We start from the raw sequence: 120,356 nt of genomic DNA, 5'->3' as shown, positions 1-120,356 counted from the left end.
TTTCCATCACTCAGAGATAAGTACTGTTAATGTTTTGGGGAAGCCTGTAGTCCTGGAGTTCTTAACTTGGGCTCCACGGATAGAATCAGTGTTTCATTTTTAGTTTCATTAACTTCTAATTAAAATTTAACATTTCTGGGGGGAGGGAGGAGGGATAGCATTAGGAGATATACCTAATGCTAAATGACGAGTTAATGAGTGCAGCACACCAACATGGCACATGTATACATATGTAACAAACCTGCACATTGTGCACATGTACCCTAAAACTTAAAGTATAATAATAATAAAATAAAATAAAAAAAGAATTGGATGAAGTTGGAAGACTTAAAAAATAAAAATAAAAAAATTAACATTTCTTTTGATTATGAATATAGGCAACAAACTAGTATTAGTAGAGCTTGTGATTTTTGTCACTGACAGAAATCACAGATATTTTCACAATAATTATTTCAAAATGTCACTTCTAGTCATTGCTACTTCAAAATTGCAGTAATTATTAAACCCATCACGAGCTATTATTATTTAATGTGTCAATAAAGAAACATATCACTGTAACACATTTTTAAAATATTTTGATAATCATATTTTAATTTAGTTGATTTTCTTGGAAGTCCTATGTATTTATACATTTTAAAGCATTATTGTAATAAAGGGTCCATTTGTTTCACCAAACTTCCAGAGGGTCTACAATACAAAATGTACCTGTACAGCCTAAGAAGTTTCTTTTATTTTTCTTTCTTTCTGGTTTGTTTTGTTTTGTTTTTTTGAGACAAGGTCTTGCTCTGTCACCCAAAGCGGAGTGCAGCAGTGGTACAGTCACGGCTCACTGCAGTCTCAACTTCCTGGGCTAAAGAGATCCTCCCACCTCAGCCCACCAGGTATCTAGGGCTACAGGCACACTCTACCACATCAGGCTAATTTTTGCATATTTTGTAGAGATGGCATCTCGCTATGTTTCCCAGGCTATTTTCAAACTCCTGGGCTCAGGTGGTCCTTCGGCCTCAGCCTCCCAAAGATTTGGGATTACAGGCATGAGTCACCATGCCCAGCAGGCTAAGAAGTTTCACAATTATAGAGTCATAGAAAGAAAAAGGCCAAATATACTTTACTTAATTTTTTAAAAATACTCAATTATTAGGAATAAATACTGTGGTAATCTAAGATCTCTAAAATCCTTTTTCTTTTTAGAGAAAGGATTTCTGATACTGCTCTGTTACTCAGGCTGCAGTGCAGTGATATGATCATAACTCATTGTGACCTTGAATGCCTGGGTTCAAGTTCCTCTTGCCTTGGCCTCCTAAAGTGCTGGGATTGCACGCATAAGCAACTGCACCCAGTCACTAAAATCCTTATTACTGCTTTGTGGGTTGTTTGTTTGTTTGTTTGTTTGAGACAGAGTTTTGCTCTTGTTGCCCAGGCTGGGGTGCAATGGCACAATCTTGGCTCACCACAACCTCCGCATCCCAGATTCAAGCGATTCTCCTGCTGAGGTCAGCCTCCCAAGTAGCTGAGATTACAGGCATGCGCCACCATGCCCAGCTAATTTTGTATTTTTAGTAGAGACGGGGTTTCTCCATGTTGGTCAGGCTGGTCTCAAACTCCTGACCTCAGGTGATCTGCCTGCCTCAACCTCTCAAAGTGCTGGGATTACAGGCATGAGCCACAGTGCCTGGCCCTGCCCTTGTTTTTTGTTTTTTTGAGACAGTCTCGCTCTGTCACCTAGGCTAGAGTGCAGTAGCACAATCTCTATTCACTGTAACCTCCACCTCCTGGGTTCAAGCGATTCTTGGGCCTCAGCCTCCCAAGTAGCTGGGATTACAGGCGCAAAGGTTTTAGCTTTCTTACTGGGATGGATAGGCAAAGGTATGTCTGTTCCATCTTTCAGAAATGGAAGTCTCCTCATCTGTCCATTTAAGGAAATGTTTTAATTGAGGTATATCCTCCAAGCAGTAAAACAGTCTGTGACTTACTTTTCCATACTCTAATGGTGTCTTTTGATGAACAGAGGTTTTAATTTTCATAAAGTCCAGTTTATCAATCTTGTCTTTTATGGCTAGTGTTGTATAATATTTTATCCTGTTTAGGAAGCTTTGCCTGTCTTGCGGGCATGGTGGCTCATGCCTATAATCCCAGCACTTTGAGAGGCTGAGTCAGGAAGATCGTTTGAGCTCAGGAGTTCCAGACCATGCTGGGCAACATAGCGAGATTCTGATACTACCAAAAAAAAAAAAAAAAGCGGGGCATGGTGTCACAGCTACTAGGTACTAGGGAGGCTGAGGCAGGAGGGTTGCTTGAGCCCAGTAAGCCCAGCTTACTGTAGGAGCCTCCCCAGTAGTTGGGACTACTGGTGTGCACCACCACGTCTGGCTAATTTTTATATTTGTAATAGAGACGAGGTTTCACCATGTTGCCCAGGCTGGTCTCAAGCAACCTGACTGCCTCGGCCTCCTAAAGTGCTGGGATTACAGGTGTGAGCCACCGTACCTAGCTTATTAATATGTTTTTTGTATACTTTTTCTCATGTTAATGTGTGATTTGTTGTCAGCCATTAACCTAGCAATGGAAAGAAAAAATACTTGTTTTTCCCCGACATTAATCTATCATAGTTTACTTACTGTCACCCTGTTGTTCTCATAGCCAGTGAAAATGGCTAGTAATTGTTTCAAGTGAGGAAGAATGACAGTGGAAAAAAAATAGAAGAGAGGAAACATAGAAAGAAATCTATTGGCAGAATCTGATACAGCACAGAAAGTAGTGGTTTTTTTCACGGAGTCACATCTCCATCTTGTGGATTTCTAGAACAGTAGAGCTTAATCTTTTCAACTTAAGTCTAGGAACACACCTGGCTTTTATGTGGAATGTTTCTCTTCCCTTGTAATATCAGGATACTTTTTGTTCTTGTGCACTAAAGGTTTTTTAATGTAATAAGCCAAGCTTGTGAGAAAGTTTAGATAAAAGATGGATCTAATTTGATGGGCATAGGTTTTACAAATAGGTTCAATTAGACCATAACACCCTCAGCTCAGTTTCATGATTTTGATCAAGCCACAACTGTGTAGGCTTGGAAATAAGTTACCTTTATGTAACTATTTTTTAATGAAGATTTCAAAGGAAAGGTAAAAAAGCCCTGGTTTTTGTTGTTGTTGTTTGTTTTGTTTTGTTTTTGTTTTGAGACGGAGTTTTGCTCTTGTTGCCCAGGCTGGAGTGCAGTGGCGCGATCTCGGCTCACTGCGACCTCCACCTTCTGGTTTCAAGCGATTCTCCTGCCTCAGCCTCCTGAGTAGCTGGGACTACAGGCACGTGCCACCACACTCAGCTAATTTTTTGTATTTTTCGTAGAGACGGGGTTTCATCATCTTTGCCAGGATGGTCTCCATCTCTTGACCTCGTGATCTGCCCACCTCGGCCTCCCAAAGTGCTGGGATTACAGGCGTGAGCCACCCTGCCCGGCCAAGAGCCCTGGTTTTTAAAAAGCCTGATATATTCAAAGTGTGGGAGGTAAACGAGCAGCAGTGGCTGGGTGCTTCTCCAAAATGCAGATTCTTGGGTCTCACACCAAACCTACAGACTCAGAATCTGAGTTTTAGCAAGATTCTCAGGTGATACTCTTAGACATTAAAATTTGTGAAGTACTGAAAGATATAACTCTTAATACTGGATTCTCTACCCTGCTGCATAGTACAATCAGCTGGCGAGCGCTTAAAAACCACTACACCTGGGCCCACCCCAGGTAATTAAATCAGAATGGGCAGTGAGGGAAGGAGAACATGAACATGAGCTTTGTTTTTGTTTTTGTTTTTTGAGATGGAGTCTTGCTCTGTCACCAGGCTGGAGTCCAGTGGCGCCATCTCGGCTCACTGCAACCTCCGCCTCCCAGGTTCAAGAGATTCTCCTACCTCAGCCTCCCAAGGAGCTAGGACTACAGGCGCGTGCCACCAGGGCCAGCTAATGTTTGTATTTTTAGTAGAGACGGGATTTCACCATGTTGGCCAGGATGGTCTTGATCTTTTGACTTCGTGATCCGCCCGCCTCGGCCTCCCAAAGTGCTGGGATTACAGGCGTGAGCCACCACGCCCGGCCTGGACATGAGTATTTTTAAAAAGCTCCCAAGTTATTTTTATGGAGCTGCCAGAGTTGAGCACTCTTGGGAGGATATCTTTCCCTCTGCCATCCCAGGCTGTAATGTTAGAGGCCTGTGAATTAACTGACAATAGACTTTAAGAGGAGAAAATGTTAATTTACCTACTGGGGTGTTGTGTAGTACAATGTAACTCTCTGAATAGCCAGAGATAAAGGTTTCCAGTAGGGCCTTTGTATTTGTGGATTCTGCATCCATGAATTCAACCAACCAAGGGTGGAAGATATTCAGAGAGCTGGTTTGGTGGCTCACGCCTGTAATCTCAGCACGTTGGGAGGCTGAGACAGGAGGATTGCTTGAGCCCAGGAGTTTGAGACCAGCCTGGGCAACAAAGTGTAACCCCTGTCTCTACAAAAAATCAAAAAAATTAGCCGAGTGTTGTGGCACATGCCTACTGTCTCAGCTACATGGGAGGCTGAGGCAGCAGGATCCCTTGAGCCCAGGATGTCAAGGCTGCAGTGAGCCATGTTCATGCCACTGCACTCCAGCCTGGGTGAGACCCTGTCTCGAAAAAAAAAGAAAAAGAGAAAAAATAATGTCTGTACTGAACTTGCATAGACTTTTTTCTTGCCATCATTCCCTAAACAATACAGGATAATGGCTATTTACATATAATTTACATTGTATTAGGTATAAGAAGTAATCTAGGGATGATTTGAAGTATACAGGAGGATTGCACAGGCTATATGCAAACACGATGCCATTTTATATCAGGAACTTAAGCGTCTGTAGATTTTGGTATCTGAGGGAGGTCCTGGAACCAATCCCCCACTAATACAGAGGGACAACTGTATATACCACCTTAAACAAAAGGAGGGAGGCTTAGGGCTTCAATGAGAATGTGTGGAAGGTTCTATTGGGTTTTTTGATGCCGAATGAAGCAGAATTAGGACTTTCTGGTGCTAAGCCTCAGTCTTCTCCCAATCAGGAAACTTCCTCCCAGGAAACCTCAGAAATTTATTTGTCACAGTCCTGGAGGCTGGGAAGTCCAGGATCATGTTGCCTGCAGATTTGGTGTCTGGTGATAGCCCATTTCACAGATGACGCATTCTTGTTGTGTCCTCACATGGTACAAGGGGCAAGGCAGCTCTCTGGGCAGTTTTTTACAAGAGCACTGAATAGGAAACAACAAAACAAAACACAAACAGTTTGATTCTCCTGTTGTTTCTCACAACACAGAAAACTTCTGTGACCAAGTGTATGGGGGGTTTTCCCCATACACCAAGAAAGCAATTCGACACTATCCACCTGGAAGTCACATCAGATCCTACAGAACTTGTCCACAGCTCAGTCCCACAAAAGTGCCCCTGACTTGAGACATAAATTGCAAGTCCAAGCTTCTGGAACTTCCCACCAACCAGCTATTAATTGGCATTCCCACAACGCTCCTTTTGGGCTCAGTTAATTTCCTATAAACTCTGTCTTTGCTGCAACTCCCACTGTTCTCGGTGGCTTTTTGCAGGGCAGCAGGCAAGAAGAATCTGTCAGGCTGTGACATCTGTGCCACTTGCTCATAAAGGCTCACAGAACTCAGGGGAATACTTATGCTTACTGGTTTATTATAAGCATATTTTAAAGGATACAAATGAATAGCCAGATGAAGAGATACATGGAGGTCTGGGAAGGTCCTGAGCTCAGGCGCTTTTGTCCCATGGAGTTGTGGTGCACTGCCTTCCCTGTACCCCATATGTGGAAGTCCCCTGAACTCAGTCCTTTTGGGTTTATATGGAGGCTTCATTATGTAGACCTGATTGATTAAATCACTGGCCATTGGTGGCCAACTCAACCTTCAGCCCCTCTTCCCCTTCCTGAAGGTGTGTGTGTGTTGGGGGCGGGGCAGGAGTATGAATTTCAAGTCCCTGAGCACATGGTTGCTTCTCCTGGCCCCTAATCCTGTGGTTACCTAGGGACTTTACAAAACTCACCTCCTTAACAGAAATTCAGGTGTGGTTGAAAGGGGCTCATTATAAATAACAAGAGCCTTTCACCTTTATTGCTCCAGAGCTGTTTTAGGAACCAAGGACAAAAGGCCAATTTAACAAAACATATTCTTGAAGAGGAAAAGGGGAAGGGGGTGGGGATCCGCTAGGGGCTGGCACTAACAGGACTGGTAGCTCCAGCTTTCAGAGGAGAGGAGTTTCTTGGCCCTGGAGAAAGGACGAGTCTGCGCAAGGCCCCTGGAGGCGCTGTGAGATTGAGAGGGACAGGCTTCCCTGGTGAGCCCGGTCCCTTCCCTTCGACCTTGGGAGGGATGAAGGGAATGAGGGGAGGAGAAGGGCCAACGGAGAAGGCAGAATGGCTAGTCAAGGGCTGCCTGGGTGCTGCTTTTCCCCAGGGCTGCCTCCACTCCTGTGGCTGCTTCGAGGGTTGCCAGCCGGGGGCAGAGGCTCCAGCCTACGGTCCGGCACCAGGCTGTTGAATGGCTATTCAAGGATCCACATTCCCTGAGAAACCACCTTTGCAGAATTTTAAGTAATGAAATATAACGTGACTGACTCCATTTTGCTTCTAGTCTTGCAAGTTAATTGTTTGGGGGTTTTTGTTGGTTTTGTTTTTGTTTTTGTTTTTGTTTTGTATATTCTAGTGTAGAGACCAAGATAACTATAAGAGGAATTTAGTTTAGAGCTAAACTTTGAGGCAAGGAGAACTGACCCCCCTCCTTGTTCGGAGATCGAAGCCACATTCATATGACATGGTTACAATTATGGTAGGGGCTTGAACTTTGCTGAAGAATTGTGGTAGGGGCTTGAACATAGTTAAAGAATGAGCTGCTGTTGCTTCCTCTGTTTTCTGTAAGTTGCTTACTGCCCCAAAGTCACGTAATGGGGGTCTCAAGATTGATAACTTCCTCAACTACTACTATAGATGACCTCACTATTATGAAACCTAGAGACTTGGTCTTGGAGATCCTTTTCAGATTTAGCATTTCAGTAGGTCAAGAGAGGCCCCCTGGTCCTGAGACCACCCACACTTCCTGGGAACTGACTCAGCTGTGTAAAGACAGTTTTAGAGGCCCCTGTGATTCTATCCCCAACCAATCAATTGTTTCAGTTCCCCAGCTCCCTGCCTCCCAAAGTACCCTTAAAAAACCCTAGCCTCCAAATTCTTGGAGAGAGGGGTTTGAGAAATTTCTCCCTGTTCTCCTCACTTGGCTTGACCCTGCAATTATTAATTAAATTCTTTCTTTGCTACAACGTCTGCTGTTCTCAATGGTTTTTTTCAGGGCAGCAGGCAAGAAGAACCCGTCAGGCTGTGATACCTGTGCCACTTGCTAATGAAGGGCCACCAGCTGCTGGAGCCATACCTGATGGTGACTGTGAACGAGGTGCACGTGGGCCAGACCAGCACCAATGGAGGACCACCAAACCCATGTACAATGAGGAGCTCTACACTAATGCCACTGATGGCAGCCATTGTCCATGAGATGCCCCTGGGCTATGACCACTTCACGTAAACATGTACCCTGTAATTCTTTCTTTCCTTTCTCTTTCTCTCTCCCTTTCTTTCCTTCCGTTTCTTTCTTTCTCTCTCTCTTTCTTTCTCTTTCTCTTTCTTTCTTTCTTTCTTTCTTTCTTTCTTTCTTTTTTTCTTTCTTTCTTTCTTTTCTTTCTTTCTTTTCTTGAGAGGGAGTCTCACTTGTTGCCCAGGCTGGAGTGCAGTAGTGCCATCTCAGCTCACTGCAACCTCCACCTCCCAGGTTCAAGCGATTCTCCAGCCTCAGCCTCCTGAGTAGCTGGGACTACAGGCATGTGCCACCACACTGGCTGATTTTTTTTTTTTTTTTTTGTATTTTTAGTAGAGATAGGGTTTCACCATATTGGCCAGGCTGGTCTCCAACTCCTGACCTCAGGTCATCTGCCTGCCTCGGCCTCCCAAAGTGCTGGGATTACAGGCATGAGCCACTGTGCCTGGCCACATGTATCCTGTAATTCTATCACTGGTAAACTGAGTTCTTTCCCTACTTTGTATCGGTTGCAAGGAAAGAACAACCGATTGGAAAAACAAAAGGCAAGCAGGTTTTATTTCTGGCCATGAATAGAGAGCTCTTGCTCTAAAGCAATGTTCCCCAACCTTTTTGGCAGCAGGAACCAGTTTCATGGAAGACAATTTTTCCACAGACCAGGGTGGGGGGGATGGTTTTGGGATGATTTAAGTGCATTATATTTATTGTTTACTTTATTGCTATTATTATTACATTGTAATATATAATGAAATAATTATACAACTCACCATAATGTAGAATCAGTGGGAGCCCTGAGCTTGTTTTCCTGCAACTAAATGGTCCCATCTGTGGGTGATGGGAGACAGTGACAGATCATTGGGCATTAAATTCTCATAAGGAGCGTGCAACCTAGATCCCTCACATGCATAGTTCACAATAGGGTCCACACTCCTAGGAGAATCTAATGCCGCTGCTGATCTGACAGGAGGCGGAGCTCAGGTAGTAATGCCAGCGATGGGGAGTAGCTGTAAACACAGACGAAGCTTCACTCGCTTGCTTGCCCACCTGCTACTCACCTCCTGCTGTGCAACTTGGTTCCTAATAGGCCACAGGCCAGTACCAGTGAATGGCCCAGGGGTTGGGGACCCCTGCTCTAAAGACACCTTCTCCCAGAGCCATAGGAAGCTGGGGAATTTTACGGAGTGAGATGTGGGAAGGGGAGGTATGTAAACATGTGCTGGAGCCCAAGATCATAAACATGCATCTTCATACAATGCATGTTCAGAAAATGGTGGGGATTTTCTTCTATGGGTGGGATTTTGATATTATAATGATATCTTAATGATCTAAAGGTAACAAGGAGCTTCCAGTTCTGGTTGGCACCAGTTTTGCACCAGCCTTATCTTCCTCTGGTAATTGATGAAGGGTTCTGAAGCTCTTGTGGCTTCTCAGGCCATCTGGAGTTCTTTTAAGCAAGGTACCTACAGATAAAAAGACTAGAAAAACACAGTTTAAGAAAAAATAATGAACTTTCACAGCTGTTGATGTTTTAAGAAAATAGGCTGGGTGTGGTAGCTCATGCCTGTAATCCCAGCACTTCGGGAGGCCAAGGCGGACAGATCACTGGAGGCCAGGAGCTCGAGACCAGCCTGGCCAATGTGGTGAGAACCGCCCCGCCCCCCAACTTTTATACTAAAAATACAAAAAAAATTAGCCAGGCGTGGTTGCTGGCACATGTAATCCCAGCTACTCGGGAGGCTGAGGCACAAGAATCTCTTGAACCCAGGAGGTGGAGGTTATGGTGAGCTGAGATCGCACTACTGCACACCTAGGCAACAGAAGGAAACTCTGTCTCAAAAAAAGGAAAGAAAATAATAAGCTTTCCCAGCTATATTTCTAGGGCTTCCCTGGTAACAACTCCAGTGTGGACTAAAAGGAAGAAGCTGAGGCAAAATTAATATAACTAGAGAATTTATTTGGGCCAAGCTTGAGGATTGCAATATAGGAGCATAGATTCAAAAGATTGCTCTGAGCTATTTTTTTTTTTTTCCACTGGGAGTGGCTGTGCACCGCCGGCATGGCCAACACCTTGAACACCTTCCAAGGCTGGGTGTATCTGCAGCCAGAGGGGAAAGTGTTTGTGGTAATAACCCTAATAGGGCAGGACATGGTGGCTCAAGCCTGTTATCCCAGGTACTTAGGAGGCTGAGGTGAGAGTATTATCTGAGACCAGGAGTTCAAGACCAACCTGAGCAACATGGTGAGATCCTGTCTCTAAAATAAAAATGAGCCAGGAGTGGGGGTGCACCCCTGTGGTTCCAGCTACTTGGAAGGCTGAGGTGGAAGATTTCTTGAGCCAGGAGTTCAAGGCTGCAGTAAGCTGTGATCGTACCACTGCACTCCAGCTCAAGTGACAGAATGAGACAGTGTCTCCAAACCCAACCCCTCCCCACCAATAAAACAGATCAATGGAAACAAGATTATTCTCACATACCTGAGGCAGTCCACCTACTACTCTTACTGCAGGAAGTTTATCTGGGGAGTATTTGGGAAACAGGGTTATCAATGCCAAGTGTGCACATGTGTTGCCCATAAACACTGCCATCATCTAACCATTACAGCCTGTATTTGCCAAAACAATATTAACCAAGAAGATTCAAAGATTGCCAAACAGGTTCAGAATCAACATCTCACACAAGTTCAGCATCCACAACTACAAATCACTACCGCTTTGCAACCACTGTGGCGCCCCGCTTTGGGGGATAATGGGCCCTTTCATTTCTGAAGGCTCCAGTGTCATGTAAAACTTTGATGAAATAAATTTGTTATAATTTTCTTTTGGTTTTGTTTTCTTTTTTGAGACAGGGTCTCTCTCTGTCACCCAGGCTAGAGTGCAGTGGCATGATCACAGTTCACTGCAGCCTCGACCTCTTGGGCTCAAAGGATCCTCCTGGCTCCTGTTTCCTGAGTAGCTGGGTCTACGGGTACACACCACCACACCCAGCTAATTTTGTTTATTTTTTGTAGTGACAGGGTCTCGCTATGTTGTCTAGGCTGGTCCTGAACTCCTGGGCTCAAGCAATCTTCCTGCCTTGGCCTCCTGAAGTGCTAGCATTATAGGCATGAGCCACTGCACCTGGTTCTTTTCTCTCTTGTTAATCTGTCATTTGATATAGGAGTGGTGGCTCTTCCTTACGATGGATGAGGAAAGGTATCACACTTTTCTGCCACTACACTGCCTTTGAGAATTTGTAGTTTACCCTTCTCTGAGTTCCCTTGGATTTGCAGTAAACAATGGTGTGCTGGAGCCTGCTCTTAGCAGCTTGCAATTTTTAGGAATTTTGTGAGCCAGTTGTCGAACACAACCTTCATTAAGAATCAGATTACAGTCTGGGTACGGTGGCTCATGCCTGTAATCTCAGCTTTGGGAGGCTGAGGCAAGGAGGATCGCTTGAGCCCAGGAGTTTAAGACCAGTCTAGACAGCATAATGAGAACCCCATCTCTCCAAAAAAAAAAAAAATTTGCTGGGTATGGTGGCACGCACCTGCAGTTCCAGCTACTCAGGAGGCTGAGGTGGGAGGATTGCTTGAGTCCAGGAGGTCAAGGTTGCTGTGAGCTGTGATGGTGCCACTGTACTCCAGCCTGTAATAATTTAATTACATAAATTATATTAAAACCAAAGATAATATAGACTCCAGACTTATCACTGCCTAATTATTTTACTATGTCTTCCTATTATTTCTGTCCTTGAGGTTTTTTTGTGTGTTGATTGTATCTGTATGGCAGAAATACTGTATAAATGAGCACCTCTTCACAACTCCATGTTCAGTGACATCACAGTGGGAGTTCATAAATAAGAAAGTATTTACACCCCAGAAATCAGCAAACCTGACAATTGCGTCTTACTTATTCCCACTCCCTCACAGTTCCCCACCCCACAACTCCCAGCAACCTATTAAGGGATAGAGTGTGTGTTAGAAGCCATGCAATTAAAGGAAAGAGGCCAAATCTCTAGATTCTCCTACAAAGGAAGAAGAAAAATAGAGCAAGCTGGTTTGAACCTGAGAAGGGGTCCTAGAGCTATGCACTAACAGGGTACAAGTTTTAAAGTAAATTTTTAACCAACTCATTCTTTATGACTTTAGAATTTTATTTTTGAAAACAGATTTTTAAATTAAATGCCTGTTTTGAAAATAAAAGCAGGTATTCATTTTGAACTTTGGGGTTTGTTTTTTGTTTTGCTTTGAGTTGCTGTTTGATGAACTTTGGGGTTTTAAAAATGAATTATAGGCAGTACATTGAGCTCCATAAAGACAGTGCCGGGGCAAGTGAGAGCCGGATGGGCACTAGGCGACTCTGTGCCTCGCTGAGGAAAAATAACTAAACGTGGGCAAAGGAGATCTTAAAAAGCCAAGAGGCAAAATGCCATCATATGTATTTTGTGTGCAAACTTGTCCGGAGGAGCATAAGAAGAAGCATCCAGATGCTTCAGTCGACTTCTCAGAGTTTTCTAAGAAGTGCTCAGTGAGGGGGAAGACCATGTCTGCTAAAGAGAAAGGACAATTTGAAGCTATGGCAAGGGCGGAGAAGGCCCGTTATGAAAGAGAAATGAAAACATATATCCCTCCTAAAGGGGAGACAAAAAGTTTAAGGATCCCAATGCACCCTAGAGGTCTCCTTCAGCCTTTTTCTTGTTCTGTTCTGCATGTGGCCCAAAAGTCAAAAGAGAACATTCTGGCCTGTCCATTGGTGATTCTGCGAAGAAATTGGGAGGGATGTGGAATAACACTGCTGCAGATGACAAGCAGCCTTAAAAAGAAGGCTGCAAAGCTGAAGGAAAAATACAGAAAGGATATTGCTACATATTGAGCTAAAGGAAAGTCTGATGCAGCCAAAAAGGGAGTTGTCGAGGCTGAAAAAAGCAAGAAAAAGAAGGAAGAGGAAGAAGAGGGAGAGAATGAGGAGGAGGAAAATGAAGAAGATGGTGATGATGAATAAGTTCAAGTTGCAGTTTTTTTTCTTGTCATTAAAGCATTTAACCCCACTGCACACAACTCACTCCTTTTAAAGACAAAAAAAATTGAAATGTAAGGCTGTGTAAGACTTGTTTTTAAACTGTACACTGTCTTTTTTTTTTTTTGTATAGTTAACACCCTACCAAACGTGTTGTTAGATAGCCCTGTCCTGGTGATATTTTTAATAGCCTCCATACTGTACCTTGTTTGGTACACTATGGGGGCTGTAAATTGACATGGATATTTAAAGCAGGTTTTTGTTGGTGCACAGCACAAATTTGTTATATATGGGATGGTAGCTTTACATCTTCAGTTGTCTCTGATGCAGCTTATACGAAATAGTTGTTGTTCTGTTAACTGAATACTCTGTAATTGCAAAAAAAAAGTTGCAGCTGTTTGTTGACATTCTGAATGCTTCTAAGTGCATATAATTTTTATTATTGTTGTCCTTTTAAAAATGAACTATAAACTATTTCAGACATGGAATAAATAACAATTTGAATTGTTAAAGATAATAGGACTACAGGTTGAGTATTCCTTATCCTAAATGCTTGGGATCAGGAGTGTTTCAGATTTTTTATTTTTTTAATATTTGCATATACATATGAGATATCTTGGGAATGGGATGCAACTTTAAACTTGAAACTTACTTATGTTCATATACACCTTATACACATATCCTGAAGGCGATTTTATATTTTAAATAATTTTGTTCATGAAACAAAGTTTTGACTGCATTCTTTTATTTCCATTTTTATTTTTATTTATTTATTTTTTTGAGATGGGGTCCTCACTCTGTCACCCAGGCTGGAGTACAGTGGCGCGATCTCGGCTTACTGCAACCTCCACCTCCCTGGCTCAAGCAATTGCCCTGCCTCAGCCTCCTGAGTAGCTGGGATTACAGGCGCACGCCACCACGCCTGGTTACTTTTATTGTGTTTTTAGTAGAGACGGGGTTTCACCACGTTGGCCAGACTAGTCTCGAACTCCTGACCTCAGGCAATCCACCCACCTCGGCCTCCCAAAGTGCTGAGATTACAGGCGTGAGCCACTGCGCCTGGCCCTATGTTTATTTTTTTTAGAGACAGGGTCTTGCTGGGTCACCCAGGCTGCAATGCAATGTTGCAATCATGGCTCATAGGCATGAGCCACTGCACCTAGCATTTTTTTTTTTTTTAAAGACTAGTCAAGTGCAGTAGTGAGAAGGGGAGAAAAAAATAGAACAAGGTGTTCCATCTGTAACTGACTGTGGCCAATCTATTAAGGTAACTCACTACCTTCAGATGAAACTGACTGCATTTTGACTGGAACTGTCCAGTATGGAATTTTCCATTTGCGTCATCATGTATGTGCTGAAATTTTGGATTTGGATTTTAGATTTTTGGATTAAGGATGCTCAACCTGTATAACAATCTCCTGTTCACTCTCCCAGTGCATAATAAAGTGGAACTAGTAATTTATCTCTGACTAAACTATAGATAGTGGAAAACCACTGAAAATGACAGGCAGGATTAAAGTAGCACTTTGGAAAGGTCAGTCTGGTGATCCACAATAAATGCCCAAGAAGCAAGAGGTTTTTTGTTTTTTGTTTGTTTGTTTGTTTTTGAGACAGAGTTTTGCTCTTGGTGCCCAGGCTGGAGTGCAATGGCACAATCTTGGCTCACTGCAACCTCCGCCTCCTGGGTTCAAGCAATTCTCCTGCCTCAGACTGATGAGTAGTTGGGATTACAGGCACCCGCCACCATGCCCAGCTTTTTGTATTTTTAGTAGAGACAGGAGTTTCTCCATGTTGGTCAGGCTGGTCTCAAACTCCCAACCTCAGGTGATCCACCCGCCTCAGCCTCCCAAAATGCTGGTTTTACAGGCGTGAGCCACTGCGCCCAGCGGAAGCAAGAGGTTTTTGCGGTAGCACAGGAAGCCCTGAGGCAACCTGTGCCAGTATCAACTTCAGAAAACATTTAGTAAAGGGGAAAAAAAAATTGAATATAGTGATGGGCAAGAAATACAAAAGTATCAACATAATTTCAATGAACTGAACAAGTATGACAGTATCTGTGACTGTGAATCCCTGACCACGCCCCCACCCATTCCTGGAGGGCTTGTTAAAACATAGGTTACTGGTGCCCTACCCCTAGAGTTACTGATTCTGTAAATTTGCAGGTGGGGCCCAAGAATTTGCACTTCTAACAAGTATCTGGTGACCCATAGCAGGTGCACATGAAGGAAGAAGTTTCTTGCTGCTTTTTATTTTTTTGAGATAGGGTCTCACTCTGTCACTCAGGCTGAGGTGCAGTGGTGTGATCATGGCTCACTGAAGCCTCGACTTCCTGGGCTCAAGAGATTCTCCCACTTGAGCCTCCCGAGTAGCTGGGGCCATTGGCACATGCCACCACACCCAGCTATATATATATATATATATATATTTTTTTTTTTTTTTTTTTAATTTCTGGTACAGTCAGCGTCTCACTATGCTGCCCAGGCTGGTTTCAAACTCCTGGGCTCAGGAGATCCTCCTGCCTTGGCCTCCCAAGTGTTGGAATGACAGGTGTGGGTCACCATGTGCAGCCGATTTCTTCTTGATGCTGTATCCAGGTGATGCTGATGCTGCTGGTCTGGGACCACACTTTCGGAACCACTGCCTTATAGCGGTTATTTTGCTAAGGCCTCAAAGACATCATTGTTAAACCAGCAGGGGGAGACTATACAACACAGCCTCTAAAAACAAAATGTCTTAGGGTACTAAAGCTCCTTTGGAGTTATGGTGTTGCCATGGAGACCTCTGAACTATTTTGGAGAGCAGGGTGTAAATTGACATCAGGTGAAATAAATTTCAGGTGTTTATGTAAAAAATTGATTTGGTAGAAATAATGTCTAGATTCTTGCATGCCATGGTGTCTTGGTTAAGAACTTGGAATGTGGAGTCAGCTCTGCCACTTACAAGCTATGTGGCTCTGGGAAAATTACTTATGTCTTTGATATTTTCTTCGCTTTAAAAAGTAACCTGTGGTATAGAATTGGAGGGGTAAAGTTCTTGGAATGCTGAGATTATTAAATTATTATTAGTTATTAAAACTCTAGTTACTTAGTACTTACAGCTCTTTAATTTAGAAATATTCTAAATACGTTGCTATATTTGCTTTTTTAATAACCAGCGCTCCCGTTATTCAGGTAAAGAATTAAAAACATCTAGAAGGTAATTGCTTTGTAAATCCTAACCTCTTTCATTCAAAATACCTAAGGTAGATGGCTCCTTATAAACGTGCCCGGCTCAGAGAGCTCTCATCTATGTTATATCTCCGAATCCAAATTTCACTGATGCCCAAAGTTTAAGAGTGTTTCCTGGGCTTTGGGCTTTGAGCTTTGAGATAGAACGAAGCAGATGGATCCTGGCTTTGACTAGGTAGGGCCAGACCAGGCCCGACACAGCCAGCCCATCTGTAGAGTCAGCATCAGCCGGGCGTGAAGATTCGTGTCGGCTGCGTTCCGCCAAGTTCAGGAACCTGGCATGGGCCGGCCGCCTCCCGCGAAGGGACACACCTGTTGGTCACCGCGCTGTTACTGGCCAGACCCGGATATTGGCCTTCTGGCGTCAGCGGCAGGGGCATGTCCCTGGCCGGAGAGCACAGGCCAGAGTGGGGTGACGTCATCGAAGGCATGTCCCCGCCTTACAGAGCGGTGGGCGGGGCGTGCGAAGAAGGTGTGCCGGGGGCTGGTTGGAGGCGCGGGCGGCGGGGTCGGGGCGGGGCCAATGTGGCGGTGACGTCACGGGGCGGGGCGGAGGCTGGCGCGGGTAGGTAAGCGCAGCGGCGGGCGGTGGCGCTCACTCCTGGCTTCCAACCGCGCTGAGCCTCTGCCTTGGAGATTCTCAGTGCTGCGGATTATGTCCCTAAGGGGCAGCCTCTCGCGTCTCCTCCAGACGCGAGTGCATTCCATCCGGAAGAAATCCGTCCACTCCGTGGCTGTGATAGGAGCCCCGTTCTCACAAGGGCAGGTGAGAACTGGCACCTGGCACCGCCGGGCAGGATCCTCCGCCCCCCAGAACCTGGAGACAGCGGCGGTAGGGTGCGGGGGACCGGGAGGCAAGGAGAGAATGGGGAGAAATGGCGAGGGGAAGAACTGGCCGGTTCCCGCGACTGGGCACCGTGGGAGCATGTGGGATTTCCCCCGACAGAGGATGGAGAGGGAGGGAGGGGTGGAGGGCACCCTGTTTGGGATGAGGGTGTGTTTCTGCGGCCTCCCCAGAAAGACCGAGAAAACAGGTGATGGAGGGGAGAGGATGAGGAAGAGGATTCCTTGGAGGGGCTGGAGGAGGCGAAACTGGTCAGAATCCCCAGTGGAGAATCGATGGAGGAGGTTAAAGGGAGAGACCGAGGATTTATGTCTTCTAGATCCTTTTACTCATAATTAGCATTAACTGGGAGGGAAATTGGAGCTGGCCTTTCCAGCGCGGGAGGCCGGGAGGAGCTGTTTTGTTCTGTTCAATGAAGGAAACCTGCAGTCCGGAGCGCTCAGTCGTCTCGAAGCCCGGTCTCTGGCCCGAGCCCGCCCCACACACGCCTAGCTCCCGGGTCCTAACCTTGCTCAGCCTCTCTCCCGTCTTGGCTTGGGCAGGTGAATGTGATTCCAACAATGGAATTGGAAGGACAGTCATAGATGGAAGGGCTGATGCTGTCACAAGTTTTCAGAGGAACCTGCTGGGAACTAAGTGTACCAAAGTGGGTTTTTTTCAGACAGCTTCTCTACCTCTGTGTAATTTGTGTGACTGACAGAAAAGAAAAGGAGTGGAGCATGGTCCTGCTGCCATAAGAGAAGCTGGCTTGATGAAAAGGCTCTCCAGTTTGGGTAAGTGGTTAGATTTTTAGATATTAGTGCAGGACTAGTAACAGACCACTTCAGAGTCTTTTCTCTGACATCCAGGGACTACACAGCTTTGTGTTTGGGAACAGTTTGCCACATCCCGCATCCTCCTTTGGATTCCATCTGCGGCTTAAGATCTATCAAGGGGTCATCAGGAAAGTCTTCTTGCAATAAAGAGTGTGTTGGAACGCAAGGAGGTAGAGTGAGGCAAGGTCTGAACAGCTGCCAGGGAATGCAAGTGATGCTAAGAACACTAGCTCCAGCTTCAACTGCACAACCTTTCCCTTAAAATTCCATTTTCCTAACTCCATCTTGAGATGCTTATGATTCATCAGTCTCGCCAGTTTTCTGTCTTCAAATTATTTCCTCTCTAGGGTTAATATCTTTATTACTGGAAGCAGTAATATAGGTCTTATAGGTTCACTGACTTATAGAACTAATAGGCTTAGATCTGTATTTTCCATGTTTTTTTTTTTCCTTTTTTGAGATGGAGTCTTATTCCATCACCCAGGCTGGAGTGCAGTGGTGCAATATTGGCTCACTGCAACCTCCACCTTCTGGGTTCAAGCAATTCTCCTCCCAAGTAGCTGGAATTACAGGTGCGTGCCACCACACCTGGCTAATTTTGTATTTTTAGTAGACACGAGATTTCACCATGTTGGTCAGGCTGGTCTTGAACTCCTGACCTCAGGTGATCCGCCCACCTCAGCTTCCCAAAGTGCTGGGATTATAGGTGTGAGCCCCTGTGCCTGGCTATAAATGCCATTTCTATAGTAAGGGAGAACCCTTCTCTTAGTAACAGCACCAAATTTGAATATCTTTATAAGCAGGGTGCGGTGGCTCATGCCTGTAATCCCAGCACTTTGGGAGGCCGAGGTGGGTGGATCACCTGAGATCAGGAGTTCGAGACCAGCCTGACCAATATGGTGAAATCCCTTCTCTACTAAAAATACAAAAATTAGGCATAGTGGCATGCACCTGTAGTCCCAGCTACTCAGGAGCCTGAGACAGAAGAATTGCTTGAACCTGGGAGGCAAAGGTTGCAGTGAGCCGAGTTTGTGCCACTGCACTCCAGCCTGGGTGACAGACTCCATCTCAAATAAATAAATAAATACCTTTATGGCAGGAAGGTTCTTCTTTATATCCAATCTAAATGTTTCTAGCCTCCGTTCAAGGCCATTTGCTCTGTTCATGTTTGGATCATTCACATATCTTTTCTGGTGATATAAGTGCAAAATGTGAGGCAGCACGGAGATTATGGAGGTAATAACACAGAATCTAAGTTAACTCCCCACTGTTGCTCTGAAATCTTCTCTGCTGGTCATAAGTCCATTCCAAGTTAAGTCATCTCCTTCCAAAAGCCAGAGGAATAATGAAGTCACTGAAACCGCCTTGAGTTGAGGTGTCCTTCATGTACCTTCACCTACATATGGATATGGTGACTTGGATTCAATATTCAAACCTTGTTTATTAAATAATTGCAGTTTCTTCTTTCCTAAGGCCTCTCAGTCACTTTAATAACTCTCCAAGTTCACCACCGAAGACTAAAGACAAACTGCTAAGATTTAGTCTTCTTTTAATGTGTGGCAAGTTAACTAATGGGAGGAGGTTTTTATTCCCGCCTATAAATGAGCATACTGTCTCTTAAAATAGCTTGTACACACTGCCTTTTTAAAAGAATCATTTTACACTGAAGACGACAATCTCTGGTTATCACTATTTTTAAATCCTGGAGACATCTCTGCAGTCCATCTGAACTCGGCCAAGCATTGCTCAAAATGCTCTACCGTCAGTAGGTTCTGCCTTAAGAGACTCCTGACAAGAAGTGGTTTCAGCCTCTTCTGGAGGAGACCTCTATAACAATCAGCTGAGGCTGCTGAATGAGGGGGAAGGGTACATTCATAGCAGCTTCTCTTACTTATGCTTTGTAGACTTCCTTTCCTGTCACAGCTCTTGGTATTTTTCCACTTCAACCCAGGTGAAGCTATTCTCCTGTAAATATTACTCCCTCTACTGCTTCCTCTTTAAACTCCAACCTAAAGTGATGGTGAAGCTTCAGTTTATATGGCCTTCCCTTTGACTTTTTTCTCAAATATATTTAATTGTACAATTATATCCTTACCGTGTAGCTGATTGGTAGCTCAGTATCACCAGCAGTCTGAAATAGAATCTCATAGCCTATTAAATAAAACTGTGGCTCGAAGCAGATTTCTAGCATGTGGTTTTGGCTAATCTCCTGGAATATGTTGGAGAAAAGTACCAAGAGACATTTCAATTGCTCTGTTCCTAAACAGTACCAAAATAACTTGAGTGTTTTGAACACTTTCAAATAAACAGCATGGGTCAAATTTCAAACGAGAGACTCATGGAAAGGTAACTTGCACAATCCCTTTGTTCCTTGCCTTTGCTCTGATGTCACAGGCTGCCGGTGTTACCGTAGCATGAGTTAAACTTCCTGTTTTCTCTCGAATGAATGTATTTGACTTAGTGTCTGGGCTTGTTTTATTTCCTTGGGCTTAGTAAGGACTCTCAACAGTTCTGTCAGGTAACCTTTTCTTTTTTTCTTTTTCTTTTTCTTTCTTTCTTTTTTTTTTTTTTTTTTGAGACGGGGTCTCACTCTGTCACCAGGCTGGAGTACAGTGGCGCGATCTTGGCTCACTGCAACCTCCGCCTCCTGGGTTCAAGCAAATCTCCTGCCTCAACCTCCCAAGTAGCTGGGATTACAGGTGCCTGCCACTGCGCCCGACTAATTTTTGTATTTTTAGCAGAGACGGGGTTTCACCATGTTGGCCAGGCTGGTCTCGAACTCCTGACCTCAGGTGATCTGCCCGTCTAGGCCTCCCAAAGTGCTGGGATTACAGCCACCTTTTATTTTTCTTTGAGAGAGGGTCTCTGTCACTCAGGCTGGAGTGCAGTGGCATAGTCACAGCCTACTGCAGTCTCAACCTCCTGTATTTAAGCAATCCTCCCACTTTAGCCTCTTGAGTAGCTGGGACTACAGACACATGCCAGTATGCCTGGATAATTTTTTTTTTCTTTTGTTGAGCCGGGGTCTCACTATGTTGCCCAGGCTGGTCCCGAACTCCTGGGCTTAAGAGGGCCTAAGAGAAATGAAAAGGCATTGCTCTGGCAAGACTGAGGAGCAGTATATCTGCACTTGATTTTGGTTAGCTCTGCGAACCATGGTAATTTGTGAACTCTAGCCACCTGTTACCAGGGTGAGAAGGAGTGGGCCTTGTACTCCTTTCTCCAGTTTTTCAAGAAATTTGCACTTCAATGGGAAATCTGTGTTGTTTTAAAATACTGTATAGTGACATCATTGAAAATGGTGGTGTAAGACCTCCAAAAAAGGAATGAGAACTGTATTAGTCTGTTCTTGCACTTCTATAAAGACATACCTGAGACTGGGTAATTTAAAAAGAAAAGAGGTTTAACTGACTCATGGTTCTGCAGGATGTACAGGCTTCTGCTTCTGGGGAGGCCCTAGGAGAATTATAATCATGGCGGAAGGTGAAGGGGAAGCAAGCATGCCTTACATGGCAGGAGCAGGAGGAAGAGAGCGAAGAGGGAGGTGCTACACACTTTTAACCGGATCTCATGAGAACTCTGTCATGAGACAGCACTAGGGAGATGGTGCTGAACCATTAGTAACAACCCCATGATCCAATCACCTCCCACCAGGCCAGACCTCCAACACTGGGGATTACAATTCAACATGAGATTTGGGTGGGAACACAGAGCCAAACCATATCAAGAACATCGGCAAAAATGATCAGAATCAGCTTTATTCGGAACTCTGCAAATTAACCAAAGGCTTCTAGCAATCTGGGGAGCATTTATTCAAGAAAAACATTGAATCTCAGTAAGAACATTAAGATTTGTGGCATTTTAACTTGTCCTGTTCCCATGATGCCTTTTCCCAGATCAGCTGTAGCCTGGACAGCCAATAGCCTGCAATCACAGTGAAACCAGGAGGCTGGCAGTTACTGGAAAAAGGAGAACAGAGTCAATTCTCCTCATAGACCATCCCCAGAAAGTTGTCATTTGACTGGTCTGGTGGTTTCCTAAAATTGTCCATTCACAAGGCTGTCTTTATTTGACCAACACAAGTCAGTAAGGAAAGAATAGTCTTCAGTAAATGGTGCTGGGATAACTGGATATCCACATAAAAAAAAAAAATCCCTATCTCACACCATATATGAAAATTAACTCAAAATGGACCAAAGTCCTAAAGGTAATGCTGAAACCATATAACTGTGAGAGAACATAGGACTGGATTTTTGTGACCTTGGGTTAGGTGTTGGTTTCTTAGATATCCCACCAAAATCATAAGTGACAAAAATTAAACTGGACTTATCTAAATTAAATACATCTATGTTTCAAAGAGCACTATCAAGAAAGTGGAAAGACTTCATCAATGTAATGGAAACCCCCCTCCCCCCAAAAAAAGAGAAAAGAAGGTAAAAAGACTGCCCATAGAATGGACAAAATATTTGCAAATCACATATCTGATAAGATTCTAGTGTTCAGCAAACAAATAAAATAACCGTAAAAAGACAACCCAATTTAAAAATTAGCAATAGATTTAATTAGCCACTTCTCCAAAGAAGTTATACAAATGGGCAATAAACACAGTCATTACGGAAATGCAAATTAAAAACTACAATGGCCAGGCATGGAGGCTCACACCTGTAATCTCAGTACTTTGGGAGGCTGAGGTGGGCAGATCATTTCAGGTCAGGAGTTCGAGACCAGCCTGATCAACATGATGAAACTCTGTCTCTACTAAAAACTACAAAAATTAGCCGGCTGTGGTAGCACATGCCTGTAGTCCCAGCTACTCAGGAGGCTGAGGTGGGGGAATCACTTGAACCTGGGAGGTGGAGGTTGCAGTGAGCAGAGATCGTACCACTGCACTCCAGCCTGGGCAACAAAGTGAGACTCTGTCTCGGGGGAAAAAAAAACTACAATGAAATACCATTTCACACCCACTAGGATGGCTATGATAAAAAAGATAGACAATACCAAGTATTGGTGAGGGTATAAAAAGATTGGACCTGTCATACACTACTGGTGTGAATGTAAAACTGTGCATCCACTTTGGAAAACAGTTTGGCAGATCCTCAAAGTTAAATGAATAGTTACTGTATCCTCAAGCAATTCCATTCCTATGTATATACCCAACAGAATTCAAAACATATATTCACACAAACTTTTTTTTTAGACAGAGTCTCACTCTTTCACCCAGGCTGGAGTGCAGTGGTGCAATCTCGGCCTCAGCCTTCTGAGTACCTGGGACCACAGGCGAGCACCACCATGCCTGGCTAACTTTTGTATTTTTAATTTTGCCATGTTGGCCAGGTTGGTCTCGAACTCCTAGCCTCAAGTGATCCACCTGCCTCGGCCTCCCAAAGTGCTAGGCTTATAGGCATGAGCCACTGCACCTGGCCACGCACAAACTTATATACAAATATTCATGGCATTATTCATAATGGTCAACGTGGAAACTCAAATGTACATTAATTGAATAGGGGAGGAAAATTTGACATATCCATACAATGGAGTATTATTCAGTCATAAATGGAATGAAGTACTAATTTATGCTACAACATGGATGAACCTAGAAAACACTCTAAGTGAAAGAAGGCAGACACAGAAGGCCACATGTTATATGATTCCATTTATATGAACTGTCTAGAATAGGCAAAGCCATAGAGACAGAAAGGAGATTAGTGGTTCCCAGGAGCTGGGAATGACTGCTAAAGGGCATGGGTTTCTTTCTGAAGGGTGATGGAACTGTTGTAGAATTAGGTAGTGTTGATGGCTGCACAACTTCTTGAATATATTAGAAAGCACTGAATTATAAATTCTAAAAGGATGAATTTTATGGTATGTAAATTATATCTCAATAATTAAAAAACTAGGCAATTGTGATCAGTAAGGAGATATATATATATATATATATATATATATATCAGAAACTTCTGAATTGCTAATATTGATCTATTTTGTGACTTGGGTAGTAATTACAGGGTGTTTACAACTGTTATACTTATGTAAGTTTTATGTGTTTATATTTTATGAAATATACAGTAAAGACACATTACAAATAATGTCTGTTGATAAATATGGATCTTTTCAAGCTCTAGTTTTGGGCATTGAAAAGAGATGAAACTGGTATCTCTGAGGTGCCTTTTGAACAGTGTCATATCTTTGGGACAAGAATTGGTTGCTAGGTTGACTCAACAGCAAATATCAGTGATGTTTCTGAAGAGACTGTAAGGCTGTATGATCCACCAAACCTTCTGCCTCTGCCATTCACACTCTTCTCTTAAACACTTAGCAAGGCATAGTGGCTCATGCTTGTCAGTCCAGCACTTAGGGAGGCCAAGGTGGGAAGATCATTTGAGGCCAGGAGTTTAAGATCAGCCTGGACAATGTAGCAAGACCCCATCTCTACGTTTTTTAAGAGTCTATTTCCACAGCAAGGAAGAAATGAAAGTACAGCACCTGTCCCACTTCCCAAAAAAGGCTTTGCCTAGGGTCTGCATATGTGACTGGAAGCTAAATTATTGGAATAGCTTGTTTGTTTAAGGTTATTAAAGTTCTGAGTTCTTTGATTTCTAAAGTCATTCTGATATGTATTTGGAAGAGTAAATGTCTAGCAAATTGGCTTTATATTTCCTTTAGAGATCTAGCAAAGACTAAACCTGCTTTGGACCTCATCTGTGCCACAGTGCCCTTGGGGATGGGCCACCTGTAGCAGAGGAATAGGAGCTGAGGCATGAGCTGATAAGTGGCATCACTTTAGGGCCCTCTCCAGTCTCACCTGGAATGTCACTAATAGTGACCTATTTCTTGGTTCAAGCTTTTCATTTTCTGGGCCTCCTTTATATTGCAGATTCTTTTATTTTATAGATAGGTCTCACTATGTTGCCCAGGCTGGACTGTGGGGGCTATTCACAGAAGTAATCATAGTACACTACTGCCTCAAACTTCTGGGCTCAAGTAAGCCTCCTGCCTCAGCCTTCTGGATAGCTGGGATTACAGATGTGCACCACTGTGCTCGGCTGCAGATTCCTTTTAGGAGGTGAATACATAATCAGTAATTTGCTAATGCCTTAGTAAAAACTTAGTGATGTGCCTGCATAGAGGGAAATCTATAATAGACACTATTGGGATTTGGCAAATTTCAATGTAGCCATATATTTCCCATTTATGACAGCAAAGATTTTAACTTAATATCTCTTATTTAACTTAATACCTCTTATCAAAAGTTTTTTGATACTTAACATTTACCATCTTCTAGACACTGTGCTAGGCATTTGCTATTATCCCATTTTCATAATTAGTAAAAAGCAAATTTTGACCACCTCAGCCATTAGGATGGCTACTATCAAAACAGAAAATAAGAAGTGTTGATGAAGATGTGGAGAAATTGAAACTCTTTTACACTGTTGGTAGGAACATAAAATGGAGCTGCTATGGAAAACAGTATGGCAACTCCTCTAAAAATTAAAAATAGAATTACTATATGATTTAGCAATTCCACTTCTGGGTATGTACCCAAAAGGATTGAAAGCAGGATCTTGAAGTAGTTGCGTACCCGTGTTCACAGCAGTATTAACAATAGCCAAAAGGTGGAAGCAACCTTAAGTGTTCATTGATGGATGAATGGAGAAACAAAATGTGGTACATATATATAATGGACTATCATTCAGTCTTTAAAAAGCAGGGCTGAGTGGGGTGGCTCATGCCTGTAATCCCAGCACTTTGGGAGGCTGAAGCAGGAGGATTGCTTGAGTCCAGGAGTTTCAGACCAGCCTGGGCAACTTAGCGAGACCCAATCTCCATATGGGGGGATAAATTAGCCAGGTGTGGTGGTGCATGCACATAGTCCTAGCTGTTCAGGAGGCTGAGGCAGGAGTATTGCTTGAGCCCAGGAGGTTGAGGCTGCAGTGAGCTATGATCACACTACTGCATTCCAGTCTGGCAGCATGGACAACAGAATAAAGCCTCATCTGTTTAAGAAACAAAGAAACCTGACATATGCTGCAATATGGGTGAACTTCGAGGACATTATGCTAAGTGAAATAAGCCAGTCACGAAAGGACAAATACAGCATAATTCCATTTATATGAAGTTTTTAGAGAAGTCCAATTTATAAAAACAAAGTAGAATATCAGTTACTAGGACTTGGTGGGAGAAGGAAATGGGGAGTTAATTATTGCTTAATGGGTACAGAGTTTGTTTTGCAAGATGAGTTCTGGAGATGGATGATGGTAGTGACGGTAGTGTCCGATCAACTTCTCAGTCTTCTGGGCTCTTACTACAAAGGAAGAAACTGTACTACCCAGCTTTCTTTTTAAATAGAAATGTTATTTATAGTTTATAATAAATGCACTGCATAAAAACTTTATAGCTTCATTATTGTGAAATGTGTTCAAGATCCTACAGTAAAAGTGAAACATTCGCAAGGAATTGCATTAATGAAGACTACACAGAAAACCTTTCTAAGGATTTGTGTGGATCCGACAGATACTTGGCAAATTTTTGAGTTGTACATTCTTACAGAAAGTCCATTTAAAAGTGACCATTTGTAAGACAAAAATATAAATAATTTCAAAAATCTTTAAAAAATCATCCTAAATGCATGATCTTCACCTCCAGCTTCTGAAGAGCCCTCATTCTCAGTGTCTTCCTTCCCGCATTTCCCACCACAGCCATCTCATGATCCTCAAGCTCATGCTTTTCCAGCTCGGGTAGGGACTCTCTCAACTTTCTCCCTGTCATCCCCCACATCAGTTGTATTGACAAAGAACCTCAGAGGATGAGGGTCTAGTTCCTGTATTAGGTTGGTGCAAAAGTAATTGCAGTTTTTGTTGTTGAAATGGATATCATAGATAACAGTGCCCGTGGTAAGGGTTCAAAATTAACAGTGGAAAGAAAAATAGTTCTTTTGACTCTCAAGTAAACAATTTGGAAAGTAGTCCAGAGCTGGTTTAGTGGTTCTGTTCCTTTAAGTTCAGACCTAGATTCTTGTCTGGTGCTACTGGCAAGGCCTCTGCCTAATGGTGGCCAGATGGTTGTAGCCTCAGCAGCAGGATGGAAGAATGAACAAAGAAAGGGGCAAAGGCAGTTCTCTTCCCTTCCCAAGAAGTTGCTGCGGGACAGGGTTCTGCTTATCCTATTGTCCAGAACTAGTTCACGTGACCACATCCAGTTACAAGCGAGGTTAGTAAATATAGTTTGTTTATTTATTTATTTATTTATTTATTTATTTATTTATTTATTTTAGACAGAGTCTCGCTCTGTCGCCCAGGCTGGAGTGCATTGGCATGATCTCGGCTCACTGCAACCTCCACCTCCCAGGTTCAAGCAATTCTCTGCCTCAGCCTCCATAGTAGCTGGGATTACAGGCACCTGCCACTGTGCCCAGCTAATTTTTTGTATTTTTAGTAGAGATGGAGTTTCACCATCTTGGCCAGGCTGGTCTGGTCTCGAACTCCTGACCTTGTGATCCACCCGCCTCGGCCTCCCAAAGTGCTGGGATTACAGGTGTGAGCCACCACGCCCAGCCCATGTAGCATGTAGAATGTAGTCTTTTCTAAGAGGTTATGCTCCCAGCTAAAAACCTTTTCTTTCTGGAAAAAGGGAAGAATGAATTTTGGGTGACTAACACTCAGCAGTGCCCTCTCCCTGTGCTCTAGACCCCCTCCCCTCTGACAGTCCCTGCTCCAGCATTATCCCTCCCCTCATCTCGTGTCATGGCTCTTCTCTCCTAACCTGTCCTTTTGGCAATTAATTGTGCAACCCTTACCCTCCATGTCCCCCTTGACCTTAGGTAGCCCTCTAGCTGTTGTCCAGTTATTTTGTTTATCTTCAGAGCCAACTTCCTGGCTTTTTCATTGCCCTTTCACATTTCAGCTTGTTATAATGTGGCTTCGTAGGCCATCATTGCAATAAACCTAGTATTGCTGCAGTATCTGACCTACTTTCTAATACAATGAACAGATGAACAGTATAACATTCACCTTATTTGCACCACTAATCTTGCTTTCTTTATTGAAACCAACACTATTCTCTCTTGTCTTCAACTCTTCAAATTCCTCTAGTAAATCCTTTCTTTCTTTCTTCCTTCCTTCCTTCCTTCCTCTCTGTCTGTCTGTCTGTCTGTCTGTCTTTCAGGGTCTCACTGTCACCCAGGCTGGAGTACAGTGGTACGATCTCAGCTCACTACAGCCTCCACTTCCCAAGCTCAAGCGATCCTCCCACTTTAGCCTCCCAAGTAGCTGGAACTACAGGCACATGCCGCCACACCAGCTAACTTACTTATTTATTTTTAGATACAGGGTCTCACTGTGTTGCCCAGGCTGGTGTTGAACTCCTGGCCTCATGTGATCCTCCTGCCTCGGCCTTCCAAAGTGTTGGGATTACAGGTGTGAGCCACTGCATCCGGCCTACGTCCTCTTTTTCTAGCTACTCCTTACATGTTGGTGTTCTCAGGATTCTGTCCTTGATTCTCCTGCTTTATCCTGTCTTGGTTGGCATCTGCTTCCATGGCTTTACTGTCACCTGTATGCTGATGCCACCCAAAGCTCTATTTTTTTTTAATTTTTTGAGACTGGGTCTTGCTCTGTCACCCAGGCTAGAGTGCAGTGGTGTAATCTTGGCTTACTATAGCCTCTACCTCATGGGCTCAAGTAATTCTCCCACCTCAGTGTCCCAAGTAGCTTGCACCACAGGCTTGTGCCACCATACCTAGCTAATTTTGTTTATTTTTTTCTTTTTGATTTAGAGATGAGGTCTCACTATGTTGCCCCAGGTTGGTCTCAAACTCCTAGACTCAAGCAATTTTCCCACCTCAGCCTCTCAAAGTGTTGGGATTACAGGCGTGAGCCACTATGCCCAGCAAAAACTTTATCTCTAATACTTATTTTTCCTCCTAACTGCAAACCTGTATACAGATGTCTTCCATGTATCTTATCTTTTTAACTTTTTGTTATGGAAGTATTCAAACATAATGAAAGTAGAGATGGTAACATAACTGACTTGATATATCCATAAACCAGCATCATCACCAATACGTTGCAATGTTTTTTACACCATCTCCAGACCATTTTGGAGTAAATCAGACATCTTGTTTCATGGACTGGACAGCACCTTTGATCACACACAGTGTATCCTAACTTTATTATGGCCACCCAGAGGGGAAACAGACTTCTCATATCTTAACACAGGAGGTGGTTTTGCAAATTGGAGCAAGGTGCCCACTATTTGTACCCAGGGGAGTTAGGCTCTTACCCTTCTGTAGGAACTGAGAGGTTGAGGCACTATCTCCCTAAATGTTTGCATCTCCAGGAGATGGCTTCCTGGGTCCTTGAAGAAGCATTCCTGGGTTGTGAGACTTGTGGAGAGGCCTATTTAGTCGTCATGAAGATTCACATAAATTTGAAAAGCACAGAGAAATTATGAAATAAAAGGGAGGAAGGGAGGTCTCTTTATTTTCAACAGGGAGAATTAAGCCTCTTAATTATTATTATTATTATTTTTTGAGGTGGAGTCTCTCTCTGTCACTCAGGCTGAACTGCAGTGGTGCGAACTCGGCTCACTGCAAGCGCCGCCTCCTGGGTTCACGCCATTCTCCTGCCTCAGCCTCCCGAGTAGCTGGGACTACAGGAACCCGCCACCACGCCTGGCTAATTTTTCGTATTTTTGGTAGAGATGGGGTTTCACCATGTTAGCCAGGATGGTCTCGATCTCCTGACCTCGTGATCCGCCTGCCTCGGCCTCCCAAAGTGCTGGGATTACAGGCGTAAGCCACTGCGCCCAGACAAGCCTCTTAATTTTTAATTAGTATTGTTCACATTGCCTGATCAAGTTACACTTTTTGGGTTTCTTTTGTTGTTTTTTGTTTTTAAGTTTGAGTTGAATTCAAATGAAGTCCATATTGCTTTATACTTTAAGACCTTTATAGGTTCTCTCTTTTTTTTCTTCTTTGCAGTTTATTTAGAGAAGAATCTAGGTCATTTGTCTGCAGAATTTCTCTGTTTAGATCCCTGCGGTGTCCTATGACATGTTCTATGGCGATGTATACTTCATCAGAGGTGACATTTCAGCGATACTGTCAGCCATTGACTATTGCCTAGAATTATCCATTTACTTGTCTCCATGTGCTTTCAACAGGATAGTCTCTAACACATCAATGTCAACATATCCCAAACTGAACTTATCATCTTCTCCCTCCCTTCCCATGCCCCTCTATTGCTGGACTCTCTGTTCCCTCTCATTTCTTTCTTTAGCTTCCTGTGGCACTCTGCTTCTCCAGATCATTTTCTACACTGCTGTCTGAGCACTAGATCCAAAATGCAGATTTGATTTTTCTTCCCTGCTTAGAAACCATAGTTGTTCCCCACCACATTTAGGACCTGGGCCTTGCCCCCTCCTCCTGCCGCATCTCTTTGCAGTCCTCTAGGTGCACTCTGGGTTCAGAGGAATTGTGCATTGTTCTATAGGGCTGAAGGTATCCTCTCCTCCTCAGTAAGCATTTCCTCCTCCTCTCTTATTCCTGGCTAATGTCTTCCAGACTCAGATATTGCTGCTTCTGAGAAGTTCTCCTGACCCTTCTCTTCCTGGGTCTGTTCCCGCCACACCCTTTGCACATCTGGTTCATAGCAATTAGCACTGGGCTGGGCTGCCACTTTCTCTGCCTGACATCTCACCAGCCTGTGACCTCCTTGAAGTCTGCACCATACCTTATTTCTGCATTCCTAGGATTTAGTGGAGTGCTAGGCACACAGTATACTTTTGTTGAAGGAAAAAAGGGAGCAAAGCATCTTAGCTTTCTCCTGTAACTTCATTCACAAAACAACCCTTGATGAGTCTTCCCAAACCAGTATTTTGCTTCTCTGAAAATGATCTGCTACTTAGAAGCCATCTGGTCTCCCAGATTTTTTAAACGTATGACTCAAAGGATAACTGCCATATATCAAACTTTAACTCTTGCAAGCTAAATGTTAGTAGGGGCCAGGTGCGATGGCTCACACCTGTAACCCCAGCACTGTGGGAGGCCAAGGTGGGTGGATCACTTAAGCCCAGGAGTTCAAGACCAGCCTGGGTAGCATGGCAAAACCCTATCTCTACCAAAAAAAAAAAAAAAAAATTAGCTGGGTGTGGTGGTGCGCTTCTGTAGTCCCAGCTACTTGGGAGGCTGAGTTGGGAAGATGGCCTGAGCCTGGGAGATGGAGGTTGCAGTGAGCTGAGATCACACCACTGCACTCCAGCTTGGGCAACAGAACCAGACCGTATCTCAAAAAAAAAAAAAAAAAAAAAAAGCTAGTAGGCAGTAATAATGAGTTACTGCTCCCTTTTTTGAAATACATTTTTAAACCAGAACATCAGTAGATAATGACTGCTTTCTTCAAGTAAGGCTGACCTCTAATTACTTTAGACAGATGCCGCATTGTTATTTTAATATCCAAAATAGTACAATTCAGAGGCAGAACCTAAGAGATTACAGTGGTTGCCTTAAATAATTAACCTTTGAATAAATTTACTTATCCCTCTCTATTAATGACCAAACCTTGGAGGAAGGAGATGTTACAAGGGCTGGTTGGAGCTGTCTCCTCTGAAACTCTGAAGAAATGAACTGGGACAGATATCTCAAGACACATGGTTCTTTGGCTGGGTGCACAGTGGCTCATACCTGTAATCCAGTATTGAGAATAAATATATGTGGTAATGCTCAGCTTTGAAGGGAAGAAAAATGGACCCTTCCTGGCTCCCTCCTCTATGCCAAGAGAAGAGAACCACAGCCTAGAAAAAGTAGAAAACACCTTCCTGTGTGACCCAAGAGTTGAGTCACCGTAGGTTGTGGCATTGTGGTTAGGGATTTCAGAGAAGTGGTATTCTAAGATTTACTTAGCCTTGCCTTTGTATTCTTTCATAGGGAATGTAGGAAATTCAAACTACGTGTGAGAGCAGGACTCTTTAAGAGCCATTCCAGTGAGAAATCAGTGGGCCTGCATTTGTCTGCCACTTCTTTTTTTTCTAGTAGGGATGGGGTCTTGCTATGTTGCCCAGGCTGGTCTTGAACTCTGGCCTCAAGCGATCCTCCTGCCTTGAATCCCAAAGTGCTGGGATTACAGGCACGAACCACCATGGCCAGCCTGTTTGCTACTTCTCACCAGAAACTGTTTTATCAAAATGACATAACAATATTACAGATTTTGGGAAGTCTTAGGTTACACCATCAGTTTCAAGGAAAAGGAAAATAATAGGGTGGGGAGAAAAACCACAAAGATGCCTCATCCAGTTGAACTAATCTGTAATCTCTAGCATGCATCAGGTCTTTCCTTGTTATCTCATTGAAACCACTGTGTGAGGTAGGACAGGTTTAGAAACTGAACCTGACTAGAGATCTGAACTCTCCTAGGAAGTTAGGGGGCAGATGGCAGGCATTCTTTTCTTTGCATCTAGTGTAGCATTTGGCTAACTAAGGCTGTCTGAGTATTCTGTGCTTTCAACCCAGATAGTAGGGAATGCAGTCTGTCTGGTTTGAGGTTTCTTGGGCAGACTCACCAGGATGCTAGACCAGGGTCTGGGGCAGGGAGCTACCCATCAGAACTGGTAACTTGCAAAGCTGTAGTCGCCAGCCTGATATGTCTTCCTTTAAATCCTTTCTGGAACAAGGCAGAGTGTAAACATTTTTTTTTTTTGAAATGGGGTCTCACTTTGTCGCCGTGGCTGGAGTGCTGTGGTGCGATCTCGCCTCACTGCAACCTCTGCCTCCCGGGTTCAAGTGATTCTCCTACCTCAACCACCCAAGTAGCTGGGACTATAGGCATGTGCCACCATGCCCAGCTAATTTTTGTATTTTTAGTACAGATGGGGTTTCACCATGTTGGCCAGGCTGGTCTCGAAGTCCTGACTTCAAGTGATCCACCTGTCTCCCTCCCAAAGTGCTGGGATTACAGGTGTAGGCCACTGCACCAAGGTGTAAACAATTTTTAAACATCACATGCTCTAAAAAACAGTATTTTATCCCTGGGGACTGTTGCTATTTCTTCTTCTCGTTAGCTACTGGAAAGATTGAAGTTTTATCAACATGTTAACAGTAGCAGGTCTTGTCTTCTCAGAGGAGCTAAACAGTCTCGTTCTGAATGGATATGCTTATGTGACTTCATGAAGCCAGAGCAATCCTCCTCTTACCTCCACCCCTGCCTGTGCTGGAACCAGGTTCTAGGGTGCCATCAGCTGAAAGTCTGTCTCAGAAAGCCTGAGCTGGTTCATTATGGTCTACAGGTGCTCAGAGGGTTGACATGAGTTTGGTTCAGAGGGGTGTACATTCCAAAGCCTATCTTTAGAAGATGACAGCATCTGTTCTCCTTAGGCAAGAAGGACAGATGTAGCTGGAGAACTAATTAGCAGGAAACATAACTGGTGTTGTAAATCATCTCAGTTACTATCTTGAACTAAATTTTCAAGTGTATTTTGCATTCATATATATATATATATATATATATATATTTTAACTCAAGGATCACATTCATGCAAAGGCATCTATTAACACCATGTTTGTATCATTTGCTCTTGAGGTTAACACAGTCACTTTCCTTGAGTCCCCAGTGCCACTATCTCTGCCCGTCTTTCTCAGTCATGGTCCTCACTGCCTCTGAGAAAACCTACCTGCTGCGGAGGCAACATGAGAGCAGAGTGGGGAGGAAGGAGATGTTACAAGGGCTGGTTGGAGCTGTCTCCTCTGGAACTCTGAAGAAATGAACTGGGACAGATATCTCAAGACACATGGTTCTTTGGCTGGGCGCACGGTGGCTCACACCTGTAATCCAGCACTTTGGGAGGCTGAGGAGGGTGGATTGCCTGAGGCCAGGGGTTTGAGACCAGCCTGGGCAACATGGGGAAACCTTGTCTCTACAAAAAAATGTAAATTAGCCAGGTATGGTGGCACATGCCTGTAGTCCCAGCTACTCTGGAGGCTGATAAGTGAGAATTGCATGAGCCTGAGAGGTTGAGGCTGCAGTGAGCCATGTTTGTGCCACTGCACTCCAGCCTGAGTGACAGAGTAAGACTATTTCAAAAAAAGACAAGGTTCTTGAGGTTGTACAGTCTTTGGGAGTTAAATGCACCAAATAAAATTCAGATCTCTGCATTTTATTGGTAGTAACCAGACGAGTTTACCTAAATAACAGTCTCTTCAAAGGTTATTACCCAAATTACATTTTATGGATAAGAGAAATTCTACTTACTTCAAATGGCCTGAATTAACCCTGGCATCCCCCATTCCCCACCCTCCAGTTTAGACTTCTAGTAACATTGCAACTTTATTTTTAATAAGCTAGTATTTCAGGTACAAGCTTGTTCTAAGAATTAGCAGTCACATCCCTTTAAAATTCCAGGAACTCGGCCGGGCGTGGTGGCTCACACCTGTATTTCTAGCACTTTGGGAGGCCAAGGTGGGTGGATCACCTGAGGTCAGGAGTTCCAGACCAGTCTGGCCAACATGGTGAAACCTGTCTCTACTGAAAATACAAAAATTAGCCGGGCATGGTGGCAGGCACCTGTAATACCAGCTACTCAGGAAGCTGAGGCAGGAGAATTGCTTGATCCGGTGGGTGGAGGTTGCAGTGAGCCAAGATCGTGCCACTTCACTCTAGCGTGGGTGAAAGAGCAAAACTTCATCTAAAAAAAATTTTTTTTTTAATTTTTTAAATTAATTTCCAAGAATTCCTTTTGCATGGGGCTAAATCTGCCATGTATAATATTTGAGTCTGTAACTTTAAAAGCTATTAGTACCCTCTCAGCACCAAGTGAGGATGCAGAGTCTTTGTTTTTCTCCTGATTTCACTGACTTGTTATTCCTGACAAGTCACAAACATTTATATCCTATTCATATTTAGAAACAATTTGGAAAAACTGCACACTAAGAGGCCCCTAGCTTTTCTCCATGTCTGTTATTCTACCAATGGGCTGCCTGTGGCTCAGCAGACCCTCCTTGTGTGTCAGCCCACTTTGAAACCCATCTCTCTTGACTTGCTAGGAGCCCTGGTAGCAACAGGGGTCACAGCAGTAGGGAGAATGGGATAGTCTTATGCTGTCAAAAAAAAAAAAAAAAAAACACACACACACACACACACACAAAAAAAAAACCTCACTCATCACGTAATCATATATGAGTCTCTAACCAAAGGGTGATTCAGTTGCTGTTAAACAGTTGGAGCTATTCAGCCTTGCTGAAATTCTTCCTCTGCAATGTGTGGATAGTGATACCAGCAGAGGATGTGAGAATGAGCACATATCTGTAGAGCTGTGTAGCACACTGTGTAGCACAGTGTGGTGTGTAGAGGCGGACAGTTATTATCCATTTCCTGTCTGTGGGTTTTTTCGGGGATTTACTCACTAGCCCTGAAATAGAAGTGCTGTTCACAGATATTGCTAAGGTCAGGTAAGGCTGTTTTGATTTCTTCCTTACCGCCTGGTTGCATCATTCTGTTGATGCACTTGCGTTCCTGTTCCACTCTGATAGAGCCTGCAGAGGTTTATCAAGGCCAAAGGTAACATCTGGGTCTGAAAGAGCAGAGTAGTACTCGGTGTATTTTATTACCAGCACTCAGGAGAGAAGCAACAAGGCTGTGTCAGTGTATAAACAGCAAGTGAAAAATGAGAGCCTTTCACATTGTTCCAAATCTGTTTGACATGAGAACTTCCTTGAAATTTCAGGCTCCTCTTGGCATACAATGTCCTCTTAAAAGAGAAGAAAGAGCAGCAATGAAACACTAGGTCTCACCTGACCTGGACTTACAGATGAATTGACCTGATGCACAGTTAGAGAAAGGGAAAGTTCCCTCAGGCATAGCAGCCAGACACATATTCCTTACACATTACAATGTTTGCATTTTTCATCATTACCCTAAGCTTCTTGAAAAATTAGTGAGACCATTTCTTATGACCTATGAACCAGAAGAATTTGCCACAGCACTCTGATAAAGAAATAGCTTTAAGGCTGGGCATGGTGGCTCACACCTGTAATCCTAGCACTTTGGGAGGCTGAAGTGGGAGGATCACTTGAGGTCAGGAGTTCAAGACCAGCCTGACCAACATGGCAAAAACTCGTCTCTACTAAAACTACAAAAATTATCTGGGCATGGTGGTGCATGCCTGTAATCCCAGCTACTTGGGAGGCTGAGGCAGCAGAACCCCTTGAACCAGGGAGGTTGAGGTTGTAGTGAGCCGAGATCAGGCCATTGCACTCCAGCCTGAGCAACAGAGAAAGACTCTGTCTCAAAAAAAAAAAAAAAAAAAAAGAATAGCTTTAATATTACTCAGTTCATCCTGCTGTTACAAAAAGTTAACTTCTCATCAACCTCCTCACTCCTCTTAAAAAAACTGTAGCAGATGGGTTACAATTCATGTTTTCTACAACAACATACTAGAACCAGGGTTCAGACAATCCTAGAACTAGGGTTCTGTTCTACCAGTCCTTTGGGTACTGGTAGTACCCAATACTATTGGCACAGTGGGCATTAGAGGAGAAAGTTCTTAAGAGGTGACATCAGGCTGGCATCATGTATTTGTTGATTCAGTTCTGTAATTAACTAGAATAGTTTAACAGAAATTTGTAATCCTAGAGCAACTTTCATATTTTGTTCTTAAAGGTTATGGCAGTAGAATAAAAAAGTACTCACTGTTGCATAGATTGCTAGCTGTCCACCAAAATCCATTCGCATTCTCTTCTGGACATAAGCTAGACCTGCATTTGCTGGCCAGTGCCAAAAGTGAGCAGGAGTAATGTGCCACTTTCAGGCCAGAGTCTTGAAAAGAGGAGGTGTGCTTTCTCAATGCTTTCTTCCTTTCCTGTTGCCTTGAACCTGGGGAGACCTAGACTTAGCCACACAGATGGCAAAGTCCTAGGCATGGGAGCCACAAGCCAGGTCTCTGAATTACTGCATAAAGGAAAGCCTCCTGCTGACCTGGAATACCTATGCTGGATGCTAAACAAACAAGAAATAAACTGTGTTTGAGCCATTATTTTGGGGGAGTTGCTATGGCAGTTAATTTACTCTAATAACCTTACTTAAAATAATATTATGTATTATGCTTATAACTAGGCCAGGCATGGTGGCTCACACCTGTAATCCTAGCACTTTAGAAGGCCATGATGGGAGAATTACTTGAGCCCAGGAATTGGAGACCAGCCTGGAAAACACAGTGAGACCCTGTCTCTACAAATAATCCAAAAAAAAGAAAAAAAATGATTAAAGTCTGAAAGGATACAGTAGTAAAACCTGGGGAGTAGGTTTTGGACCTCTATTATACACGTTATCCAATTTTACAGAGAATTTCAAAGCAAAACAGTGCAAGTACAAACTATTTGTCATAGGAGTTCTTCTTTGACGCCCCTGATCCTCAGTGAACTTCCCCTGACTCCTTTAGGACTCACTGTCCCAAGTCCTTACGTGGCACTGAAACTGTGCAAATTATAGAGTTGAGTTGGTTCTTCCTGAATATTCTAGGGGGAAAAAAGAAAGAGCAGAGTTGGGAGCAGGAAGGTAGGCCATTCAGGCAGGGCCTCTCAAGGTATAAATCCCTTTAGAGGGGGCTGGCCCTTAGCTTTGTGGATGCAGAAACACAAGGTTGCTGAGTGCATAGCTCATCAGGCTTTCAGACCCACAGACTCATGCTAACCATGCTGGATCAACCAAAATGCCCATGCATAATTATGTTAAGCAGTAGTCTATCCAGTGTCCACTGTCTAGAAGCTCTTGCCCATATTAAGGCATGTGGGAAACCAACTGAATAGTCAGAAGGCTGTTTGGTGAGATGGCATCGGAGTAAATGGAGTTAGACAATGTGGACAGAATCCACCACCCAGGTTGGGAATTAATCTGATGAACCCCCGACAGAAGTTAGTACCCTTCCAGCACCTGTAACGAGAGCAGAGTGGTGGCCCGAATTAGCGACCAAAATCCTATGAAATTCAATCTCTTCCTGGGATGTTGCTGTAAGATTGCCAAATTCTCTTTAGGTTCATTTTTCGGCTTTGTGCAGCTTTTTTCTAATATAAGTGAGTACTGTTTTCTGTCGCATTCATCTGAGCCTACATCCTGGTTTGCATGACTGGACTTGGGTAGTCCCCAAGTTCTGTGACTTATCCACTGGATTGAGCACTTTAATTCCCCTGTATTTCTTCTTGGTCATATGATGATTGAATGAAAGTGCTTGGCAAATAGTTCTGAAAAGTTAGTTAATATTATTTAACTCCAGTTTGGGGCCTTTTATATGACTATTCCTTAAAGTGCAATGACCAAAATATAAATTTATGAAGATTATAAATCTTTTATAATTGTACACCTAATATTATAAAACACCAGGCATACCCTGGTGTCTTACATCTAGTAAGAACCTAATGGTTGATGTGATTTAAGGAGAGAGCTGAGATAAACATGGAGCTGAAAGTAGAAACATCCAGGAATTGTCCATTCAAGATCTGTACAGTACGCTGGGTGCAGTGGCTCACGCCTGTAATCCCAGAACTTTGGGAGGCTGAGGCAGGTGGATCAGTTGAGGTCAGGAGTTTGAGACCAGCCTGGCCAACGATGGCGAAACCCTGTCTCTACTAAAAATACAAAAACAAATTCACTGGGCGTGATGGCGCACACCTGTAATCCCAGCTACTTGGGAGGCTGAGGCAGGAGAATTGCTTGAATCCAGGAGGTGGAGCTTGCAGTGAGCCGAGACTATGCCACTGCACTCCAGCTTGGGTGATAGCACAAGACTCTGTCTCAAAAAAAAAAAAAAAAAAAAAAATCTGTGCAGTCCAGGATTGTGTTGTCAACGAGGAAAGACTTGATATTGACTTGAAGGTTAATTAAAGCTTTCATTCTCTTAAGTCTAAAATATCCTCTCCATATTTTGAGATTTGGTGAAGTCCATAATGACTTTACTCATACCTTTTTGTCTTTTTTTTTAATAAAAGATTTTTATAGATGTTTAATTTGGTTCACATTTTTCTCTTGGTTCACAATGTCTTTGGCCTGTTGTCATATTTTTCTCCTCCCACCCCTGCTCTGCTACCTTTTTATCTAGTTGTCTGGATCTTCTCCAGGTTGGGGCCTTTTATATGACTATTCCTTAAAGTGTAATGACCAAAAGATAAATACAGAATTCTTGCTGTAGGTGTATCTCACCTTTAAGAATAGGTCTGGGTGACACAAGGGCTGGGGAAGAAAAAAAGAATAGGATAAAGTTTTCTGTCTTGTTTCCAATATCTCTTTCAGTGGCAATTCCTTGGTTGGCCTCATGGGTTTTTGTTATGGTCACTGCTCCTCAAATTTTTATATTTCTTCAGAATTTTGGCTTTGGATTGAGTTTGGGTTCAAGAGGTAGAGCTCAAAATTATAATTTAAATTCATGATGAGTCCATGCTGCTCTTAATCCAAACCTTTAACACAAATCTCTGCAAATATTAAGATATGCCATGTCTATCTCGTTACTGCCCCTTCCCCACCAATACCAGGACCCTAAGAATACAATCTATGTCAACGTTCTGTTCTCTGATAGTTCAGATCCCTTTTTGATAGAGTCACATTATTTAGTCCTCACCCTAAATGTAGCATCCAACTTAGGTGGGAAAATATTCAAAGCTGTGAGAATATAGCACTAGTTCTTAAAGTGTTGGACTCATGAGGAATTCCTTAGGAGACAAATTGCATAGTAAAGGATAGAGGTTGAGCATCCCTAATCCAGAAATCCAAAATTGGAAATGTTCCAAAATCTGAAACTTTTTGAGCACCAATGTGACATTACAAGTTACCCTGAACACACTGTATTAATGGTATGTCATATTTTCTGCTGTTAAGTACTTATGTGTGAAAAAGTAAGAAAATAACTGCCTATCAGTAGCATATAAATTCAGAGTCAGGAAGATGGTGATGCCAAACAATCAGACTGTCCACATGGGTGGCTGTGATGGTGACACCTTTGTTTTCTGATGGTTCAATGCACACAAACTTTGTTTCATGCACAAGATGATTTAAAATATTATATAAAATTACCTTCAGGCTATGTGTATAAAGTGTGTATGAAACACAAGTTTTGTGTTTAGACTTGAGTTCCATCCCTAAGATATCTCAATATATATATAATGCAAATATTCCAAAATCTGAAAAAAAAAAAATCTAAAACACTTCTGGTCCCAAGCCTTTGGATAATGGGTACTCAACCTGTACAAACTTTGGAGCCAGATGGCCTAGATTTGGATCCTGATTCTGGTACTTAACAGCTGTGAAGCGGTTACTTCTCTTTGCTTCAGTTTCCTCATCCACCGAATAGGCACATTTTAGTTGCCTCACAGAATTGTTCTGAGTCTTAAGTAAGAATTTATGTTAAGCAGCTAGAACAATGGCTGGGATCTTGTAAATAATCAATAAATATTAGATATTTCTTTTAGGATGTTTCAGATTGGCTTTTTATTTATAAAAGTTTATAAAATGTGAATTTCTTGGCCAGGCAGGGGGCTCATGCCCACAATCCCAGCACTTTGGGAGGATGAGGCGGGAGGATCAGTTGAGGTCAGAAGTTTTGAGACCAGCTGGGGCAACATAGCAAGACCCTACTTCTACAAAAAAGAAAGTTTAAAAAAAATGAGAATCTCTTTGTGTATTTTTGCTAAATTAATAGTACTTAATTTCCTTTAAAATTGTTGGTTCTTAATTTTCTTTAAAATTGTTGGTTCTTTCTGATATTTTATTTCTACTCTATCACTCTGGGATATCTGAGGTCTAATTGTTAATCATTTTTTTATTGTTGGGTTAAGTCAATCGATATCTCTTAGTTTCAGTTTCCAACATCTGCAAAACTATTCATAATAGGATCGAGATAATCTTCCCACAATCATTTGACATTTTAAATTTTACTGTGACAAAATGATTATGATGTGTACTTTGTCACGTATTATCATTGTGGCCCAGGCTAGTAAGAGTTGGAGATAGCACAGAAAATTCATTTTGTCATCCCTCATTTGCTTCCAGGCTGCCACCTAAAAGACTTTGGAGATTTGAGTTTTACTCCAGTCCCCAAAGATGATCTCTACAACAACCTGATAGTGAATCCACGCTCAGTGGGTCTTGCCAACCACGAACTGGCTGAGGTGGTTAGCAGAGCTGTGTCGGATGGCTACAGCTGTGTCACACTGGGAGGAGACCACAGGTAAGCTGGGAGCCAGGCGTGGTGAGGGGCTGGATTGATTACATGGTGCTTGGGGCTCATCACTTAGCTTCTTTATCTGTTTCTTCATCTGGAGAAAAATACCCTACAGAATTTTTAGGGCAGATATTAAAATAAACAGCAGGCATTTAAATGTCTAAGATCCTGAGCTGCTCAAGGGGCATTGTGGTTTTCTTTGTATGACACATTGTACAGTAAGAACATGTACATTCTGACACAGCAAGTTCAGAGGTATACTAGGCAAGGTTCCTAGGCACTGTGTTAACATGCTTGTCTCCTGGAAAGCTTTCTTGAGACACTATGTTATGACTTTGGAAAATTAGAAAGATCCATTGATAGGCTGAATTTGAGAGTTTTTGTTAGCATTTCTGCTAATAGACCTGTTAGAAATCCCCTTTGGCATGTTACTACATTTTCTTTCTTTCTTTCTTTCTTTGAGACAGGGTCTGGCTCTGTCGCCCAGGCTGGAGTACAGTGGCATGATCTCGGCTCACTGCAACCTCTGCCTCCTGGGCTCAAGCCATCTTCCTACCTCAGCCTCCCAAGTAGCTGGGACTACAGGTGCATGCCACCATGCCTGGCTCATTTTTGTATTTCTTGTAGAGATGGGTTTTGGCCATGTTGCCCAGACTGGTCTCGAACTCCTGAGCTCAAGCGATCCTTCTGCCAGGGCCTCCCAAAGTGCTGGGATTACAGGCATGAGCCACTGTGCCCAGCTGTGGATACATTTTCTGCCTCCACAATATGGACCCTAGTGACTCATGCAATCAGTCCCTTGATCCTGTCTCCTCCTGAATCAGCATGTACTTTATTGAGCACTGTTCTGATATTTTCTCAGCAGTGCTAGAGATTGCAGGAAATTTGTGATATATTAATGCCTAGATGAAATAAATATACATGGAATAAACAAAAATATTGAATTCTACAGAATTTCAAAGGAGGAAGAGATCAGTCTGGACTAAAACAGATTTCACAAGGGAATGTGATTTGAACTAAGCAATGAAGGTCTTCGGTAGGAAAAAGGCACTGAAGTACCAGGAGTATTGAGCACTCCATACATATTCTCAGTTAATCCCGCTAACAATGCTAGGTGGTAGATATGGTTTTATCATTTACTGCTGGAAGCATGTAGGGACAGAGATACAAGAACTTATCCAAGGTGGGCACAGTGGTGCATGCCTGCAGGCCCAGCTACTCAGGAGGCCGAGGTGGGAGGATCGCTTGAGCCCAGGAGTTTGAGGCCAGTCTGGGCAACACAGTGAGATCAGGTCTCTTAAAAATAAATAAATAGGTAAGAAAGAAAATATAACTTATCCAAGGACTAGAACCAGGAAATAGAGCTGGGATTCAAATCCAGTGTGACTCTTCTGGTGATTATTTTCCCTGAGGTGCTGAGAGAGCTTTTCAGATCACTGAACAGAAATGAAATCTTTGTTACATCTGGAGAAGCAGGTAGATTCCTCCTTGGGAGTAAAAAAATAAAAATAAAAAAAAGACTCAGGTTGAAGAAAATGGTCACACCCAGGTTCTCTACTGAGATGACTAGGCCATTCAATTAAATCAAGCAGAGGGCAAGTCTCCTGCCGCCTTTCTCAGTGTGGTCTCTGGAAATTTATTTAGTCTGTCTGCTGGTCTGAGTTCTGGTCAAGTCTCACTGTTTGGGGACCACTGATCAATGTGATTACCACAGATCTTGTTTTCTTTTCCTGTGGCTATCCATATTGCAGCCACGTTACTGCTTACCAGCTCAATGTTAAAGCCTAGACAATATGAAATTATGGAGAGGAAGGGATAAGTGCATAATTTGAATAGCTGTTGAACATTTTCAAGAAGAAGCATTTTTAGGTCACTGCTCCTTTTATGTAGTATAACATATATTACTACCTTAATCATCAAAGCAACTCTGATTTACACAGGCCAAGTATTATTATTATCCCTATCTCACAGAAAAGGAAACTGAAATCTAAAGAAATTAGATGCTTTGTCTTCAGACACACAGCTATTCCAGGACTAAAACTCTAGTATTCTGACTTAATCCACTGCCTTTTCACTAGACCATGCTATTCCTCAAAAGACCCAACCACTGTGGGACATGGCACCTAGAATAGCTGTCTCATGCTATATTGACCAAGAAGGATGGTTGCAGTCCTAAGATGCTTAAGCTGCATTTCCCATCTATGTCAAATTCCTTGGTTACTGGGAAGCTTTCCAACATTTATTTCATCAGGTGTATTCTTAGAATTGAGACAGAACAGTTGGCTAATGTAAGCAGAGCCCAAGGACAAAGGCAAAAACAGAAATACACTTTAACATGGTGGGCATGGTGGCTCATGCCTGTAATCCTAGCACTTTGGGAGGCTGAGCCAGGTGGATCACTTGAGGTCGAGTTCAAGACCAGCCTGGCCAACATGTTGAAACACCGTCTCTACTAAAAATACAAAAAATTAGCCAGGCGTAGTGGCGTGTGCCTGTAATCCCAGTTACTCGGGAGGCTGAGGCAGGAAAATAGCTTGAACCCAGGAGGTGGAGGTTGTAGTGAGCTGCGATTGCACCACTGCACTCCAGCCTGGGCAACAGAGCGAAACTCCGTCTCAAAAAAAAAAAAAAAAAAAAAAATTGAATGCCATGCTAATATATATAAGGTAACATGCAATACATCTTTTTACTCAGTGGTCTAAATTAGGTCTTTAATTGGTTTACCCTGTTAATGTCTCCAAGAGCTTTTCTTTCAGATTTTGTTGAGTCGTTACCTATAGACTGTACCATTTACCTAGATTTTTTTTTTCATTTTTGGAGACAGGGTGTCACTATGTTGCCCAGGCTGGACTTGAACCCCTGGGCTCATGTGATCCTCTCACCTCAGCCCTCTGAGTAGCTAGGATTACAGGTGTACACCATCTCTCTGGCTTAACTTGATTTCATTCATTGAACAAATATTTGAGGTTCTTTTCTGAGCCAGGGCTAATGGATAAAATTACCTGGATTTGGGGACAGCAGTGACATCTGTCACACTGCAGGGTAGCCAGTCACCAGCTTTGAATCTCTAGGGCTTTATATTTCTTCCTGTCTAAATCACTCAAGTTTAATTTTTGGGAACTACAACTACAGGTCTTGCCTCACCCAAACCCAGCCTCCATCTAGGCCCTGGCTTTGCCCTGTGGAAAGGGTATAAGTTGTTTTGGCTGAGGACATTTGTTATTGGTCATGTTTGCCAAACAGAGGGCCTTCAAGATTGTATTTGTTCTTTGCAGCCTGGCAATCGGTACCATTAGTGGCCATGCCCGACATTGCCCAGACCTTTGCGTTGTCTGGGTTGATGCCCATGCTGACATCAACACACCCCTTACCACTTCATCAGGAAATCTCCATGGACAACCTGTTTCATTTCTCCTCAGAGAACTACAGGATAAGGTCAGTGGGCCGAAATGAAAAGAAAGGTGAATGGCTTGCAGGGTTTTGCTGGAGTTGGTCTAGTTCAGTAAGATTTTGGTGAAGGGTAGGTTGAGTGTGGATTACCACTCCTTCATTTGTTCATCACTATTATGGACCAGGCAGTCTGCCAGATGCTAGGGGTATAAAGACTAGGACATGGTCTCTGTTCTTTGTAAGAAAGCAAGGAGGGGGTAGTAACTATAGCAACTCATATGCCCACAGCCTGAGGACTTCTTGGTTAGAGGCGCCCAGGCCATACTCTCTGACACACTCACCTAGAAGACAAATAAAACCATGATGACCTCTGGGTAATATTTTCCTGAGCAGTTCAGAAGATATAGGAGTCCATGTTAGGCGCAGATTAGAATCTGTATATCCCTCCCCTCAGTGAGGGACCAAGTCAAACCAGGGCACTACAAAGATTATTCATTGGGAAGAAGTCTTGTGTCGGCTGTTGGCAACTTGAGATGGCAACCCAACCAGGTTATGCTTCAAGAACCAATCTGTAAACAAGTCAGTAATGTGCAATGGGATAGAAAAGGGCTAATCAGCAGTATTCGTGCTACTAGGTAAGTTAATGAGAAACCAAGACAACCTTAGAGATTTTATTTGTCTTGAGAAAGCAATACTGTGTTCCTCAGCTGCCCTTCTGAAACATTTCCACCTTGTATCACTTCTTCCCAGATCAAGTGTGTCCTGTGTTGCTCTAAACTTACCCTGTAGGTGGCAGAAGAAAGCAGATTGCATACCCAGGGAGGCACATGATAATGATCTTGGTGAGAACAAGAATTCTTGATTAATCCTGTCCATTTCTCCCTTTCATAGGTACCAGAACTCCCAGGATTTTCCTGGATCAAACCTTGTATCTCTTCTGCAAGTATTGTGTATATTGGTCTGAGAGACGTGGACCCTCCTGAACAGTAAGTTGATGCATTTGGCTGAAGTTTAGGGCCTGTCCTAGCCAATTATGTTCCATTTGAAAGGCTGATGCTTAACTTGGTCTATTGTAGGTCACTAAAACAAACCCACCCTGTCCCCCAAATACATATTTGTTAAAAATGCTCTTTAAACTAAGGACTCCTTCCTTTGTATCTCATCACAGTTTTATTTTAAAGAACTATGATATCCAGTATTTTTCCATGAGAGATATTGATCGACTTGGTATCCAGAAGGTCATGGAACGAACATTTGATCTGCTGATTGGCAAGTAAGTAACTATAACTGATGTCAGGGCAAACCCCCAATGGGCAACACACTTTTAGCCTGTTTCTTGAGGACAGCAGCTTTACTTTTAAAATACAAAGCAAAAACATACACATAATTTTAAATAGTTCAGAAAGGCAAAATATGAAACACAGGTCATATTCTTCCTCTGGGTTTTTGGGAGGAGGTTTCCTCTAAATCATTGCCTAGATCTTCTGTCTCATAAATTTTTCTTTATCTCCATCTTTAATGCTTATCTTCTGAGATGACAAGCATTTATTGTTTCAACTGTCCCATTCTTCCCAGCCTCACGATTGTTTCATCTGAGTTTTATGTTAAGCAAATCTTGGCAGTGTAGAAAGATGGCAGATGAATACTAATCAAATGGTAGTTTTAAGAGCATTTTCCCAATACCAAGTCTTTACTTCTGGGTGATTAATGTCAGAATTGTTATCTGGTAGTACGTCATTTCGTAAGCTGTTAAGAAACTTAGTTGTTAGCTTCAGCCTTTGGACACTGGGGCTATAATGAAATTAGAAATGGAAGATGTTAAAACTGCAGACCTAAAATTAGAGTTCACTTCAGCTGCTGTTATGTTCAGAGAATAACAGCAACCATAACTTACATCAAGCCAATTTAAATTAGACTATATCAGAGCCCAATCTCATCTAGAAGTGAAGAAATCCCTCTATTGACAGTTATTAGTATAAGAGGTTCTAATACCCAGTGTAAGGCAGAAATATACACTGGAGTTAGTCTGTCTGAGGCATGCAGAACAAATGGCAGTACCATGAAGTGGTATGTAGGAAGTTAATATTGCCAATCTCAGTAACTTCCAAGAATAGGAAGCCTGGAAATGTATTAACAGCTTTATTAACAAAGTACTAGGACTAACAGCAACAAAATCCAGGAGTTACAACCATAAGAAGGATGAGTGTCTAAGGACAACCAGTTAAGTATTAAGTATTATTTCATCTTCTTCCTTTCTAGGAGACAAAGACCAATCCATCTGAGTTTTGATATTGATGCATTTGACCCTACACTGGCTCCAGCCACAGGAAGTCCTGTTGTAGGGGGACTAACCTATCGAGAAGGCATGTATATTGCTGAGGAAATATACAATACAGGTATGTAGCAACCAGGTCTGCAGGCTGTTAACTACATAGGTAAATATGCTTGAGTCTCTTGCCTGCCTTTAAAGGATCTTTTCTGCTATTCCACATCATTGCAGAGTTTGTTTTTGCTTAAACTTTTGTAGCTAAAAATTATACGGCCATGCTATATAGTCCTTTATGCTATATAGAAAGGATATAGTCCTTTAGAGTCATGCTTGGACATGGCTCTTACCAAATTACACTAAGGTAATAATGAGTAAAAAATTGTATATTTAAACAATTAAATACAAGAATCAATTGTCAAACTGATGCAGTTCTTTGAGTTATCTAAAGGCAGATTAAGATAAGAAGGCAAGACCAAGGCTGTAATTTGCACTCTAAGAGATTGGTTCATTGGGAGTTGTGAATTTGGAGTTAAAGCTGATCTCTTGAAGAAATCTGCAAACTGGACAATATCTTGGGTCCTTTATGTAGGGTAGGTCTTGTACTAGAGCCTGATGGGATTTCTAATAAGGGGGATACAGTTAGATGAGAATGGCTGATGGAAAGAGTACTAAGATGAATTCTACGTTATCAAGACTGGCTACTTGTCCAAAACTCATACTTGTTTGCAAACAGTTGCCATTTCTGACAGAAAGCTTCTGATTTTAAAGCTACTTCAAATGACCTTTCATTCCAAAATTTAAAGAACTACCAAATCATACTGCTTCAGTAACCATCTGATGGAACTAGGGTATAGATAGAGACCCCAGATTGAAAGGTTCAGGGCTATAGAGAACCCTTGACTAGCTGAGATGGAAACTGAGATTGAGAAATGGTCTCCTTAGCGCCACAGCCTGCTAGAACCTTAGGCAGTACAGAAAGGCAGGCAGTACTGGTCTAATTCTCAGATCTGCAATCTTAGATGTTGCCAGTGGTCATTAGGTTATTGGCCAGAGAACCTGGGAGTTCAATTCTCTGCTTTGCTTCCTAAAAACACCACTTAGAGCAGGGGTTAATAACCTCTAGCACTTATATATGGCATGGCTTGTCTCTTTGCTCCCATGCTACAATATTTTATTCCAAAAAAACACTCATGGGGCTGGGCACAGTGGTTCATACCTATAATCCCAGTACTCTGGGAGGCCAAGGCAGGAGGATTACTTCGCCCCAGGGGTTTAAGACCACCGTGGGCAACATAGTGAGACCCTGTTTCTACAAAAAATAATTAGCCAGGTGTCCCAACTACTTGGGAGGTTGAGGCTGCAGTGAGCCATGATTGTGCCACTGCACTGTTATAATGCTGTCAACTAGATACATAAAGCAGTTTGCTTAATTTATAGGGTGGCAATAGTCTGGAAACATAAGTCATGTATATATTTCTAATAGTGCAAACCTTGATTACCACTTCTGGGATATGCTAAAGGTGCAGGTTTAGTCAGTGGAAATCAGAGACAAATCAGGAACACAGGTCCATGTGCAGGAAATGATGGAAATGCTACAGTAATACACCTGTTGGTTGCAGTTTAGCACCATACACTCAACTATGCATTGCTAATAAGGGAAGATGCTGAACGGACATGATGGCATTGAGCACATCATGTACTATAGTGTAATATCAATAAACCATTAGGTACATTTGCCTGTTGTTTCCAGATTTTATGGCCACCCTAAATATTCTTAGATACTTGTATTCCTGAATACTAGCTTGTTCAGGTCACCCTTCATCCAGAATAACCAACTAAAAAGTTAAATTCTACAGAGAAATGAGGCATTTAGAGGGGTGAGCATGGTAGCAGGTCTGGATAGGTTCTTCTGGTTTAAGCTTCCCTTCCACTTGCTCCAGGCCAAAGGAACACTACCGAGAACTTTGACATAAGTTCTCAAACCTTAACAGAAGGTAACTGAAGTCTAGATAAAATAATTAACATATGGCTGAATTTTCTCTTGATCAAGTACAAGATACTGGGACAGTCTGCTGGGAGACAAAAAGAAATGTTAGATGTGGAACCTGCCTCCAGAGCTCAGGCCTGCAGGGGTGAGAATGAAGTTTGCAGTAATAACTACAATTCAGGGCATATGGTGTGGTGCTCTAACAGATACAGATAACGCATTAGAATTCAAGTGGGAATGGAGTTTGGCTAGTGAAACTGGGAGATTTCCTCTGCCTTCATACTTGATTCATTTCCAGGCAGGCATCTGGAAGGTTCCTAGTCATACTGGAGATGGCATACATTTTGCCAACAAGTAGGATGAAAACCTCCCCCACCCAACACCAAGCCTTTTCCTTTTCCAGAACGCCTGACAATTATGCCTGTTATGTTAGTTGAACAGGGATGGTTTATTTCATTATCTTAAAAGGTTTCTTTTAATCTACTGTAGCATAGCAGTGTTTTAACTTAAATTCATGGCCAAGAGGATGAGGTGCAAGGGGCTTCCTAAAAATAGCTATTTTCTACTATAAAATGGACTCTTGTTTTTACCTTGGCTTGTTCTCCCTGTCCCAGTGGGATGACCCTCACTGAGAGGAGCAGCAAGGGAATCTGAGGTTTTGTCACACTTTGTTCTTCCAGGGTTGCTGTCGGCACTGGATCTTGTTGAAGTCAATCCTCAGTTGGCCACCTCAGAGGAAGAGGCGAAGACTACAGCTAACCTGGCAGTGGATGTAATTGCTTCAAGTTTTGGTCAGACAAGAGAAGGAGGGCATATTGTCTATGACCAGCTTCCTACTCCCAGTTCACCAGATGAATCAGGAAATCAAGCACATGTGAGAATTTAGGAGACACTGTGCACTGACATGTTTCACAATGGGCATTCCAGAATTATGAGGCATTGAGGGGATACATGGATACTAAATGGTTGTCTGGGTCAATACTGCCTTAATGAGAACATTTACACATTCTCACAATTGTAAAGTTTCCCCTCTATTTTGGTGACCAATACTACTGTAAATGTATTTGGTTTTTTGCAGTTCACAGGGTATTAATATGCTACAGTACTATGTAAATTTAAAGAAGTCATAAACAGCATTTATTACCTTGGTATATCATACTGGTCTTGTTGCTGTTCCTTCACATTTAAGTGGTTTTCCATCTTTCCTCCCTCCTCCCACAGTCTGGCTATACAGTGCATCCCTGAACTGTTAGCCCACAGCAGCAATAAGCTTATTCTATCCACATCCCTAACATCATGCATTCACAAGGTCAAAGTTCTGGTCCACAAACCCTTCCCCATAGAAGTTCAATGGCTGCGAAAGAATTTGTAGTAAACCAGGCCTCCCAGGATGGCGAGCTCCAGTAAGATGATAATGGAAAGCAGCAGCTTGTTGGTTGTCACTCTACAAAGAGAAGCAAAGTGGGGAGTAGTCAGAAGTTTGGATAACCTTCCTTCTAAACATTTTGGGGTTAGACCTGGGACCACGGCTGGATACTCTGAGGCTGTATGTTTGATCACACAGCCACTTAGCAGGAAGTACTCATAAGGTTCTTTAGCTGTCACTTAGGGATAACACTGTCTACCTCACATAAATGTTAAACTGAGACAATAAAAACCAAAGCATAAAAATGGATTCTGAAATGTGTTCAAATAGTAGTTACTTCCTTTAAAAATAGCTTTTTCTAGAAAGAAGGGTTAGCTGGAAAAAGTAATCAAATATATATCCAGCTCAGGATGGGTCCTGCCCTAGGATAAGTAACTAGAAGCCTGGGTAATACCTTTCAATCTCTTGTAAACTACTTCCCTCTGCCCTATTTTTCCCTTTGCTCTCCTATCAATCAACCCAAATGGATGTTATAAAGGTAGTAGAGGAGCTTAAAAATTTTACTATCTGTTGTTTACACAAAGAATCCAACCTCTGGTTCTCATGTTCACTCTAGGTTTCTCCCTATTCCACAAGGAATTTATCACTGTAGGAAAATCCCACCCCTCCTGCTAGTTCCATGAGTGGGTTGTAGTTTTGTTTCATGCTAGGCCACCTGTGCCCAAGGTCATGTACAATACCCTCTTACCCCCAACTTCAACCTCAGTGGCAGTATTTCTGCCCTGGATTTGTTGCTGTTAGCACTCAAGGATTTTGTTTTTTATTTTTGGTAAAGACTACTTTATTGGTGGCAGTTAGTACAATTCAAATATTGATCTTCAAAGAAGGACTTATTTATCAGGCTAGGAGTCCATACAGAGCTGAATGAAACTGAATCAAGTCATTGCTGTGACTGAAGTCAATCCTGTTTCTTGGGAAATGAAACCACAGCCAGCTGATGCATGGCATATGCTGTTTCACTAACTGAGAACCATGGTGGCTCTATACAGGAGGTCATCAGCTCTACCACCCTTTAGATGCACTGGAATTCCATTCTTCTCCTGAAACAGCTTGTGTTTTCTGGACCTTTATTTCAAATGCCTGCATGAAGCAATGCTCATGGTCCTCTGGGCAACCTGACAGTGCCAGCAGATTCTGCAGCATCTTGGCTCAGTTACTGCCCACGAACCCTGACAACTCCACAAGGGTTTTATTTTTAAAAGTCCACTTCTTCCCTACAAGATAGAACTTCCAGAAAAGGAGCTGACTCCCATGAAGGGCAAGCAGAGCCAAAAGCAAGTACTACGCAAGTGAAAACTGCTTTCTAATCAAGATTTTACAAATTTTCTTTTCTTTTTTTTTTTTTTTTTTTTTGAGACAGAGTCTCGCTTTGTCCCCCAGGCTAGAGTGCAGTGGTGCCATCGGCTCACTGCAACCTCCACCCCCCCAGGTTCAAGCAATTCTCTGTCTCAGCCACCTGAGTAGCTGGGCTTACAGGTGCCCGCCACTACGCCTGGCTAATTTTTTTTGTATTTTTAGTAGAGACGAGTTTCACCATTTTGGCCAGACTGGTCTTGAACTCCCGACCTTGTGATCTGCCCGCTTCAGCCTCCCAAGGTGCTGGGATTACAGGCATGAGCCACCGCACCCGGCTGAGATTATAGAACTATATTTCAAGGAATAGGAAGCTGTTATTCCCAAGTGTTGCCTTCTCTAAAGAACATCAGCTGTGATTAAATGTCCTTTCAGTGGAGAAATTTTTCACTGCTCCAAGTCAAAGCAGTATATACTTTCAACAAATGATTTTATCCTGAGTTATTTAATTATCCAAGACCATATTCCTTAGTGTATTTATTCTGGTCTGCTGGGTGGTCCTGAGTATACAGGGACTATGCGTCAACTGCTGAGGTGCTTTATTAGGACCTTTGTAAGTCACTATTTTAAGCTTTTTGGTTGAAAGCCATTGAGTTAAGAGAAATTTCATGACTTTAAAAAAACTTACTTTCTGGACATTGAACGGAGAATCTTTCGACTTTTGCTCAAGCTTTCACTTGTGTTTACCAGCTGAGAAGAGAAAATAGTGATTATTTCCCTCTTTAAAAAGTATACTCTGTACAATTGAATATCCCTAGATTAACAGTAGGCATTAAGGGATATATGTTGAAAAATTCCAAGAAATCAAGCCAATTTAAATGATGGCCTTTGAGTGTTAAGTAGAGAACCTGGAAAGGACAAGATATTTTAGTACTCATCAAGTAGGCTTAAGAATCATCTTCCTAGGTTGCTGCTGGGGATGGACTCCTGAGACTGAGCTAATCTTCTACCGTGGCTACTCCAAAAGGGAAGGCTTCAAGTGTAGCAAGCAGACCGGCCAGCCAGTGACTGTAGAGCAACTGAAGATTTGAATTTCATCAGCCAAATTCCAGGACAGCCTCTTGAGTTGGCATTTGTTTTTGTAGGCTGATCTGTGACTGCTTTTGGAATCTGGTTATCTTTTTTCTTTGCCCTCTTAAGAGACAGTTACGTTGAAATGTGAAAAGAATTAACCTCCATGGAACTTTCAACTGCTTGCTACTAATCTGGACAGCTGGAGGATATTTCACCTCCAGCAGATGGCTACTTGCCATCTGTTCCCATTCCCCAGTGGCCTTGGTAAGCTGACCTCTCAGCTCATTCCTTGGCTTTTATTTATTTGAAACAGGGTCTCACTCCGTCACTCAGGCTGGAGTGCAGTGCTGCAGTCGCAGCTCACTGCAGCCTCGACCTCCCAGGCTCAAGCAATACCCCCACCTGTCCCCAAGTAGCTGGGATCACAGGTGCACGCCACCACACCCTGCTCCTTTTTTTTGATTTTTAGTAGAGATGAGGTCTCGCTATGTTGCCCGTGCTGGTTTCAAACTCCTAGGCTCAAGCCATCCTCCCACCTCAGCCTCCCAGAGTGCTAAAATTACAGGTGTAAGCCCAGCCTCCTTGGCTTTTAAATTCAACCAATCTACCTGTTATGTTCAAAAACCAAAACCCACACAATCTGTAAGCAAGTTACATTCTCCATAGCTTGCCTTGAATGTAGTACTTTATTATGAATTTTCACTGAAGAGGGCAGGGCATTACTCTGACTTAATGGAGAATTATAGCTATTAAGAAAATCTACTCAAATCTTCACACTGAGCTAGTATTTTCCTGTCCAAATCTTGGCCACAGTATGTTTTTCAAATTGATTTGCCTTCTGCTATTAAGAATACAGCATTCCATTGGTAAATTGTACTAATTACAAAATTCCGACCAGGCGCAGTGGCTCACACCTGTAATTCCAGCACTTTAGGAGGCTGAGGCAGGTAGATTATGAGGTTAGGAGATCGAGACCATCCTTGCTAACATGGTGAAACCCCGTCTGTACTAAAAATGCCAAAAATTAGCCAGGCGTGGTGGCGGACGCCTGTAGTCCCAGCTACTCGGGAGGCTGAGGCAGGAGAATGGCGTGAACCTGGGAGGCGGAGCTTGCAGTGAGCTGAGATTGCACCACTGCACTCCAGCCTGGGCAACAGAGCAAGACTCCATCTCAAAAAAAAAAAAAAAAAAAAAAAAATTCCAGCTGGGCACAGTGGCTCATGCCTGTAATCCTAGTGCTTTGGGAGGCCAAGGTGGAATGATTGCTTGAGCCCAGGAGTTCAAGAGCAACTTTGGCAACATAGTGAGACCCCGTTTTAACAAAAAATTAAAACAATTAGCCAGGCACAGTAGCACATGCCTGTATCCCAGCTACACATGAGGATCACTTGGGCCCAGGAGTCTGAAGCTACAGTAAGTTATAATTGCACTGCTGCACTCCAACCTGGGTGACAGAGCAAGACTCTGTCTCTAAAAAACTAAAAAATTCCTATGTAGGTTTACTCATTTATGGAAAGGAAAAAATAAATGAGTTATTTTTCTGAGGCTCTCAGAGTGACAGTAGACTAGAGATCCCTGATATAGTCATCATTTGGTTTAAATATTTGTTTTCTTTCCACAATGATCCAGCTTACCTTACTGGATAATCCTTAGAGATTTTTTCCCTATTACTTTTTTTTTTTTTTTTACTTTTACTTACATAATCGTAAGGGGTTATAGTCCAGCACTGAAGCATAATTTATAAATCTATAAACTGTGGTACTATTCTTTGAAATCTGGAAAATAGCCTTGGCTCTAAATAACAGGGTATAAGCAGATGATGTTTTCTTAAGAATAGCAGAATACCCTATTAGATGTGTGAGAAATTAAAATCTCAGATTGGAAGCTTTGAATCCTTAAGTGCGTTTTGACATATTATTTCTCTTGCCAAAGAGAGAATGCAGCCACTTTATCCTTATTAATTCCTGTAATCTTATAAGCATAGAAATCAGGTTCCTTCCATCTTTTTTTCCCTTCACTGAAGCAAAAATTTCCAATGATATCTAAATCTTAGGGGTAAAATTGCTTCTAAGAGAGATCTCTCAGCCAAGCAAACTAAAAATTGAGCAAAGCAGCCGGACACAGTGGCTCACGCCTATAATCCTAGCACTTTGGGAGGCCGGAGTGGGTGGATCACCTGAGGTTAGGAGTTCGAGACCAGCCTGGCCAACATGGCGAAACCCCGTCTCTACTAAAAATACAAACATTAGCTAGGCATGGTGGCGCATGCCTGTAATCCCAGCTACTCAGGAGGCTGAGGCAACAGAATCGCTTGAACCCAGGATGCGGAGGTTGCAGTGAGTGGAGATCACGCCAATGCACTCTAGCCTGGGTGACACAGTGAGACTCTATCTCAAAAAAAAAAATAATAATAAAAACTGAGAAAAGCATAAGAACTTAAAAAAGACTATTCCCTGAATACAGAACTGCTGTAGCTTTTGGCCTTAGTACAGTTTCCAGGTGCAGTGGCCCCCTAATTGCCCCATACTTGCCCCTTTCCCTGTCTGCCCAGACTTACTCTACTCTTGGTACGTTCTAACTGGTCTCGTTGTTCCCCCAGCTCTTCTATGATTTCTGAGCCAATCTGGTCAGTCTCTGTGGCAATCCGATGAGAACGTTCAATACTTTGGGTGGCCCGGTTCAGGCTTTCAGTGCCTTGCAGAAGCATTGCCCTTTGAGACTGTAGCCGATTCTGAAAGGAGTATGGAGAGAAATGTTAGACTTTTTCCATTATAAATTCATTGCCAGCATATTCCTCATGACCTTCTCCATGTTAGAAGGGATATAGTGAGCAATAATTTTCATTCCTTTTAAGACAGAACCAAAGAAGCTAATGATTCTTTTCAAGGTCACAGACTAAAGCAGAACCTGAAATCCAATCAATAGGATCACAATACCCCCAACTCCACTGCCTTTTACAGTTATGTGAGGCAAGGAAAGATGGATTAAAAATACCAGAGCACTTTCCTTGTGTTTGTGATGAATCTGAACTGGTCCATGTGCCTGCTGGACTATCAACTTCTGAAAGGTGGCAGCCCAGATGTGGGAGCTACCTGATAATACATATAGCCTGTGACTTCAATAGTGCTATGAGCAAACCAACTAAACTCTGCAGCCCTAGAAAAAGGTTAATTCACTGAAGATTCCCACTCGACTTGTATGAGGATTGACGGACCATGAATAAGCTATTCTGTTCTTCGTTTTAAGCCTCCAGCACCTGGTATTTCCAGGGGGCCTCTCATCCAAGTACTAACCTGGCCTGACTCACTTAGCTTTGAGATCAGGCAGGTTCAGGGTGGTACTGCCTAGATGACTACATTCTTCTTTTTCAGCATCTAAAGAAATCATGTAGAATTCTGAGACACTACCACATTCTGGAAAAAACATATGTGGTTACCCTCTTGGTGAGCCCCAAAAAGAACTTCACCTAAGGTCAAACAAAAAACCTTGAGGCTGCCACACTGGGGGTGATTTGGTCTCAGGGAAGTTAGTATCTGGGGCTTGAGCAAGCTTCCCCACCTGCCCTAATTTCTCAACTGCCCTAATTTTCTAAATCCCCACCGAAGTTTTACTCCACCTGTAATCCTAAATACAGACAGCAGGAAGACAAAAGTAGCCTTGTCAGGCCAGAATTAACAACCACTGACAGAAATGGAGCAGCTCCAAGTTCTTAGCTGTTCAAAGTGTGTGTGTGTGCGCGCACACACACACACACACACACACACACACACAAACACACACACACACAATCAAAAGGGACCCAGCTCACAGAGGCCTATTACAGAGCAGGTGACCACTGGTGGTATGACCATCAAGGAGCCAAAAGATTGGCTCCCACAGCAGAAGCAGCAAGATGCATTTTCTTTCTTTCTTTCTTTATTTTTTTTGAGACGGAGTCTCACTCTGTCGCCCGGACTGGAGTGCAGTGGCAAGATCTCAGCTCACTGCAGCCTCTGCCTCCTGGGCACAAGCAATTCTGCTGCCTCAGCCTCCCGAGTAACTGGGATTACAGGCACCCGCCACCACGCCCAGCTAATTTTTGTATTTTTAGTAGAGACAGGGTTTCACCATGTTGGCCAGGCTGCTCTCGAACTCCTGACCTCAGGTGATCCACCAGCCTCAGCCTCCCAAAGTGCTGGGATTACAGGTGTAAGCCACTGTGCCCGGTGCTCTGTAGCATTTTCACTTAATAAATGGCATACAGACCAGTAGACGAGGAAACCACTGAATGAGGTTCAAATAAAACCAGTTAGGTTAGCACAAAGGAAGAAGGAAAAAGGTTTTCAAAATAAAAGATGAAGATTTTCAACTAAGTAGGCTAAAAAATGACCAAGAAAGGATCAGATCACATAAATGAACTTCAGACAGATTTGGAACAATAATTTTACTGAAGGTATGGATACCTAAATTATGTTTTAATAATTTCTGAAACTTGCCAGGCATGGTGGCTCACGCCTGTAATCCCAGCACTTTGGGAGGCCGAGACGGGTGGATCACAAGGTCAGGAGATCGAGACCATCCTGGCTAACACGGTGAAACCCCGTCTCTACTAAAAATACAAAAAAAATTAGCCGGGCGTGATGGCGGGCACCTGTAGTCCTAGTTACTTGGGAGGCTGAGGCAGGAGAATGGAGTGAACCCGGGAGGCAGAGCTTGCAGTGAGCCAAAATCATGCCACTGCACTCCAGCCTGGGCGACAGAGCGAGACTCTGTCTCAAAAAAATAATAATAATAATTTCTGAAACTCATAATTTTAAAGCAAAATTGTTTGGACTTCCTCCCCAACTCTGGCAACATGACTAAAGTCACTTTTACAACTCCCACTTTAACCAGCTCCACCTGCCTGCCTTTTTCCAGTCTCCCTTTACAAGTGATCTTCTGTCAGCTTCTAATCTGTGACAATCCCTCATGCATCCATTTGAAAATTTTCAGTACTTCATTCTCAAGGGATCTAGTTTTGGCATCAGCAATGTCAAGCCAATATCATCCTGAATGTCTCTTAAACTATAATCAGGATGCATCGTGAAACAGGATTTGTTTAAAATTGTAGTATGAGCCTTTCTACCTCTGTTCAGTCTGCACTGGTGGGCCCCTTTCCATTTCTCTGCCACGCTACTTGCCAGAGAATTTCTACTTTGTGTTGTGTTTGTGGAAGACAGACCAAATGCAGCACATTTAATCTTTCAGACGTTTTATTCCTTTAACGATCTAGCTGCTCTAGATGGTTGCAGAATACAGATGTTCAATTAGTCCAATTTTATAAATCAGAATCCTGAAAGCTAGAGAGGCAGTCTCGCTCACTTTCCATTACCACAGAATAAAATGATAAAAAGCTCCTTCTCGAGAAGTGCCCTGCATTGGCTACTGTATCTCAGTTGTTGGGCCACCTTGACATCAAGGTAAAGGAAAACTTGAATTGATTTTGTAACAATATTCTGATAAATTAGAAACCTAACTGAATTTTCCAGGCATACCCGAGAAAGTGATTCTAAAATTTATATGAGAGAATAAAAAAGATCAAAGAGAAAACAAATTAGATCAATGGGTCAGAATACAGAATCCAGATAATAAGAATAGGTAACATTTACATACTACTACATACAAAGCACTGGGTTTTTTTTATTATAAGACTGTATTATATTAAGGATAAAAAGAAATCTAAATATGCATATGGTTCGAAAGGCCTGCATTAAATAGAGCAGATACCAAGGGGTAACAAGAACTGGATGCAGAAAAGAGGATAAGGGTGAAAAAAATGAAACAAGAGTCTAGTATACACTGATAACATGAAATACCCGAACAATATAGTTAATTTTTGTACCACAGGCCCTTGAGGGAAAAAAACAAAACAAAACAAAAAAACAGCTAAAACTTACCATATGCTCATTCTCTACAGCATATATGCCATATTTCATGTCTCCTCGGCCTCCAGGTGTGGCTGTCAAAGGTGTGCTTCTCACCTCCCGATGGAGTTTAGCAAGGTCCTTCCGGTAGCTTCGAAGCTTAGACATCATGGGGTTTCGGAAAGACAGGGGTGCATAACGTAGCTCCTCCTCCATCTCTGCCAGCTGGGAAGGCAGAAAGTAGTGAGCAGATAGCCTGGTTCTTCCCTCACTCATTTGGAAATATGCCTAGTTTGGACTAATCAAACTACTTATTTATTTGGACTACACCAAGTAAATAACCATATGCTCCATGAGGCAGGGACCATGTCTGGCATGTTCTCCTCATTCTGAATGCCTTGCAGAGTGCCCAGCAAGCACAGAGCAGGCATTCAAAATATATGAACTGAATGAATGAATGTTAAAATAGAAGTACTTTATAGCTTACTAAACATTTTTATATACATTCTCCATTTAATCCTCACAACAAATCAGTAAGGTAGGAAATGCTCCATTTCATATATAAGACTTAAAGAAACTGGCTCAAGATTACACAAAAAGAAGGAGTCCGGGCCAGGCACAGTGGCTCAAACCTGTAATCCCGGCACTTTGGGAAGCCGAGGCAGGAGGATCATTTGAGCACAGCCTGGGCAACATAGCAAGACCTCATCTCTACATTAAAAAAAAAAAATTAAACAGAAAAGGAGTCAGGATTCAAAATCTTCAAATTCTCTCAGCTCTCTTCAATATACCAAGTTTTTAGCCTGGTATGATTGAACATTGCCATCAAGAAGTGCTTTGTAATCTACTGTATTAAAAATGATAGGGGTCTGGCATCAGGGTTCTTCCCTTCTCCTGCTCCTCTTTCTGAAAATCAATTAAGTTTGTCTCCATGTCAGAGAGAACCAGGGGCCTACCCCAGAGCAGGCTGCTTTAGGGGAATCAGACTTCCATTTTTCTGGGGTAAGTAAAACGTAACACCTGGACACATTCACAAGAGGCCCTAAATTATTTTCATCTGCCTGGAATGGTAGGCATAGGATTATTACTTTTGCTGAGTTTGGAGAAAACAAGTATCTGAGCATCAAACAAATCAGTAGTAGCTAGAAGGTTTTAAAAATGCTACCAAGGTATTAACTGAAACAGGAGAATGGCTACAAACAGGTATCATGGATATGCCCAGCTGTACACAGGTATTAAGAAAAGCTCCCAGTACTCCCATTAGGAAGAAGATAGTTCCCACAGTCTAGTGGCCTGGTCTTTCTTAAAACAGATGCAAAAGAGAGAAAAGGATGCAGATGTGCTTCCTTCTCAGAACTTCATTGGGATAATTGGGAAATTGAAACGTTGATCTTCAACAAGCAAGAAGGAAGTTCGCTGGCCAAAAGAGAATTTTTTCTCCATCTGCTCTAGGGTAGCAAATACAGGGGCAACTATTTCTGCGGAGTACTAGCAAGGACCAGAATTTTGGCCCCAATCTTAATGGGTTTGCTGAAGCTAGAGTATGATGAGATGGAGTCAAAGGACTCTTGCTTCCATAGGGCTGGGGCAAAAAAAAAAAAAAGTTTTTTTTTTTTTTTTTTTTTAAGAAAAGCCACAGGTGAAGAGAAGCAGTTGTTAAACTGTTCAGTAAACGGAACCAACTTCTGACAAACTTTGGGTACCAACTGAGACTCATGCATGTCTTGCCTGAGGTACTAACTCCAGCTCCTACGTTGTCTCTTAAGACAGAAAGGGACATGGTTAGAATTACCTCTAAACTACATTTTCTGTGACAGTAAGTTTAACAAAGAACAGTAACTTTTCTTTTTTTTTTTTTGGAGGCAGGTCTCACTCTGTCACCCAGACTGGAGTGCAGTGGTGCAATTGTGGCTAACCAAATGCTTGACCTCCCAGGCTGAAGTGATCCTCCCACCTCAGCCTCCTGAGTAGCTGGGTCCAGAGGCATGCACCACCACGCCTCGGTAATTTTTTTTTGTTTGGTAGAGATGGGGGGGTCTCCCTATGTCACCCAGGCTGGTCTTGAACTTCCGGCCTCAAGTGATCCTCCCACCTTGGCATCCCAAAGTGTTGGGATTGCAAGTGTGAGCCACCGCACTGACCAGTAACCTATCTTAATGGCCAGCTCTTAAAAACAGATTTTAGGCCAGGCACGGTGGCTCACGCCTTGTAATCCTGGCACTTTGGGAGGCCGAGGCGGGCAGATCATGTGGTCAGGAGATCGAGACCATCCTGGCTAACATGGTGAAACCCCGTCTCTACTGAAAATACAAAAAAACAGCCAGGTGTGGTGGCACCCGCCTGTATTCCTAGCTACTTGGGAGGCTGAGGCAGGAGAATGGCATGAACCCGGGAGGTGGAGCTTGCAGTGAGCCGAGACTGCGCCACTGCATTCCAGCCTGGGCGACAGAGTGAGACTCCGTCTCAAAACAAACAAACAAAAACAACAGATTTTAAAAGACTGCTTGGGTAAAAGTATGAGAATGCCCTTACTACTCACATCAGCAATATATTACCAAAGAGTCATATTTCAGGAACATCTTCAGGCTTCACCCATTTGTTTGCCAAACCTCCTCAACAACCATCCCCATCAACTGGCTTCATTTAGTAAGAAATAGTCAAAATCAAGATCAATGGACAGGAACAGTTAATCTGTGATCAGTTCACAGCATTACTTCTGGAAAGGACCAACACCAGGTAGAAGAAACAAAATTTGTTCCTTGTTCTCACCGTTTCATTTGCTTCCTGTTGCTTTTCATCAAAATCCCTGATCAATTTCTTCTTCTCTTCTAGAAAAGATAGATAAGTTTCAAATGCTTATTACTATTTCCACACATTTGTAAAGGCCATTCCCTCTGCTTAGAATAAGCTTCCTACGGCAGGGCCTGGTGGCTCATGCCTGTAATCTCAGCACTTTGGGAGGCCAAGGCAGGTGGATCACGAGGTCAGGAGTTCAAGACCAGCCTGGCCAACCTGGTGAAACCCCGTCTCTACTAACCATACAAAAATTAGCTGGCATGGCGGCAGGCACCTGTAATCCCAGCTACTTGGGAAGCGGAGGTAGAGAAATGCTTGAACCCAGGAGGTGGAGGTTGCAATGAGCCGAGATCGTGCCATTGCACTCCAGCCTGGGCGATAGAGCGAGACTCTGTCTCAAAAAAAAAAAAGAATGTTTACCAGTAGTGACTCTCTGAAACCCCTCACCTTCACTCCCACAGTGAACCACTTCTAAGTTAACTCGTACACTACTTTTCTTCAAAATAAAAATTCCACCTACTCTGCTTGCTGAGAGGCTGTCTGGTGTGGTGCTTGTTTTTCTCTGCGTGTGGCACCGGCAATGACTTGAATGATGAGAACGTTATTCATTCCCCTTTCAGCCTTTCCCATTCCGTCCCTTTGGTTGAGTGTATCTTTAATACCTAAAAATTACTAATCTCCCCTTTGAACAAAAATAGAACAGGCTTCAGCTTCAGAACAAACATCTAACTAAAACAGTATTGTCTTCATTGTATTTTCTGATCATTTATACTACAGGTTTTCCATCTAAAATATGATAGCAAGTTTCATTTTTAAATAACATTGTTTTAAATAAATGTATTTTACATGAAATAAGTTGACATAAAGAAAATTTAAGTGACAAGGCTGGGCGTGGTGGCTCATGCCTGTAATCCCAGGACTTTGGGAGGCCGAGACAGGTGGATCACGAGGTCAGGAGATCGAGACCATCCTGCCTAACATGGTGAAACCCCGTCTCTACTAAAAAATACAAAAAATTAGCCTGGCGTGGTGGTGGGCGCTTGTAGTCCCAGCTACTCGGGAGGCTGAGGCAGAAGAATGGCGTGAACCCAGGAGGCGGAGCTTGCAGTAAGCTGAGATCATGCCACTACACACCAGCCTGGGCGACAGAGGGAGACTCCATCTCAAAAAAAAAAAATATATAAAATAAATAAAATGTAAGTGACAGTAATAATGATACTTGGATGGCAAAAATTATGAAGGTGGTACCAGAATGCTGTCACCCGGTAAACATTTGTATGGGGGAAAGGCATACAAGTGCCTTTCCTGGTTAGTCAGCGGGGTGAGGTTCTGGTGCCAGGTTCGGGCCTGCCTCAGCATGTAAACTTAGATAATTTCCTTCATTTCTTTGGGACCTCATCTCCTCCTTCACTGACTATAAAATGAGAAAGTAGGTCATCCCCTCACATCTAGCAAGCAAAAATTAGCTCTGTTTAAGAGGAGCTTGATTTAAAAAAAAAAAATTTATACATCCAAATGAATGTTCTCCCTGGAAATCTACACATAATCTACTTATCACCACAAAGTTACCAACGTTTACAATGTTTGTTTGTTTGTTTCAAGACGGAGTCTCACTTATCACCTAGGCTGGCAAAATACATATAATATAAAATTTACCATTCTGACCATTTGTAAGTGTATAGCTTAGTGGCTAGGTACATTCACACCGTTGTGGAGCCATCACCACTAACTGTTCTCCAGAACTTGTTTATCATCTCAAACTGAAATTCCATACCCATTAAACACCTCCCCATTCTATGAATTTCACTACTCCAGGTACACCATTAAGTGGAATCATACGGTATTTGTCCTTTGTGTTTAGCTTATTTCACTTAGCACAAAGTCAAGGTTCATCTATGCTGTTGCACATATGGGGATACGGCCTTTTAAAGCTATGTATTTTTCAATGTGACTCCTAAACACAAGCCAGCAGCACTTCCACCAACTAAAGAGCAATTTTTTTTTTTCTTGAGACAAAGTTTCGCTCTGTCGCCCAGGCTGGAGTGCAGTGGCTCAGTCTCGGTTCACTGCAACCTCCGCCTCCCAGGTTCAAGTGATTCTCTTGCCTCAGCCTCCCGAGCAGCTGGGGTTACAGGCACCCACCACCATGCCCGGCTAATTTTTTTATATTTTTAGTAAAGACAGCATTTCACCATGTTGGCCAGTCTGGTCTCAAACTCCTGACCTCAAGTGATCCATCCACCTCAGCCTTTCCGCTGCAAAAGAGAACAGATGAGCTGGGCTTATGGAGAAATGGCACGTGGGTATTCAGTTGCTGTCCTAAGATTTTCTTAGATGATTTGTCTACTCTGATTTTCATCTTAAGACCTGGCTTTTTTTTGAGACTGTGTCTCACTCTGTTGCCCAGGCTGGAGTGCCATGGCGTCATCTCAGCTCACTGCAAACTCCAACTCCTGGGTTCAAGTGATTCTCGTGCCTCAGCCTCCTGAGCGGTGGGATTACAGGAGCATGCCACCACACCCAGCTAATTTTTCTATTTTTTGGTAGAGAGGGGGTTTCACCATGTTGGCCAGGCTGGCCTTGTGTAGTCCACCCACCTAGGCCTCCCAAAGTGCTGGGATAACAGGCGTGAGCTACTGCACCCGGCCAAGCCCTGACTTTTGAACCCAATCCTACATAAGATGTAATGTCACTGTAATGCTTTATATGGATTTACATTTTGTTAATCACAACAGCATCTAATGTCAGTTGTATCTTTTTTTTTTTTTTTTTTTTTTTTGAGACAGTCTCACTCAGGCTGGAGTGAAGTGGCATGATTACGGCTCACTGCAGCCTCGACCTCCCAGGCTGAAGCAATCCTCCCACCTGCTCAAGCAATTCTCCTGCCTCATCCTCCCAAGTAACTGAGACTACAGGTGCACGTTACCACACACAGCTGATTTTTTTTTTGGTAGAGATGGGGCCTCACTATGTTGCCTAAGCTCGTCTTGACTCCTGGGCTCAGGCAATCCTCGACCTCAGCCTACCAAAGTGTTGGGACTATAGGTGTGAGCCACCACACCTGTCCATGTATTCTACTTTTTAAGTGACCGTAAATCATTTCGGATGCATATGTTCTATAATCTCAACTTGAGACAAAGTTCCTCGGAAACATGGAAATTTATTTTATCATTTTTACTGTGCCATAGATCCTAGAACTATAAACCTCCTTAGATGTGTCTACTGCCTGAAAGAGCAAATGACAACACACCCTTTACTATGTCTCATTCACTGTTGTGTGACACCCCCTTAATATACACAAGATACTTCAGACATTTTTCTCCATACCACTCACAAAATCCATGGCTGTTTGTTGTTTAAAAAAAAGTAGAGGAAGGTTCACCATGGCAAACGGTATGACTCTTGACCATCTATGATGTAACTGAAATGAGCACCAAGGCAGCTATTACTATTCCTGAGGGGACTGTATTCTTAGCTACCAGTACTGAAATAATGCCGACAGTCAAAAACGGCTACTTCCATGGAGCAGTATTGCATTATTTTGTAATAAGCTGTCCCAAAAGTGCTGAGCATCATCACTGCTCTGAGTCAGCACATCTCCAAACTCAGGTAAGCTCACTCCTGATCCAAGCCAGACAGTAAGAAGCAGTACTGTACACATACACACATTCCCTTCCTAGCTCCTTCCTTTCCTAGACTTTTCTACCACTGTGTTTAGTCATAAATTCTCCTCCTTTATTCTTCCTTTGTTAATGGGTATGAAAATCTGCATTCTCAAGAGGTAAATTCTAGAATGATTCCAGGAATGTAACTACATAAATGAAAGGGGGAGAAGAAGACCACAGAACCTCTCTCCTTTCACTAACTTCTGTGTGCTAGAATATTCCATTTCCTACCTGATTTTATAAAACACATTTCCTCTTATAAGTGCTCTATAACAACATACTTTTACAGAACTTCACTATGTTTATGAGATCCTTTCTGGACTTCTAAGATTTAAAACAAAACAAAACAGAAACCTTTGAAATCATTTCTTGTGATGATAAAGCCAGAGGCAGATAATTCAAGAGGCTGATCTCTACCCAACTGACAGGGATCAACAGCAGCTTTTAAAAAATTCTTTAGGCTCAGAATTATGAAACCAATGAATGCTAGAGCTAGGATGTACCTCAGCGATCATCTAGTCTAACTTCCTGCCTTTACCACTGAGGACACTAGACCCTGGAGAAACTGAGTGCCTGCCCCACAGTCATCGGAACAGCAAATGTATGGCAGCACTAGTTCTGCAGTGTAAGTGTGTTGACTTCCAGTCCAAGGCTTTTCTGTACATTAAACAACTGTATACTGTATACAACTGAGGGGCATTTTTGTGCTCCCAGAGTATACCCTTTAACAACTGGTAAAATCTGTTGAAAAAACAAAAAACCTCTTCCTCTTTTTAGGGAGTTAGAATTGATGCTACAATCAGCTACAAACAGCAAGGTGGCATCCTGGGGAGAATGGGCACCATGAACAAGAATGAACCACTTCAAATGCCATTATCCCCCACCCCACAAGCCTGCCCAAGTCAGTCACATGTGAGGGACTCTCTGGGACCAACTCTGTCTCCTTTGGGAAACTGGGTGGATGCTGACATGGAGTAAAATGGAAACAGACAGCTCTGAAAAACAGAACTACAGAAAGCCTACCTTAACGTTTGACCAAGGTGGGCAGCCTCTCCTCCTTATGGGGATTTGAATTTCCAGCCCAAGAATGCCTAATCTTGGCCCTTTAAAGTTGTGGAAATAACTTCAGTTTCACCAGCTCATAAATATGTGGTTACTTTGCTTTTGGCGCCTCACTGTGGCAAAATGGAGGACTTACACCCTTTATTTGTATACCTTGACAGTTGACTAGATCCCATACCATATAAGAGTTAAAAGCAACAGATCCCTCCCAACCAACCTGTTTCCTCATCTGCAAATAGGGACTATAAGACTACTGACCTCGTAAGGGTTGTTTGAAAGGGTTAAAAGAAATAATACACATAACATTCACTTAGCAAGTGCCAAATATAATAAGGGCTCAATAAATAGGAACCACCATTGTTTCTGAAAGTAAATACTCAGGAAGAACCTAAGAGCAAAAACAAAATTCAGTAGAAAATATGAGGAGTTAGAGGCCGGGCGCGGTGGCTCACGCCTGTAATCCCAGCACTTTGGGAGGCCGAGGTGGGAGGATCACGAGGTCAGGAGATCGAGACCATCCTGGCTGACACGGTGAAACCCCATCTCTACTAAAAATACAAAAACTTAGCCCGGCGTGGTGGTGGGCGCCTGTAGTCCCAGCTCCTCGGGAGGCTGAGGCAGGAGAATGGTGTGAACTCGGAAGGCGAAGGTTGCAGTGAGTCGAGATTGTGCCACTGCACTCCAGCCTGGGCGACAGAGAGAGACCCCATCTCAAAAAAAAAAAAAAAAAAAAAAAAACCCATGAAGAGTTAGAATAGTTAAAATTCTACAGTCTGTAAGTAATTGGTGCTTATCGGCCAGCTGATTATACTACTCCACAGTGATTATTTTTTCTGGCTCCGAAAATAATAGGGTCTTGTGTTATACATACTGATCTAAATGATTTAAAATGGAAAACTTTCAATATTTTTACGATACACATTAAGACATATGGAGAGATGTCTTCAGGTATGACAAAACCAAAACTAGAAATCATGACCACAGGCATTTAACATATTGATTAGATTAAGAAATTACAGCACATTATAGTAATCTGAGGTAATTGGAGAGACCTCTTCAGAGGTTGTAAAACCAAGAGTAGAAATTACGGCCATAGGTAGTTAATGAAATATTAAATGGATTAATAATTATTGTAAGTGGTAATGGACAGTTACTGACACAAAAACTTCCTAAAATAGGACACATTGTCTCTAGTATCATTCAAAGGCAGAAAGTGAATGGAGACTGTACTTTGGAGAAATACTGTTTTTGTTGTTTTAATAGGTGGAATATACCCATTTTTAAAGTAATGAAAATGTGGACAACAGAATAGAAATAAATCACAATCATATATCAATATTTTCTTTCCAACAATTCACACACTATTCACATATTCCATCATCCAACAGGTATCTATGGAGCACCTAGTCTGTGCTAGGCACTGTTCTGGTACTTATGAAACACAGTGAAAAAAAGACAACATTGAGCTTATATTCTAGCTCAGTGGCTTTCACACCTAGCCTTCATCAGAAACCCCCTGGAGGGCTGTGAAAACACACTGCTTGTTAAAACTTTCTGATTCAATAGGTCTGGGGTGGGGCCTGAGAATTTGCATTTCTAACAAGTTCCCAGATGATGCTGATGCAGCTGGTTCATGGACCACAATGAAACCACTGTCCTAGTGAAAAGAAGACAAACAATAAACTATAAATATCATAAATGTGGAAAGCGTCTAATATGTCAGAAAATAAGTACTCTGGAAAAAAAAAGGTAAGATAGTTGTATACAGGGCTGGTATTCTTAATTTTCATTTAAATAAAATGGCTAGTAGCTCTATTATCAGGCAATATTCTAAGGACTTTACATATATTAACTCATTTACTCCTCACAAAAACCCTATGAAGTAGATATTATGATTTACCCCCATTTTGCAGGAAAAACTAATTGGGTTAAAGTAACCTGTCCAAGGTCATACTGCTACTAAAAGGTGAATTTAAACTCAGGCAATCTGGCTCTTGAATTCTTGCTGTTAAATATTATATTATATGGCCTCTCAATTCACATATTTCTTCATAAATTTTTTTTTTTTGAGACAGAGTCTTGCTCTGTCATCCAGGCTGGAGTGCAATCATGTGATGACAGCTCACTAAAATTTCAAACTGCTAGACTCGAGTGATCCTCCTGCCTCAGCCTCCTGAGCAGCTGGGACTGCAGGTGAGCAGCACCACAGTCAGCTAATTTTTTTTTTTTTTTTTTGTAGAGATAGGTCTCACCATGTTGCCAAGCTGGTCTCCAACTGTTGACCTCATGCAATCCTCCTGCCTCAGCCTCCCAAAATGTTGGGATTACAGGCATGAACCACCACACCAGAATATTGGGATTACAGGCATGAGCCACCACACCTGGCCCCCATACGTTATTTTTAATGGCAGAAGAAATATTTTGTGAGGCTAGAATGGACATATGTCATGATCTCTGTTCTACAAGTACCTTTGATATTCTCATCCACAACCCAAACTCTGCTTCTCCTCTTATGTTTCTTATTTAAGTTCATCATTCACCCAGCTGACCAAGTGAAAAAATTCAGACACCCTGGAACCTTTCTCCCTCCCTCCTCATATCGGTTAATTTCTGCCTCAAAACCACCTCTTGGGCCGGGAACAGTAGCTCACACGTGTAACCCCAGCAATTTAAGAGGCTGAGGTGGGTGGATCACTTAAGCCCAGGAATTCGAGAACAGCCTGGACAACACAGGAAACCCTTACTAAAAATACAAAAAATTAGCCAGGCCTGGTGCCATGCAACTGTGGTCCCAGCTACTCAGGAGGCTGAGGTGGGAGGATCACCTGAGCCCAGGAAGCCAAGGCTGCAGTGAGCACTGATGGTGCCACTGCACTCCACCCTGGATGATGGGAGACAGGAGTGAGACCCTGTGTTAAACAAATTCCCCTGTTAGCAAGGCGACTGCCCAAAAGGCTCTTAACACAGTCCCCTGTACCCAGATTCTTGTGCTCTCTCTTGTCCTGTCTAGCCATTAATGCCCTCCTTCTAAAAGAAAATCCACATTAATCAACTGCTTAAGTCCTTTACTGACTTTCCATATCAAGTCCAATGTCTCAATGTGACACTGAGATCCCCTCACAATCTGGCTGTTTCACCTGCCCCTCTACTACTACTTTCCCACATACATTCTAAGCTCCAGAGTTGGGAGTATTCCATGTTTTACTCCTGTGTTGCCGCTTCGCACTTCCCGTCTAGCAAACTCCCATTCAACCCCTTATATTCAGTTTGAAATTTTTTGAAGCTTCCCCCTCTTCCCCATGCTCAAGTCCAGCCCTTGTTATGGTCTCAGAGAACTTTATTTTAGGATTAATCACACACTTTGTTGTAAGGCTTGTTTCCTTTTTTTTTTTTTTTTTCTGAGACAGAGTCTCGCTCTGTCGCCTGCAATCTCTGCCTCCCGGGTTTAATCGATTCTCCTGCCTCAGCCTCCTCAGTAGCTGGGACTACAGGCACACACCACCACACCCAGCTAATTTTTGTATTTCGAGTAGAGATGGGGTTTCACCATGTTGGCCAGGATGGTCTCCATCCGTGACCTTGTGATCCGCCCGCCTAGGCCTCCCAAAGTGATGGGATTACCAGCATGAGCCACCGTGCCCGGCCGTTTCTTTCTGTTTAAGGTAAGAATTCTGGAAGTCCTCAGAGCCCAGACAGTGGCTGATACATAATAATTCTCAGTGTTTACTGAAAAATGACTGAATTTAATTACACAGCATAAGCTACATGCAAGGGCTGTATTATGTACATTATGCTGTGCCTAATAATTCATGATGGGCATTAAAGCTCTGAAAACTTTATGATGTGGTCTCTGAACTAGAAAAAGAGGATTCAGAGATGAGGCACCATGTGTTTGCTTAGATAAATTCAATTTATTCAACAAATATTTATTGAGCAGCGTGAACGAGGTAGTGAATAAGAGGTAAAGTTGTTGGACTTATTATAATTCTAGGGATATGTATATATTTTCTTTACTTATCCATTAAACAACTATGTCTGTTACCAGCAACTTGAGTATTTTGAGGTTGGGCGCAGTGGCTCACGCCTGTAATCCCAGCACTTTGGGAGGCCGTGGCGGGCAGATCACTTGAGGTCAGGAGTTTGAGACCAGCCTGGCCAACATGGTGAAACCCCGTGTCTACTAAAAATACAAAAATTAGCTGGGTGTGGTAGCACGCACCTGTAATCCCAGCTACTCGGAAGGCTGAGGCATGAGAATCACTTATCACTAGAACCCAGGAGGTGGAGGTTGCAGTGAGCTGAGATTGTACCACTGCACTCCAGCCTGGGCGACAGAGCAAGACTGTATCTCAAAAAAAAAAAAAAAAAGCAGAAAGAAAAGAAATTCACATATTTCTGATTGTCCTCTTTGCAGGATGGAGAAAAAGGCTGGGTAGACAACAAAGGTGAATGTAACTATCTTAGCTCTATGTTGCTATAACAGAATAGCTGAGTCTGGGTAATTTATAAAGAAAATAAATGTATTTCTCAGAGTTCTGGAGGCTGGGAAGCCCAAAGCTGAGAGGGCTGATTCTTTCAAGGGCCTTCTTGCTACCCATGGGTCACCCCATGGCAGAAGATGGAAGGACAACAGATCAAGAGAGCAGGCAAGCAAGAGAGGGCTGAACTAACCCACTCTCTCAACAACCAACCCACTCTCACGATAACAATCCAATCTCTGAGGATGGAGCCCTCATGGTCTAATCATTTCTTATGGGTCCCACCTCTTAATATGATTAAAATGGCAAATAAATGTCAACGTAAGTTTTAGAGGGGACATTCAAACCATAGTAATAATGAATTCAATTTTCTATTTTTCAAAGCAATGTTCTTTTGCATTATCTAGCCTTATAGAAATCGGCATTGTAAAAATTAATTCAGTGCCACGTTGAAAATGCAGTCTACATTTTTTTTTTTTTTTGAGAGAGTCTTGCTCTGTGGTCCAGGCTAGAGTGCAGTGGTGTGATCTTGGCTCACTGCAACCTCCAGCTCCAGGGCCCAAGTCATCCTCCTACCTCAGCCTCCCCAGGAGCTGGGACTACAGGCATGCACCACCATGCCTGGCTAATTTTTGTATTTTTTGTAGAGATGGGGTTTCACCATGTTGCCCAGGCCGGTCTCAAAATCGTTCAACACAGCAATACTCCTGCCTCAGCTTCCCCAAGTAATGGGATTACAGGTGTGAGCCACCATGCCTGGCCTGCAGTCTACTTTTTTCGTTTTCTTTCTTTTTTTTTTTTTTTTTGAGACAGAGTCTCGATCTGTTGCCCAGGCTGGAGTGCAGTGGCATGATCTCGGCTCACTGCAACCTCCGCCTCCTGGGTTCAAGCAATTCTCCTGCCTCAGCCTCCTGAGTAGCTGGGACTACAGGCAACTGACACCATGCCCGGCTAATTTTTGTATTTTTAGTAGAGGTGGGGTTTCACCATATTGGCCAGGCTGGTCTTGAACTCCTGACCTCAAGTGATCTGCCCGCCTCGGCTTCCCCAAGTGCTGGAATTACAGGTGTGAGCCATCATGCCCTGCCTGCAGTCTACTTTTCAATCACATAAATCAGATACCACAATGCTTCTGCACAATATCTTTTAACTGCATCCCATCATATTTAGAAAAAGGCACAAGTCTTTCACCATGGTCCACAAGGCCCTACATGATCTGGCCCTGCTTACCGCTCTCGTTTGCTCACTCCATCCCAAACACATGGAACTTCCTGCTCTTCGCTGAACACACCAAGCTCATTTCTGCTTAAAGGCATTTGCAGTGCTATTCCCTCCTTCTGACACTCACTTCTCCTAGATTTCTGGTTTACTCCCTCACTTCATTCAAGTCTCTGTTCAAATGCCATCTCCTCAGAGAGGACTTTAACAACCACCCTATTTAAAACTGAAGTCCCAAGGAAGGTGGATCACTTGAGGTCAGGAGTTAGAGACCAGCCTGGCCAACATGGCAAAACCCTGTCTCTACTAAAAATACAAAAAAAATGAGCGAGGGGGAAGCCGGGCGCGGTGGCTCACGCCTGTAATCCCAGCACTTTGGGAGGCAGAGGCGGGCGGATCACAAGGTCAGGAGATCGAGACCATCCTGGCTAAAACCCCGTCTCTACTAAAAATAAAAAAAAAATTAGCCGGGCGTGGTCGTGGGCGCCTGTAGTCCCAGCTACTCGGGAGGCTGAGGCAGGAGAATGGCGTGAACCCGGGAGGTGGAGCTTGCAGTGAGCCGAGATCGCGCCACTGCACTCCAGCCTGGGCGACAGAGCAGGACTCTGTCTCAAAAAAAAAAAAAAAAAAAATATTAGCGAGGGGTGGTGGCGCAACTGTAATCCCAATTACTCCAGAGGCTGAGGCAGGAGAATTGCTTGAATCTGGGAAGTGGAGGTTGCACTGAGCCGAGATTATGCCACTGCACTCCAGCCTGGGTGACAGAGTGAGACCCTGTCTCAAAAAATAAATAAATAATAATAAAATAAAACTGAAGTCCCATCCCCTATTCTTTTACTCTGATTTACTTTCCCGTATTCTTTAACACTGCCTCTTAATAGTTATATATTGTTTATCACCTACCCACTAGAATGGGGATGTTCGTATCTTTTTCACTGTAATTTGCAATATTCACCAGCACCTAGAACGGTGCCTCACAATTCACCAGCACCTGGCACACAGCACCTATCACACAGCACCCTCACAATAAATACATATAAATACATGAATTTCATTCTCACCAGTCATTCAATTCCTATGACCTTGAGTAATTCGTTGAGCAAACACCCAAGCTCTGACTCTTAAATAAAAGCAATAAAACAAAGTTTTGTCCTTGCCACCAAGTTCTATATATCCGGAGGCCAAGAACTATACAGGTTTTCCTATGGATTTAGGGCCAGAAAACTCTAGCTCCTCCAGACAGAACTTGCAGCAACCTGAATCATGAAATTAAGGGTAGTAAACAGTCTCAGCAGTAAAAACGTTCAAAACAAGACCACATCTAAATGCCACAATCAGGTTTTAAAGGCCAGCTCTCTACCCTCCAATAACTGGTATTTACCAACACCCGCAAATTATGACTCCTTTGGGTTTTTAACCCTTTTTCTGTGCTACGGATCCTCTGTCAGTCTGGTGAAAACTAGACCTGTCTTGAGACTAGTGCTTTTAAATGCATAAAACAAACAAAAACAGCTACGAAAGAAACGCACTCTGCATTACAGGACCGCAGATGCAAAAGCCCCTCTGCTCTATTTGCCGCAGTGAAAAAAGATGAGAAAATGTGGAAGGTCATAGAAGGATCCCAGGGAACTGAACCCCGAGGTCCGTCCCTGGGCGCTTCCCCAATTCACTCTCAGTGGCAGCAGGGAGACCTGTGGCTGGGACAAGCCAGCCCTAGGGGGCGTGTCTGAGGACGCGGAGGGAGGAGACGCGGGCCCGGGTCTGGGAGGAAGGTGGGGGAATCTTCCTTCCAAAGCGCGCGGGGCTGCGCTCCCCACGGCGTGGCCCACCCCCGCCTCACCGGTCCCCGCCGTCCCCAGCAGCCGCTCGGGCACCCCTTGTAGGTCTTCATGGAGGCCGCGGAAGATCTCGTGTAGCTTCTCGAAATGCTCCGAGGAGGCGGCGGAGGAGGCCATGGCGCAGGCCGCGCTCGAGCAGCGGCCACCGAGATTCGGGGCCCTGGGCCCTCTCCTAGCCCGGCGGTCAGCCTCCCAGCCCAGTGGCCATAACGGCGACCGCCGCACCACCGCCGCCCAGGACGAGGCTCTTCCGGGGCCGCGGCAGGGTCCTCCCGAGCCGGAACGCCCACCTTCTCCAGCCGGTGATTGCTGGAGCGCCGGCGCGAAAGCCTGACGAGAAGTCGGGAGACTGCGCGGCCTAGGCGACTCCTGAGGGAGCGGTGCCGCGCCGGGGCGAGCGGCAGTCGCAGAACCCGAGAAGTGCCGGGTCCGGGATGGGGAAAGGCCGCAGCGAAACGGCCCTAGGGGACCTGCGGGACGGGCAGCTCGGCCGCCTTCCTCCCGGACCCCGCCAGCCGGCGAGGGGCGGGCGCTGCAGTGCACGCCGGGGGATGTAGTTTGGCTCGGACGAGAGCGTCTCGTCCCGGGGTCAAGCGTTGCCCCGGGTGCCAGGTTCAGCCTGCGAGGCGACAGCGGGCTTCGGCCCGATTTGATGTATGTTTGCGTCTAGACGTCGTCCTCACTGTCATCGCGCTTTGCTTTGCCACCCTGACCCGAATTCCTCGTTTCGCGTCTTGACTGTTAGCTTTCGGCCCTGGAAAGATAGCCGGGCCGGGGGCTCTCCCTGCCGTCGGGAGGCGGAGCACTTTTCCTGGAAGGCCCAGCGGCTTCCCCAAGCTTTCAGAAGTGGAACCCGGCCGGGCGAGTGGCTCGCGCCTGTAATCCCAGTACTTTGGGAGGCCGAGGTTGGAGGATTGCTTGAACCCAGTAGTTCGAGACCAGCTTGGGCACAATAGCTAGAGTTCTACCGGAAACCCAAAATAAGAACCAGGCATGGTGGCGCGCACTTTTGGCCCCAGCTTCCCCCGGAGGCTGAGGTCCCACCACTGCACTCCAGCTTGGGAGACCTTGCTCCCAAGTGGAGCGAGACCTTGTCTCCAAAAAAACCAAAAATTCAAAAGTGGAACCCAGTTAGGATGACCTCGAAATACTCTAGCTGCTAGGCCCGACTAATTCTCCTCGTGGAGACTAATTCTTCTCCTAGGCTGCCTCGTGCACTTGTTCACAACAGGTGTTTGTCAAGCGTAGGCATTGCGAGGGATCTGGGCATGTTGGTGAATAAAACATTTACCCTCTGCTCCAGGGGAATTTATAATCTGGTGTGGAAGGTGGGCCTGGCTTCATTAGGTCTCATCTGCCACTAAGTGTCACGTGTTAAAAATTACAAGGTCCTTTCCTGCATTCCATGCGTATAAAATTCCTGTCCTCACGTCGGGCATGGTGGCTCACGCGTCATCCCAGCACTTTGGGAGGCCGAGGCGGGCGGATCACTTCAGGTCAGGAGTTCGAGACCAGGCTGGCCAACATGGTGAAACCCGTCTCCACTAAAAACACAAAAATTAGCCAAGCGTGGTGGTGGGCGCCTGTAATCCCAGCTACTCGGGAGGCTGAGGCAGGAGAATCGCCTGAACCCGGGAGGCAGTGGTTGCGGTGAGCTGAGATCATGCCACCACACTCCAGCCTGGGTGACAGAGCAAGACCCTCTCTCAAAAAAATTAAATTTTTATTTTCACCGATTTCATGGTTTGCTCAAGGGGTCTGTTCTCAAAGGTTTGCTTGGGAGCTCAATTTTAAACTGCCTACAAATATTAAAAGATGTATGACTGCTCAGGAGAAAATGCTTTGCTAATTTGTATCTCCTGGGCCCTCATTTTTATTAGATCAAGTTCATTGGCTGTTGATTCAACACAGTTTGGTTAAGCTCTTAATATGCACAGAGCATAGACATGACAAAGTCTGAGGATAGTGAGTATACTGTGTAAGTCCCACAACACAATGCTGGGACTTGTCACAGTACAGAAATAAGGGGCAGGTGCAAAAAAAAGATCAATAGCCTGGGGCTGGGTGCCGTGGCTCACACCTGTACCCCAGCACTTTGGGAGGCCGAGGCGGGAGGATCGCTTGAGCCCAGAGTTTGAGGCCAGTCTGGGCAACAAAGCAAGACCCTGTCTCTAATTAAAAAGAAAAGAAAAGAGAAAAAAAATGGCCCGGAATGATCAAGAAATGTAGAAAAAGTGTCTGTGAAGAGTGTCAAAAAAGGTTAAGTAGGAAATGGTGAATGAATAATCAGATTATCATACAACCTAAATTAATAGCATGTGGATTGAGATTACACTGTAGCTAGACTCTGGAACAAACTATTCTTTAGAATGAGAAATCATTGCATAACCATAATAATGAACAGTGTTTTCTTCTTTTGACTGTAATCAGACTTTTAATTCTTCGTTTTTATTCTGGTAAATGAAAACAAAAAATAATCAAAAAGAATTTTTATTTGTCATTGACAGTTCAATATAAATTAAGTAAAACATTAATTCATTTATTCTGCATTATTATCAGAATTTTTCTAATTTTTCCATAAAATGACCATTTCTAAACATATAGCTTAATGGTCAAAACAAGTGCAATAAAAGATTAATTTACAAATATCAGAAGTGAAGACTGTGGTCCTATAACTCTTTTCCCCACCAAAGTTAAAATATAATTGTCATTCCAGGAAATCAAAATCTTTTAGAATAGCACACTCCAAACAAGTGATGCGAACACTACTAATTCCTCAGACTTCCTTTGGCAGCATTACTTTTGATGAGGAGTCTCCAAATAAAATACAAAATTTTGGCACAGACATTTTAATCTTGTCATGACAATGTAAGGAAATGCCCCAAAAGATTATTAAATTGACCATAATTACTAATATCGGTCCCTAAGATAATTTTTCTGAATGAAGAATTGGTTTTTTTCTTTTTGTTTTTAGTTTTTTTTTTTGTTTTTTTGTTTTTTTTGCCACACAGGTTTTTGTTCAGACCTCATCAGTCTTGGGTGCTTGCCCTCAATTCCTCCATAGCTGTGTTAGTATATTTAATGTCTTTTGCTATTTTCTTAATCCTTAACTAGTCCCTTCATTTTGTGCATTATCTTCCAGTATTCTCCTTCTTTTTTTTTACTTCTTCCCTGATACCCATGTGCTCTTGGTGGATAGTTACCAACATATACAGAATCTGCTTCCCTTTGCAGCGTTTCATTTGCGTAAAGACTGGATGGCACTAGTTTGCTCCATCTCTGATTATTGTGGCTGTTTTGAACTTTGTGAAAATACTCCCTTGGCACACATAAACAAGAAGACACACAAAGATATACACAATTTTTAGTAGAGGTGGGGTTTCACCATGTTGGCCAGGCTGGTCTTGAACTACTGACCTCCGGTGATCCACCATGCCTGGTCAAGCCCTGCTCCTGAGCCAAGTCATTGTCATTCATGTTAGCAGAGGTTGCAGTGTGGCCCTCTTGAAGTGAAGACTGGTTGGTTGGGAGGAACTGAATTGTGAACAAAGAAGCTAGTTCAAATTCACATAAATCATCCCTGCTATAGCTTAGATTCTCCTAGGTAGTAGTTTCTTTCAGAAGGAAAATGAGCTGTGCAGGTCATATGAGGGTCTTCTTATCCTATTATGCTATCTCTAGTAACTCTGGCAGTAACAGAAGCAAAGTAAATCTGGATATGACAGACATTTAGACGAATCTGGCAGTACACTGAGTTTTAACTGGACACCAAGCAGGCAAGGCTGGAAGGTTTTGCTCTCTTTGTGCTAAAGGTTTTGGAAACCTTGAAGGAGAATCATTTTGACAAGAAGTACTGTATAGTCTGCTGCAGTCTTCTCTTGGGTCCAACTGGCACTGCCTGTTAGTCTATTGGGAGGCCCAGCAGGTCACAACTGACGTCCCACAGCCGCCTTGCTATTGTCTCATTACGAGCTTGGGCAGAGACCCATGCCACATGACAGTCACTGGAAGGTAAAGAGAAAGGTATGAAGCACAGTGTTAAGAATGAAGCCTGCCATCTGCCAGAGATAAGGAATATGACATAAAAACAACCAGGGATCACATGTTCTCCATGTACTTCACAGGGCCAGTGTTTGTCCTTATCTCTTCATTCTCCAGTCCGTAGCCAGAGAAAATGTAATTCCCATTTTAGATCTCCTCGCTAGACCACCTCTCATCGGAATGCTTTGTTTGATATATAATGCATACATTTGGTCTTTATATTCCCCTATTTATATAATTTAATATCAGTGCCTGCCTGACACCCATGTATATCCATCTTCTTCAAGTAAGTCCATAAGGCCCATTCTACAGGGCCTTGGACAATGTCATATAGCTGAGATCCTGCTATTCACATTGGTCAGAGATGCTTGGAGTAGTAAAAAAAAAAAAAAAAAATGCTTATTTCTGGACTACTTGAAGTTATACTGTTTGTAAACTCATGAGAAGTAAAGCCAGCTTCGAAAACAACAAAAGGAAAAGGCAACACAGAAAAGAAATGGTAAAACCAAGGTACCAGGTGTCTTGGTCCGTTTTGTGGTGCTGTAACAGAATACGACAAACTGGGTAACTACAATGAGCATACAGAAACTGGCTTATGATTATGGAAGCTGAGAAGTCCAAGATCAAGGGGCTGGCATCTGATGAAGGCCTTCTTGCTGTGTCATAACAAGATGGAAGGCATCACATGGGTAAGAGAGGGAAGGGGACCCAAGTCATCCTTTAATAAGGAATCACTCCCACGATAATGAACCCATTCCAGAGATAATGGCATTAATCCATTCATGAGGGCTGCCCTTGTGACCTAATTTACCTCTTAAAGGCCCTGCCTCTCTACACTGTTGTATTGAGGCTTAAGTTTCCAACATACGAACCTTGAGGGACACATTCAAATCATAGCAAAGTGTTTCATATACCCTCTCTTCATTGCCGTAATTCCAAGTTTTTTTTTTTTTTTGGAGGCGGAGTCTCACTCTGTTGCCCAGGCTGGAGTGCAGTGACGCGATCTCAGCTCACTGCAACCTTCGCCTCCCAGGTTTGAGCAATTCTCCTGCCTCAGCCTCCAGAGTAGCTGGGATTATAGGTGCCTGCCACCATGACTGGCTAATTTTTGTATTTTTAGTAGAGACAGGGTTTTGCCATGTTGGCCAGGCTGGTCTTGAACTCCTGACCTCAAGTGATCCGCCTGCCTCGGCCTCCCAAAGTGCTGGGATTACAGGCGTGAGCCACTGCACCCAGCCTGTAATTCCAAGTTTTATAATTTTATAATTCCAATGCAGAAAATTTTCTTAGGGACATACTCATTTTCATATTCTCTGGATCTGGTATACATCTGGTAAGCATTCAGTCAAAGTTTTTAAAAAAATGATTGAATGGATTACAATCTTTAAAGTCATGTGAGGAAACAATTTTTAAAAGTATACTATTTCAAGAAAATTGCTTCCTCAGTATTCTAAGCAAATTCTGAAGGTGAAAGAGTTGACAAGTCTGAATTAACTATATATGCAAACTCTTAACACTATGTCCAGTAAGACGGTGGGATTCAAAGTGTGCACCACAAACCAGCAGCAGGAGCATCAACTGGGAGCTTGTTAGAAATTCTCCAGCCCTACTCCAGACATACTGAATGAGAATCTCTAGGGTTGTGGTCCAGGAATCTGTTTTCAACTAGTTCTCCAGATGATTCTTGAACACACTAAAGTTTGAGAAATACCATTTCAAAATATCATCACATTTACAAAACAAGTCTTATCAGTACTTCTGTTTAAGAAGACCCAACAGTATGACCAGTACAACTTGCCATTTCTTAGTGAAAAGATCATCAGTGAGAACCACAAGGCTCTGTATCACTCTCTGGAAATGACTCAGCCTTTGTAAGCCTCTGCGTCCTCCACTGCACTGTGCCTTATACTCTTCATAAGGTTACAGTGAAGAGCAAAGAACACAGTTGACATGAAGCTTCCTTGTAGGCTATAAAAAGTAATCAAATACTACAGCAAGAGCTTTCTGGTTGTTTTTTTTAGACAGGGTCTCACTGTTGCCCAGGCTGGAGTGCAGTGGTGCGATCGCAGCTCACTACAACCTCCTCAGGCTCAGGTGATCCTCCTACCTCAGCCTCTCAAGTAGCCAGGACCACAGGGACACGCCACCACGCCTGGCTAATTTTTGCATTTTTTATAGAGATGGGGTCTCATTATGTTGCCTAGGCTGGTCTTGAACTCCTGGGCTCAAGTAGTTTGCCCACCTCAGCCTCCCAAAATGCTGGGATTACAGGCGTGAGCCACCGCGCCCAGCCAAGTAAGAGCTATTTAAGTGTGCCTATGGCATCAGCATGGTCACAGTATTGACATTTCCAGGGGGATTTTGCTAAGAATTAGTATAGGTAAAAGATAAACTAATTTCAAAACTTACTGCAATGCTATAGTAATCAAGATAGTGTGATACGGGCATAAGGACAGACATACAAATGAACAGAACAGAAAAGTGAAACATAAACCCTTATATTTATGGTCAATTGATTTTTGACAAACTTACTGTTATACTCCAATTGTGTTCCCCCAAAATTAATATGTTGAAGCCCTAACCCCCAGTGTGACTGTATTTAGAGATAGGGCCTTTAAGGAGGTAACTAAGGTTAAATGAGGTCTTCAGGGCAGGGCCCTAATCCAACAGGACTAGTGTCCTTATAAAAAGAGGAAGAGACACCAGGAGTGTGTGTACATAGAGGAAAGGCCATGCAAGGGCTCAGAGAAAAGGCATCCATTCGGAAGTCAGGAAGGCAGGCCTCACCAGAGACCAACCAGGCCAGCACCTTGATCTTGGACTTTCAGTCTCCAGAAGTGTGAGAAAATAAATTTATATTGTTTAAGCCACCCAGTCTGTGGGATTCTGCTATGGCAGCCTGAGCAGACTAATACAGATACCAAGACAATTCAATGGGTAGAAAACTGTCTTTTCAACAAATGGTGCTAAGGCACTGGATATCCACATGCAAAAGAATGAAGGTTGACCCCTACCTCATATCATATACAAAAATTAGTTCAAGGCCGGGTGTGGTGGCTCACGCCTATAATCCCAGCACTTTGGGAGGGTGAGGAGGGTGGATCACTTGAAGTCAGGAGTTGCAGACCAGCCTGACCAACATGACAAAACCCCATCTCTACTAAAAATACAAAAATTAGCCAGGCGTGGTGGTGTGCACCTGTAGTCCCAGCTACTCGGGAGGCTGAGACAGGAGAATTGCTTGAACCCGGGAGGCAGAGGTTGCAGTGAGCAGCTTGGGTCACAGAGCAAGATTCCGTCTCAAAAAGATAATAATTATAAAATAAAATAAAAATAGTTCAAAATAGATCACAGACCTATGTAATGCTACAACTATAAAACTATTAGAAGAAAACAGGGGTTGCTATGGTTTGAATGTATCCCTTAAAAAATCACATGTTGGAAACTTAATCCCTCTGCCTTCATGAACAGATTAATTAATAAAGGCTTTGCCCTCATACATGGATTAATATCACTATCATGGGAGTGGGTTTGTTCTTGCTTGCCCTCTCACATATGTGATGCCCTCTGCCATATTATGACACAGCAAGAAGGCCCCAACCAAATGCCAGGCACCATGTTCTTAGACTCCTCAGCCTCCCGAACCATGAGCTAAGTAAATTTCTTTAGAAATTACCCAGTCTGTGGTATTCTGTTATAGTAACAGAAAACTGTCTTTACTAAAGACAGTAGTAAATCTTTGTGACCTTGGGTAAGGCAATGATTTCTTAGATACGACTGCACAAGTAACAACAAATAGATAAACTGGACTTCATCAAAATTTAAAAGTTTTATATTTCAAAAGATACCATTAAGAAACTTAAAAGACAACCCACAGAATGGGAGAATATTTGCAAATTATATATCTGACAAGGAACTCGTATCTAGACTATTAAGAACTCTTGCAACTCAACAATAAAAAGACAATTATCCAACTTAAAAATGGGCAAAGGACTTGAATAGACATTTCCCCAACAAAGAAACAAATGAACCAAAAAGCGCATGAAAAAATGTTCAACATCATTAGTAGGAAAATGAAATGAAAATAAAAACAAGATATTCCTTCATACTCACTAGGATGGCTAAACTCAAAAGGAGAGACAATAACAACTGTTGTTGAGGATGTGAAGAAATTAGAACACTCATAGACTGCTGGTGGGAATGTAAAATGGGGCAGTCACTTTGGAAAAGTTTGGCAGTTCCTCAGCAGTTAAACACAGTTACCATATAACCCAGAAATTCCACTTCCATGTACCCAAGAGAAATGTCCACACAAAAATTTCTACACAAATGGTCACAGAAGTATTATTCAAATAGCTAAAAAGTGCAAACCCAAATGCCCATCACCTGATGAATGAATAAATAAGATGTGGCAAATCTATACAATGAAATGTTATGCAGCAATAAAAAGAAATGAAGTACTGACATATGCTTTGGCATGGGTGAACCTCGATAACATTAAGCTAAGTAAAAGAAGTCAGTCACAAAAGGCCACATACCATATGATTCCATTTATATGAAATGTCCAGTAAAGGCAAATTCTTAGAGACATAAAGCAGACTAGTGGTTGCAGGCAGAAAGAATAGCCAGTGCAAAAATCTTAAGGCTTCAATCAAAACAGACTTTTATGTTCATTTCTTGATGGTGGTCTACACGGCTGCTGTTGGATCTTCGAAATGAATTAAGAATCCATAGCACAGGAAAGGCTCTTCAAAAGTCAATCCAATAGTAAGTTAAGAATTTAGAGCTGACTTTCTTTAAACCACTCAGTCAAAACCGAGATAAAGGGTTATTATTTTTTTTTTTTCTTAAAATCTCTAGGGAAGAAGAATCCAGTCACTCTTGGAAAATCAATCCAGTATACTATATAAATCTATCTTCTTATACTTCAGAACCACATTTCCAACTATCTGCTATACATTTCTACTTGCATGCCTTATAGATAACACACACGCAACATGTACAGAGCCAGGTATTACACAGTGGACAACTGTTACTCTTTGGCTGAACATTCTACTTTCTTTTGGCAGTAGCAACCTGATTTCCTTCTGCAGAATTACCTTTTCCCCTCAATATAGTTTGAAGAGAGCATTAATAAAGTCCCTGTTTGCCTCTAATCAAAAGAGTAAAAATGAAGGGATGGGAGGAAGGAGATCCAATGCTTCCTCCCTAGAGAGTGGATGATAAGCAATAAAACCTAAACACTAAAGATAGCTGGCATTCGCTCACTCTAGCAGCAATGCCCCGGCTAGCTGACTGCCACTCTAACTCTTCTTAGCCTGGCTCTTCAGTCTTCCCTTTCAACCTAGGGGTCCCTCCTCTCCCTACTAATATTTTAATAAATTTCCGGCCGGGCGCGGTGGCTCACGCTTGTAATCCCAGCACTTTGGGAGGCCGAGGCGGGCGGATCACGAGGTCAGGAGATCGAGACCACGGTGAAACCCCGTCTCTACTAAAAATACAAAAAAATTAGCCGGGCGTGGTGGCGGGCGCCTGTAGTCCCAGCTACTCGGAGAGGCTGAGGCAGGAGAATGGCGTGAACCCAGGAGGCGGAGCTTGCAGTGAGCCGAGATTGTGCCACTGCACTCCAGCCTGGGCGACAGAGCGAGACTCCGTCTCAAAAAAAAAAAAAAAAAAAAAAAAAATAAATTTCCTTCTTGCTTAAGCTAGACAAAGTCCCTTTCAACTGCTTTGGAATCCAAGAACCCTAAGTTCCACACATTACTTTTCCATGTCTGCTGTCCTAGTTAATGTCATCATCAACCTCATTCAGGCTTGAAATTCAGGTTAGCAAAGCCTCCCTCATCCCCTCATTTAATTAATCATCCAGTGATAAAAATTCTGCTGCTTCAGGGCCTCTTTCACATTACCATTCCTTTCATTACAACTTTCCGGAACTCTCTCTCTCACTAGGTTAATTATTCATTCATAAAACAAAGTTTCTAAAGCACAGACCAGATTATGTCTGTCTACTGAAACAACTCTGGGGGCTCCTCCACAAGGCTGGCATTATAGGCCTCTCATAATCTGTCTACCTTTCTTTCCAATCTTAATGCTATTTTCAGCTACTTCCCTAAAATTTCAGGTCATTTCAACAATAACCTGAAGTAGAGGTAAAAACATGTTAAAATTTTGATCTTATGTGATGCCTGGGATTTGCTTCAAAATAATATGGGAGAAGAAAAATATGGAAAGGGGTAGAGAATGGGGATAGGGCAGAATTGGCCATGGGTTAATGGTAGCTGAGGCTCCATTATATGCAGGCTCAGTGCACTATTTTATCTACCCCTGTGTTATATTCAAAATTCTCTACATTTAAATCATTGTAAATGTCTTCGCTTATTTGAGAGGGGAGTCCATAGGTAGTAGTATTTCAATCCTGAAGACAATAGAGAAATACAGATTCAAATTCTTTTTTTTTTTTTTTTTTTTTGAGGCGGAGTTCCGCCTGACCTTAAGTGATCTGCCCGCCTTGGCCTCCCAAAGTGCTGGGATTACAGGCGTAAGCCACTGCGCCCGGCCTCAAATTCTTTTTAAATTCTTTTTAATGTAAAACAATAGAATTAGGAATCCAAAAAAGAATAAAGAAAACTAGACCGACATAAGAAAGACAGGAAGAAAAGAAACATAATGCATAATTATCAGTATAAAAGATGGCATAAAATCAAATGTAGCAGTTATTACAAAAAAGACAGTCAAATTCCCCTACTAAAAGGTAAAAACTCTAGAGCTAAAAGACAAAAGCTATATTAGACAATGTACTTTTAAAAAAGGGTATACCCAGACAAACCCAAATTATTTCCTTTGAGCAATAAATCTCATCTGCAAAAAGAGATAACATTCATACCTGAAATGATTCCCACTTAGAATCTCAAGACCTTCTGTTAAGGCACAGTGCAGGCTGGTCTGGGCTCCCTGCTGAGGAGTCTTGATGAAAAAGGAGAAAAGCCACCATATCCATCTCATGAAAGATGAGTGCCGAACCAGTTCAGATTGGACTGTGCCAGGGTGTACAGAATACGTCGTAACGCCAGAGCCTGGTTGGGGGTGGCATGAAGAGAGGGGAAGACAGGACTTGATTTTGCAGAATGGCCCAAAACAGAAAAGGACGTAAATAAGCATGTGACCTTCACATATGGACTCTTTTGCCCATGGTGACTTCAGAAGTACTGCTCACAGTAATTTATACTTCCATCTCACAGATTTAAGAAGGCTCTAGAGTAGACAGTGCTAAGGACCTCTGTGTATTTGTGACTGGAAACTCCCCTGTCAGGAATCAGCAGAGCCAAGACTCATCCTCTCAGCAGCACTTAACATCGTTGACCACCCCCTTCTTTTTTAGAGATGGGGTCTCCTACTCCCTATGTTGACCAGGCTGGTCTTGAACTCCTGGCCTCAAACAATCTTCCCACCTTGGCCTCCCAAAGTATTAGAATTACAGGCATGAACCACCACACCCACCCCGTCCCCCCCCCACTCTTTTTTTTTTTTTTTTTGAGACAGTCTCGCTCTCTTGCCCAGGCTGGAGTGCAGTGGCATGATCTTGGCTCACTGCAACCTCTGCCTTCTAGGTTCAAGTGATTCTCCTGCCTCACCCTCCCAAGTAGCTGGGACTACAGGCGTGCGCCACCACACCACGCTAATTTTTGTATTTTTAGTGGAGACGGGATTTCATCATGTTAGCCAGACTGGTCTCGAACTCCTGACCTCAAGTGATCTGCTCACCTTGGCCTCGCAAAGTGCTGGGATTACAGGCGCCCATCCCCTTCTTAAAGTCTTCTTTTTCATTGGCTTCCATAAGCCTACACCACTTCTGGTTTTCCTAATCTTTCTGGCTGCTCTGTCTCAGTTTTCTGGACCAGTTCATCATCTTCTACACAAACATTAAATGTTGGAGTTCTCGTGGCTCACCAGACTCCCTCTCCATAATTCTACGGTGCTCACATTTTGTCCGCAGTCCAAACTGCTCCTCTGAACTGCAGACACACTGGGAGTCAACACAATGTGGTGGTTATGGGCATGGATTTTGTAGACAGACTGCCCAGTTTCAAATCCTGGCTCCACTCATTAGCTGTGTAACCTTGGGCAAGTTCCCTTTTGTGACTCATTTCTTCATCTCTAAAATGGGAATAATCATAATACCTACACCTCACAGGGTGGTTATGAGGATTAAATGAGTTCATATATGTTAAAGGTCTTAAATGTGTGCCTGATGCAGCTGGCGTGGTGGCTCACACCTATAAGCCTAGCATTTTGGGAGGCCAAGGCAGGTGGACTGCCTGAGCTCAGGAGTTATAGACCAGCCTGGGCAACACAGTGAAACCCCGTCTCTACTAAAATAGAAAAAATTGGCCAGGCGTGGTGGTGTGCACCTGTAATCCCAGCTACTTGGGAGGCTGAGGCAGGAGAATGACTTGAACCGGGGAGGCAGAGGTTGTAGTGAGCTGATATCGTGCCACTGCACTCCAGCCTGGGTGACAGAGCGAGACACTGGTGCAAAAAAAAAAAAAAAAAAGAGTGCCTGATGCATGGTAAGTGCTAAATGACACTTTTGCACATGCTATTTCAGGCCCCCAATCCTTTATTGAAAACGTTGGGGCCAGACATACTTCAATTTTTTTTCTGATTGTAGAAAGGTAATATGAAATGTACACATACACTGCCTACTAATCTAATCTCCCTAGTACGGGAAATATTTTGCTGCCAAATGAGTTTTAGTGTAAAGCTTTGAAGAAACAGAATTTTTCAGGTCTTTGTGGACTGACAGCTGCAGACACAGCTGTATTATTCCCAACTGCCTACTCAACATCTCCCTAGATGACCATAGTAATGCAGACTCAGAGGTCCCAAATTGATTTCTACTTTTAAAGCCAAACCCGGTTCTTGCAGTGTTCCCGACACGCCCAATCAGGCAAAAGGGTTCTTGATGAATGCCCACCTAAAGCATGCATCTCCAGTCAACAAGCTTTCCCAAACCAAATCTCTCTCAGAACTTTCTACTACCCTCCAATTCCACCACCTAGTCCAAACTACCCTCATTTCTCGCCTCTGCTGATGAAATCAACTGCTGCAACCCCTCTTGCCCCCATTTTGAAAAGGCTTTAATTTTAAAGGTTTCCCATTGCTCTTAGAATAAACACTAAAATCCTTACTGTGGCCTCTGAGGGTTTGGCCTCTACCTACCTCACCAGTCTCAGCTCAGATCTTTATTACTCTTGCTTTCTACAACCTACCAATGGTAACCTTCACTGTTTCTCAAACTGAGCCTGGACCTTTGTACATTCTCCTCCTTCTGCCTGGAATGTTTCTCAGCCTCCACATTTTTTTTTTTTTTTTTTTTTTTGAGATGGAGTTTCACTCTTGTTGCCCAGGCTGGGGTGCAATGGTGTGATCTCGGCTCACCACAACCTCTGCCTCCCAGGTTCAAGCAATTCTCCTGCCTCAGCCTCCTGAGCAGCTGGGACTACAGGCACACGCCAACATGCTCGGCTAATTTTGTATTTTTAGTAGAGATGGAGTTTCTCCATGTTGGCCAGGCTGGTCTTGAACTCCTGACCTCAGGTGATCTGCCCACCTCAGCCTTCCAAATTGCTGGGATTACAAGCATGAGCCACCACGTCTGGCCCCCACCTTTTTTTTTTTCATTTTTTGTGACAGAGTTTTACTCATGACGCCCAGGCTGGAGTGCAATGGTGTGATCTTCGCTCACTGCAAACTCTGTCCCAGGTTCAGGCCATTCTCCTGCCTCAGCCTCTCCAGTAGCTAGGATTACAGGCGCCTGCCACCACACCTGGCTAATTTCTGTATTTTTAGTAGAGACGGGGGTTTCACCAAGTTGGCCAGGATGTTCTCGAACTCCTGACCTCAGGTGATCCACCAGCCTAGGCCTCCCAAAGTGCTGGGATTACAGGGGTGAGCCGCCGCACCCAGCCTCAGCCTCCACATTCCATCAGTACCTCTAATCCATTTAATTTCTAATCATCCTTCGGGGCTCAGCATGCAACTCATTTCTTCAGAAAAGTCTTCCCTGAACCCTCAGACTGAATAAGGTCCCCCCAAGACTCCCACTAAAATCCGTTATAAGTCCTGGTACTTCTCCTTTGTAACATTTATCACAATTATAATTAAACAGCCACAACAAAAAGGAAACAATCCAGATGTTAAGGAAATACAGAAATACACTAAGGCACTTCTATACTACGAAATACAACACAGCCAATACAATTAAGGGGTAAAACCATATGTACTAAATGGAAAGATCTCCAAGATACTGTGTTGGAGTTTCAGTTCCTTGTGCGTGATACATACATATGTAAATGCATAGGAAAATTATTGGAAAGGGGCACACAAGCTGTTGATAATGGTCACAGGAAGGGAGAAGAGCAGGGGGAAAAGGGGAATAAATGAAGGTGGTTTTTCACCTTAATTCTACATACTTCCATATGCTTTGAACCCTTTTTTTTTTTTTTTTTTGGTAGAGGAGATGAGGTCTCACTATTTTGCCCAGGCTGATCTTGAACTGGCCTCAAGTAATCCTCCGGTTTTGGCCTCCTAAAGTGCCTGGGATTAAAGGTGTGAGCCACTGTGCCTGACCTTATTTGAACTTTTTACAATGAGAATTATTCATGCATTACTAGACTGATTTTACATTTAATAGTTTGTATAAAGACTTGCTAATAGTCTTTCTCCCCCGTTAGATGTAAACCAAACCAAGGAAGAGACTATACCTATCTTGTTCACCAACTCACCCCCTGTCCCCTAACCCAGTGCACGGAACAACATGGGCACCGAATACATGTCTGCTGAATGGCTGAATGAATGAATCTTCTGTCAAACCAGGGTTATTTTACTGCACCATAATGATTTTCCACTGAATCCTCACAACTATCAGAGTTACCGCATTCACGTATTAGTGAATTCTCACCACTGGACCCATCTTTCCACCTCCAGGCCACCCTAGCTCCCTGATCAACTCTTTGGATAGTTTTCACCATCCAGTTACCCTTATCTATCCTAAACTGATAAAAGATGTCATGCCCTGGGCACAAACTGGGCATAAGGACTGAGCTAACCACCAGTTTCCTTCCCATCTCACAGATGTTCATTTGGTAGGATGATCCTATTCCAACTATGGGGCACCTGTGCCTGATTCCTTGAGCCTGCATTCTGCCTGCCTCAATTCCTAGCATAGTTCACCCTCGATTTCCCTTCTCTTTATTAGAAATCCAGAGTAGACAGTGCTAAGGACCTCTGTGTATTTGTGACTGGAAACTCCCCTTCTCAAGCATGTATTTCCCTCTTATTTGACGCTTTGCAAGGGAGACCTTGCCCCTCCATATTCCCAGTACCTGTTTTAGTCTACTGCCTTTATCTAGTGCCAGTTCAGGTCCTTCCCTCCTACTCAGTCTCACTATGAGTAAAAAATCTTGACTTGCTTATGAAGCCTGAATTAATTATGACAATAAACTGTGAAGTAGTCCCATTTACATATGAAGAAGGAAGTCTTAAAAGTTAAGTAATGGCCAGGTGCGGTGGCTCACACCTAAAATCCCAGCACTTTGGGAGGCCAAGGTGGGTGGATCACCTGAGGTCAGGAGTTTCAGACCACCCTGACCAACATGGTGAAATCCTGTCTCTACTAAAAATACAAAAATTAGCCAGGCCTGGTGGCACGCACCTGTAGTCCCAGCTACTCAGGAGGCTGAGGCAGGAGAATCACTTGAACCTGGGAGGTGGAGGTCGGCAGTGAGCCGAGATTGCACCATTGCACTCCAGCATGGGTGACAGAGCGAGATCCCGTCTCAAAAAAAAAAAAAAAAAAAAAAAAAAAACACGTTAAGTAACTTGCTATAGATCACACAGCTAGTAAGTAGTAAAGCCAGGCCTTCAGACTCAAAGTCAGAGTCTCACTGTCCCAGCCAGCCACCTCCAATATTCAGTTGTAGACTACTAAAACTGTACCCAATTATAGCCACGGAAGCAGGTCCTCTCCAGGTGATGGGCTCTGGAAACAGTTTCCATTACTGTGCTTTTACCTGCCTCTCTCTGACTCATGTCTCCACACTCATTTCCTCTAGGCCCACCTTTTAGTCTCCGGGCCAGTTCCTGGGTGAAGAGGATGTTGGCTAGCTTGCTGTGACAATAGGCAAGGCCTGCATTGTAGAATTTCTCGCCCTGCAGGTTATGGAAGTGGATCCTTCCCAGGTGATGTGCGAGGGAAGACACATTTACTATCCTTGATGGGGCTGATTCCTTTAGTTTCTCTAGCAGCAGATGGGTCAGGAGGAAGTGACCTGTTGAGAAATACTAGAATTAATGAAGTTCAGAGCCATGTGGGAATGACAGGAGTCGTGGTGAGCAGGCCTCAGCTATGGGAGGCAGATAATTCAGAAATAAGGTCTTTCCCTCCAACTTTTCATTATCAACTAGAAAACAAGTTTAATGAAGGTTTAGGGAAATAACAACAGCCAAAGACATGAGGCATCCTTATACAAGCGAGATAGGTCTAGACTATGTGAATATGAAGTCCCAGCTCATTCCTACTTTGGTTAATCTCATTCTTAAGAGCTGGTTGGCTGGGTGCAGTGGCTTACGCCTGCAATCTCAGCACTTAAGGAGGCTGAGGCAGCAAGGTGCCTGAGGCCAGGAGTTCAAGAACAGCCTGGGCAACATAGCAAGACCCTGTCTCTACAAAAAAAGAGCAGATGACCTATACCTGATGCTGGCCACAGGGATCACTACTAAGAAAGCAACACAGTCCCCTAAATCAGTTAGTCTGTTAAAAAATGCACCAAGGCAAACCAAATCTAAATCACAGATTAAAAAGCGGGCAGAACCTGGAGCAGCCCTCAGGTATTCCTCAGCTATCAGGTAGGACCAAACTATTATGCACACATGGTCTATTATGGTCCTGAGGTTCAATCACACAACAAGAAGGCCCAATCTGACCCCTAAGTTTCCCAAAGAGAATTTTGGGTCTCTCTAGCTTTGTGATAAGGCCAGATTTCTTACCCAAGTGGTTGACTCCTATGTGCATCTCAAAGCCATCTGCTGTCTTCGAGTACGGACACATCATCACTCCTGCATTGTTGATCAAAATGTGGAGGTGCTTTTCCTCTGCAGGGACAAGACGATGGAGCATGGAAGTGGCTAGCCAAGGCTATTACATCTTAGAAAGCTGCCTCGCGCTCAGGCTTTGAAAGTGAGGATGCAGGACTTCAACCTTCCCTCCATTTTTCCTTCATATTTATTTTCTATTGTTTTTCATTTTAAGACTTTAGTTGAATCCCACCTACTTTTACTATGTGGCAAAATTCCATTTTATACTACCGAATGACCTTCCTGATCTTTGTAGTTCGGGAGCTACTTACTCACTGCTTTTGGGAATTGTTTCATCCACCTCTCTCAATAAAAAGACTTCCCAAGCTAAATGGAAAGATTTCAAAGCAAGAGAAAAAAGAATGTTCTCTATGCACCTCTGCCCTGGGATTCAGGTCCCTAAAGAAATAAACACCTGCTTCACCTCTTTATCGCATCTTCCAATTCTCTCTCATGGTTCATTTCCTCATGTGGTTTGTAATTTATGACTATGAGTTCACACCAGTGAAAGTTTTTTCCTTGAAGGCCTAGATCCCTGGGCTATAAGGGGATATGCCTATAGAGTGCTCTTAGATTTGCTTTTGATGAGACACTACAGGTTTTTATGTTAATTTCCCATAGAGTATTACACACACATACAAAAATCAAACCCATAAATATCCTTGTATCATTTGGTGGTATGAATTCGGACCCCACAGATGATGCCAGCTCGGGTTCTAATTTTTTGCAGATGAGTCTTTATCCATCTTGTCTAGAGAGATGGTAAACTTCTTTGTCATGTCTCTGAGCTGGTGGCCAGGATTTTTATTAGCCTCTATAGTATGGACCAGATGGCCCTTTGTGAATCTCAACTTTGTGTAGAACCTCAAATACAGCTCCAGCTCTCAAAGGCCTGTGGCCTCATCTCCTATCCCTGTATAAGTATTTAGACCCCAGACCCTAAAAAGCCTGTACTGAGTGCTGAGACTCCCATGAGGTTTCTGGCTTCAGCTCTTGCTCACTGCTATGATGTTTTGAATTCACTTTTTGTTTCTGCCTCTGGAAGATATCCCTTTGACATAAATCATGTCCCAGTGACTATGAGTTCAGCTACAAAGTTTTTGGCTATATTTTATACACCACTTCTATAAGGAAGAGGGACCTTTTCCTTTTAGTTAAATCTGCCATGTTGACCTCAAGACCCACAACATAGTCTCTCTAGTTCTACACTTACCGGCTAAGAAGCCCTTAGCAAAAGCTCGAATAGACTTAGTATCAGACAGGTCCAGTTTCCGCACGAACACCTGCTGGTTCCCTGTCGTGGTCTGGATCTCTTTGGCCACCAATTCCCCCTTTTCCACATCCCGGCAAGCTAAATATACTCGAGCTCCTGTCAGTCAACATATGAAAGAGAAATGGTCAGCTCTGTTTTTGAGCTGGCATTATAAATCTAATGTTATTTCCAATACTTTTTTTAAAAACACACATTTTTACCCTTTCTTCACAAGAGAGGTATCTGATTAGCAAATAGGTAAAGAAAAATAAGTTAATAATATTCATTAAGGGTCCATTATATGTAGAGCATAGTACTAGTTTCAGATCAGCAAATCAGTGGAATCCTTAGGTGTTCTTGAATTCCAAAACTGGGAAGAAACAATGAGAATGAATCATCATTACTGTGAGGGGTAAAACAGCAGTAATAGGAGGGAATTGAAAGGAAGTAAACTTGCCTCTCTGAGCCAGCTCTTTGGCTGTCTCTTTCCCGATACCTGTGTTAGCTCCAGTGACCACAACTACTTTCCCAGGAAGCTGAGCAGTTGATGTACACACCCCACTGGACAGCATTTTCCTGCAGATAGAGAAGGAGAGCTCATCAATTCTTCATTCTCCTGTCTCAGCCAGTAGGTTCCTGCAACTCCGTGTCTTCTGGCTGAGGTTTGCTTTAGTTCTTTCCACTGTTGTCCTTTTAAGGAAACAGTGTCCGTTTAAGGAAAGTTGGAGGAAAGATGACAAAAGTTTTCTGCTTTTGCTCAAAGACAAAAGTGATTCTATTACAAGGGCAAAGCTTACAGCTGTTCTCTGCAGCACAAGAACTGGATGAATATCTGATTAGCCAGGCACCTGGCTTTGGTTTGCGCTCTCCCTAAGGCACCTGTGACTTAGGAAATCACAAGATTCAGCCCAGATGAAGAAATAACTAGTTTCTGTAGGTCAATCTGTCCACAACTGGCATTTTATGGCCTTGAGAAATGGCTAATCCAATACAAAAAGTTAAAATTATGAAAGCTTGTGACTCTGGGACAAAAGAAAAAAGAAAAAAAAAACCCACACGCATGCACACACACACTTAAAACAAAGAGAAGATTATGTATGCACAAAGGGGAGCTGGGATTCAAGTCTTGCTTTGTCTAATTAGAGTCCTTGTTTCTTTCTTTCTCTTTTTTTTTTTTTTGTTTTTTTTTTTTTGAGACAGAGTTTCACTCTTGTTGCCCAGGCTGGAGTGCAATGGCGTGATCTCGGCTCACTGCAACCTCCACCTTCACTGCAACTTCCACCTTCACTGTAACCTCCACCTCCCAGGTTCAAGCGATTCTCATGCCTCACCCCCTCACCCATGCGCCACCAAGCCCAGCTAATTTTTGTATTTTTAGTAGAGAAGGGGTATCACCACGCTGGCCAGGATGGTCTCAAACTCCTGACCTCAGGTGATCCGCCCACCTCGGCCTCCCAAAGTGCTGGGATTACAGGTGTGAGTCGCCAAGCTCAGCCTAGAGTCCTTGTTTCTAAGCACTACACTATATTGCCTTTTCCAAATGAATGAATGCACAAACACAGATTGGCGGTTTTCAGACTGGCCTATTCTCTTCTTGGCAATGTTGGGACTCTGGTTAACCTGGAGACCAGGAGATGCATTCTTAAAGAGCATTTCAGCCTTTTCCATTGAACTTGGAATTGCAAGGTACATACTCTTAGCCACTGAAGCTACCTGCTTAATGCGAAAATGCTGACAGGGAGGCAGATTAACTCATGGTTCCCACAAAGCATCACCTCCCTCCTCAGAGAACAAGCCTCCAGGCTGTTTCCCACATCCCCTTACTGTAGCTCCAGGAGTGACAACTTAGTACTGTACTTAGTTCTTTCTTCTCCTTAACCAGCAGGAATGAAAGAGACAACTATAAAAGTCCAGCTCTGGCCCGATTCCCATAACCCTGCTGAGTTGGGAATACAGCTCCTGGAATACATATACATATATATATATATATATATTTTTTTTTTTTTTTTTTTTTTTTTTTTCCAGAAAAACCCCTCTGGGGTATGAGCACTATTTTCAGTTCTGGTTCAACTTTTCATTGAGATTCTATGTGGATAAGAGGATCTTGTAGTAAAAAAAAGATAAAAAGCAGTGTTTTCATCTGAGTGTGAGAAACCATGTGTGCCTAGATGTGGGAGAACTGAGTGTTCAGAAGGGAGAAAAAATATAACTGGAAGAGGGGCACCAGAGAGGGAAGAGAAAATAAAAATAAAAGAAGGAAAGTAGGTGACTGTGGTAAGAAATGACTGTGATCTGGCCTAGCTTCAAGTTCTACTGGGACTAAGACCGCCCACCTGGGGAAGGAGTGTGTCTATTCAGTCACTGGTCCGTCACCACTGGTGACTTACTTAGAACCAATTAGCAGGCTGCCGGTTTTACAGCCCGCTGCTGATTCACTGGGGCACTTGGCCAGCCTTCGGCTGATTGATCTATCACCTGGTCAATACCTTCCCACCATTCTCCCAGTCCTCACCGCCCCAGTACCCTAGCTCTTAACTCAGATCCCCCGTGCTCCTGCTCGCAAGGCAGGATAGAGCTCATAACCAAACACTCTTCCTTTTCACTTTTCTCCTTTACAACATCCGCCCACAGAACGAGCGATTGTAACAGTAACGAGAGAGCAAGGATGGGGCCGCAGATGTTACGATTGCTATCAGTTTCAGAGGGCGAAATGTGGAATCGCTCCTTTGTGCCTCGAAGGCTGGTTTAAGGCGTGGGAATTAAGGGGAAAACAGCGTCGGGCCATATCCCATTGAAGGGTCCGAAACTCAAGCGTTTGAGGTAGCCTTACCCTCGGGATTCCCTGGAGCCAGAATTAGGGGGTGCTTAGACAAAAGAAAAACGGGTCAGGGAAAAGCAGGGTGCCCCGGAGTGCCGCCCTTTCTCCCCGCCTGGGGTCTCGGGTCTCCTCCTGGCACCCAGGACAGCTGGACCTCGCCTTCAACCCACCGAACTCTGGGCCCCGCCATCTTGGAGCCCCCCCAGGGGAGTTTTCCAAGAAAGCTTTGGTGGGGATTCTATGTTTCCCTCCCGCCCCGCAACAAGAATTCTCAAGAGAAGGCAATACATTTGCACAGACCTGATTTGGGGCACAGCCATATACAGAAGGAAGGGCAGCAGGAGCAGCAACAGCGGGAACAGGAGCTCAACCATCTCTGCCGGCTGCAGCGGCACCAGAGCCGGATGCCCCAGGGGTGCTCGCCGACTATGGCTTCTCCTTCTAGACACGCCCCAATTCAAATTGCGACAGCCCGAGGAGCAGACCTTCTGGGAAATGTAGTCCAGAGCTTGGCAGCCTCAGGCGGGCTACGTGGGAGCGCTGCCGCCGACGCTGGCAGAAGTTGAATTTATACATCGCTAATCCCCAAACATCTAGGGCTTAGGGCCTGTGGGATCATTCACCCAGCTCTCACTTATGGCCACCCGCGGTGTTTGTGAAATCTCTGCAGTCCTCTATCTCCCCAAACCCAAGTCCAGTCCCTGGTTCAGTTTTCCCCAATCCTGGTTAGGCAGTTGCCGCACTGTTTCTCCTGGAGATCAGATGTGGGCGTCTGGGAAATGAAAGGCGGATTAGACAAGAGAGGAGCGGTCCGGAGTCTGACAGTTGGGAAGGTGGGGGAATGTAAACCCTTCCTCCTCGAGGATTCCTTTTTCCAGTGGAGAGGAAGCAATAAGTCCTTGAAGACATTCCCAGGAGAATCACTTTATTGTGTCTATCTTGAATTATGGTGGCAACTATCATGATTTTTCTAGTGTTTGAATGTTCATTGATAATAGAATATCGTCTTCCTGATGGCTTGGGTCACATACATTAACTCCCAGGGTATCAATGAATATCTCAGATTGGCACAGTTGGTTTTGCCAACTCGTGAAAGTATTTAATCCTGTCTTGAATTAAGGCCATGAATATGTTCTCTGTGAATAAATAGGTTCCCTGTTCAATAGTTTCTTTCATCTGAGGCCTATTTCCTGGGGGTGAAAGTGGAGGGTGTGTCTGTCTGTGATTCCTTAATTGTACCCAGTAATATTTTCTGGCCCTTTTGCATAATTTCCATTTGGTTAAAAGACACATGTTCCAATGAACTAATATATTTTATGGCAAATTGGAGAGGAGAGGGTTTCCTTCACACAATACTAATTCCTACCAATTTAACATTAGATTATCTAGCAATCATCACATTTTGTCACATTCTCATTATTGTGTTACCTAATATTTGTATTGGGCTTTATAACTTTATGAAAGCCTTTCATTTGTTTTGTTCCTTATTCATTCATTCATGCATTTCACAAACATTTATGGCATTCCTATAGTGTATGAGGCACTGTGCTGATGTCCAGCAGCAAGCCAGGAACACATAATCTCTGCCTGCCCGGAGTTCATGGACTGTCAGAGACCTTAAATAAGTAATCACTGTAAATAAATCATGGTGAGGGTTATGAGGGGAATTAGAGAAAGCTCTGGGAGCTTCTAGCAGGGAGAAGAGTTCTAGATCAGGAGAGGCTTATTTGAGGAAATAACATTTGAGCGGAGGCCAGAGGGAAGTTAGTAGGCAAGCAACACAGACAAAAGTGTGCTGAGCAGAAGAAAAAGCCCACCTGAGGGCTCACAGTCAGAGAGAGCAGGGTGCACTAGAGCAAGAGAAAACCGTCTAGGGAAGAAGGGAGAGTGCCAGAAATGGCAATAATAGCCAGTGCTTAAATACTGCTTAATTATGACCAGGCCCTCTCCCAAGGCTTTATATATATATTAACTCTCTTAATTCCCATAACAACTCTAAGAGGTAGGTACTATAATTTTCCCTATTTTACGGACAAGAAAACTGAGGCACAGTGTAAGCTAGCCTAGGTCAAAGAGGCAGAGCTGGGATTCAAACTGAAGCAGGTAGTGTTCCATGAGAGGGCCCTATATGCAAAGTGGCCCCCAAATGCTAGAGGAGCCGAGACACCAAAGGATGAGGCAGACAAATCCAGTTTCTTGGTAAGGGTGTTTTACTGTGGGAATTTACAGACAGAAGTGTGAGCTTGGGTGGCAGATTTCTGTACATGTAAGCTCCACACTCAGAGTTTATATACTGTAGGGAAAGAGTCAAACTGCTCTGTGCAAGACAATTAAAGGTAGCCCTCCAGAACAGGCAAGAATGCTACATGTGTAATAGATAATAATTTGTGCAATAACATCAAGGTTAACATGTTCTTACACTAGGGACAGTAAATAAAGTAGGAATCAGGAGATATTCACAGGACTGGGGCTAATCAGAAGTCAACATTGCAGATTAGCATCCCAGATGCAGTCACTTTTGTCCCCCAAGTTGTATGCAGGGTCTATTGTGCCCTTAAATATTGAGCTATATTGCCAAAAGATGAAGCTGGAAATTTCTCCCCATACTTACGTGTATTTGCATATCCATATAAAATTTGCATATAATTTCAGGTGGTTTATAGACACATTGGAGCCATTAATGGAATCCAGATTAAAAACAATTGATTATCTCTACTAAAAAATTAGCCAGGCATGGTGGTACACATCTGTAGTCCCAGCTCTTTGGGAGGCTGAGGTGGGAGGATTGTTTGAGTCAGGAGTTGGAGGCTACAGTGAGCTAGAATTGTGCCACTGCACTCCAGCCTGGGTGGCAGAGCAAAAACCTATCTAAAAGCAGAGGGAAGCCTTGAGGAACCCTAACATTATGAAATGGGTAGAGGGAGGGGAGCCCAAAAATTGCCTGAGAAACGGCCAGAGAGGTTGGAGATGTATCAGATAGGGTTCAATCAGAAGTGACAAACTACACAACAATTTGAACAGGGAAAGTTTAACATAAAAAAAATTATTAACTGTAATGGGATTGGAATAATAAGGGACTGGATAGCATAGGTGCTATTATACTTCTCCTGAAAAGAAAAATACATATTTTATGCTCTGAGGAGGATTTGGTCTCTGTTGCAGCTACTCGACTCTGCTGTTGTAAATGTGAAAGCAGCCATAGATAATATTTGAACAAATGTGTTCAAATGTTATTGTGTTTACTGTTCAAATGTTACTGTGTTCCAATGAAACTTTATTTACAAAAACAAACAGCGGGCTGCATTTGGCCTGTGGGTCATGGTTTGCCAACCTGTGTGCTAGTAAGAAGAAAAGAGAACTCTAAAGAAGATAAAAGGGCCGGGCACATGGGCTCATGCCTGTAATCCCAGCACTTTGGGAGGCCGAAGTGGATGGATCACCTAAGGTCAGGAGTTTGAGACCAGCCTGCCCAACGTGATGAAACCCCATCTCTACTAAAAATACAAAAAAATTAGCTGGGCATGGTGGCAGGCACCTGTAATCCCAGCTACTTGGGAGGCTGAGGCAGGAGAATCGCTTGAACCCGGGAGGCAGAGGTTTCAATGAGCCAAAATCGCGCCATTGCACTACAGCCTGGGCGACAAGAGCGAGACTCCATCTCAGAAAAAAAAAAAAAAGATAAAAGGCTGGATGTGGTGGCTCATCCCTGTAATCCCAACACTGGAAGGCCAAGGCAGGAGGATCACTGAAGCCCAGAAGTTCGAGACCAGCCTGGGCAACCTAATGAGTCCCTGTCTCAACCAAAAATTTAAAAAATAAATGAATAAATAAACAAAAAAAATAAAAAAATAGGCAGGGTCCTGGTGTGTGCCTTTGGTCCCAGCTACTCTGGAGGCTCAGGTGGGAGGATTTCTTGAGCCTGCCAGGTTGAGGCTGCAGTGAGCTGATTGTGCCACTGCACTCCAGCCTGGAAGACAGAGCAAGACCCTATCTCAAAAAAAAAAAAAAAAGAAACAAGAGAGAGAGAAAGAAAGAAAGAAAGAAAGAAAAAGTTATGTGGATGTAAAAAATCTTCACTTTTTTAAAGCTTTTGTTTAAAAGTGATCAAAACACAGTAAGTCACAGGAATTACCTTGATAAAACATTAAGAAAAATTTTAGGATAGTTACTAAAAAGTAAAGAAAAACCTTTTGTAATACGATTGTTTTTCTTTATTGGAACTCTATTTAGATAACCTGGAAGACAAACTCAATGAAAAGAATACTTGGATTTAGGCTGGGTGCGGTGGCTCACGCCTGTAATCCCAGCACTTTGGGAGGCCGAGGTAGGTGGATCATGAGGTCAAGACATCGAGACCATCCTGGCCAACATGGTGAAACCCCGTCTCTACTAAAAATACAAAAATTAGCTGGGCATGGTGGCACGCACCTGTAGTTCCAGCTCCTTGGGAGGCAGAGGCAGGAGAATCGCTTGAACCTGGGAGGCGGAAGTTGCAGTGAGCTGAGATGGTGCCACTGTACTGCAGCCTGGAGACAGGGCAAGGAAAAAAAAAAAGGTACTTGGATTTAATTAAAATACAGGAAGAGTGTGTCCAGGGTTATGAGTCTATATTTTTGAGGAAAGTAAACAAGGAAAATTGTATCTTAAGCAGGACAATAAATATGTCTTAGTAACAGCATCAAAAGTGCCCTGGTTATAGGGAATAATTTAGACATATTGAGAAAAGCCAAGACTACAGAATCAAGTTATGTTGGAGGAAAATGGTTTTGTTCCAGACCTTTAAGATAAACATTTTAGCATCAGGCCACACCAGAGTTAGAACCGGAGAAAAAGATTACAGAAGGCCTGGCATGGTGGCTCACGCCTGTAATCCCAGCACTTTGGGAGACCAAAGCGGGCAGATCACGAGGTCAGGAGATCGAGACCATCCTGGCTAACACGGTGAAACCCCATCTCTACTAAAAGTAAAAAAAATTAGCCGGGTGTGGTGGCGGGCACCTGTAGTCCCAGCTACTCGGGAGGCTGAGGCAGGAGAATGGCGTGAACCTGGGAGGCGGAGCTTGCAGTGAGCCGAGATTGCGCCACTGCACTCTAGCCTGGGCGACAGAGCAAGACTCCGTCTCAAAAAAAAAAAAAAAAAAAAAAAAATCACAGAAGTTGGCCGGGCATGGTGACTCGTGCCTGCAATCCCAGCACTTTGGGAGGCTGAGGTGGGTGGATCAGCTGAGGTCAGGAGTTTAAGACCAGGCTGGCTAGACTGATGAAACCCTGTCTCTACTAAAAATACAAAAATTAGCTGGCCACAGTGGCGGATGCCTCTAATCCCAGCTACTCAGGAGGCTGAGGCAGGAGAATCACTTGAACCTGGGAGGCGGAGGTTGCAGTAAGCCGAGATCGCACCACTGCACTCCAGCCTGGGTGACAAGAGCAAAATTTCATCTCAAAAAAAAAACCAAAAACCTCAAAGATTACAGAAGTTGACAAAAAGGTTGAAGGAGAGGATTATCATTTCAACCAAGAAAAAGATGTATCTTTTTAAGGGTATAAAGAATGAACAACAATGATTTATGACTTGGGAATCATATGCAGCGAGGTATAACACAAGTAGAATTTTTTGAGATATAAATTTGAGAAGTTTTAAAAAAGAAATAGATTGTAGAATTTAAAATCAAAACCTCTTGTAATTCACTAAGAGCAAATTTATACTTTAAGACAATGTTATTTTAACATAGAGGACCAAAATCTCAATCTTTAGAAACACTTATAACTTCTTTTTGATTATAGCCAACTTAATCACATATAAATTTTAAAAATTTTTAAAGAACTTTATTATAATTTCTTTTTTTTTTTGAGACAGAGTCTGTTGCCCAGGCTGGAGTGCGGTGTCACTATCTTGGCTCACTGCAAACTCCGCCTTCCAGGTTCAAGCCATTCTCCCACCTCAGCCTCCCGAGTAGCTGGGACTACGGGCATGCACCACCATGCCTGGCTACTTTTTGTATTTTTAGTAGAGACGAGGTTTCACCATTTTGGCCATGCTGGTCTCGAACTCCTGACCTTGTGATCCGCCCACCTCAGCCTCCCAAAGTGCTGGGATTACAGGCGTGAGTCACCACGCCAGGCCTATTACGATTTCTGTAGACTATTTATGATGTGTTTGAACTTTTGTTTTGCCCTCACTTTCTCTTTTATAATTAACCTGTCATTTTGCTTTAGGAAAATAATTTACCACGTAATAAATTATTATCATGCAGTGGCACGATCAGCTCATCGTAACCTCAACTCCTGGGCACAAGCAATCCTCCCTTCTCAGCTTCCTGAGTGGCTAGGACTACAGGTAAGTGCCACCATGCCAGACTAATTTTCAAAATTTTCGTAGAGACAATGTCTCACTGTGTTGTAGAGACCGTGTCTCACTATGTTGCTTAGGCTCGTCTTGAACTCCTGGTCTCAAATGATCCACCTGCCTTGGCCTCCTAAAGCATTAGGGTAACAGGCATGAACCACTGTGCCCAGCTTTTTAAAAAATTTAATATATATATATATATATATATTTTTAAATGGAGATGAGATCTCATTATGTTGCCCAGGCTGGCCTCAAACTCCTGAGCTCAAGTGATTCTCCCACCTTAGCATCCCAAAGTGCTAGGATTACACACATGAGCCACCATGCCTGGCCTGTGCTCAGTTTTTTAAGTTTTTTTCTATTAACCATTTTTATAGCCTGTGAATGTCAGATATTTACCTAAGCAAGAAATTTAAAGTTAAATACATGGGTATTTTGTTGATAACTCAGAAGGTTTAGCTGTATTTCTTAAACCAACAATATTAAATTAGTCTTACTTATAAAAAAAATCACACAAAGATTATTTTGGTTTTGGCTGGGTTCATAGTTTTGTACCTTTGTGCCAAATCCTGACCCTGTAAAATATTTAATAAGACAAGTATAAATCTGACCATAAATCTAGGCAAATATGTATGTTGACAATTTTGAAGACATTTTAATATTTATTTTACTAATAACTTTAAAGCCAGTTTATTTATTAAAGAATTACTTAAGTCATGTGAACTTGGAAAACCTTTGGGCTTACTAATTTATGAGTGCTCATTTATTTATGTCAATTGGGTATCATGTAGATACAACATATAACATATTACATGTATATATATATGTAAACACATCTAAACACACACATATATATATGCACAAATAGAGATCTTATACCTTTATTTTTTTATTTGTTATTTGAAACAGGGTCTCACTCTGTTGCCCAGAGTGTAGAGAGCAGTGGTGTGACCATGGCTTATTGCAGCCTTGACCTCCCAGGCTCAAGTGATTCTCCCACCACAGCCTCCTGAGTACCTGGGACTACAGGTGCATGCCGCCATGCCCAGCTAACTTAAAAAAGTTTTTTTTTTTTTTGTAGAGTCAGAGTCTCACTATGTTGCCAGGGCTGGTCTTGAGCTCCTCGGCGCGAGTGATCCTCCTACCTTGGCCTACCAAAGTGCTGGGGCTGCTGGCATGAGTCACCTCACCTGGCCCTTATAGTTTTCATTTTAGAATTTTAGTCATGAGATAGTAATACAAACTCACCAGTTTATAAAAGATAGTTGGATCTAAATTATTTCTGGAAAAAATTGGGACCTGTTAGTTCACATGGCTAAATTTTATTTGTCCCAATAGGTAATCTAATGAAGGCTGTGAGCCAAAATTTTGGGGTAAGGTAGTTTGATGGCAGTTTTATTTTAAAAATCTCTTTTATCCTTTTATTCAGTTTCAAATGAGTTTAGAGTTAGATTTTTAATGTTAACATTTTAGCTTGAACTGGCTGAATTGTATAAGAAATACAAAACTTCTAAGTCTTCTTAAGTTAGTAATACTATAAACAGTGAGCTTTATCTCAACACAAGTAGAAAAGTCAGTAGTTTCAAAGTAGGCAGAAAAATTATATAGAGGCAGACAGAGAACTTAGAAGATCCTACATGTTAACTCTATAGTTCTGGGTGGACCACTTGAGTTCTAATCTGTCTATTATTTTAGGATGTGCACAACAATGGGCCATAATAAGTATCTAGCTGGAGTCTCAGAAAACCCAGTATGTCTTTTTTTATTTTTCCGAGACAGAGTCTCGCTCTGTTGCCCAGGCTGGAGTGCAGTGGCGTGATCACAGCTCATTGCAACCTCTCCCTCCTGGTCTCAAGTGATCCCCCCACCTCAGCCTCTCTAATAGCTGGGACTACAGGTGCGTACCACCGTGCTTGGCTAATTTTTGCATTTTTTGGGTAGAGATGGGATTTTGCCATGTTGCCCATGCTGGTCTCGAACTTCTAGACTCAAATGTTCTTCCCACTTCAGCATCCCAAAGTGCTTGGATTACAGGCGTGAGCCACTGTGCTTGGCCTGGCGTGTCTTAATGTTTGAGAATCTCATTTTTAAAATATTAATCTCTCAGTTTAGAAAAAACTGTTGGATTTGTATTTTTATGATCTCAGTAGCTCTAGTTTCATTCTGCAGCTGTTTTGTTTGTTCCCCTTGTTTTAAATTTAATTGTATTTCTCCATTTTGAGGGAAGGAAATGTGCGTATTGTGAAATTCTAAAAAACCTATGCCTAAGAGGTGTATGGGAGCCAGGAGAACAAACAGGAAGAGCTGAGTTCTGATCACGGGGGTAGAAGGAGGAGGAGCTGCTGGAGGCAAAAAGGAGAAAGCCTCCTAAATCATTAAAATTTACAAATCGTTTCACATATCTTTTCTACTCTTGAATTGAGGCATTTTTAAAATAATTTTTTTAGAAGGTTGTAGGTGTTATTGGAAGTAAATCTTCCATTCAATTTGTCTGGATCTAAAACCAGCTTTTTTTCAATTGTGTGTGCAAATAAATTATCTTAGGCATTTTCGGAACAGCTCCATTTTGGCCACTGCTGCTTATAACCATCCTGGATTAGGGGATCTACTACTTATCTAGGCACTTGCAAGTGGAAGGATGGTAAGTATTATACATAAAACTCAGCAGGTGTCTTAGAGTGCACGTCCCATCTTAGCTTTGTGCGAAGACAAGTTATGGAGTAGAGTAAGAGTGCCCTCATGCGACTGGAAAAGGAAAAAGCTAAGGAAAGGTCTCACCCCAAATCACCAGGGAAACAATTTACAAAGATTCTATTTTACCCTGCCCTAGTATTTAACAAAAGCCCTTACCTTGAATTCGTAGCAGCAGCTCTCGTTCTGAGACAGTCATTGTACCACGTAGCCAAGGAGGAAACCAGCTTTAATAAACCAGAACATCAACCAAGACAGGAACTTCATTGATTTCAGGAGGAACTCATCTGTAGCACTCAGCAGGGGCATCTAAGTCCAGGAACACAATGGATTTTGGGCTGGCACATGCACAAAGGTTGGAAGCAGGTCTAGGTGGTCCAGGGAGGTCACTCTGAAATCCTGTCAGCTATGCCATTTTGTTTATGGAAATTAAGGCTGTTGAGGCAGAAATAAATTGGTGAAGGTTTATTGGAAGCCAAATGTGAGGATCAATCTGGGAAGACACGCCAATAAAGCTGGGTGTATTCCAAAGTCTGTCGTTACAAGTTGGAATGATTTTATAAGAAAGTTTAGGAGAAGGGATGGAGACTCTTCATACTGGACTTGTCCTTTTTCATTGAATGACACAATACAGAGGTTACAGTCATTGGCTACAGATGACAACATACAAGTTAAAATGTCCATGTTTAAGACAATCAGTAACACTTCATGATTCAGAAACAAATCAGTGTCCTTTTCAGTGTCAGTAGGTAACATATTAATGTGTACGTCAACAGTTTGAGAAACTTTCAATAAGATTTTAGAGACTCATCGTAAGATTCTTTACTCAAAAATGGGATGTAAGCCATGAATCATAAGACTTGCCCTAGGTAGGCTAATTTGGAAGACTGCCAAACGTGACCTGTAGGTTATCACAACTAAATGCAATGTGGGGTCCTGAATTCAATCCTGGACCAGAAATAGGACATTAGTGAGAAAACTGGTGAAATTAGAATAAAGCCATTAGTTTAGTTAGTGGTGTTGTACCAATGTTAATTTCCTGGTTTTGATCATTGTTCTAAGGTTATTTAAAATGTTGACATTTGGGGAAGCTAAGTGAAAAGTATGCAGGATTTTTTTGTATTATTTTTGCAACTTTTTGTAATATTTCAAAATAAGATGTTTTAAAAGACACATTTGATCAACCATGACAGAGGAAAGGCTGAATTATCTTTTTATTTTCCCTATGGAAAATGATATTTACAAAATAATTTTTATAGGAGGAGGCCCTCAAAAAGTATGCAGCCAAAAATATAAGAAAAAAATATCATTAACTATGTCAAGCAGTTAATTAATAAAGATATCAGGTGCAGTGGCATGTGCCTATAGTTCCACTTACTTGGGAGGATGAGATGGAAAGATCCCTTTAGCCTAGACATTCCGGGCTTGTAGTGTGTTGTGCCAATCAGGTGTCCACATTAAGTTCAGCATCAATATAGTGACCTCCTGGGAGCAGGGGACCACCAGGTTACCTAAGAAGGAGAGAACTGGCCCAGGTCAGCAACAGAGCAGGTCAAAATACAGGTGCTGATCAGTCGCAAGATAGTGCCTATGAACAGCCACTGCACTCCAGCCTGGGCAACATAGCAATGCACGGCTCTAATTTTAAAAATAAAATCAAAATATGATGTCATTTTCTGGATTTTGTGATATTTGTAGTGTGAACCCAGAAAATTTGTGACTGGTCTCAGTTAATTTAGAAAGTTTATTTCGCCAAGGTTGAGGATGTGTCCCCATGACACAGCCTTCGGAGGGCCTGACAATATATGTCCAAGGTGGTCAGAGCACAGTTTGGTTTTATACATTCTAGGGAGACATGAGACATCAATCAACATATGGAAAATGAACATCGGTTTGTTCTGGAAAGGCGGGACAACTCAAAGCATGGAATGGGCTTCCAGGTCACAGGAAGATGAGACACAAACAGCTGCATTCTTTTGAGTTTCTGTTTAGCCTTTTCAAAGGAGGCAATCAGATATGCATTTATCTTAGTGAGCGGAGGGGTGACTTTGAGTAGAATGGGAAGCAGGTTTGCCCTAAACAGTTCCCAGCTTGAATTTTCCCTTTAGCTTTGTGATTTTGGGGGCCCAAGATCTTTTTCTTTCACATTTTCTCCACTCTTTAAAAAAAATCTTCTGGAGAAAGCATTTTAAAAGAAAATGAGTCTCTGGTCCCAGCTTTTGTCTAATCTCTCGTGGTTAGGATGGTTTGTTCCTAGACAGGTAGGTCCTAAGTTATTAGCAAAGCTCATTTTTAGAAGATTGTGGTCTCATGTCCTATGCAGAGAAATTAGGGGGAGGAAGGGATACAAACAACAATAAACAAAAGAAAAATCCTGGAAAATTGATATAGGCCACATTACTCTGTAGTCCATACATCAGTAGGCAGGTATGAAAGTGGTTTATGTACGTAAATAGGTTGCTGTTATTTTCTTCTGAAGTTTAAGTTGTCTAGCTTCAGTTTGCAGAGCTTTACGAAAGTACAACTTAGTTTTTTAGTGACTCCAAATTAGGAAAAATGGGGAAAAAAGAAGGAAAAAAATTGAAAACATTATTTTGAAGACTTGTAGCCAAGAAAAATTAGAATTCAGTCCAAACTGTAGAAAACAATAACAATTGCTAAACATTAGGCAAAACTAAAATCTAAAAATAGGTGTACTATACTTTTTGAAACAATTTTTTCTCTCTCCAGTTTCCCATTTTTACTAAAGAAAAATTATGGTAGGACTTGTTGGCTTTATTACACTTGGCCTAATTATTTGTATACAGAGCAGCAAGAATATATATATATTTTTTTGAGATGGAGTCCCACTCTGTTGTCCAGGCTGGAGGGCAGTGGCGTGATCTTGGCTCACTGCAACCTCCACCTCCTGGGTTCAAGTGATTCTCCTGCCTCAGCTTCCCAAGTAGCTGGGATTACAGGTATATGCTTTCACACCCAGCTAATTTTTGTATTTTTAGTAGAGATGGGATTTCACCATGTTGGCCAGGCTGGTAAGAATAATTATTTTTTACATAGGCTTTTAAATTGGCTTTGATGAAATTGTGTTCTGTAGAAAGAATCTCAGATAAGACTTCTTTAAAGCTGAGCCCAGCCATGGATTTGTGCCATCAAATACCTATGAATTGAGTTAACCTCTCCTCTTCAGGTTCCAAGGTAAACTTGGGGCTCCTGGGCCTGTCAGAAAGTGACATTCTTTACCTACCACAGATCAGGAACCCTGTACAGGGGCTGTGTAGATAAAGGTAAGAGGCCAATTTTTCCAAGGGGGCTATCTTGGCTCCATAAGTCAAGTTTGATTCCAAGGGAAAGCACACCATTCCAGTCAAAGTCTTGATAAAATAACCAGTTTCTTCAATTGTGTCCTGTTACAAATGGAAACAGATTCTTACTGCACTTATGTAAATAGCTGTATTGTTATAAGTTACAAATACTCATAAATAATTTCCAAATTCTGGAGAAATTAGGCAGAGAGACACAAATATGGCCCAAGTTTTGTTCATGGGAGTATACTTTACTCAATTGCTAAAAGCTGTAAATAGCTTAAAAGAAAAGTTTTCTTGACTCTGAAAAACAAAAAAAAGAATCAGCAACGTTTTAAGCAAAAAGTTAAAAAGACTACTTTAGTCTTCTATCAGTTTAGTTTACGCAGTTAACTCCTGTTCTGCTTGATATTCGTGAACACTTCAGCTCTCCATGAAAGTCCTGAAAGTTTTTTCCTCTATTCTAAGGTTACAATCTCCAAAGTTATCAGAAACCTGCATTTAAGAACACCTGTTAGAGTTCTATAGCTGATTATAAAACCACCTTCTAATGAGGACCAAAACAAGACAACAATTGTCTGTGGATGATGAAAGGTTTTAGGGCAGCCATAAAGAAACAATTGACAAGGAAATTTGTTATCTCTCTGGCATATGATAATTTAACATAACAATTATAATTATTACTGATAATGTACACTAAGTCATATCAAAATTATAGGAGTTTCCCATTATTTTGGAACACATACCAGTAACACATTTGTACAAATACAGCCCAAAGAAAACCAAACACCATTTCATATTTGACTATACTTCCTGTATAATTTTTATACCAAATAAGCCAAATATGTCATTTTTGGACTCTAGGGAACCTATTAATAATATCTTTTTTTTTTCTTTGAGAGGGAGTCTCATTCTGTTGCCAAGCTGGAGTGCAGTGGTGCAATCTTGGTTCACGGAAACCTCTACCCCTCAGGTTCAAGTGATTCTCCTGCCTCAGCCTCACGAGTAGCTGGGACTACAGGCACGCGCCAGCACACCCAGCTAATTTTTGTATTTTTAGTAAAGATGGGGTTTCACCATGTTGGCCAGGATGGTCTCGATCTTTTGACCTCGTGATCCACCAGCCTTGGCTTCCCAAAGTGCTGGGATTACAGGTGTGAGCCACTGTGCCAGGCCCAACAATATCTTAAAGGATTAATTAGGTCAGAAAAAGACATAATTTATCATTTGATTTTGGAAAGTTTGTCAAATATCAAAGGTTTAAAACACTTGATATCACAAAATAGAATTAATAGGTCATTGTGAAATAAGTTATTCATTTAACCAAAGTGATAACTCAAGGATTTCCCAAAAAAAGGTGAAAACCTTCATTCTTTGAGAGAGGAGACTTAATTTTCCAAACCATAAGCCCTAATAAAAACAGCATGAAGCCAATTAAATTCATTTTTCAAAATTTTATAAACAATCTATAACATTTTAATCTTGACCATAAGATATAACTTTCATAAGCCTTTCATAACCTTTATAACCTTTAGGAGTTGGTTAATGCTTCAAGAAAACCTTGTTAATCTGACACAGGGGCCCATATGCTGGTCTTGCTTCAGTGTGCCTTTGACATTAATGATTAACACGTAGAGAAACAGAACTTGTTTTATCTCTTAAAATTGGCCCTCACAATCACATGCTCATCTCTTCTGTGATAGTCCCTGGGCCTTGAGGAGTTTAATGGCTTTACTTTCTGGCCCTGTGTTTCAGAAATACAGTTTATTTTGATTGGCATCTTCTACCAGGTCCGAAGATGGGGCTTTAATGGCTGTCAGTGTTTAAAAATTAGCAGGACTTTGATGTCCTTTTTAGACCAAGGTGTCAAAGTCCTGTAACTCAATGTCACAAGTACTTTAAAAGAGCATAAAGAGTGTGAAAGGAAAATATCTCTGGCCCCCAAAATCACTAAGGAAATCTCGAGCTGGGAACTGCTTAGGGCAAACCTGCCTTCCATTCTATTCAGCCACTCCTCTGCTTACTGAGATAGACACATATCTGATTTGCCTCCTTTAGAAAGGCTAATCAGAAACTCAAAAGAATGTAACTGTTTGTTTACCATCTATTTGTGACCTGGAAACTCCCTCCCCACTTAAAGTCTTCCTGCCTTTGTTTTAAGTTGTTCCACCTTTCCAGACTGAACCAATGTACTTCTTACATACATTGATTGATGTCTCATGTCTCCCTAAATGCATAAAACCAAGCTGTCCCCTGACCACTTTGGGTACATGTCATCAGGACATCCTGAGGCTGTGTCACAGGCACGTCCTCAAACTTGGCAAAATAAACTTTCTAAATTAACTGAGACTTGTCTGAGATTTTCTGGGTTCACAAGAGAGATACACAGATGTACTAACCTTAATTTAAAAAAAAGTTTTAATCTTTTTTTCCTAAGCAAACCAAAACTTAATAATAATATGACAACTTGATCATATAAAAGTTTTTGGTTTTGTTTGTTTTATAAATCCTCTTATTGTGACTTACATAGACCGTTTGTGACATGCTTGGACTTTCCAGTTTGTCTTGAACATCCCTCCTTCTTAAATAACCTGTCATGTCATTTTACTCTAGGACTAAATTTACCACACAATATTCTTTTTCATATGAAATTATTTCCCTTTAAGCTTTCTCACAAAAAAATCTTTATTTTTATAACTTTCTTTATATCTCTTTTATTTCCTGGTTCATTTTACCTTGTTTTATACATGATCTTTAAATAAGCTTTGAATTAGACAAAAATTTTTCACTTTTTTTTAAAGAACACACTTTTTTTTTAGAAAGAATGTTTTCCTACAAATATATTTTTATTAGAAAATACCCAAATAATGAAATATCTATTATTTAATTTAACTTTAAATTCTAAATTATGATGAATGTGTCTACAAGTATTTGTTCTATTACATTTACCTAATTATATTATTTTAATTGTTTACCTAGATTATTTATGAAAACTGTGATAGTCATCATTTAAAGTTATGGAACCACCATTGCAAAATTATAACTGAGACAGTGAAAAAGATTTAACTTAACTGGCCCCATCTTGCTTTTAACCTTCAAGCTGTCCTTGATCATTTCTGGGCATAGGCCAAACAAATTTTGGGAGGAACTTAGTTTATAGTTTAGCTTTGAAACAAAGATGATAACAAACCTTACTTCCTGTGGACTAGACCACCTAAAGCCACAAAATTAAAGTTATGGTAATCTTACTAAATTTAAGATTTAGCTATTTTTATTAAACCAATATCAATGTCTTATTTATTAAAGATTACACAAGCAGAGATCATTCTGTTTTGGTCTGAGTTTATAGTTTTCTGATCCCTACGCCAAATTTTGACACCTTATGGTGTTTGGCAGGGATAAGTATGAAATTGCTTGATTAATAAATGCAAACAAAAATGTATGTTGGCAATTCTTAAGACATTTCTAATATTACTTTACCAAAAATTTTAAAGCTAGCTTATTTATTAAATATTTTACTTAAGTTACATAAACTTGAAAAAGCATTTGACTAGTCTTCCTTTTTCTGATAAAGTATTTGATGATTTAAGTGCTTTTATTTTTCTTTAAGCCAATTAATTAGAGCTCTTTTATATATTTTCAGTAGCGAAACATTGTGTACGCAACACGTGAATGCATTGACATATTAGTCATGCCAATAGAAGTACATCTTATAGATTCATAAAGACCTTTTTTCTTTCCTGAGACTTCCAGATTCTTAATAACCTGTTTCACAACCCTAGGCAGTTCTCAGCTAAATAGCCTTAAATTTTCATATTAAAGGAAACAACTCAGGTGAAAAATCAAATAGCAAAATTTACACCATAAGGTACAAAGAGAAAAAGTCTGATGGTGCTAGAGGGAGATTGAAGATGGATGTCAAATCAAACACAAAATTACAGAAATCTACCATAGGATTGTATAAGATAACAAATTTTATTTAGATAGGGACTACCTATCTTTTTTTTTGAGATGGAGTTTTGCTCTTGTTGCCCAGGCTGGAGTGCAATGGTGTGATCTAGGCTCACTGCAACCTCCTCCTCCCAGGTTCAAGTGATTCTCCTGCCTCAGCCTCCCGAGTAGTTGGGATTACAGACATGTGCCACCACACCCAGCTAATTTTTGTATTTTTAGTAGAGACAGGGTTTCACCATGTTGGCCAGGCTGGTCTTGAACTCCTGACCTCACATGATCCACACACCTTGGCCTCCCAAAGTGCTGGGATTACAGGCATGAACCACCGCACCCGGCCTGGGACTACCTGTCTTTTAACTGGATCTCTGAGCTCTGGGAGGAGCCCACACTGAATCCTGGGTCTCCAAAAAGGGAGAATTATTTTGAGGTTAAACCATGTGATGCTTTTATAGTGCACTTAAAAAATTTTTTTTGTGTTGTTGTTTCTTGTTTTTTAATAAAGACATTTCTAAGTGTCTAAACTACATTCTTCCTTAAAAATCCCAGAGTGGCCTCTGTTGCAATAGCTATTAATGAGGAAAACAGAATTCAGTCAACTGAGAAGAAAAAACTTGCAAAAAAAAAAAAAAAAAAGGCAAGGTCCTGGGTGAGAAAAAAACAAAACAAAAACATGAAGGCCTTTTAAATACAAACACACCTTGGATGTTAGCTTTTAATTAAGCTGACTTTTAACCATTGAGCTCCTTTTAAAAAATCTTTTAAAATCTCATTACTATATTTTATCTAGGACAAATTGCTGCTATTTCAGAAGTACCAAGTATCAAACCAGAAAGGGTTTGATTTAGGAACCAAACCTAGACTGTTGTGATAGGGAAAAAAAGAAGGCAGAACTTTAGCTATTGAACTGCAAGGTGAGCTGACAGCCATTGCTTTCGGTTGGACTGGCTAGCAAAAAGGTAGCCTTGTTATGAAAATAAAGCACCTTTAGTAATCAAAATAAAAAATGTTCCCTTATCTTTTTTTTTTCTTTTGCTGGCCATTTTTCTCCCACACCACCCTTTTGTGTGTGTGGGAATTTAACCACTTCAGAGGCCTTATTCCCCATAATTTGGAACTTTCCTTTGGATTTGATCAAGTTAGATAGAGTTGATGAAACCTAACAGGAAAAAGACTGAAACAACAACAAAAACAGAAACAAACAATGGCACAACTTATATGATCACTGAGCACTCTTAACGGTAAGCAGAAATTAAAACCAGCTTTTTGTTAACTTTAGCCAAGACAAAACCCCAATTCAGCTACATACCTAGGGATGGGTCTCAGGCTGAAAACAGCTCTCTACCATCCTAGAAGCAGGAAAAAAAAACCAAAAAACAAAACAAAACAAAAACCTCATCTTCCCTATTGGAAGTGAGCTCAAACTCCATAAAGGAGTTACCTGCTTTCCATCGTCATGGAAGCAGAAAAACTTGCCTTTCTTGTTGAAAGCAAGTAAAACTCCAAAAAAAAAAAAAAAAAAAAAAAAGGCGATATACAGCAAAATAAACTTTAGATCTTGACCAAATTTCGGGACATCAGGGATTCTCTGGAGGGGATATTCCCAGACCTCAGCAAATTGTCCTGTTGGTTTGAGCCATAAAATTAGCTCATGCTGGTACCAGGCACTGATAGGAGATTTGTCAAAGACCGGGGGCATCTCCATTGAGAATCCTTTTGTGGTCACCAAAATGTAAACCCAGAAAATTTGAGACAGGTCTCAGTTAATTTGTAAAGTTTATTTTGCCAAGGGTGAGGGCGCGTACCTCAGACAAAGCCTCAGGAGGTCCTGACGACATGTGTCCAGGGTGGTCAGAGCACAGTTTGGTTTTATACATTCTAGGGATACATGAGACATCAGTCAACACATGTAAAATGAAGATCGGTTTGGTCTGGAAAGGAGGGACAACTCAAAGCAGGGAGGGGGCTTCCAAGTCACAGGTAGGTGAGAGAAAAACAGCTGCATTCTTTTGAGTTTCTGTTTAGCCTTTTCAAAGAGGCAATCAGATATGCATTTATCTTAGTGAGGAGAGGGATGACTTTGAATAGAATGGGAGGCAGATTTGCCCTAAACAGTTCCCAGCTTGAATTTTCCCTTTAGCTTAGTGATTTTGGGGGCCCAAAATGTTTTCCTTTCACAGTAGCAACTATTAGATTTAAAAAAATTGTAATTTTCTATTTACTTTTTTCTTGTAATTAACTTCTTGCTTTACCTTTGAGACAGGGTCTTGCTCCATCTCCCAGGCTGTAGTGCAGTGGTGTGATCACAGCTCCCTGCAGCCTCCACCTTCAGGGCTCAAGCTCTCCTCCTGCCTCAGCCTCTCGAGTAGCAGGGACTATAGGAGTGCACACCACACCCAGCTAATTTTTTTTCATTTTTTAAGTAGAGCTGAGATCTGACTATGTTGCTCTTGGTCTCAAACTCCTCGCCTCAATCAATCCTCCTGCCTCGGCCTCCCAAAATGCTGGGATTACAGGTGTGAGCCTCTGTGCCCAGCTTTGTTTTATTTTTGTACCTAATATTTACTCATAGTTTTATATTCTTTTTATTGAAAAGAGCTCCCTAGCCTTTCAGAAGGAACTGCCATCTTCCAGTAATTCTCCAAAATGAGGAACACTAAGGAAAAGAGGAGGGACACCAATGTATGTTCTCTAGGCCTTTTAGAAAACATGGAGTTGTTCCTTTGGCCACATCCATGCAAATATACAAGAAAGGTTATGTTGTAGACATCAAGGGAATGGGAACTGTTCAAAAACGCCCCACACATGTTACCATGGCACTGGGGACTGAAATGGGATATAAAGTTGAAAAGAAACTAAGGGATTTTTGAAATTAAATGTTAGGGAATTTTTTAAAATAAAAGAGGGCCAATAAGCCCAGGCCTTACACCTGCACTGTGGTGAGGTGCTCAAGATGGCAGAGGCAAAGCTGTGCAAAGCTTCTGCCAACTCAAGGCATTCACTGAATGCCCCACACATGTTACCACGGCAAAACTGGAAGAGGCTATCAACAGTGTTCTTGGACACAAACAAGTTAAAGGCAAGATTCTTGCTGAGAGAATTAATGTGTTTATTGAGCATATTAAGCAGTCTAAGGGCCAAGATAGCTTCCTGAAACATGCAAAGGAAAAGGATCAGAAAAGGAAGCAAAAGAGAAAAGTACCTGAAGTGCCAGCCTTCTCCACTTTGTGAAGCTCACTTTGTGAGAACCAATGGAAAGAAGCCTAAGTTGCTTGGAACCTATTGCCTATGAACTCATAGCATAATAGCTGTAAAAAAAAAGGGGGGGGGAGCCCCCTAAATTGAATAGACTTCAGGCCCTACAATATCCAGATCTACTTCTGATGATGTTTTATTTCATAAGCTGGGCAGTAAGTCATGGTGAGTATTCTTTAAATGATTCTCTATATTATCTGGTTTACTCCAAACAGAAAATAGCAAAACATTTTGTCTAAGAGGCATTTCTTTATCTGTCCTGGTCCTGATGTTGGATGCCTATGACTTCACCGATTGCTGTAAGCCCTTGAGTTGGCAGAAGCTTTGCACAGCTTTGCCCCCTGCCATCCTGAGCACCTCACCACAGTGCAGGCGTAAGGCCTGGGCTTAATTGGCCCTCTTTTATTTAAAAAAATTTCCCAACATTTAATTGCAAAAATCCCTTAGCTTCATTTCTACTTTACTCTACTCTATTTCAGTCCACAATGCCAAGTTTGTTCTTTTTGTAAGTATCTACTGAAGGAGTGACTCACCATTCACCTCTATTGGAATCCAAATTTTGCAATACTCACAAAGTTGCAAATAATTAAATTAGGATATCTTAGAATCTCATAACCAGGGAGAGATTACTGTAAACTCAACCATATTCACCACTATTTATTGCATGTCCACTTCATGCAAACCATGGTTCCATGTGCCGGGGGAACACAAATGTAGACCTTATTTCTGTCCCTGAGCTGGTGAGGTAAGAAGTTGCCTAGAGGCCGGGCGCGGTGGCTCACGCCTGTAATCCCAGCACTTTGGGAGTCCAAGGCAGGTGGATCACGAGGTCAAGAGATCGAGACCATCCTGGCTAACATGGTGAAACCCTGTCTTTACTAAAAATACAAAAAAAATTAGCCGGGCGTTGTAGCGGGTGCCTGTATTCCCAGCTACTCTGGAGACTGAGGTAGGAGAATGGCGTGAACCTGGGAGGCGGAGCTTGCAGTGAGCCGAGATCACGCCACTGCACTCCAGCCTGGGCGACAGAGTGAGAGTCTGTCTCAAAACAAAAAAAAAAAAAAAAAGAAAGAAAGAAAAAAGAAATTGCCTAACTAAGTTATAAGTCAAACCGTTGTGACTGCCGTACAGAAAAGGCAAATATAGTGTATGGGAGCAAGAGAAGTGAATGAGTGATTAGGATGGGTGAAAGCTGCAGAGAGGAGATATATTTAAGTTGGACCTTAAACACAATAAAATATTTCTTCAGCTGAAAAAAATTCCATTTATGTTAGAAAGTTTTTTAAAAAGTGAATATGGCAATTTATAACAAATTTTCATTTTGAAATGTTATGCTTCTTGATTTTCCATGACAGAAAGTGTGTGCACACACATGTGTTTGTGTGTGTGTCTGCATGTGTACTTCCATTACATTTTAATCTGAACATTTTCAAACATTTATAATAGTTTAAAGAATTTTACAGGCTGAGTGTGGTGGCTCACACTTGTAATCTCAGCACTTTGGGAGGCCAAGGCCAGCATATCACTTGAGGCCAGGAATTCGAGACCAGCCTGGTTAACATGGTGAAACCCCATCTCTGCTGAAAATACAAAAATTAGCCAGATGTGGTGGCAGGCACCTGTGGGTCCAGCTATTCAAGAGGCTGAGGCAGGAGAATTGCTTGGGCCCAGGGGGTGGAGTTTGCCATGAGCCGATATCATGCCACTGCACTCCAGCCTGAATGACAGAGTGATTCTCTGTCTCAAAAAAAAAAATAAAGAAAGAATTTTAAAATAAACATCCATATATCCATAACCTAGATTCTACATTAACATTTTACTATACCAGTTTTATCACATATATAAAACAAATATAGTGAAATGCCTGTTTTACTTCCTCCTATCAATCTATTTTATTTTATTAAGGTACTTCAAAGTAAATTACAGACATCGGTACCCTTCCCCTTTAAAAACTTCAGCATGTATATATATGTCATTCATTAACTAGAGTTCAATATTTATTTAGTTTTTTTTCCTTTGGATGTAAAATTTCTATACAGTGAAAGGCACAAGTCTTAAGTATATACTTGCTGTTTTGACAAAGGCACAGGACTCATGTAACCCAAAGTCCTGTTGAGAGATAGAACATTTCCATCACCTCAGAAAGCCACTCAGTGGAGGTGTGTTTTTGAAGTATATGTGTACACAGATCCCAGCCATTGTAGACTAATGGAGTGATTAGAGGTAAACAGAATTAAGCTGGGAGAAGGTAAAGTTTCAAAGGACAAAAGGATTAGCAGCATCCCAGGCCCTTAGAGGATATTAATAACTTGCTGTGGACAGTAAGCAGGTTAGCTTGGCTACAGCTGAGTGAAAGGCATGGGATACTAAGTAAAACATTACTGCCCTCTAATCCTGTTCAATACTACATACACCAGGGTTATCCTGTAGGCCTACATTCTGGAGGGCAGTGGTTCCCAAACGGGGTGATTTTGCCCCATAGTGAACAGTTGGCAATGCCTGGAGACATTTTTGGTTGTCACAAGGGGATAGTAGTGCCCCAGGCATCTTAGTGGGTAGAGGCCAGGGATGCTGCTAAACATCCTCCTTTACTCGGAACAGCCACTCACAGGAAAGAATTATAAGGCTCAAAATGTCAATAGGCTGGGTGTGGTGGCTCATGCCTATAATCTCAGCACTTTGAGAGACCAAGGTGGAAGGATCACACGAGCCTAGGAATTCAAGACCAGCATGGGCAACATAGTGAGACCCTGTCTCTATTTTTTTTTAATGTCAATAGTGCATGCTGTGAGTTAAGAGTAAGAGTTGCTGATCCCTTGAAAAATCAAAGGAAGTTACATACTAGCAGCAAAAATTATTTTTCTTTGGGAAAGACAGTGTGTTTATTTTAGCTTTTAAAATTAAGAAAAAGGAACAACAAGTCATTATTATTGGTTAAAACAAATACAAAAAAATGTGCTTCCATTTTGGTTTGCTGTTTGGGGTCGGGGCATGGGAAGAGGCAGCAAGTTCCTCATGGCTGGAAATGGAAATAACTGTGGTGCTGTACGGGCTCCTTAGGGAAGTTGGGCAGGGGTTGCAGTAGAAAGATGGAATCTGTCATCTTCCACCTGTCCCATCTGGCTTCCAAAATATGTGATTTGAAGAATAGGGAAAAGGGAGGAAGGGAGGAGGAAGAGAAAGAGAGGTTTACAGTTTGCCCTCTCACTCTATTTTGTAAGAGGCTCCATTCTTAGTAGGGTATCCAGGACAGGGATAACCAGGAGACCAGTACAGTATGAGCTGCTAGATGATTTATGACCAAAGGTCAAATCAGCAAGCAGCTTCCCAGCTCTGCTTCATAGCATGTGATCTCCATACATCCCTGCCTCAGTGTCAGCCCTGGGAGGATGGCTGATCTGGGAACCTGACCTGTGATTCATTCACGGTAAGGCTAGAAGAGGATCCTTCTCAAAGGTGTTGCAAGTGATGAGTGCTCTGTCATCACTGAATTTCAGGCCTATTCCTACACTGGTTCCTCTGGTGTTTTCATCTCTTTCTCTCTGACTTATATCTGTCTCAGATCGAAAATCCCTAAAGAGCAGGTATCCTATTGGTCCCTGGTTTTTTGATGTTGATTACAATGATGAAGAGGGTGATGATTATGGCTTTGCTTATGTGCCAAAGCATGTTTAAGAATGTCTCAATACCTGTTTGAGAAATAGCTTTATTTGTGATACTGCAATGATTAATTTAACAAAGATAAACATGTAAGTTGTTGCAAAATGATACGGTTTTCAACAGAAATTAAGGCCATTGGGGCAGAGATAAATTGATAAAAGTTTATTGGAAGCCAAATGTGAGAATTTATCCAGTAAGATACACCAACAAAGTTGGGCATGTTCCAACATCTGTTACAAGTTGGAATGCTTTATAAGACTGTTTGGGAGAAGAAAGGGGGACTCCTCATATCGGAGTTATCCTTTTCCATTGGAGAGTACAATACAGAGGTTACAGTCATTGCCTCTGGATGACAGCGTACAGGCTAAAATGTTTTATGCACAAGAAAATCAGTAAAAACAAATCAGCAGAGCTTTATGATTTAGAAAGAAAACAGTGTCCCTTTCAATGTCAGTACTAATCAGTAGCCTGACAATTAATCAATACATAGTTTGAGGAACTCGCAATAGAATTTGAGTGCCTCACGATAAGATTCTTTACTCAGAGACAGGATGTAAGCCATCAGTCTTAAGACCTTTTCCAAGCAGTTCATTTGGAAGCCTATGAAATGTGTCCTGTAGGTTATCAGGGTCTTTTTGCTGAAAACTTTATTTTTTCTTTTCTTTTTTTTAGAGACAGGGTCTTGCTCTGTTGCCCGGGCTGGAGTGTAGTGGCATGATCATGGCTCAATGCAGCCTCAACCTCCTGGGCTCAAGTGATCCTCCTGCCTCAGCCTCCCAAGTAGCTGGGACCACAGGTGTGTGCCACCAGGCCAGCTAATTTTTAGTTTTCCTTTTTGTAGAGTTGGGGTCTCACTACGTTGCCCAGGCTGGTCTTGAACTTCTGGTCTCACTATGTTGCCCAGGCTGGTCTTGAACTTCTGGTCTCACGTGATTCTCCTGCTTCGGTCTCCCAAAGTGCAGGAATTACAGATGTAAGCCACAGTGCCCAACCAAACTTTAATGTTTATTTACTTAAGTTATTTATTTATTCTGTTTCTTAATTATTTATTCTTTTTTTACAGCTGTATACCATCTATTATGTGGCTCTATGGAGGCTGTAACAATGGACTCTCCTATGAGCAATGCATCAGCATTATTTCTTCACATGCTTGCCAGTGGATCATACTACAATCTTTTTGACCTTTGGCAATCTGATAAGTGAAAAGTGGCTCCCAGTATAATTTTAATTTGCATCTCTCATATGAGCGAGGGTGAAGAGCCACTTGTATTTCCTTTTTTGTAAACTGCTATTTCAATTGGGTTGTTATTCCTTTTCTTATTGATTTGTAAGAGTTCTTTATCTACTAAATCAATTAGTCTCTTGTCTTCAAAGCCTGTTATGAATATTTCCCCCCAGTTTCTCATTTATCTTGCCTTGTGTATGATGGTTTTTCATGCTCATTTTTTAAATTTTAGTTTTTGGTTTCCTGTCTTACTAGAAAGGTCTTACCACTCTAAAAATGTGTCCAGTGGTTCTTCTTAATACTTCAGTGGTTTCATTTCTCATACTTATATCTTTGAGCTATTAGAATTTTGGAAGGATCAAGTTTGCTTTTTCCCAGCTGGATACCTAGGTGCCACAATACTTTGTTAATTAATTCATCTGTCCCTTCCACTGATTTGAAATGGCATTTTCGTCATATCTAAATCCCCATGTGTATTTGGGTCTATTTCTTGCCTTTCCATTTTGTTCTATTGATTTGTCTGTCTATTCACCTACCTGTACTTAGTAGTATGGTTTAGCATTTTGGTACAGCTTATCAATGATATGATGGTGGTCTTTGGATTATAATATTTAACATTTTATTTTAGCAAAGTGTTTGTGTATTTTCTTTTTTTTTTTTCTTTTGAGACGGAGTCTCGCTCTGTCGCCCAGGCTGGAGTGCAGTGGCACAATCTCGGCTCACTGCAAGCTCCGCCTCCCAGGTTCACACCATTCTCCTGCTTCAGCCTCTCCGAGTAGCTGGGACTACAGGCGCCCGCCACCACATCTGGCTAATTTTTTTTTGTATTTTTAGTAGAGATGGGGTTTCACCGTGGTCTCGATCTCCTGACCTCGTGATCCGCCCGCCTCGGCCTCCCAAAGTGCTGGGATTACACGCGTGAGCCACCACACCCGGCCTGTGTATTTTCATAATTCTAGATGCCTTATGGTTCTTCTAATATCTTCTCTCCAGAGGACTGTATGCTGTTCTTAAGGACTCTCTGCTTCCTGGACAAGCTCAAGATAAGGTGAGTACCATCTTCACAAATGCAAGGATCTTAGATTTGAGTCAAGAAGTGTCTGCTGGGAATGATCTGATCACTCCTTGTTCTGTTGGTCAGGTCCATGGGTTTCCCCAGGGGCAGAAACTGTGTCTTCCTAGTATGTTGCACAATTCCTGGTGCAGAGAAACACTCAGTGTGTGTGTGTTGAGGATGAATTGACGAATGAGGACATGAACACCTGCCTGCCACAGAAGTCTTTCATGCATGGGTATTCCTGGAGGCTCCTTTGGCTTCACAGGAAGGGACAGAAGTGGAAAATTATTCCTGGGGTCCTGTCCCAGCTCCTTGCCTATTCTCCTGTCCGAGAGAGGAACACAGAGCGAGGAAGGGCAATGAATCCCACTTACCCTTCTCCCATCTCACACACATCCAGAGGCCCGATCCTAGCTCACTTCAACCTTGACCTCTGAGCTCAAGTGATCCTCCCTATTCAGCCTCCTGAGTTGCTAGGATTACAGGCACGCACCACCACACCCAGCTAATTTTTTGTAGAGACAGGGTCTCACTAAGTTGCCTAAGCTGGGTCTTGAACTCCTGGCCTCA

At 42.5% G+C, this 120,356-nt stretch overlaps 3 protein-coding genes across 14 annotated transcripts; 1 reads left to right on the top strand and 2 right to left on the bottom strand.

Moving 5' to 3' along the window:
• Positions 1-16,335: 16,335 nt before the first annotated feature.
• ARG2 (arginase 2) lies at positions 16,336-49,470 on the top strand. Of its 2 annotated transcripts, none has more exons than XM_055289061.2 (8): positions 16,336-16,590; positions 17,369-17,441; positions 40,502-40,679; positions 43,949-44,108; positions 44,955-45,049; positions 45,232-45,336; positions 46,323-46,459; positions 49,000-49,470. In XM_055289061.2, exons 1-8 carry the CDS (start codon positions 16,480-16,482, stop codon positions 49,203-49,205), a joined length of 1,065 nt encoding a protein of 354 aa, XP_055145036.1. In that variant the 5' UTR covers positions 16,336-16,479; the 3' UTR covers positions 49,206-49,470. The 2 variants fall into 2 exon arrangements, with proteins under 2 accessions (XP_055145036.1, XP_055145037.1); XM_055289062.2 differs by having other exon boundaries at positions 16,475-16,590; positions 17,330-17,441.
• VTI1B (vesicle transport through interaction with t-SNAREs 1B) lies at positions 45,215-73,588 on the bottom strand. Of its 7 annotated transcripts, XR_010122092.1 has the most exons (7): positions 73,054-73,588; positions 60,764-60,822; positions 58,028-58,219; positions 54,670-54,843; positions 51,727-51,788; positions 48,910-49,763; positions 45,215-45,854 (listed from the first exon to the last, which is right to left on the bottom strand). XR_010122092.1 is itself a non-coding variant. In XM_055289063.2 (6 exons), the coding sequence occupies exons 1-6, from the start codon at positions 73,166-73,168 to the stop codon at positions 49,667-49,669; spliced, it is 699 nt and encodes a 232-aa protein (XP_055145038.1). In that variant the 5' UTR covers positions 73,169-73,588; the 3' UTR covers positions 45,215-49,666. The 7 variants fall into 7 exon arrangements, 4 of the variants coding, with proteins under 4 accessions (XP_055145038.1, XP_055145040.1, XP_063500519.1 ...); XR_010122093.1 differs by lacking the exon at positions 51,727-51,788 and having other exon boundaries at positions 73,054-73,573; XR_010122094.1 differs by lacking the exon at positions 60,764-60,822 and having other exon boundaries at positions 73,054-73,556.
• Positions 73,589-75,525: 1,937 nt separating this feature from the next.
• On the bottom strand, positions 75,526-94,876 carry RDH11 (retinol dehydrogenase 11). 5 transcript variants are annotated; one of them, XM_055289059.2, is made up of 7 exons: positions 94,600-94,876; positions 91,939-92,057; positions 91,443-91,598; positions 90,143-90,247; positions 89,215-89,424; positions 83,979-84,168; positions 75,526-77,055 (listed from the first exon to the last, which is right to left on the bottom strand). In XM_055289059.2, exons 1-7 carry the CDS (start codon positions 94,671-94,673, stop codon positions 76,953-76,955), a joined length of 957 nt encoding a protein of 318 aa, XP_055145034.1. In that variant the 5' UTR covers positions 94,674-94,876; the 3' UTR covers positions 75,526-76,952. The 5 variants fall into 5 exon arrangements, with proteins under 5 accessions (XP_055145034.1, XP_063500517.1, XP_055145035.1 ...); XM_063644447.1 differs by having other exon boundaries at positions 91,978-92,057; positions 94,600-94,753; XM_063644446.1 differs by lacking the exon at positions 75,526-77,055 and adding an exon at positions 77,472-81,839 and having other exon boundaries at positions 94,600-94,744.
• Between the last annotated feature and the right edge of the window lie 25,480 nt (positions 94,877-120,356).

This window comes from Symphalangus syndactylus, chromosome 8, assembly GCF_028878055.3.
Source record: "Symphalangus syndactylus isolate Jambi chromosome 8, NHGRI_mSymSyn1-v2.1_pri, whole genome shotgun sequence".
NCBI classification, from domain to species: Eukaryota; Metazoa; Chordata; class Mammalia; order Primates; family Hylobatidae; genus Symphalangus; species Symphalangus syndactylus.
This window is presented reverse-complemented; position numbering and strand designations above follow the sequence as displayed.

What these genes read in the sequence shown, in the direction of transcription:
- ARG2 (XM_055289061.2), top strand. Translation starts at nt 16,480, where the DNA reads ATGTCCCTAAGGGGCAGCCTCTCGCGTCTCCTCCAGACGCGAGTGCAT. An exon ending in TTTGATCTGCTGATTGGCAA is followed by an intron (nt 45,337 to 46,322) that starts GTAAGTAACTAT and finishes CTTCCTTTCTAG; the next exon opens with GAGACAAAGACCAATCCATC. An exon ending in TGAGGAAATATACAATACAG is followed by an intron (nt 46,460 to 48,999) that starts GTATGTAGCAAC and finishes TTGTTCTTCCAG; the next exon opens with GGTTGCTGTCGGCACTGGAT.
- VTI1B (XM_055289063.2), bottom strand. Translation starts at nt 73,168, where the DNA reads ATGGCCTCCTCCGCCGCCTCCTCGGAGCATTTCGAGAAGCTACACGAG. An exon ending in TAGAACGTACCAAGAGTAGA is followed by an intron (nt 51,789 to 54,669) that starts GTAAGTCTGGGC and finishes TTCTCTTCTCAG; the next exon opens with CTGGTAAACACAAGTGAAAG. An exon ending in CTCCGTTCAATGTCCAGAAA is followed by an intron (nt 49,764 to 51,726) that starts GTAAGTTTTTTT and finishes TTCTCTTTGTAG; the next exon opens with AGTGACAACCAACAAGCTGC.
- RDH11 (XM_055289059.2), bottom strand. Translation starts at nt 94,673, where the DNA reads ATGGTTGAGCTCCTGTTCCCGCTGTTGCTGCTCCTGCTGCCCTTCCTT. An exon ending in ATGGCTGTGCCCCAAATCAG is followed by an intron (nt 92,058 to 94,599) that starts GTCTGTGCAAAT and finishes CTCTATCTGCAG; the next exon opens with GAAAATGCTGTCCAGTGGGG. An exon ending in ACTGGCCCGGAGACTAAAAG is followed by an intron (nt 84,169 to 89,214) that starts GTGGGCCTAGAG and finishes ACCCCCAACCAG; the next exon opens with GCTCTGGCGTTACGACGTAT.